Below are 120,169 nucleotides of genomic sequence, written 5' to 3'. Positions count from 1 at the left end.
TTAGCAGATCGCGCGAAAAATGACTGTTTGAGGCCACATTTTGGAAATTTTGGGTGACAAGCTAAATCTTTTTCGTAAGTTTTACGTATTTTTCATGTTTTTGTAGTTATACATATTATTTTTTTCATTATTATATAGTTTTGTATGTGTATATGGCTTTATAATTCTGTATAAGCAACTTTTTTCTATTGCATTATTTTACCGTATTTGAAAGATAGAATTTAAAAGTTGAATGGTTTTAAGAGTACCTATTTTAAAACGACGAGAAAAATTTTTTATATTTCTATATTTTTCGAAATACCCCGACCACTTAGTATTTTTTATCAATATTTTAAATTTTTTATCATTAAATCGAAGATAATTTTATTAATTCAATCATATATAATAAAGTTATATTTTGAAGAACAATATTCAAAAATTAATCACAAACCCTTTGGTACACAATATTCGTTTCCGTTCATATATGCTCTATTCTTCATGCAACACGTTCTGTTCACATCTTCCCGTAATAGAAGACGATGATGACAAATACATTACGAGGACATTTTATATTTTGCGGTCGGGATGTGTGCGTGAAGGAATATTACAGCGAGTCGGGAATTAAGTTTAAATTCAGTCTATTAGCAACAGCTCGATTTATTATAAGTCCAGAATTACAGTTCTCCTCAATGTTAATTCGTTCGCATGTCCGCGCGCTCGTAAGTCCAGGAGTCGAATTTCTTTATCTCCGGAGCCGGCTTCGTAAGATCTCTCTCTCTCTCTCTCTCTCTCTCTCTCTCTCTCTCTCTCTCTCTCTCTCTCTCTCTCTTCAAGAACATCGTATCCTGGAAGACTTCTCTGGAAAGATTTCAAACTTTCTTCGAGAAAGATTTTTCCGCGTTATAAATCTCAGCTGTGGTCACCCCACCGATCATTCCTCTGCATCTTTCACTGTGACCGCATGAGCTTCGGATGCGCTTAATCTACATTGTATGCGTTTGATCGTGTCGCGGAAGAAGTCGGCCTTGTATAATCGCGATTTTACAAATTAAATAGTTAGGGGCATTAGCTCTATTATTGTCGGATTTATCTCTATATTTTTCTGTGCGTCTAGGTCGTTTATTCGGCGACTATTTTTAAGTGTGCAAATTAGAAATTTATGCATATTGCTTCATCAATATTTTATTCCGCTTACAAAACTCGTCAAGGAAACTTGTATTTTATTTGATGCGTAATTATTAGTATTCATTGATTTAGGTTTCTCATAGAGGAGGCGCAATAAATGAAAGCAATTCAACTTCATTTATTGCGCCTCCTCTATGAGAAACCCAAATCAATGAATACTAATAATTATACGTATCAAATAAAATACAAGCTTCCTTATAAGACGAGTTTTGTAAACGGAATAAAATATTGACGAAGCAATATGGATAAATTCCAATGAATACTAATAATAATCAATAAGAATCCACTTCTTGATCAGCTCAAGCAGAGTTTTTTCTGTGCGGTTTTGCACTGGTCTTGCACAACATTTTTTTTTGTGCCACGTTCGTATCCACCGAAAATCCACTTTCCCTCGATTACACCGGCATACACACACAAAAAAAAATAAAATGTTGAGTGCGAAGGCTGCCTCATGGTATAGGTTCTATTCCTTGCGATGTATCTAGAGACCTGAAAGCAGTCCCACCTCGAGATTGGCTCTTGATTCCATTCTACAGGCCTGGTGAGGGGGTGAAGTTTGAAAAATTGATTCGATTTTTTGGAACCTCATACTTGCTGCAAACGAAGCAGAAGCAATTCGTGTTATCTATACAAACGTGCAAATAATTACGATTACATGATGACGACGCCCGCGGTCCCGCTTTCCCAACCTGACCGGATAGGCCAGTCAAATTAGACAAAAAAAAGGCTTTTGCTCGAAAGTGATGCGAACTTTTTTATTCCTTTTTATACGTGTTTCGGGTGTTTATAAAAGCTTATTTATAAGTTGTCGTGTTATTTAACCCAGAGCTTTTTGAGGGGAAAAGGGGAAACCAAAATTTTCGCAGTTTTTTGCATTTATCTTGTTTCAATTAATAGATAGCATTTTTTTGCTCCTGAGAAAGTTGTAGGACTTGAAAAAACGAAGAAAATGAGCAGTGACTCGTTCCGATTCGTCAAAAATTGAGCCCAGGGGAGCCTCCGGAAGTCGCGCGTATCGAGCCGAGCGTTCGGAACTCGGCGCGTTTTTCGCTTCTGTCTCTGGCTCGACACGCGCGACTTCCGGAGGCTCCCCTGGGTTCAATTTTTGACGAATCGGAACGAGTCACCGCTCATTTTCTTCGTTTTTTCAAGCCCTACAACTTTCTCAGGAGCGAAAAAATGCTATCTATTAATTGAAACGAAATAAATGCAAAAAACCGCGAAAATTTTGGTTTCCCCTTCTCACCTCAAAAAACTCTGGGTTAAATAACACGACTCAATAAATAAGCTTTTCTAAACACCCGGAATACGCATAAAAAGGAATAAAAAAGTTTGCATCACTTTCGAGCAAAAGCCTTTTTTTTGTCTAATTTGACTGGCCTATCCGGTCAGGTTGGGAAAGCGGGACCGCGGGCGTCGTCATCATGTAACCGTAACTATTTACACGATTGTATAGATAACGCGAATTGCTTCTGCTTCGTTTGCAGCAAGTATGAGGTTCCAAAAAATCGAATCAATTTTTCAAATTTCACCCTCTCACCAGGCCTGTAGAATGGAATCAAGAGCCAATCTCGAGGTGGGACTGCTTTCAGGTCTTTAGATACATCGCAAGGACTAGAACCTACCATGTGGCAGTCTTCGCACTCGACGTTTTATTTTTTTTGTGTGCCGGTGTTATTCGGTCACGATTGTACTGCCTTTTTCCGATTTTTGCTTTGTCTACTTCGACGATTATATTGGGCCCTCCAAGTTTCACTAAATTCTTTTCGGCCCAATATAAGCAAATCTATTATATTTAACATAACAAATTCTATAAATATATATCTATTTAACATAATATATTTATTGTATTAAGTATATTAAATTATACTTACTTCTCGGCAAAAAGAAATCCAATCAACAACCGAGTGCTGAGTAAGTTGCAATTCTGTGCACAAAAACATTTGTCTCGGAGGTCTTAACATAATAAAATATGCAGTCATCCTGCATATTGTTTCCAGGCTTAAGTTAGAATTGCTGAACCATGTATCAAATCTAACACTTCCTTTATAAATGTGCATCGTTTCTTCACATATATTTTTTATGTTTATTTTTCTCATATAATACTTTTCGACAACGAAATAAGAAATTATTTCTGTTTAATTTTAATTTATTATTGCACTTTGGATGATGTATTTTGTTACTTATTACATTATGTTCTATTAAATAATTTATTAATTTGTCTATCATAAATTATGTTAATATTATTGCATCCCTACTCGTCAATATATCCTATATAATATATCAAAGTATGTACAATATGTACATGTGCGTAAACGAGTGAATTGTAAAAATCCCATTAGTCAATAACTTACTGCTTACGTCTTTAAGGTAAGATTTCATGGGCAGTGAAATGCTGCAGCAGCGAGCAGCAGTTTAGTAATTTCTTGGAAATTACTAAGTAATTTCTAGAAAAGTTAAGTAATTGACATCATTTCGTGCTTTGCGCAGGTATGTAACACTTACTACGTTTACGCGAGCGTTACTTCTGTAGTAACTTACGATAATTCCTTCGCGTAAACGGGATTTTTCTTCGCGTAAACGTAAGTTACTGTAGTAAGTTTTAACGTAGTAACTGTAGCAAAGCACGTAACAATATCGTTAGTGTGTTATGTACTGGCACGTATTATGGAACTTTTCGGAATGTATTCCTATCGAAATTACACTGTTTTCCCTAAAAACACAATAGAAATGCAGGAAATAACAATTCCGATCAGAATCTATTTCGAAAAGTTCCATAAATGCCCATCTACAATAGGTGTTTTAAGCCCTAAGCCCTAAGAAATTGACCAATAAAAATAAGGACCAGTCTGTCTAGACCATGGTTCAGTCTTATAAAGGGACTCTAGGATAGAACGGCTGCGTTTTGCTGAACCTCTGCTAACCCTAGCGCAAAGTAGCAATTGAATATGATTGGTTCTTACTTTTAGATCCAACCAATCACACTTAACCAATAAGTGAATAGCGCGCTCCCTGGGCTGCGTTAGAACGCAACCCTGAATGCAGCCCCGGTCATTAAAAGAAAAGAATATATCCTTTGGAGAAATCTTTTGATTGGTTACCTTTCACGGTACTTCATTTTCGATTTGCTCCTTCCTCGATAACCGTGGGATTCGACCCTTAATTATTAAACTTCCCGTCACGTGTTCTCGTAGCTTACACTTACACGTGCTACTTCTTCTCCTGCTTCGTCATTCTTTCACTAGCTGCCGAGCTGCACTCGTGTCTGTGGTATATTTCGCTCGTCGACGAAGATATATCTTTATACTACATTTTAATCAAGGAGGATTCTATATAAATATAGAAATTAAAACAAGGTACATATTTATTGTTTAATTAAGTTATATTACAAGAAAGTGTCATATATCGAATGGGTATTTTGAATTAAACATTTATTAGATTTTTAAGTACAGTATGTTCGTCGTTAATCGCATTATATTTTCGCGTTGTGTGTGAATTAAACATTAAACCATTAGAATTGGAACAGTAGATATTAATCAAATTTCAATTTTAAGATTTTAAGCCAATAAAATGATTGTACAACATTTTTTTACTCAAAATACATCTAAGCTAAAGCTATAGATGCGTTATAACGCAGCTAGCACGTGTGTTACGATTTTTCGTACTAATTCGCACGCGATCTAATAAATTACTGGCAATGCATAGTACGCAAAATTTATAATAATTTAATTACTATATCCATATGAGTTTGCACGAAAAATTGCAAAAAATAACAAAAAATGTATTAATATCAAAACCAAGGCTATAAAAGTTTTTAAATAATTTTAAAGAAATATTTAAACTTGACCAATCAAACTGCCTGAAATTAGTATGCTTAGATCACCGAGATATAAATTTAATGTATATATTAATTGGTGTGTGCATTATTACTGCTATATATAAGTTACATTTTATATAGGCCTGTTCTTTTTAGCTGAACTTCTTGCACAGTTGATATTTCCTTTTTTTTCTTTCTAACGTGAAAAGAAAGAGAGGAAAAATGAACCGTTTAGCAAGAAGTTTAGCTTAAAAGAAGCCTTTTGTAATACTCGATTGAGATGGAACATTATAGAAAAGTATGGAACAGCCATTGCGACACAGGCTGTGTTCCTTTATTCACTGCCAGTACTGAAAATCTATAGTTACGTGACGCAAACTACATATTTTCAGCACTGCCAGTAAAAAAGGAACACGCGGGGACAGTATAAGTACATATATATATATATATATATATATATATATATATATATATTATATATATATTACTTTTTAAAAATTATCTAGCGAACTAGATTGTAAAAGAAGTTAATGCCTAATAAAAACGAAATATTCACATTTACTTATAATTTATTTTCGAACAATTTTATCTTTTTTTTCTTTTTTGTAATTTGACTCTTTTGGCAGATGGTCATTTTTTTGCTTGGAATAATTGTTTAGCGAAATATTAAGGCAAACTATTAAGGCTCTTGGGCTCTTTCCGCTATCACGTGAGATTGTGACGTCAGAAGCGAGAAATGACACGCTGAGAATTCTTGCGTACCATTTCCAAATAAAAATATATTTGCATAAAATAAGCACTTATTCATATCACTTCAGCACACTTCAAAAATACTTCGAGATGCGCATGATCTTTACGTCTGCTATATTACTATCAATATAATGTTACCAATTGATAATATTTTAGATTAAATAATCGTGCACCCATTCCTGCATTTTTATTGCATTATTTTCTGAAATTGCAATTTCAGAAAATAATGCAATAAGAATGCAGAAATGTGTGTACAATTACTATCTATATAATCTAAAATATTCAACATGGTTTCTATCGTGGCAAAACGAAACATATTCATACATGTCAATAAATTTGCTTTCGGCAAATACTTCAGTCCTATCATTAAGACGTCTTTTTTTTAGTGAGCCTACAGCAATAATCACCGCATAAGATGGTACCGGTATACCGGTACTTTGAAGGAATAGAACATGAAATTTTTGTTGTAAATGATCGAATTTGTGAATCGTCAAATTTAATCACAAATTGATGTATTATATTGAATAATTTATAAGAACGTTATTGTAATATTTAAAATTGCATCATATCGTATACGTTATGATTATAAGTAATTCATGTTCATAGTGACATAGCTCGCGATAAGATTGCAAATCTTATCCTATTTGAGATCTGATATCCGCATAAATGATTTATGAAAGTATTTCCGGAGAAGACAAATAAATCATATTATTTTTCAATGTAGCACTGACCGGCAGAAATGCCTGGACATTTTGATATGTTTATGACATATATGTACATATATAATATGCATTATGTCCAGGCATTCCTGCCGGTACAGTACGTGTACCGCAACAACGTTGTACACGTTTATTGCTTTAAACGATAACTTTGTTTTGAACGAATAATTGAACGAACATTTCATACTTCTGCAAAAATAAAAAATTATACTTTTTTCTTTTTCTCTTGTTTTACTTCAATTACATCTCACGTTTAATTTCCGCATTGAAAATCGATATCGTTTTAACACACTTTTGCTCTTTATCTTATCAATGTCAGGAAATTTATCTTCCTTTCAGGAATTAGGTTTCTGTTCGCGCTTTTATAATCTGTATATAATAGCGATTTGCACGCTAAAAATATATAACTTATTCCAAAATTGAAAAGAAGTATCGATATATTCGATATATTATCGCGCTATACGTTAATTGTTCCATTATCTCTCCTTTTTTGAATCATAACCATTCGACGAAGCGAGTCGCTGGATGACTCCGAGTCATCGATGACCCGTCTTGTAGAGTCCGTTCTTGTCGACGACACGCGATGCAAGCAGTACCTGGCATTTCCAGCAGAGCCTTCCTCGCGTCGACGCGCAGTAGCTCGCGACCTCGCGTCCGACAGAAAGTGATTGTTGTTGACGCGGTTGACGCCGTTCCGCGGTCACGTTAGTCACGTACCCTCACGTACGGTATTTTGCGTCGTTCGACGTGCGAGTCGCGTGCGTGTCCGGAAACTTTGGGATGGTAATCGGTGCCGCGACGAACATCCGAATTACCGTCGTTGTCGCGATTTCGTCGCGCGGTTGACATGTCGAGGTCGGTGACACGTGCCGTCCACCGAATTGTTGCGCATCGTCGATCGAGCGGGCAATAACCCAAAAGAAATGCGTGAGACGGTAAACAACGGCTTCCTCGTTGCCGCGGTCGTCCTGTGTTCCTTGACTGGATACGTCTGGGCCTCGCATTGTTATCCAGACTACTGTCTGTTGCAGAATCTGGTAAGTATTATGACTTACTCCAGCCGTCGGTTCCCAGGTTCCTCCGCGAAGTATCACATCGGCCGTGGACACTGGATGTCTCGAGGATCACGTGCTTTCTTTGCACGTCAACTCGCAGATAAATTGATTTATTAATAATTATAATAACTCTCTAATTATCAATGACATTAATTCCAGATAAAAATTAGATCGAAGATACAAGCCTTTTTTTTTATCGTTTTTATAACTAGAATTGCTCAGATGTGTTGTCAGGGTGGTGTTATCTTTGGAGCAAAGTACCACTTTGTGTGTCAATATAATAACAATGTTATATACAGGGTGTCCTTTTTCTTATCTTTTAACAATGGTTTTTTTTAATTTAGAGGTAATTTTCCTTCAAAATATCGAGATGCTAATAATTTTCGAGTTATAAAAGAGAGAAAGACCAAAAGTCTTTTAAATTGAATTTTTTTTAGAAAGACTTAATTATAGAATACAAAACTTGAATTAATAAAGGGCAGTGACGCGGTTGTTAGCGCGTGTTGTGGGTGTATGTTGTTCTTTTTTTAATGATATGTATTATATAGGATGAATTACAAAACCGAACGTTTCGGCTCCACTTCAGGCCATCTTCAGCGACAATAACAATAGCAAATAAATTTAAAAATTTTATATTCTCAAAAGTTTTTTTTTACAGATTAAATATTACGGAGTCAAAATTATATTTGTCAATTAATTTTTAGGTAAAGTTTTTAATAAAATTGTAATTTAATTTGTCACAAAAGAGATAATGTTAAAAATGTAAAAATTACTATACACGGTGATATTTTCGCAAAAAGACTAATTCCAAATTAATCTATCTTCTGCCGTTAAAAAAATTAATGGGCGAGTAGTGGACCACCGTGTATAACTTCTGTGAAAATGGCTATTATTCATATAGATATGACTAACGTTGATAATCAATTATTAATTTACTCATGATTGTGAGCAGGTAGATAATAAGAATCGATAAATAACAAAACGCTACTTTTTGCATTATGTAAGTGATCGACGATAAAAGCTGAAACAAAAGTACAGCTTAAAAGTATAGCTGTGTCATATTTAATCTTTATTTTCACCTCGAATTGACTATAATTACCAATATCGTGTGCAGAAAATTACAAGATTTTATATCCAGAGTAAATTTATTTCTTCTTTTTTTTTAGACTTACTTGGGACCATCACCGGATTCCCAATGTGTACTAACAGCAGTACAAAGGGGGGAAGGTAAGAAACTGTAATCCATAATAATTTGGAAGAATATCTCTCTCAGATTCGTTAAATATACCTCACGACTTTCTAGGTTGCGCAAAGCTAAGATTTGTGGATGCCGGAAAGCCATCATCCATACGGAATGACGCTGCAATTTTTACGTTGTACGCGTATGTGAAAAACTTCGATAAAGAAAAGGCGACTGCGTTCAATTTATCAGTCTCGGATATTAATTTTCACAGTAAGGAGACATCAACTCCTCTATCGAGATATATTTAACCCGCTCGATATAAATATATATTTTTAATACCTCCTCGTTGCCGTATACATTAAGATCTTGTAATCTTTTGTAATCTTTGTAAATCAGGATTAATCACGCGTTATCAAAACATCGACGACGACTACGAGAACGCGTGCAGGCACATCGAGCTGTACGGGAACGCCAGCCATCCCGCGCCCAAAGACTTGTACGTGTCGTGCCCCTTCTCCGGTGCTGCGTACGAGGGATCCTCGTATCGCTTGGAGTATCTCGCAATCGGAAAACATTACGCGTACAGCAAAAAATACGTATTCCACGTGCCGCAGCACGAATTTATCGGTAGGTCTCTCATTTATCTTTTTTCCTTTCCGTTTCGCGGCTTCGCGCGATCGCGTTCGCGTAAATCTCTGACCGCGAATCTCTTCCAGACGATGATGTCCAGGTCAAAACGTTCACGCCTTTCGTATACATTGACGTGTCGGATCCGTCGGATCCGGCGTTGTACATACAACCGCTCCCGTCGAAGTACAACGTGACGCAGTACAAGGCGTGGCTGATTAACAACGACACGAAGTCGACGATCGTTACCGTGATCGTGTCCGCGAGCAAGGACCACGAGCACGTGCGACACAACTTCTCGGCACCGGACGGCATCTATTACGTCAAAGTCGCTGCCCTGCATCCCGAGTGCGGCGAGCACGGATGCGCGAACAGCACGTCGCCCTGTATATACATAAGTAAATGCGATTTAACTCGAAATTTTTCTTTTTTTTCTGTTTTTTTTTTTTTTTTTTTTTTTCATTTCCGACTCTTTCTTCCAACGCCGCTAATTAACGTATTCTCACAGAACACGCGTCTCATCGACTGCTGATTATGATAATCAGCTTAATATGGATACCACCTACAATATTGTACGCGCTGTACCACGCGTTCAAGCTGTACAAAAAAAGCGGTGAGATTCTTTTTTCCTCTCGTGAATATGTCTGACTCGTTCGCTTTTAGAGTCCCTCTAATCAGAGTCTGGCCAACTTGCAGTTCTGGCAAAATTCTGCGAGAGAGAAGGATACAAGAGAGAAAGAGAAAGCGATATATATTCATATCGCTTTCTCTTTCTCTTTTATATCTCTTTCTCTTTTTGTTTCTCTTTGCAAGAACCAATCAAAAGTTGCTACTGTATGGCCAGACTTTGATTAGAGGGACTCTAGTTCGCTTTGATAAATCATTTTTTTTTCTTTTCAATACAGTTTTGAAGAGAATGGCGATAAGGCCGAACTGCTTGCTGGTGTACTCACCGACGCATCCGTCGCATGTGAACGTAATGGCGGAGTTAGCAAAGTACTTACGATACTGTAATATCAATGCCATGATCGACATGTTCGACATCGCACAAACCGTCAGCAAAGTGAGTGATGAAATAAATCGACGATGTAATATTACAATTCCCTTCAAAGAGATAGAGATTCACCATTCGATAATGCGAGTTTCATCGATTTATTTAATAATAATTTTTACGGACGCGACAGTTCTCAGCGGGCAGATTCAGCGAAATAATCGTGTAACGTGATCGCAGGACCCGGGACTCTGGTGCAACACCGCGTTTCAGACCGCGGACGTTGTCCTGGTCGTGACATCTCCGCCGTCGACGTCCGCGAAAATCGACGCGACGATCATTTATCGAAACGTAGACAACCACCTGTTGCGACTGCTGAAGGAGAACTATCCGCGGAGGAACAAGAGGTATTACGCGATACACCTGCCGTACTGCAAGTCGGAGCATTTGCCGGAGGAGGCGCGGCTCTTTAGGAAGTTTTACATACCCAAGGACCTGACGAAGCTCGTGAAGACGATCCACGGTATCGTCTGTCTGCGATTCTTCCCGTCGACAGACCAGGAGCTGCTGGAAAGCATCAAATTTGCCACGGCAAAGATATCCGAGGACGAGACCGCGAACGTGACGAAGAACACCGAGGAGACCGGTGAGTGGCCTTATCGCGATCGACGCTCGATTTTGTTACCGTAGCAACACTTTGCTATCGCTTTGTTCTCTTCGTCTCGTGTACAAGTCCTCGATTTCTATATCAGTGACTGATTTTTCTGTATTTTATTTTTTCCTGCGCTCGATAATGCTATTATTTTATTATTATTGTATCAGCAATTTTACGTTCAGCCGTTCTGAATTTTTTTTAGACGACTTATTGCCACCGATCGTCGTACGAGAGACTGCAAATTGCGATGCCAATCGACCTCCTATCGAAGTCCGAAGGCCTGACACATCGGATAGCGATGTCATACCTCAGTCTTTCATGACACGTATCGACGAACTGAATCTGCTTGGTGTGATTGACGAAGAGAAATCCTTTGTCACTAATTCTGCGAGGAATGATTGCGAGTTTCGCATAGATAAGTTGAACTTGTGATTTTTATCTTTTTTTTTTATGTGTAGTATGTATAGTTCGTAAGAGATTATTTTCTTATAATTTTCTTATCGATTGATTTTATATGTAATAGTTAATTAGAATAAATAATTTTCCATAAATTTCATCGGCTCGTCTTCAATGTTCTTGCATCCTGAAACTCGACGCACACAGCACACACACACATAAGTTACATTGCATTTTGATTAAAAAATTCTTCCATTATATATAATCATGTTTTATGCAAAATTCATATAAAAAACAAAAATTAACAAAAAAATGTGCAATGCCTAACGATAATAATATAAGCAATCGCTTTTTCGTCCTAATCTTTTTTTCTTATAATTTGTTTTATTATCTTCCTCCATTTTTTCTTCTCCAACTTCAAGAAGATCACCATTGCGACAGGAGGACAAGCGTATTGGGAATCAGGTAAGAGTAATATAATAGAATACTCCATTTTGAAGCATCTTTTATATGTTTTTGTGATATATCAGTTACAAGAAAATAATATGGCACAATATTAACCGGCTTGTAACACGCGTGCTCCACATCCTTGTCGTTAACGCCCCGGAGAGTTTAAAAGAGAAACAGGAAAAACATCGAACGCGTAGCCCGTAAACGTGTACTAGTCGAAATCATACGCAGTCGTGATATATAAAATCTGTACGATAAGTAACTAGGCTAAATCGGTGGGTGGAATGTTGCATCTTATACATAAATACAAAAGGGACGATTCCGTTCCCAGTGAGGTACGGCGAAACACAGTCTTCTTCGGATATGACGTCGACGTCGCGTTAACCGGAGCCCACCACACACGCGTCTCGTAAAAAATACTACTCTTACGTCTCGGTCGTTATTATCTCGATCTGCGTGCGATCTGCTGCTTCGTTGTGTCGGACACGCGAAAGCCACAAAAGCTAGTGCGACAATAAAAAGTATCTCGTCTCGAAAGGAAGGGTGACGATTAAAGTTTCGAGTTGAATACGGTGCCGTACAACTTCACAACCACGGATCTATCTATCAAAAAAGATTTGATGGAAGACCAAATGTGCAACTTCTCAAGTTTAAACAGTTAATATCGCTCGTAAATTACGCTGCGGGTGAACATTTTAAAATTAACTGTGAAAAATGTTGTCTCACTTATTGCACTCCATTGAAGCTTGTACTTTTAACAGAGATTGCTAACGACAGTTAGGAAACAACCTATGACCCTTAGTTTGGAAAGCTCGACATTCTCAATGAGCAACTATCCTCAAACCTCGTCACAGTTGCATGGTGTGACGTACGGAAGATTTTTAAATGCTGAAAGTACGATGATCTTTTTGAGAAATCGCACGAATGATTGTAATGCGTAACTATTATTCAATAGTATTAAAAGCGATCTTACCAATGGCGATCAACATACAGCCGACTTTAAGTACATAAAAACACGGCAAATTAATTATTAATTTATACTTGGTATAGCAGCCGTTTTGCGCGATATAGTTTATCTCTAACTTCCTACAGAGAGTTTCGTTCGATCAAGAATTCTTTCAGGAATTCTTTCTGCGATATAATTTAAATCGCGACTTATTCAATTCCACGGAGTTAATATTTGCTTTTACAAATGCAAATTTTCATTCATCCAGCACATCATCTTGTCATCGTCATTTTGCGCAATTCCTTCTCATCCTATCGCGAATCATTCGTTTCCAATTACTCGCACACAATTCTCTTTCATACTTCCTCGTTAAATAAATATTCCTCTCTTTCTCGCATAATTTGCGATCAACAATTGCTCCCTCAATTAGTTACCTTTACTTTCTTTTCATCGTATATCCGCCTCGAGACAACGAAAGCTCGTTGAGACTCAGAAAACTGACGTTTTCTGTTTTGAATTTCTCTCATTTGTCAAACGTCCAACGTGAGATTACGTCGATCAATTCGTCACGTTATTGTCGTTCTTGTCGTCGTCGTCCATGCTCCCAAACACCAAGAGATCCTCCGTCTCCGTCGATTTCTTTCCCTGCATATCGATGTAGGACTGAGGACGTTCGTTGGGAGGTGTTCTCAAGTCGTTCTCGCTGTTGCTGGCCACGCTGGTATTTCTTAGCTTTATGGGGCTTTCGTAATGATTGGCATTCAAGCTCGCGGATCGCTCGTTCACGTAGGGCGACTTTATGGGTTCCTCGGGGAAGGACGCTATTGACGGCTGCCAGAGCGCCTGCAATTTGTCCACCTTGTCGCACTTGGTGACGGGCTCAGAAGATATCCGGCCGAGGTAGTTGACAGTGTCTGTCCTTAAAGTCCCGTTGGCAGTCCCGTTGTCAATCTGGTCGTTGCTAGAACCTGCAAAAGAGTTGACGAGAACTTTAAGATAATTCGAAATCGCGTATTATTTTTGAAATAGTTAACCCAGAAACGGCTGCCTGATTTCTTTTTGCATAAATGGTCACCTGGGGTAATTTTTACACTCTAATTTAAAGTCATTGTTATTAATTACATAATTTTAATTATAGTATTTCAGAATAATATGTATATAGATTTACTCAATATTTTCTGAAAAAAAGTAGGGAGAAATAAAAGAATACTTAAAAAACAAAAAAAGCACATTAAAATTATTGTGACGTGAGTTTCATTTTTTCGATACTGGAGAGTAAAAATCATCCCAGGCGCCCTTTCTCGGGTTAAACGACTGTTGATGATGATTGAGTCATGAGATCGAAATCAGTGACATTTAAAAATAATTTAGAACTGCCAAAATCTATAGAAATTTTTTATCTTTGGAGTATTATAAATATTAATAAGGATAACAATATTTCGAATCGATTAATTTTACTTACCACTCGCGTTGTCCAAAATTGGCAGAGACGCAAAGTAGGCTTGATTATGGACGGTTCGTGGATTAAGATCGAGATACTCGACACCATCCTCCAGCATACGCTCCCAGTGGCTGGTTAGTTCCCTGAACGACGGTCGCATGCCGGGCTCTTGATGCCAACAGGACACCATCAATCTGTATCTGAAAAAATATAAAACAATGTATCCCTCGTTCTATCTACAATCGAATGAAGATGTTTTCTCAGAAGCTGTAAAAGATATAGGAAATGACTTTCGTCTTCCGTTTGTACGATAGAGAGAATGTACTTTTACGACGAGCTTTACGACGCCGCGACGAGCTGAAATAGTTAACCTACTTTATTTTAAGTACTGGCACTTTTCTAACACTTTTCCAAGGGCATAGCTTTGGCAATAGTTTAATTGAAAAGACCACGTGCACGTCACGTTCGAAGGTTCGGTCATTTCTCTTTATTACTGTTACTTCATATCACATGTTTATCACTATGTTATTAATTCAGTAATATGTAGTCACACAGCATATGTATTAAGGTTGACTTCGCAGTACAACGATCTAATCTTCAAAGAAGATGAATGTTTCACATATGATATGAAGTCACGCTACTATAATCACGAACTCCCTGTGATAATTACGTACGAGTCCCTCGTAATTATGAATATCGCATAAGTAACAGTTACACACAGCCCTATAGGTCCTTTGATTTTATCAGCGTTGGTTAGTCAGCTAATTGTAAGTTAACTTTCAATTAGAACTCGGAAAAAGCTAAGTTTTAAAGAACGTAAATTGCAATTTTCTAAAAAGATAATGAGAAAGAATGTAAGAAGGAGAAGAAGAAGAGCGAGAAAGAAGATAATAATAAAGAATAATTTTCATATACAAAGACAACTATAAAAGAGAAATAGTAGTCGTTATGTTGAAAGCGATCAGCAAAAGTAATTTTTCTGTAAAAGACAATTATAAGAAATATTATTTAATAGGTAGAACTAAATTTCTAAAGTGGGTTTAAGATTGATGATTCTTTTAAGATTAATGAAAGTTAAAGCGCTCTAAATCACTAGAGGATGAAACGATTATTAAATAAGCACTTACAACTGTTGCGAGCAGTTAGACGGCTTCTCCATACGGTAGCCGACCTTCAGCAGATTGTAGAGATTATGTACGTCCACTCCAGGATACGGGGAGGCTCCTAACGTGACTAACTCCCACAAGAGCACGCCGAAGCTCCAAACGTCCGATTTGCTGGTATACACATGGTCAGCCAGGGATTCCGGCGCCATCCATTTTACGGGCACTGCGGGCACAAACCGTAAAACCTTGGATAACGCGAAGTAACAGTCGGGCTCGCGCGAGTCATTAAAGGTGTTTTTTCCCGTGAATCCGTCGAGAGAATTACGACCTGGATTACTCCGTCGTGGTTGAATTAGGATCGTTAGTATTAAGCTTGCTAAAATATTGTCTGCACCTCGCAATATTGCACCTTTCAATGCTGATTTACGCTTTTTGTCTAATAGCTTTTAGATTTATCATTGCGATAAGATTATAACTTATAAGATTTATATGATATTTTTGTGTAGATTGCATTCGTATTATTGAAGGAACACTGATCTACATAGTTATTTAAGATATGTTGTTATGATTTACTACGTTATATTTCAATGATGAGAGAATATAACACAAAGTCTGCAAATTGCGAGTCGGAGTAGAAAATTAATTAGTGGTCTCACCTCGTCCCTTGCTTCGCTTCAAATACGCATCGTCTTCATATACATCACGAGTTAGACCAAAGTCCGAGATCTTGCAAACCTTCCCGGTTGCGAGCAAAACATTCCTCGCTGCGAGATCCCGATGCACCAACTGCAATGCGGAGGAAACTTTGATTAATTGCTAATGACTTGACCGAGAGTCGACTTGAGACATTTCACGACTTTGGCATTGCTTTCGAGAGAATTGGAGAGAGAATTGCAATCGAATATACCCTTAAATTTCATTAACTAAGTTCTAAGAAAAGTCAATTTAAATACTGATAGGATTCTATTATCAATTTTCAGTTAACTCTATTATATGTCTTAGACATTCTTAGTTTAAATATTTCGTAAAAATAATGAGTTCAGTGTAATTTAGAAAAAAAAGAAAATTCCAGATAATTTAATAGATATTTGGAAATGGTATTATACCTTAATATCGGCCAGATATCCCATCCCTTTGCTTATTTGCCAGGCAAACGAGAGAATATCGCGCGGTGTTATCGTATAGTTCAATGCATTATCGCTGCCTTGCGATTCCTCACTGGCGTTGATCGGCGAAGTGGAAAGCAGAGACGTCGGTGCGGGTATTCTACACTCTGACTCCAAGTGCCGGCTGCGCCTCAGATAGTTACTGAAATTTCGTGTAAATTTATCCTATAAGCCGCATTGTCCGGGAAATTGGTGGTCAATAATCCGTCCGTTCCTGGAGAAACTTGGATCGCGATGAATAGGGGATGGATCTCCCGGCATGTGCATCACGTCCGCGGAAAAATTTAATTACCGAGAGCAACTGGTTTAAAAGGTTGTTGTCCCCCCTGGCAGTGGTGGAATTCCATGCGGCGGAATTCCGCATCGCGATAAATTCCCCCAGAGTTATTTCCGCGTTTGTAAGTCCGCCGCGTTCGTTGCGACGTCGTTCATTTAGACGCGTATATGGGGCATTGTTGGCATAAATAGAAGATAAAACTGTTCGACTTTTGATCTCTCGACTATAACGAGACAATGAAAATACTATGAATACCAAGCGCAGTAATATCCGTGCGCTATTTGTTCGTCTTTATACGCTTAACGAAAGAGAAAAATTTCCCTTTAACTTTCTGGAATAATACATTAGTTTAAGTCCTTTGCTAGATCTTTCAAAATATTATCTGTTACAACATATATATTTACAATACATTTATGTAAATTATAATCACATTTATTCTCATATTGCTAAAATAGAAAAAAATTTGCAAATATAAGAAATAACAAAATAAACATAAATACAAGATTTCTCTAATTTAATCTTGAAAAAATGGGTGTTATTCAGCATCTAAAGAAAGATAGAGTTATCTGTGTCCTAAGTTAAAGCTGTAATTTCGACAGGGATGACGCACGAATCGCGTCATTCCGCTTCCAGCGGTCGTAGCAGGACTTTTATCGATAAGACCAGAAGCTTGTGAAACGGAAAGGTCATAAATAGCGTCAGGACAGCGACGGTCGAATATATCACGGCGCGCACTTACCGTAAGGAGCCGAATTCGGCGAATTCGATGATGAGATAGACGGGCGCGCCCGGCGGTGTCGTGCAAGCGCCTAACAGCCGAATCACGTTCGGATGCTGCGCTTCCTTCAACAATTGGTATTCAGACAGTAGATCTGCCAGTTCAGAAGCACACGCGTCCTCCTTCAGGGTCTTTACCGCGACGATCGTGGGACCGGGAATTCCACTGATGTTCATAGCTTTAGCGCGCAAGACGCGCCCGAATTCACCCTCGCCGAGCACCTGCTCGATTTTCAGGAGCGATCGTGGAAATTCCCACTTCGGATCCGGCTGAAATTCCACGCGAAAATTCGGAAGTTAGACATGTTCACGATCAATTTCACATTTTACCACAAGTTTACTCCGATTAACGGATAAGGGCTCAGTCACAATGAGAAAAATAAGGAATAAGATAAAGGAATAAGGAATAAGGCATGTTGCATCTCACTTTAATGTACGTGTACTGAAATGAGATGCGACATTCTTTTATTCCTTATTCTAACATTTTGACGTTATCTTTAGACACTTATTCGTTTGACCTATATTTACATCTAATGTCGTTGATGTTAGTTTGTTATCTTATTGTAATCACTTTTATTTTACGAGAAAGACTCTATTTTTATATTCGACAACGTTTGGCTAATGTCGTGACAATTCGACCATTGGTTTTGGTCAGATTAATCGTCAAGACTTTTTCGACCATGGGTTTTGCTCGTTTCTAAATTGTTGTTCTAAATTCACTTTTATTTTAATTTTCGTTCGCTTTCTCTGCAACGCGTGTAGAACAATTCGAGAAATCCTGAACACGAAGATGGAGAACGCTTGCACGATTAATAAATCCTTTCGAGCTTGTTACGATAAGAGCTCTGCTACCTCTAATCCAGTGTTACGCCTCGGTGGAACATGTTTCCAGGTTCGTGTCAGACAATATCTGTACGGCATTACTTCGCGCAAGTCGCTAAAGGACGCGAACGGATACTCAATTAAACGACGGTTCAAGAATGATAATAGGATCACGTAGCTAATGAGAAATACCTCTACGAATTAATAGTCACCTTGAATTAGTATTAGCGTATTATCCACTGAGAATTTCGCTACAAGATTTTGAATTAGACATAATTCGTATCCATCAGTTACAGAAATTAGTTTTTAATCAATAAATTGTAATATAAGTCATTAACAGAGATTGTATTTAGAAAGAATAACAAATTGGATATTTTTTTACATTCCGCTTTATTTTGCAAAGAATCGCGATCTCAGGAATCTTTTCTCGCGGCAGTATGATAGAACTTTTTCGGAACGGAACGCTTCTCGATGTATAAATTTTGTAACACGTGCTGATTCCATGAAATTCAAAATGATATTACCGTGTTATTTTCCACATCTCCGAAGAATTTTCTTCGAAAGATTGGTATCTATTTTTTATTAAAATGACAAAAATTCATAGAGAGCGTATTTTTGCTTGAAAAATGACATGGCTTTAGCATAGAGTTTCGACCTTTTCAATTTCACAACTTTCAAGCAAGGTTATTGAGTACGTCACGTTTACGTAAACAAGAAGCTAAACAGACCTTGCTGCGAATAAGCAATTTAGCAAACAAACTTGCGTAGAATCTATTTTGAGGGGAAATTAATTGTTTATTAAAGCAGATTAATTTACGCCCCGATCAAAGAAATTTTATTATAAAATCACTCCATCATCACTCAAAAGTTTGATGATGAAGAATGAAATCTGCATGACGTAAAAATGCTTTCGATGAATTCGCGCGTGCGGCGCGTGTACATCACGAAAGGGTTTACCTTCGTAAACCTACTGTTCACTGAGCCGCACATGCCATGTTAGAGTCGATCCGACTTCGTTTCGACTTTATTGAATAAAAGTGACTTTATCTCGCTGGTGTCGCTTCAGGAACACGCCTCGCGAAGAATAGAAATATCGTGAATTTTTTCCAACGACAGTTCGCGGCTTTACTTGTCTTATTTTATCGATATTTTTATCGTATTCTTTCATTTGATTGTGGATACCCCGAACAACCGAAAGTGCATCCCTCTTTATTTTTATTTATTTATTTAAAAAGAACAGAAAAAAGTTTAGGTATGTAATAAATATTATTTCATTAATTTGAAATTTGAATATTGTGCAAAGAAAATAGTAGATTGAATGCGTATAAGATGTATATTATATTAAATTTTATATTTTGTTAGATTTTATTATCTTATATACGAGATATGTTTGCATATTCCGAGCTTTTGTGGTATTTGAAGGAGATGCAACGAAGTATATTCGCATTCCACTTTAAAGGGTAAAAGAAGGGATTTTCAGTTGAAAGGTTCTTTTTATTAACTAGACCTTCTTACGAAATAAGAGAAATCTGCATAAAGTAAGATACTTTGTGTTTCAAGAAGATCCTTGACAGTCCTCTGTAAAAAAATTTTGTCGACCCTCATATATATTCTCAAGCGTTGTTAATTACGCCAAACAACTTTAGAAATTGTTCCGAAATGCGGGAGAGATGCCAAGTCGAACTTTAATTTCGGTGTAATTCTGAGAGCAAATATACGAGTGCTAAAAAGTTTCCGTAATCAGGGGGGGGGTGTGAGCGCAGACGTTAGATAAGAGAGATTCCTTTGCGTATTTTCAAAGTAAATTACAAGTCTCTACGGACCAAGAGCTATATTCACGATCGTAACGTGAGAAGCGCGCGGTGAAATACGCGATTGCTTGAGATACAGAAAACAACGATGCGAAAAACGACAAGATGAGAAACCGCCGGACTTTTATTTCTAAAAAATAATAAAATGCTGATAAGTCTTTTTCCGCGTAATCCCTGATATAATGTGTATAAAATTCGCAAAGTATCACACATTCTCATGAAAAATATTCAAAACTTTTTACGAAGAATCTTTGAAAGTGTTCAAAATTTTAGATTAAATCTTAAATTGAAGCAATCTCAATTTCTTATTCCCTCATCAGTAGTCAGCTGGAGTGCCGTATCCTTCCAAGAGAATGCGGGGCATCCAAGAGCAATTCTCCTAAGAATACGCGCATTTATTTTGCGGAAATGCGTCTTCCGCGATTTAACGCGCTTCTAAGAGATGGGCGATCGAGCGCGAGCAACGACACTGCTAAACAAATATCCTGAACTTGAAGACCTACAACGAAAGCTTGACCGAGTTTTCGAGGCGCGTTTAGATTCCGAGAATCAACCCCTCTTGAAGTCTCGCGCTTCTCCGTGCGGAAAGCTGAGGGAGCTTATGCGCTTTAGCACGCTGCTTGCGGGATTTACGCGGATGCGCGCCAACACGCGAGCACGCACGTACGACATATCACGTGCAGGAGGCGACTACACGGAGAAAGTCTCTGCAGATCGTGTTGCGCAGTTAAGTACTGACACAGCTGTGCAAAGATGGCGATTTTTACGATTTTTCTTCACGCGAAGGAAATTTATTAAAAAAATAAATAAAAGTGAGAAATTTATTTCCCCCTGTGTTAAAAGTTTCTCGCAAAACTTCTTGGTAGATGTGAAGCTATGATCACTTTATTCGCAACAATATTGAACGTTGGTGGTTTTATTAAATTTTATTATATATGTGGCTAGAAAAAATTAATAAAAGAAATGAAAAAGAAAAGAGCTTCTTCTCTTGAATTCATATGTGAAAAGGATTTAACGGTACATCATCCGTTCATTTTGTCTCATTTTTGGCATTTTCTTTCTTTTTTATTTCAAGCGCAACAAATGTGCATGATTGTGAAAAAATTATAATTTCTTTTTTAGTGATAAATGTTCATTAAACTATGTTTGGAAACCTTTCTGCGAATTGCAAGATTAATTTACTAGCTCAGACGTGGCGCGATAATCTGGATATGAAGTGGCTTACAGAATAATTGAATATTACTATTCGAGAACTGTTAAAAAACGCCTATTTTATCTTGCGTCTTTCGCTGGAAAGTCTGCCGCCGCTAGATAACACCGACGTTAAAGTAATAAGAAAGTTTCTGCAACTTTGCACACTCTGTATCTTAGATAATGTCTATTCGAGAGTAATATATTGAAAAGATCAAAACCGCGAACTCAATATTCACTCTTACAAACGTAAAGTATATATGTATCTTCTACCGATTATCGTGCTTTTGTAATACATAAAGAAACAATTTAATTCTTTTTCCTAATCATAAATATTTTTTATGACAGGGAAGAGATTTTATGACACGGAAATCTTCCAATAAAATTATACAAATTTTAATTCAAGATTTTTCACCCCAAGAATAAGGTAAGTAAGCCCTATAATTTTCAGGTTTATCTCATTCCTATGCTAAATTTTTCCATTTCTAGTGGATGATATCAGTAGATATTCTGACCGAGGTAAAAGATTTCTTACCGGGCATGTCTTCGGTAACAATAGATGACGATTCGCCGCCGTGAACGTGTCCAAACCGATCAAGAGACCATCGCCGCGATCGATGTAGTCGGACGGCAAAATACCAATACCATTTGCCGCATCGTCCACCCTGTGTTTGCATTCCCGTCGAGCGCCCTTCGCCGCCATCCTGGAACGCAGAGCATCGCGATGCGGAAGACGAGCTATGTTGGCTCATGAAGCTATTTTGGTTTGTGGAGTGAAATGGGATAATTGGGGTTGAGCTTGCCGTACCCATTATCAATTACGGCAGTGTAAATTACTTTAGCTTTCTCTACGATAGTAATTATTAATTATAATGAGATTACGTTGTATAATTAAATGTAAAATTGATGTTTTTTTTCTTAATAAAAAGTAAAAGAATAAAAAGAAATTAATGCAATAAATATTTGATTACAAGATACAATATGGCCGGTATTCATAGTCAGATCTTATATATAAGATTGTCTTAAATTCATCTTTACATACTCTGTAGCCGACAATCTTATATATAAGATCCGACTATGAATACCGGCCATGTTTAATCTTTTTTCTTTTGTTTTGATCGAATCATTTTAAGAGTGTATTAATGCAACTTAGCGGAAGTTAACCCATTGTGGTCACTCTGAGAGAGAAATTCTGGTAGACATTGACCCAAATTCGAAAGTTTAGATAGCTCGCAGGCTTGTGAGTTTAAATTGCATATACAAGGTATGCCAGCGTCCACAATATCTCTCGCTAATGTAATAGAAATTTATTTGGCAAAAGTTGAATGCTAAATTTTCAGACACATCCAGTTTTAGTTTAAAATTGTCATGCAAAAAAATGATAAAAACGCGTAGTGATATAAAATAACCGATTAAAATATACCTAAAAATTCACTAAAAGAATAAAAGGTAACCAATTGCAAGCTGTGAACGTAAAGAGGAAACGTGCTATCGCAACGTGCATATCATTGAAACTTTCCCAATTCCGCTCTTTGCCAGAAACTTTCGAGTTCGACTTTACTTCTGGGCAAGTTAAACAAATATATTCTTTTCTCTCGTGAAAAATTCCCTCGATTTGTATTCTTGCAATGAATTCTTTGATATGTGCCAGAAAGTTATAAAATTCAAAAATATATCTGGTTATATATGTATTATATATAAAATATAAAGAGAGATAAATTACAGATTTTTAAACGGAATTGACGCTGAGCGATGAACTTACTTTGCATATAACAATCAAACTTTTATGAATTATCAATTTGTGCTATCTGCGCATTACTTCTAGGAATAACGTTTTAAAATTTTATACTTCAGTATTAATAAATATGCATTAATCTCCACAATTATACATTATCGTTTTACATCGGCGTCTTTTTGTATAATCCCGGAAAGCTGGAGATTAAATAAACCATGTCCAAATCCCGGTTACTACAAGCTTCACCCTGCCCTTAATTCCTTGTAAACATAAGATTCGAACCGATAAGCTCTGCACAAGCCACTGGTCCAGAAGCGATTTACTAAATCCTTTTAAGATCCATGCGGACCAAAAGACTTCTAATAAGATATTGTCACGTTCTACCATCTTACAATCCATCGTAACAATATTAGATTTTCCAAGCAAGTTTTAATATTTCTCTTCCATCGCTATTTTAATTTCAATCTAATAATAAATAAAATAAATCTAATATATATATATATATTATATAAGTCTAATTAGACTTATCTTATTTATCGTTAGATTGAATATATAAATTTATATAAATTTATATAAGAATAATATGTATATAATAAATTTATATTTTTTCGTGCAAGAGAAAGAGAATGTACTTTTCTTTCTCTTGCAAGAGAAAAATTATGTGCTTCTGAAGAAGACTTATATATATGTATACAACTTTTTATAATGTATACAAAGTCGCATTGGAAATAATTTTATCTGGTTTTATAGTGTTATCTTGTATAATTAACTGTTTTGGCGTCTTACCTATATCTCCACATCACGAATGACCCCACAATCACGATCAACACAAACAGACTAGCTCCGATGACACCCATCATGCATGTGGGGCCGCACGGTCCGCTGGACGCTGCAGAAGCGTAAAGGACAAAGGTTAGTGCTGCTTGATAAAGTGAAAAATAGGCCGTTTGATGTAAAATTTGATGTTATATTAAAAGGAAAGATCATGTAATTTTTTTACAACCAAAAGCGTTGAAAATGGAATGTTTGATATGTTGGAAGTTGATTTGTTTGAAATATTAGTTTTAAATTTCAATACTCAAAACTTTTATAAATATATTTACACAACAGTTACACTTAGGCTTCTCTGTGACTTAATATTGCCTGGCACAAATAATTTCTATGGAAAAGAAAATGGGGAAAAAGATGCGATAACCGACCTTTTCGCGCGCCCGACACGACAATCTCGTTTCCTCGATCACGTAATTTTCCGGTGCCCAGTCGTTCCTCCCTTGTCGTTCCAGGCACGTCATTTCCTTGCAAAAAGGAGTCCACTCCGCAGGTGCATTGCATTACATCGTTGCAGATGCAAGTATTCAGGCCGCTCTTTATGCCGCGGCCGTCGTTGTTCATGTGAGCGAGAAAAACGTCAGCTAAAAACGCGAATACAACCACTCTTAGATCGATCGAGTGCTTCTCGGAGAAAAGTATAGTAATCCTTCTTTTAAACTCTTAAAGCCCTTTCGATGAAATACTATACTACGACAATACAAAATCCTTTTAAATGAAAAATTTTTGAACGAAAGGACCCAAAAGTATCTATGTCAAGGCCGAAAATCTAAAACACGGCTCTATATGCTAATATCTTTTCTACATGTATCACATCTAGAACTTATAGTATCGTTTTAAAATCATTTGGAACGTTAGAGATTCTGAATTTTAGGCCCTTTAAGAAAACTATTTTCTCTTTTTCTTTTATATATAAAAGCGCTTTAATTGTCGTAAATAATTTGCTATTTAATCATTTATTTTTCACAATACGATGAACCCTCATGCGATGGTGTTGTGACATTTTTTTAACACGGCCGGTTTTACCACACTAATTCGATCGACGAAACAATACATGCGACTCACATTCGACGGTGCAGTCTTGCGGACATATATGTGGAACGTTGCGCTCCAGTTCGTCGCATTCGTTGTCCGGACAGTACAACAGATTCGGAGAACAAGTGGAATAATATTCCGACATTTGAGTAGCGTTGTTGCTCCTCCATACGCATCGACCGTTGAAACTGCCCTTGCTACGCATAAATTTATTATTAATGCCTTCTTATGATTATTCACGAGATGCGGAAAAAGGTTCATATGAAGTGTTACAAGCTATTTTTTTTTTCAGAATTACTAGAAGTAGCTTCCATTATACGGATTATATTATATTAAACGGTAAAGAAATAATATTCTTAGTCATACATTATTTTTTATTATAAATTTAATCTTAAATCGATCCGACTAAAATAAATAATTTATATTATACTTTTTTAAATTATTCTTTAGAAAAATAAAATATAATGTGAATTTAATTTGGTAATAAAACTTAATTAGGGAAAAAAGGATATAAAATATAAATAAAGAAAAATTTACAGTAATGAATTAAATAATAATAGATATTTTTTTAACGAATTTTTTTTAGAATTTTAATAATAAGCGATGTTTGTTCCAATATAATATTAAATTGGCATTTTTTAATGCAGGAAAGAAACTTAAATGCGAAAACGATAATAATCGTTATTTTATTCTGACAAAGCAAAAGGAAAGAAAGGAATAGAAAAAATAATCCGTCGTATTAACATCTTTTACCTTATCATATCAGAAAACGATAATCGTCAAGAGGAATACAGAAAGCAAGTCAAGTGGAACCTAATGGAGGAGCCATAAACCTGGACGCGCTATCATCCGAAATCGTTACGATGAAATTGTGCCTCGTGGCGATGTGATGTTCTTCCGGGAAAAAGAACGAAAGTAATGACCCAATCTCCTCATTTATTTCATTGTAGAAAATCACCGTCAATTTCGAGACACAATGATAGTGGAGGTTCGATGTCAAATGGATTTGCTTTGTATATAAAGTATAAAGAGTCGCTATCGGTCAATAGTATTTTTCAAAAAATGGCTTCTATATTTATTACTTACAAACTTATTAATTTTATCTAAATATGCTTCCGCATTTTTCGTCAAACAATATAGACCTCTTGTTAGACTTTTCGTAAAATAAAAGTAAAATAAAATAAGTAAAAAAAGGTATATAATAAAAGATTTAGTAAATTGAAAATTCTTGATACACATAGAAGCAAGTGGGATTATGCGCCATTTTCCAGCGATGTAATTATAAAGTAAGATATGCAACATGTGTGGAACGCAAGCACTTTGTGGAATGCGCTTCTGCTGTTAAACTCTAGTAGATTTACACCACTTGGATATTAAAGGAAACGTTCCTGTCGCATAAAATAAGAAAAGGTACTTAACGAAAGTTCTGCCAATAATTATCTACACGACAAAATAGCAGACAATTAAAATTAATTATAATCCTAGTAATAATTAACATTATAGAATCTATAGATGATATAGATACTAATTATTATCTCGTATCATATATAACCACGATTCGATCTTTTTAACATTGACTATTATGTTTATAAAAGAAAATTACTTTAATCGTTATTAAAGAGATATTGGATCTTTTAAATGAAATTCCTAAGGATTCTTGTGGTATTTACCATCAAAAGGATTACGGTTGCTCAAGGAGACTTATATGCAGTCTGAGGAAGAATAGATGATACACACCTAAGGACTCCGCTGCCAATTCCGCAGGACTTTTCGCATTTTTCGCGTGTTTCCGCGTTCGCACACAAGTACATTTCCTCTTGAGCCGATTGCCCGCACGTGATGATCTTTGATTGTAGTACGTCAACCAGATTCACTCTCAACGTCTTGGTCGTAGCAGTACCATTTACTCCGATCCATCTTAATTTCAATCTGGCGAACAAATCGATATACCGTATTATGCTCACGTGACAAGAAGCTTCGATCTGGACGGGCAAAATGTCGTTATTCATCGACCCGGCGTGATCGAGACGCAAGTCTTCTCAAGATGCCATTAGTTTAATTATTTTTCGCGTTTATAATTTTCATAGTGTTCAATTAAATCAATTTTAAAACTCTGAGAACAAATACATTCCTAATAAGGCGATAAAAATATAATATAAAGTATCGAAGTTTTTTTTAAATCTTATTGATCTTTTTTAGTAAAAATACTTGAACGATATAAGTATCTTTAGTTAAGATATTTAGATACTTGACACCAATACAAATGTAATACAAGTATTTATGTATGTATAGTGCGGAAAACAGTTGTTTATATTTAGGTCATACTCGTGCCTGATCAGGTATCTGGATATTTAATTCGTTTCGAAGGATAGGGCACATTTCAATATATATATATATATATAAGTACTGTAACATTTTTAAATATAGAAAATCGACCGACAGAAAATATTGTAATTTCATTTACGTTCTATAGGTGAGGAACATCTGCGGGATGCTAATAGCATTTTGTTCTTCCTATACAGAAATGGCTATCTGACTACTGAAAATAGTTCCTTCTCGCATGACATCGAGTCATTTATAGGACACGGACAGACTTACTGAACGGTGTTGTTGAGCTCGGATCGTAGCTTAGTTTCATTGGACACATAAATGATGCCGTCCCGTTGGGTGACGTTGAAGGCGCCCGAACCGTTCAGGACGAAAGTTATCGAAGGATGTGGCTTCGTGGTGGGTTGCGCCACGCGTAGATATCTGGGCGAAATCCGGGCTATCTTCACATTCGACGGATACGAGAACGTTGCGACAGTTGACGGTATTACGGTTGTTAAAGCATGATGTATCGGCCCCGAGAAAGTTATGCTGATGTTCACCTAAATAAAAAAAAATAATTAAGAATTATTGTCGAGCCAATCCAAATAAGATTTTAATAAAAAAAATTAAATATTTATTATATATTATATATATTATATTATTTTGTATTATAATTACTTTTATTTTTTATTAATATCTAGTTACTACGTTTCTAATTAAATTTGACTTATTTATTATCTCATTTTTTATCAAGCGACTTTTTATGATGCTATTATACAAGTATTGATTTTTTAAATGTTTAATAATGTAAAAATACTCTTAATACTTGGAAGCTTTTCTTGTAATAAGAGCTTACATAATGATTAATGATGCGAGAAGGATTAGCTTGCTCACAGAGGATCTCAAAAAAGTATAACGAGAAGAAATATTATTGCTTTGAATTGCTCTGAATAAGCTCCTCATTTTATTTCTATCAATGTAATTTTGTATATTTGTGTATAATTTTTAATATAATAATTTTTATTATATTATATTAATTATTTTTTTAAATATTGACTAAATTATTTCTTTTACAATATTATAAGTTGTAATTATTTTAAAAATAGCTAAAAGACATTTTTATCACGTCTTAAGGCGTGATGTATTGTTACATTAAAGCCGGTTCTACAATACGTCGCAAACGATGACAACTGCTAGTTGAAAAGTGTTATTTCTGATTGCCGATTGCCAGTTGCCGACGCTAAAAAAGTTAAAAGTTCGCCAACTCTCTTTTGACCACCACAACTGACAAGCGCAACGGGAAATAACACTTTTCAACTAGCAGTTGCCATCGTTTGCGACGTATTATAGAACCGGGTTAAAAAAGATTAAGAAGATTTGCCACGTTTAGAAAGGATCTCGAAAGAAACTCAAATAATATTTTACCGCAAAAGATCGATATTAAAGACCACCGCAGGTGCGACTGCTACGTGACTCTCTTATTAGAATTTATCGTCCATTTCTTGGGATACCATGGAACGATCATAGCGGAAAGAGTGTTCATGGTACTTAAACGCACGTATACCAATCTTTTCTAAAACGACGCGTAGGAACTACGAATAAAACCTTATTGCAGTTTGTTTGTTACAAAAAACTCTATCTAATATTAATTTATATTTTTAATGTCAATAACGTCAAGAAACAAGTTTTGATTATTCGTTTAAGAAGAATTGAGGAAGGGAGAAAGTTTAATAACTTCCAACGCGTTATACTTAATGAGAGCAATTTGCAAGGATTTGCGTTTCCATGTGGGCTAAAGATCAGCGTTCATCTGCGAGAGCGTTAGGGTATCGCGTTTCACGAGGAAAGACGTGATTACCCAGGAGGATCGGCGATACTTCAGACACGGCCTGATTTAAGGGTCACGGGACATATATCAAGAGCAGGTCGCCGAGGTCGCTTGGATATCGGCGTCAAGATTTATTTTCTCGCGTGGTTTCAATTTAAACAGCTAGTCGTGCGCAGCGCGGATGATATAGGGTATCCATTAAAGGTGCACAACGAGCGCGGCTCTCGAATTAGAACGAATACCATCCGATTATTATCGCTTTCACATACCGTTCTACAATCATTATTCTCTTTCCAATTACATATTCAGGATGACGTATGTTCCGCATGTGTGACACTGGGATACTGCCGCGTGAGTGGCAATTTAACATCAACGATGCAAATATCAAGAGTAGGATAAGTTTAATTATTGACAAGTCGAAAAGATTTTTTGATAATTCTGTCGATTTGTAGTAAAAAATGAATGTAACTCTCTCTTAATATTTAACATTACATATATAGATATTTAAGGTTGAAATATAAAATTTTATTTTTCAACGTGATTAACTTGTATATTAAATAGTTTTGCAATTAAATTCATCATGTTAGGACAAAAAAATCTCTGGTATATGCTATCTTACATGCAATTACATGTAATCTTGAATTTATTCAAGATTTTTGAGGACCCTTTTTGCTTGCTGTTAATTGTCACGTACTCTGTATAAATCGACTACAAATTCTGCTAAATGGGAATGATTAAACATTCTTTTCATGAAAACGATGAGCAAAATATTTGCATTCAACGTACGCGGAACAATGCATTTATTCGCGCTTTATGCCGCAATTCCCGAAGCTTCCTTGCGAATTTCATCACATCGAGCGATCAGTCAGATTATCTCCGACCGAACGAATGTTCTCTTTCCGAGGACGGAAAAATTTCCGAAAAGTCCGTTCATTTGTTTGTCAGGAAAAACATCAGCGAGAGCCGCGTTAACGACAATCGCATTATTCGAAACGAAGCTCGGCAATAAGTGACTTTACACCCACACATCAATTTCAGATGGCGGACGCGGGTATTTAATCCACGATTAGCCGCCTCCGCGAAATCAATGCCGCACCCAAGGAACCTCTAACAAGGCGAGATTTCACTACCTAATTGTTTAATGGCCTCCGATTATATGGCGAGAGGCGAGAATTACGGATGCAAGGCGCACGACTAATGGCCATTAATGAGTCCTTATCTTTCGCGGCTTCCTTGATACAAGCTTGGATCGATGTCGTTTCGTGCCGATCGCGAGTGGACTCGACAGAAATGAGAGGAAATTCGCATTTAAGAGGCTTGCATTTATGAAAATACATATAAATACATCTTTGAGAGAGAAAGCGAGAGTATCAATTAATTCAGTTTCAAAATTAACAAATAAAAGATCAATTAGGTATTTTTATCTGGAAAAAAGCTTTGTCTCGAAAAGAATTAAGGATTAACAGTTGTTCAATTTATATATAAATTTTTAGTATTGCACAATTTTATCTCGCTGTAGCAACTAAACGTACGGCAGTCGTTATCTGATTATCGGAGAGATTTTTATTTGCTGTAAATGAGTGGAGAAATAACGAAAATTTCATGGATGAAAATTTCACGTTTCGCGTGAAGTGATCATAGATCTAACTCGGAGATATCACGCGGGCGTCTTGGTCTTCTCCTATATTAAACCAGGCTCTCCGCTCGAGTTATGAGATCAGTACGGTGCACTTCCGCCTCGAGTTTTGCCTGTGCTGTTCACTGGCAAAATGACATACGGCGGTGAGATATCGGGGGACCTCTGCCGATATTGCGAAATTTATCGGCGCGAACTTTTTTAATCGAACAACAGATTCCCAGCGCGGCATGCTGCGCGTGTTCTCTTCGTTCATTTCGACGAATGGACGAGTGCATTACGAAAAGCTCTGATTTGATTATCTGATGCAGCAGTCAATTTTTTAACAAATTGCATTTTATTGAATTGCAAATATTATTCTTTTTTGTAAATTTGAGCTAGGATTTATCTTGTTAGTATTAATAAGAATCTAATTTCCTGATCTTCAAACTATATAAACTGTTTGAATACGTGCGAAGAAGTAAAATAAAAAATCCTTCTAAGCCTCCAAACTGTAAGATCAGAGAAATTATAGAGGCAGAGTACTTTGGAGTGTTCCGACTTTTAAAGTGCATTGAGGAAAGTTAAGGAACTAGGCTTTTACTCTGCCACATGCTACCATGTGGAATCTGCTCGGAATCGGCTCTTAAGTTACTTGGCCACTACTGTCCTTTGACACATTGCAAATGGAGCGAATGCTTCAAGTAACTTGCAAGTGTCAGCGACATAGAATCGATATTGACTCACCGAATTCGCCCCGTATCCCGCGAGAAGCGACTCATCCGTGACCTGAAGAACTACGCGATACGGCGATTTCGGCAGCAATGTCTTCTTGGCGTAGATCACTGGAAAACACGTGGAACGAGTTCTCGATTACGAGAGCGGACGATACATTTATCAAATGGAATAAAATATAAAATAAAGTGCGAAATGAGGATGGTGCTCGATACTTACTGGGAAAAATGGCGGTGGAAGGCGCTTTATTCGGGCGCGTGTGATGCTCGATCGGCAGGATGTTGTAAATCAAGTCCAACGCATTGGAGGTATCATCAAGTAGGTGAACGCTGTACTGGTTGCTGGACACCGTATCCGCATCCTTCACGACCAAACGGTTCTCGTCTACCAATCTAGAGTTCTGTAACATAAGTATTCACTGTTTATAAATATTGAAGGATACAATTTAAACCAATACCTTTAGTTAAATAACATTTTTTTATTTTTAACTACCATGCGTGTCGAAATTTATTATTTTTAACTCCATTGTTTATTTAAATTAACATTGGCTGTGTTCAGTAGAGAAAACTGCATTGCAACTGTTGTAAAATTTGTAAATCTGATTGGTGTATGCTTTTAATTTTGACCGAAGCTAAGAGTATACACCAATCAAATTCACAAATTTTACAACAGTTGCAAAACAGCTTTCTCTGCTGGACGCAGCCATTGTTTTAGTTAAATTAACGACATATCGAATAGGAGCAGTAACGACCTACAAAAATAATTAAAATGACTCAAATTGAGTATAATTTGGTATTATAAATTTAACAGTTCTGTAAATATTGCTTATAAGGTTCCCGTTTACCAAGCTAGAACAATGTAACTGTAACGTAAATATTTCTTTTCATAATGCTTTAAGTTACGAATGTAAGTATCATACTATATTATAATGGATTTAACGACGTAAATTTTTTATTAATATCCACATAATTTGTATCTATTATTTTTATATATAAATAATCTTTATTATTTTAATAATTTTTTGTTATAATTTATTTATTCTATAATTATAAAGAAAATGTTCGGTTTTATTATACTTTTACAAATATTTAGAAAAGTGGAGAGAGCTATTTTTTAGCGTGACGATTTTTTGCAATCTTTAATAGTGTTAAATTGCCTCAGTAACTGTTTTAAGTATTTTCACTGCACTTAACGAAACAACGCGAGATTTCGATTAATCGATCGAACTTCGCTCATTAAAGTCTCCAACTAGATTCGTAGAAAATCCTCAGATATTTCAGTATTCGAACGAAACAATTGCTTCTTCATGGAAGTGAAATAAACAATAAAAAGTAACAGCTGAATAAAAGGAAAAAAAGATGTTTGCCGAGGATTGTGAAAAGTGGAGAAGGAAAAAGAGGATTTGACGCGTTGGAGAAAGGTATCCCGAGAGAGGTTTAATCAAGATCAATCCCAGAAGCTATTCCTCTCTCGTCGTAGGTATACTTCATCACTCTCGCATGTCTTTTGTAATATTCGCACTTGGCGTTTCCTTTTTATTATGCATGTCGCGTTGAAAACAACGCCGTAATTACGCGAACAATGAGCGCTTGATTAAGTCTCTTTTCCGACGTGATGATGTTGTGGTTGAAAAACGCGATTCATTTGCTGACATTTGCCAAATAAAATACTCGCGGGTGTTGAACATGTTAATAGAAAAGATAAGGGCAATTAAAGTTATTCACGCAGAAAGATAAATCCTTATTCGACGATTTTTACTTATATTTTATTATTATTATTTTTTATGATATTCTTGTAAAAATGTAATTTAGGTACGATATCTTATATTACTCTTTTTAATTTTTACACTTTGTATATGTTTATTCACAAATAAAGGCGCCATTTAAAATTTGAGTCAATAACAATTTAAATTTTCTTTTAATAAAAAGTAACAAAAAGAATGGATATTGTCAAATTCATAATTAGATTAGAATTAGAACATAGACCGGGCGGGATTTCGATATATCAGCGGCGCCCTTATGCTCCGCTGACGATAAATCTATGACTTCCTTAATACCAGGAAGTTAATTGGTCCCAAGTTACTCGAACAATCGTGGCAAGCGCTAATTTAGAACGTTGGCTCGATTTCGCTCTTTGATACTGTAAAGTTACCTTGGAGAAGTCCTGAAGTGTTATAGCGATGGAAGTTTCGCCTTGCACCGTCGGAGGATTGTCGTCTTCATCCAGGATGTCGATGGTGAGGAAGTCCGTTTGCACGTATTGCATCCCGGTTTTTTGTTCCCAAACGACACATCTCACTTGGATCTTGACGTGAGGTCCAGGTCCTCCCGGAGGTCCAATAACATCTCGGTCTAAGGATGCGTTCGCAAATAATTCACCGTCGACTATATGAAAATAGTCTGTTCCTGAAAGACGAGAATAAAACTTATCTTATTGTTCCTATAACGGCATGCATCAAATTCAATATCAAATGCAGTAACATGTACGTTATTCAAAAGTGGTCTGCGGTAGCAAAGCATCTATATCGTTAACATAAATTAACATAATCGAAGAGGTTCTGAGAAAGTTTCGTGGTGCAAGCTCCAAATTTATCAGATACATGTGAATCTAATAAAAAGATATTGTTATAATATTTGATAACACTGGCAAAAAGTTCTAATATATGTATTATTTTAATATGTTACTATTCAAATTAATACATAAGCGTTACTTTTATATTTTACAATCATAATTTTGGATATTGGATTTGGGATATCAAAGTTATTATTAATATTGCAATACTGACGCACGCACGTGCACGTGTGTAAATATATTTATTTCGCAGTTTTATATAAAAATTTAATGTTTATATGTTCCACTATTGTTTGATTAAACTCTCTCTCCCAAAAAGTTGCATTTGAAATATGGCGCTTGCAACATTTTCCCGGTAACCACTTCTATTGTATTCAGCGGACGAAAAATAAAATTTAAACCGTCGGTGAAGAGATCCGGGGGTTTGATATATGATTCGACGCACACAAACAGAGCCGCAGGTTTCTGTTGTTACGTATTATTATGTCACTGTAATAGTAACGACGTCTTCAGCGAGTTTTAATGACGACAGTTTTGCGCTGATCCGACGGCAGCTTTAGCGTTGCACACTGCCACGAACAGTTGTGGCACGATTTATTCGTATTTTACGTCGAATGACTCCAATCAATCACCGTTTCGTTGCTTTCCCGGCTTTGTCAGTGAAAAATGTTCGACCCTTGATGGAGAATTTATCTCTCGTATAAATATGAACCTGACGGTTCAACGAAGATCGCTAGGGCGACAATACGATTTATCGAAAACACTTTAACTAAAGAAGATAAAGATCTCTAACGCGAGGAGAATTAAGTTTCTGAATTCCTCGTGAATGAGTTTTACCTTACGTTAGATACCTACATCAGAAATTGAGAATTTGTGGATAAATTAATGTTTATTTGAATTATTTTTATTCATATAAATAAAGTAATCGAATGTGTCTGGAATTATACGAGACGAGATTGGATTTGAAAGGATTGAAGCTGAAAGGATTGAAATGTCACTGAAGATACTTGCCATTCAATAATTCATATCCGGTGACGTCAAATTCGGAACACATGTAGCTGTTTATCTTGGGGGCGAACCTGCCAATCACGGTGACCGGTTGATTCTCGTAAATCTTGTATCTCGACGTGTTCCAGAAGCACATGTCCTACAACACTAGCAACAATGTAGACCAACACCTCCGATAAAATATATCTCGACGCTTTAACCAGTTTAACCCGTTAATGGTCGTTTATCTTCTTGTATCGCAAAGCCATCAAGTGAAACAAATGTCTACGACTATTTATGACGTTTTTATATTCACTGTATATAATAAATGGATTGTTATTTAATTCTTTTATTATCAAAATCAGTTTTTATTATTTATGGCTTTCGGTACAAATTCCAAATGACTATTGCAATGATTAATGGGTTAGATGGGTCACTCGCGCGTATATATTCAGAAGAAAGTAGAAATTTATCACATCAATTTACCTGCAAGAAATCTGCACAATTGATTGTTTTTCCCATCACCGGTACTGGTTGCACTTTTATTTCCAGCACCGCTTCGTCAAAATTCTTTTCCATCGCTTTAATAACGATATCGAGAGTGCCTTACAATGTAAAAATAAAAAAAACTACTTTAGCTAAGATTATACATATTATCTTTCTACAATGTTAGATAAAATTTTCTTAGGAAATAATAAATAAATAAAAGTGTACCTACCATTTTTCGGAATACTCGCTAGTCTGACTATCCTACGATCAAGATAAACTACAGACGGATCCCGCGGCATGAGGATCTGATACTCCACTAGCGGTCTGCTGGAGTCATTCCGAAGGGTCCTAAGGTCGATTACATACATCCCGGTGACCTGCGTCCAACCGAATTCGCTATGAGCTAAGTACGGTAACCTTAGAGTGAGGTTGGATTGCGGGAAGTAAAGTCCTGAAACACAAAGAAGGAAATATATACACTTGACCATTTCTTAAAGGTGGTCTCTCTTCCTGCAATTTTTCCGGATTTTCCGGCTAGGATCTTTCAGATTGCGCTTTAGGCTGACTTATATCGGATATCGTTCCCGAAAGTTGTCGCACCCGGAACAATGGCTCCTTGCTCGTAAATTCTCCCGTGAAACGAACTCAATGGCTCGTCGGAAGACTCGGAAGCGTAGGAGGGTACGGCCGAATTTCGAGAAGCGAATGGCAGTAAATGGCAGTAAATGGTATGTACGATATATAGTGGCGTAGTAACTCTAGTTTCGCTGACGATTTTGCTGACGATTTCGCGCACACGTCTCACAGTTACTTGGTACACGGAAACGTCACGTACATCTTGCGGCTGTTTGCCGTCGTTGCTGCGTTGAAGGTTGACAGGTGCAGCGCGGATATATCGGCAAACAGAAAGAGAAGAAAAATAAGAGAGAAAGAACGGTTTTTATTAAATTCTTTTTATTTAGAACAATGTGGTAACGGTTTTATTAATTATTCTTATTAATTCTGTTTCTCTAAGAACGATATTAGCAATATTTTGTTTATTACATTACAAAGAACAAATCGCGAATCGAAAAGAATATTTCCAAGCGACTCTATTATATAAATATTTGCACTATTTCTTCTACGTGTGAAACCAAGGGCGATTTGGATTTAAAAAGTGAAAGAAACATGAGATTAAAATTTGTTGTTAAATGGAAATTCAATAATGTTGTGAAGCTTATGCTTAATGTTTAAATAAACGAAGACTACCGTTTATCTGGATCCAATTTTGTTATTTTATGTAGAGAGAAAGAGGCGAATAAATCATATCGTAGAAAAGTCTATCTCTCTAATGTATATTTCATAGCGGTAAGAGAATTTGCATTTTTGCCGAAAAGTGAATATTCAAGCGATAGTTTTTCGCGTCTTCGTTTAAAATATTACGAAAATAATTTCGCGGAAGTGGAAAAAGGACTGACCGAGTATTTCCTCGCATTCGTGATACCGCAAGGATTCTTTTTGCAAGCTTTTCCGACATAAGAACTTCGGTATGTGCATGCAGGACCTGCATCTCTGAACGGCTGAAACGTGTTCAGCCGCAAAAATGTGCTTCGCTGAATAAAATATGCCGTGAGACTATCTAAATGTCGTCTGGCGTAAGACATACGTTACGATATACACGTCGGAGCCGATCGTCTGGCGGTTTCTACGTTTGAGCTTACGTCGAACACGCTCTGGAGATCGCCGCCGTGCCGCCGCCACACGTTCGGCGAATAAATTATGTCGCGAGAGGCGACTTTTCCTCTCATGTCTCCTGTTATGCATTATAAATTATATAGGCGATAAGCGCCCGCGAGAAACAGAGAAAATTCTTTCTACCGCACACGCAATTTCAGATCTGAGATATGGAAAAATACAACAATGTGATAGAGGCTGTTTGTCTCGAAAGCGATGTAAGTCTAATCTTGGAGCGTATATACATTTCAGAGAAATGTAGATGTAAAAAAAAAGTGATGCGCTCTGTATTTATTTTAGCAAAATTGAAATTAAATCTGCAGTCAGGAAATAAAAAATGTCTATTTTTATGTGTAAAACAAACGTCGAAAATACAGACATGTTATTCCTGAAATAGAAAAGTATTTGGTCAGTATTCATGCGAGAAACTAGGAAAGTCGTTCTGGTTCTGGTTCTGTTTCTTACGGTTCGGTGGGTTTCTCCTTATTCGACGAGTATTTCCAATTTCGACTGGAATGGACATTCGTCGATAGTCCATAATACTCAGAGATAAGAGTCTGTATCGACTCGATCATGCTAGGGGAACGGCCGAGGGATATTTTGTCGCCATTGTGAAATGATGATATTACTCCCCTAAGTGCAACTGTCAGGGAGGATCGAGGAATTTTAGAGATAGTACAGACGTTACATATTTATAACGACATTTTATACATACTGACAGGATTTTATAATGTCTTTTGTATAAATAAAAATATACGTAAAATATACATAATATTGTATAAAGCAATATCATTTTATCGTTTAATACTTATTCTCAATCTAAATTTTCTTGCATACACATACACACGCACACACACATCTTATTATTACATTTATTTAATTAATTTATTAAATTTGTGTTTAAATTGTGTTTGTGTATTTTCTATTCTTTGTTAAATCAGTCTTTCTTATTTGATAAACTTTACTTCAAAAATAATTTTAATAGAAGAATAAAAATTCAGACCTTTTTGAGCTCGTTTTTGAGTATATTTGTAAATTTCTTTCGTCATATTTCTTAGTGTAAGATAATTTGAAACATACATTAAACAAGTTGAAGTTAATTGAGGAGTTACTGAAGAATTGCCGCAATTCAAATTTCAAACTCAATTTTAGCTTATAAGTTAATCTCAAAGAGATTACTGTGAGGTCGCGTTAACTGTTGAAACAACGATCCTATTTTCCAATGGATAGCGACATCTAATTTCGGTATTTACGACGGCAGGTTCAATGTCGAGAGAGGGAGACATTACCGAGGTTCTCTGCACCGGAACCTTCGCGTGCGGCCATCGGTGTCGGCTTGGAGGAACGAACCTCCCGCTTGGTGTCAAGGTGAGGGTGCAATCAATATATGCCGGAGCGGTTGTTAATTTTAATCCATGGATCGCGTGTGCGGTTAGATACAGACGGAACGATTACGAGCACTTTTACAACCCGCCCTTCCTCCCACGCGAGTTTCTCGATACACCATCCTCGAAAGATATATCTCTCAGACATACGGTGTATAGTGTGTTCCAAAACTATCAATTTTAATTATAGATTTATTAAGAACTCGAAAAAGATTTTTTTGCGATTAAAATATCTAAATAATCAAGAGTTTTTGAATTGGAAATCATAATAAGAGCAAAAAACTTTTTCGTAAATTACATTATCGCGAAACAATCTCAATGCAAGATCTTTCATATACATTTATTATAAATAAAATTATAAATAAGATTCACTTGAGTTTTTCAAAATATTTCACATTTTTTATAATTTTATAAAACTTAATGTTTTAGAATTTCTTAAAGATATTAAATATTATTCAAAATATAAATTTTTTTAAATATCTTCTTGTTAATTTTAGTTAAGAGAAAGCTATTTTTAATATTGAAAATCAGCGACAAATAATGGTCACTCTCGAAAAATTCTTTCTAACAGTAAGTAATAGTTAATTTCTTTACACGTGCTCATGTTTAGTACGTCTAGCCAGATGCTAATTTGCTGTGTAAGCAAGTGTGTAAATTACCATATGTATACTGTCTCCTCCTCCCACTGTATTGTCGATAAGATATATTCAGCACGAGTCCTTAATTTGAATAATAATTTCTTATTTCTCATTGGAACGAGAACAATTAATTCTGCGACATGAAAACAAAGACCGATGTTCTGCGTTTCCACAGTATCCTCTTTATACTCTTGAGTTGGAGAATGAAATTGATTGATTTTTCTTCTCCAAGATACAGACATAAATTTCAATAAAATTGGAATGCTATTTAACAAATATTTTAGTAACTTTATAAAATTTTAAAATCTAAAACGGCGAAATATATAAAACCTAATGCGATATAAAATAATAATAGGTAAAAAAACCGATAAATAGGAAGAAACACGGTAAATGGAATTTCTTCCAGCACTTTCATTTTAAGATACTCACACGGATCTTGGGCATTATACTACGGTGCTTTATCGCTGAATAAATCCCACTCCATCACGAAACATGTACCTAAGTTGCACATGCATTTAGGTACACCCGGTGCAGACCGTCTGTAGCCTAGGTGCGATCGACCGTAGGGGAGTTCTTCGCGTGTTAAACGTCGCACGGAGCAGCGTTTGCATATTCAAGAGTGGATAACGCCGCCAAGACAGATACGTCTCACAGACGTCTCCTTCTGTGTCTTTTCTGTAATTGAATTCTCGGCACCGAATATCAGGCAGCCTCATTGAAACGTGGGGACAACATATTTACATATTTGAGATACCATCTTATATAATAAAATATATGTTATATAATAAATTTATATATTATATGTATAGAAAAATTTAAATAAATAAATAAAATTAATATTTCAAGCTTTAAAGATATAAAGTCCCCATTCGAATAACAATCAAATTATCAAAGAAACCTATTGCTAGCATGTTTTACTTAGATATATTTATCGGCAAGTCCATTAATATGCGAATTTCAGACGTAGTTTGCGGGTTCTACTGAGAATACCGCGTACTTGGAATTCCGCGTACCATCATTTTCGCAATGGATGGATTCGATCTGCGCTTATGTGAGCCGTAAATCAGCCGCGAATCTTGGGGAATCAGCTGTACGAAATAAGCTTCCTTGATAAATGTCCACTAATAACCGGACGCTATCGTGTAAGTATAATGGCGCATCGTATTTAGCCCTATAAACAGTGACCATTCTGTGACAGGTTTCTCCTGTAATTGTGGAACAAAGTGTAATGAACATTCGGCTGCCACATTTCTCATTATCCCTTTCGATCGATTCAACATTTTCGGATGATATTGGACGAGTTAGGGCGTAGGGGGGTTAATTTGCATTTCAATGCGGTCGTTAAGATTCATTCGACACAAATATTACTTAAAAGGGAACTTCTATTGTGAATGTTACTTTACACGTTAAACAATTAATAATATCGTAGTTACGATTTTTCCTTAGATTTTATGATTCTTTTATCCAATATGCGCGAGGTTTTTATAGACCAATTGATTTAACGATTATTTTATCTACTACTCTTTATTTTGCGAATTGTGATAGTGCGATATTTACGCGCTTAAGGCCGAAGCACAGACTTTTGCATAACGCATAATGCATAAGCATAAGAAAATGTACATGCATCAATCAATTTTTTTATGCATTATGCGTTATGCAAAAGTCTGTGCTTATCGACCTTCATACTTAATTCCGACGCTGTTGACTGCCACCGCTTGTTCTCGAAGGCTCTCCGCGCTTTTTAGATAAAAGTGAGCGTAGTTTCGAGGAGTCGTAAAAATAGCGTGGTCGGCAGTGTAATTTTTCGAGGTGGCAATGAAAATAAAAGGGGCCTCGCCTAGTAGATGAAGTAGGTGCGCGGTATTTCTGCCGCCTGTCTACGATAATGACATTCTGTAACCCCGCTTTATTGCTCTGACGGCGGAACGTTAATCCCGGGGATTCTCCACGGATGCCCGGAATTGTTTATTCCGCGGTCCAAGCCCACCCTGAGACATACAAACGACACCATGGGTTTATTAAACCATTTTACCCGACGTGTCTATGGCGTCGTCCGTCTCTCGACGCACGCTCGTTCCCGTTCCGGAAAATCGAGATCCACCTGACTTTCGTCGGGGATTAGGAATGAATTATATATATCGTCATCCAAGCTTCCCTAGAACGGTCGCAATTTCACTTGATCATACATACTGGAGTAAGAAGTTCAAGCAAGAAAGATGGCGAGAATTTTATAGCGTTTGAATTAAAAAAGTAATCGAAATTTGCAAGATAAAAAAACTTGTGACAAATTTAGTTTCAAAGATAAAAGTAATAATACAGTGATTTTTGTTATGTTGCATATTTGTTTAAATTATGTGTATTTTTTAAACACATTCTTTTATTTAAAATATCTTTCTTATATGATAATGTCTTTATAGAGAAAGATTCAAATATGATTGTATGGTTAAAGTTTCAAGATGAAAGTTATATTATAAAACTTTGCACGTTAATAACGTGCCAGGATAATGTGTATGTTTCAAAGTACTGCAGCTTTAAACGTTTGCAATGATGTGTTATCGTGGTGAAAGAAAAGCTGATCATATTCATGGAAGGCTTCTTCTACTTAAAAAAGTTTTTGCTCGGAAAAAAAGAACATTGCAACGCTCGTATTCTTAAGTGCTAGGTTGTCGATATGACTTACGGGACGGGAGCGCTTAGGGCTTTCGACACCGAGCGACGAAAGTGGCGGATGAGCTTGGCTTATGCCGCTTATACAATTTTCTACACCACGACATTTCATCGTCATAATGTCGAAGGGACGTATATCAAGCGTCTATTCGTTCGTATGATTTTTACACCAACCCGATAGATTCATGAAATGTATATTAGGTTGAAGTTCGCAGCGCAAACACTGTTATTGACTTGGCAAGAAAATTTCCTTGATTTTTCTTTCAGAGGCGGAGAGGCATGATTGAAGAGCTTATTTCCAAACCGTCTTAAATCCTATTAATACATGAAATTCATGTATTAATCATGTTTTTCCTATCTTAAACTAATATTATTTTAAAATTTAGATTCAAAACAGCTGAAAAATATATACCTTTTAAAAGTTAAAAAGAAAGAGAATTAGGAAATCTTTGATTATTTTAAAATATACCATATTTTATAACTTTATATATGATATAACAATGTAAAAAATAAAGCACAAAAAATTGCTTCATAAATTAGATATTTATATCTTAAAATAATCAAATGATATAAATATCTGATTTATGTAGCAATTTTTTGTACTTTATTTTTCACATTGTTATATCATATAAAGTTATGAAATATGATATATCATTTGTAATATAAAATATATTATTTCCTGAAATTTTATTCACAAATAACAGGGAATACTTTTTAAATAAATTTTCTTCTGTTCTCTTGTATAGAAATATGGTGAGGTACAAATGTCTGTTTTTACATATCGAGGCGGTCCATTGTACGTATTTCACGAGAGACATATCCTGACGTTCGCGCGCTTCATCTTCTTTACTATTCTGCTGTTCTTATCACACTTCGTCTAATATCGCTATAAAGATGTCACAATAAACGCCGCAACAATGAAGTAAGCCAGCTATAAAGATGCATTATCACCATCTTAATTTTAATGGAAGATGTAGACATTTAAAGACAATGTACTCTAAATTTCGATCTCAATATACAGACTTATCTGCTTGCTTGCGCGACGCGTGAAGAAGGAAGATGGAGATATGTGTGAGAATGTACTGTGACACTTACTACGTTTACGCGAGCGTTACTTCTGTAGTAACTTACGATACTTCCTTCGCGTAAATGGGATTTTGTAGTAACTTACGATAATTTACTCCGCGTAAACGAGTGAATTATCGTAAGTTACTACAGAAGTAACGATCGCGTAAACGTAGTAAGTGACACAGATATAAGCATAACGCGTAACTTTATTTAACTGAAAATATAACAATGGATAACAGAAAACAACGAAATTTAAATGAGATTTAAAGAATTTAGAGAGAAACCGAATGGCGAGAGTGTTCCAGATCGAAATCGCTAACGTTTACATTTTCGTTTACCGTAATTTAGTTACGACTTCTCTCGAAAAGACTGACCGATATTGACTGATAACTGCCCGACGAATGACTGATGACTGGCAAACGTATAAGAAAGTTCTGAGGTTTTTTTACACTCGCCAAGAACAAAAAGTATGCCAGAGACTCCGGGCCCTTGGCTACAGCGAGCGAAAGTGATAGATCAATAGGAATTCGCGGAATTAATAGTTGTGATTAAGTTTTCGATGCACCACTAGCGAGATAACGGTTTTTGTTTCCCGTCTTGATTCCGCTTGAAATCAACACGCGTCCAATTGATTGCCCAAGAGGCTTTACCGATGAAGCTCCGAGAACGGCTCAAGTTTTGCTATGAGGCATAAACAGAGAGAAGAAAATTGATAAGAATGTCGGTGCCTCTGATAAGTCTAGTGCTAATTTTAAAGCTATCGTAATCTCAAACACTGCTACTGAAGATATTAATTTTCACTTTTTCGCCATTAAATATTATCCATATTAATATAAAATTGAAATGATTTAATTTACTACAATCACGGAATTATTAATAAGAGGATGCATTTATTCTCTCTTTATTTGAACAAATAACTCAAGTATAAATATTTATTTAAGTAAAAATATTCAAAAATCTCATTACATTAAATTATACGAGCAATATTGGTCTTACAATTAGCATATAGGAAAATTAAATTGATCAGTAGAGCGCTAATTGGCGCTGTAATCGAACTAAGAACTGGCGCAGCAAACGGCGCAAGCTGCTGTACGAATTTCGATGGCAAACTATCAGTTAATCTCCAGCTAATGGCTCGTACAACCGACTTTGAGAAGTTCGATTGCGGCGGATAATTACGGCGTGTCGAAGTTGGACATCGAAGCGGCTTAAGCTTCGTGCATAATGTAGGAGAGATAGAGAGAATCGAAGCACGAGAATCTGTCCGGGCCGATCGATGCAGTCCATGCGGGCGATACGCTCGTAATGCTAACGCACGCACGCACGCACGCACGCACGCACGCACGCACGCATGCATGGATGCATCCACGAACGCAGGTATACGCGGGAGATCGTTATACGTAGAAACCCCGTATTTGCACATCGAATTACAATTCCCGAAAATAGAGAACGTGAACATGATACGAGCAGCCGTACAACGTAGCGTCCCTCGCACCTCGATCTCGAGAAGGCCCTTTTTCCCCCCGAACCACGCAATCGTGCCGATTGACGTTTCGGCGCACTTCGGTTTCCAAATTACAGAATAACATTCTTCTTTTTTGTTCTTCTTTCCTCAAATATCTTCGCTGCTAAATTACGCAAATTCCGTTTTCGTTCTTTTTTATAATTCATAAAAACGAATATATTACACATTGTTTTTATACATTGCATTATCGACAATTTCAAGCGGTATTTTTCACTTCACAAAATGTGAAAGATACGCCATCGTTCGCTCGATCGTTTGTGTATGAAGAAACACACGAAGAATATCTTGATATTTAATACCGACGATCCGTTAAAGCTGACGTATTGATGCGCAGACGACAGACCGATGTGATATAGAACACGTGTGTCAATAGGTCTCGAGGTAGGAGGCTGGAGGGAAGAAAGCGGCTGGCTATTGTCGTGACACTTGGCAAAGGAGATGATCCTGGCGCGATGCACGCGACTGGCGAGCACTATAGATCCCGAAGCGGAGACACCTGCGTGCATGCGACGCCGATAAATAACGAGGGCCGTCTGTTATCCCGTTTCTTTTCTCCCTCCTATGTTTCCCTCATTTTCCCGCTTTTATCCCGATGGCCGACCTCTCTCCATCCCGATCACCGAAATAACTTTTAACTATATTTAGAACACTTCGACACACACACACAGACACACACGGTATTACGGAAAACTCCGCGGTTGTCGGGCATCCGCACCTTTTAAGAGACGAACTTACGGCCTCGTTAACATCGACACGTTAATATCCGGCATGGTGTGTTAATGCCGTACGTGCCGTAACGAATGTGGCGAGAAATGAAACCGTAAACACTTGCGACTCGTTATTGCGTTATAGCGATGGCCCTACTCCATTTGGCCAACGAACGTGATTTTATATTGGGGAGAGGGTTGAAAAGGACGTTGTAATCCAAGATCGGCCACTATAGTTCCTTAGACCATTGGGAATTTTAATTTTGCACGTCAAATTTTAATATAACATTAGTGTTCGCTTTATTGCAAATATTTAACGAATTTTTTGATATATATTTAAGGAAAAAGAATTTGTGGCAAGTTATTCTTTTCATAATAGATAACTTTATTTAATTATGTATCCGTGGTATTTATTGCGGAAAGCGATAATTTCGAGTTTATCGAGTTCACGAGAAGTCGGATGCGGGAAATCTATAAATTTCGCATATATCCATTATCCCAATGAGTTGGCGCATATGTTTCTGCTTCATACATTTCTAACAAATAACTAATAGCTTATCATAAATTTGCGTTTATAATTACCTATAATTACCTTGAGACATTAATAACGAAAATTATAATATATCTCTATAATTAAAATCAATCATCTACGTATAGCCTCACCAAATTACATTATAAATAAGTTAGTTAACCCAAGATTTATAAAATATTTTTGTGAATAATCGAGATATAATAGTCATACAAAAACACGCTTTATCGCTTATTCTAAATTAAATTTTAGATTCAGTATTTCCGTTTTAATATAAAAATTAAAATTATCATTTAATTTATAAGATTATTATTGAGAAGCATATTTGGTTTATTTTACACACACAGTTGTATTGTAATATTTATCATTAATATTATATTAATATAGCTATATCCTAATTGCTGACCACCACGATATTCTGTCGGTAAGGATATTATTAAATTTTACATTCATGTTGCTCAGGTAATCGGCCTTATCATCCGCGGTGAATAATACTGCGGGCGATATCGTAATGCCGTGCTTAAGTAATTCGCTTACCGTGTACGCGATGTACATTAAATTTTATGGTATACGGCAGGCCGTGTTAATGGCGCGACGAGCAACGATGCACCTGGCTATATTTCGCGGCAACAAATAAACTTTTCCAAGAATTGTGCATTACAGAGTAACAAAATCAACTCGGAAATAGCTTCTTCGAGATATTCTCGAGGTATTCTTCCCCGCCAGAGCACGAACACGTAAAGGCCATGCAGTTTCTTTTTCTTCCGGCGCGTCCCAATTTCGCTCACACGACGAGTTGGTTACTCATTAAAACGAAATTTTTCCTTTTTCCCCACCCGTATGATGTTCATCTCGCTGCTCTTCGCTAACATCTATTTCTCGCGGCATTTATTTTCAGCCAACGAAATAAATTCGTGTGTGTGTGTGTGATACAATTTTAGTTAGATTAAAAAATATACTGCGTAATATATATATCGTTCGAGATTTATGCTCTTTATTGCATCCATTTTGCATTGTTGACAGTGAGAAGAATAAAATTAAATGATTGCCCGAAAAATATTTTCGATAGGTATCGCAAGATAAACGAGAGGATTAGTGAAGTGAATCAACGTAATTTATAGATGTAAATCGTGATAATAAATATTAACTTGTTGATTTTCGATCGCGCAGTCACCGCGGAAATTTTTTTCACATTGAACACCACTCTCGATGAAAACGCAATTATGGTGAAAGTTTGAAAATAATATTCTTTAATTAATCCATGTAACAGGATTCCTCATATCAGGATTTCTGGTGTATCTACGTACCTAAGATCGCATTATTTTCTAATAGTCGTAAAGATGATTACGCCAGCTTTAGGAGCTTGTGCGATTAAACTTGTATGCCAGCCGAGTCTCGGTCTTCGTTAAATACGCGGGCGTAATTTCTCTGTACGCCCGGTAGCGGAACTAATTCGCGGCGTTCCTTTCCCGTGCTGTACGGCGAATAAATTAGGCAGATAAATTATGAACAGGGACGATTGTTCTCGTGGAACGCGCGTTAGTTTGTATTGGATCGATCGGATCGCATCGCAATTGCACATCGCGTTAATTATCGCCACAGGAATTCGCGTGCGCAGGTTAGTGCCGATGATAATCGATTTTTCCTCGCCCATCCTTCTAACGAACGACGGATATAATTGCTTTTAACTCGACTTTTATGTTCCATTCTTGGCCTCACAACTAAGCTAAGTTTACCCAGAGAACGAGCGCACACCGGCGCGCTTTTACCGCGGCAATAAGGTGCCGAAGGCTTAATCAAAGTCTCGGTAAACATGGCCCAGTTTTCATATCGCGATCGCCCGACGGCCAACACGCGCGACTGCTTCCTTAATTTTGTTCCCCGAGCTCAGTGGACAATGGTTAATTAACGTCTAATACCATTAACACTACGTTAACATTAACATCGGAATTTTAACGGCGAACATTGAATAATGTTAAAACATTGAAATACCGTGCTTCTTTGCATAAATGCTCTCTTATTTTGGATAATTAATAAATATTACATTTAACCATATTTTCGTATAATTTTACTTGTTTATCATCATTTTATCTAACCATATTTTAATATACATTTTTGTACAAATTGATTTGTATTTTGATATTCAATTTTTATTACATCCATTTTCATATACTGTAAAAATTGAGAGAAATATGACAAATTTTGACGGAAAATGCATATTTTTCTTCTGAGAGGCAAATGCTAATTTATATATCAAATTTATTACAATTAAGTTTAACACCTCGTAGAAACTAATGGTAACCACAATTGAGACTTTTTGTTATTTACTTGGAAAATTTTCGAGTAAATAACTGCAACTTCTCGAGCAAAGCTCTGAACTTTCCACGTAAATATATATCTATAAGATAATATTGCGTCTTCCAATTGCAACGTTATGCATGTAGAATTGGAACGAGCACGTAAAAGCCACCGGTGCGAGATAAAATGCGATGTCTCGCAACCGCACGGATGCAATATTCCTCACGATATTTCAACGTACGCACTATTTCACGTCTATGCATTTCATTAACGCAAACGGCTGCAATTAAAATCAGATGTGTAGAATAAATAGTATATAAACCAACCAAAGTATAATTTGAAAGCTTGGCAAATTTATAACGAGTTTAATATTCACAAAATATCTCTATACATATTTCATTTGTACTTTATACCCATTTTTTTTTTCGTAATAATCGTAAATGTAAACTTGAAAAAATAAATGTACCGCTGTAATAAAAATATCGGTGCAATGAATTTTAGCGAATGCAACTCGATGTACTCGATATATCTTATATATCGTAGACATAATTAAATACATAATTAAATAATTGAATAAAGTTATCGATTATAAAAAGAATATGACTTGCCACAAATTCTTCTTCTATATATAAACATTTTTAAAAAATATTACATAAAACTTTGATATATCTACAGAAGCGTTCGTAAAATAGAAAAAACGATTAAAACGATAAACCGCGAGGGGCATGCGAATATATTGCCGCACGTGCCATACCTGTGATGTACGAGCGATGTAAGGAATGAAAAGGGATGGAAGGGGAAGACACGTCTCGCTCGTGGACACTCGTGGAGGATAAGCACGGAGCATCGGAAAGTTATGTATTTATACGGCACGAAAATACAGCGTTGAGCTCGAGATTTGAAAACAGTCAACCAGCGCGTATCGGTATGTCGCACGCGGAAAAGCCGTTGTTTTTTTCGCGCCGCGCGACTTCTCGGAATCCGAGCCTCGGGCGCGGGAGGCGCGGGACGTGGTCGAAACGCCGCGCCACCTTGAGCTTGAGCGGCGCGCGAGCGCGTCGACGCGTCGTCATTCGTCATACGAAGATGAACGCTCGGCCGCGTCGCATGCCTGCGAGGATCGAGCCACGTTATTTCACGTTTCGCTCGCATCCCGAAGCCACACAGTTCTAAATTGGACGAATTGTTGCTATCATCATACGTACGTGTGTCGTTTCGTCTCGATCGATTACTGCATTTGATAATTTCGCGAGGAATTACTTATCTCGTTATAACTCGCCGAAGAATTAATAAGTACCGCAAATCACATCGGATTGATTATTAAATCTATACATATTTCTTTAATTATCTATACGGTGATTTGCTACACCTGTTGGGTTTTGAAACGAAAAACACGATAATACAATATACATATCAAATCGCGCAGTTTGCCGAAAATATCGAGTGGCCCGAAGTTGATCGCATTAATCGTCTGCATTATTCAATTTTATATATTCCTTTGTAAATAAGATTGCAACTTTTTACACATTGTCTGTAATTCGTTAAAGACAAATATCGAGCGGCTGAAATTCCAACGGTCCAATATCCTTATTAAATATCTCAATAAGCCGCCGAAGAATTTTTATCCCTATAAAAATGATACCGGTAGAAGCGAACCGTCGAAGAATTTCTACCGATAAAAGTGAGCTAAGCTTAAATCGCGCAGTAAAAACATTCGATTGAAACTTTCGTACGTTACGCACTCATCGAAAGGGAATACACGCATCGTGCCGGAGCTCTCGATCAATTCAATTCTTCGTACCATTGACTCTTCTATCGCGGTACATCGATAAAACGTAAAAATCGCCAAAGCAAATCAATTATCGCGCGAGAGGGGTTCCTTCGCCGCGTAGCAGCGTGAAATTAGGCGCACTAGCGTGACGTCACGCGGCATTATAACGGCCGGTCATTTCGCGCCGAGCGTCCCCGGACTCCGGTTGAGGATCGTGAATGCTCCGCTTCCCCGCGTCCCTCTCGACCGTCGCGAGTGAATATTGTGCGAGGACTGCGAGGGTGAGTGTCAGCTGAGTGCTGGATCTAGCGACGGCCCGTTGTTTCGAGGCATTAATCCAGCCAGTGCTGGCCGCCCGCGCGCGCGGGATCGCGTCCTACTTCCTCGTTCCTCGTCGGCGTCCGTGAAAGCGGATCCCGTCGCCGGACTCCGATACGTATTTGTATATACATATATGTATGTCGACTCGCGGATATATTTCGTGTTAATCGCTCGCGAGCGTTATCGATACATCGAGGGATAAAGAGCGTCGACGGATTGCCGCAACGGATTCGCCGAAGCAGGCAGGTAATTGCGTGTCGCTCGCTCGAGATAGTTGAGATACCGGGACGTTGAGAGTGGTCAGTGCACGCGTCCGCCATGAAACTTTTTGAATCTCGACGTCGCGCCGCGCCGGTTGAAAATAATAAATCGAGAATGCCGAGCTCTCTGATCCACGGACGATATTTCGCGCCGTGCGTTCGCTCGAAACAAGGAGGTTAGATTAACGGCAGGATAATTTCGCTGATTCTGTACGTATCGTTTGTGATCTTCGTACTCATTCGCGAGTGTATGTTCGAAGGATGTTACAGTATTTAGGTCTTTGGTTTCGGATGGTGATTCAAGTTAGCGGAATTACGCGGCTTCGAAATGCATCGCGTCGCAGTACGATAAGTAAACGTCGGGGACACCGTGTGTAGAATAACGGACGATTGACGTAGTGTGAAGTCAGTGAAGTGATTAGTGTGTGTATGCGAATCGCGATCAAATGGCGATTAGCAAGGAAAAACGGAGCGGCGACCAGATTACGGGATACAGGACGGAGCAGAGAGCCAGCGGAGAGTCGGAGAGCGGAGCAATGCAGTGACGCGGGCAGCGCATCGACTGGTGAGTAAGTTTATTTATCGTTGCAGGTTGCTCGGAAAATAATGGCCTGCAGCCATTATTTTTAGAAAACGATGAAGAAATGTATTATTTATATACGTGGGTATATGTGTCTATGTGTGTATGACTTAAAAATATTATTATAAGATATTGTTAAAGAGAAATAGAAATTATGGAGCAAAGTTGATAAAAATATAGAGATATCATATTGTTCATACATTGTTTTACATTGTTAGAAATATTATAAGATTGTAAAGTATTTTAGGGAAAATTAAAATAAGAAGCAACATATTGAAAAATAAAATTATTTTATTCGTAATGAATAAAAACATTTTTTAAAATCTTAGGAAAAAAATATATGTATATAAGAATCAATAATTAAAAATAGAGAATTTATCAATCATATTAAATATAAAATCTCTCTAAAAGATTGAGAAATGTGAAATGTGAACAAAAAATTTTCAAACAATATCTAAAATTAATTTATGAAACTAATATTTACCTTACGATAAATAATAAAATGGCACTGTCGGCAGTTTAAAATTGGGCAGATTAAATTCGATCATTATTTTCCGAGCAATAGTGTTAAATATCGCCAATATTTGGGATCTGGTTAATTTATTTCTCTTTACTTTCCCTTGAATTTATGTAATATATTTATGTGTGGCTATTGTTTATCTGAAACGCGAATGAAAATAGGTGCTCCAGATTTGGCCTGCATAGCTAAAGATGCCGGTGTTGTTTTCACGATCATTAAATCACAATGCCTCCCTTCATTTTATGCAACATATCTTTTCTCTTAATTAATTCACAGCTGCAGATTACGCGTAACCAGTTTTCAGCATTATTTCAAGCATATGTATAGTAACCATTTGAAGTAGAGAAAATACTTTTTTACATATATTTGTGTCCCAAATCAAATTTTCATTATTTATCACAATTGCAAACGTCTTATACAGTCACTTATATTGCACACGTCTTATACAGTCACTTATATTTTGTAATATTTTGAAGATATTATAAAAATTCTATATTTTAAAAATGTACAGAAAACGTTCTATTTTAAAAATATAAAATTACTGTTTTAAAATATAGAAAAATAGAGGAATATTGATATATATTTTTTAAGAAATGTTGTAATCTGCATTTGGATATATTTTTACGGTATTCGGTGACATTTTTACATATACCTTGACTGACATTTCTTATGTAACGTTTTTGCCTTCTGATCTTTAACATCTCGAGGTATTTGCTTGAGACACGATGTAGGCGTCGGGAAACAAAACGTTGTTCGTTCTCAGAATAGCAGACGGTGACAATCGACATCGTTTGAATTTCTCGACACTCGTTAGGAGTCATTAGTTCGTTGTGGCATTAAGATCTAATCCCCCTCTATCCGCGGAATGACAAATTGTATCATAAATTCAAGGGAAACTGAACAAGAGGTAAATTAAGTGAATTTTATATTTAGCTCTATTGTATTACTTTATTTTATGTATTTTGCAAATATTACTGAATCTGTAATTTGAAGCAGAGAACGAATAGTATCTCATTTTATATAATACCGTATAATTGCGAGAAATATAACCATATTTCCTTGTGTAATATAATTTATACAAATATACGTGAGAGTCGTTTGCACATAAAGTTATTTTGAAGTTACAAAATAGGAATAAGATTCTCTTATATTTTGAGAATTATTATAAACTTCCTTTCTTTAAAAATTAATGATCTAATTAAGATTATTCGAGAGGATGAGAAAAGATTTCTATTTCTCTCTCTCGAGTTCAGATCTGCGAAATTTCGCTCGTAGTTATAGAACATTCACGACGCCGATACAATTTAAACGAATATACGTGAGAATCACGTAGTCGTTTATATAAATGAAGTTATTAAGAAGTTACAAAACAGGAATAAGATTCTCTTATTTTTTTAGAATTATTATTACAACTTTCTTTTTATTCAAAAATTAATGAGTTAATTAGGATTATTTGGGAGGACGAGGAAAGAGTTCCGTTTCTCTCTCTATCGAGTTCAGACTTGCGAAATTTCGCTCGTAGTTAGAACATTCACGACGCCGATACAATTTAAACGAATATACGTTTGAATCACGTAGTCGTTTGCATAAATGAAGTTATTGCGAAGTTACAAAACAGGGATAAGATTCTCTTATTTTTTGAAAATTATTATTACAACTTTCTTTTTATTCAAAAATTAATGAGTTAATTAGGATTATTTGGGAGGATGAGGAAAGAGTTCCGTTTCTCTCTCTATATCGAGTCGAGAGCTGCGAAATTTCGCTCGTATAGTTGGAACCATTCGCGACCGCGACGCCGAGATGCATTAATCTGTGGGAGAAAGCTGTCCCAGGATGCAGACTTCGCGTGTCCCGGGGTATACTTTAACGTGGACAAGCGTGTCGTTTCGGGGAATTTAGTTTCTCCCACGGACGCAGGCAGGCCCGTCCTCTTCGTCGTCCGTGGCTATATCGAGGTGGACGGATACGTCGCAGAGGGCGATGTTGACAGACCTCGGGGGTAACGTATGCGCGCGACAGTTTTCTGTTTGCTCGGGCATATACGTTTCGCACGATAATGTTGCGGATGTGCCGCGAAAATGATACGGTAAACAACGAGACGCGCGACCATGCTAATTCCGCCGGCATTATGCTCGTGTCAACGCACCGAGCTTAGGTCGAGCGAACTCAATCAGTCCTCCGTAACGCTCGGACGAGCGATAGCTATCCATTAACAGTTTTGCTCTCTTTTGGTGCCGGATTTCATGTCTCTAACCCACGCGAAAAATATATATTTTCGTGGCACGAGAGAAATTCTCTAACAATGTATTTGTAAAGGGTATAAACCAAATTAATGTGTCTCATAAACTTTTATAACACTGTGTAATTTTTTATTAATTGTTATCGTCTCTCTCTCTCTCTCTCTCTCTTTCTCATGCATCAACATATATCTTTTTCGTTATTTTTTTATTAAAAGCTCCTATCGCTTTGACCTTTTGTTTCAACTCTGTTCACGATTGAATCGTAAATATTAACTTATCGATGCAAACAGTAATGTAATATGTATCTACGTCGACAATTGATATTTAGGGCGATTGGCTGATATCGAAATGGTCAACCGTTACATATCAGAGATCGAGATCGGTGATGTTTTTCCATTGTGCCGCGTTATCGCAATTTAATATATAATACGAAATATTTAATATTAATCTTTTTACCAGAGCACATTTTTCAATTAAAATGCTTGAACACAAAGGTCGCAGTGGAAAATTTTAGAAACAAAAGAAAAAAAGATATAGAAGATTTCGCATGAAAATAAATAATTCTACGCAGACTTTATCATTGTTATGTCATATGCTGAGCCGAGCTTGCTAAGTTTCAACATTTCGTAAAATATTCCGCGCAGGATGCTTAAAAATCACGGCGCGCTCCATATTCATATTTTATTTTGTATTCCTTTTATTTTGCCGAAATGCGAGCGACGAGAGTGCAGAAGTCTCCGTATCCTCCGATATTCGAAGGTGCGAATATTTTTGCTCGTTCCATGATTCATGTCTGCTCGTTCCCGCGGGGACGAGCATTCGTGTTTACAAATGAGATTAATTCTCGGCGGCTTCTCTCGCATCCGCGCTGCGGGATTTATATCCCTTCGTCGCGCTAGTGGTGCGAGTCGATCTTCGATCGGACGTGCGCGGTGCCGTTCTCGTCTCCGATATTGGCTGCGTAAATATTAGAAAGATGCGGATTGTTTGTGCGGCTATATATGTATATAATATATATAGCCGCGACACTGACTATACATGCGGCTTATCGCGGATTCTTCCAGCGCACGCTAAATCCTTTCATTGAAAGGAACGAGATTTAACGCTTCAAAGATGTCTAAAACGGTCGCTATTGAGGACTCTCTTAGCATACTAAATCCTTCTTTTGAGAAGAAAGAGATGTAACTGTTATTGTGATCGCGTTGTTAAACCTCTATTGTGATTGTGGAAATTATTCCCGCCAATGGAAAAGTAAATTTTATAATAATGCCCGAATTCTCTAGAGTCCCTTTAATAAGAGTCGGGACATTTTGAGTTTCAGCAAAATAAGAGAGAAAGAGAAAGCAATATACAAGCGATATATATTTATATCTCTTTCTCTCTTATATCTTTTTCTCTTTCTGTTTCTCGTGCTTTTGCCGAAAATGCGAACCAATCAAAAGTTGCAGCTCCGTGTCGCGACTCTTATTAGAGGGACTCTAGAGTCCTCTATTCGCGTAGCTATCTCACTTTCATTTAAAAACCAACTTTTTGAGAAATTTATCAATATTACGATGATATAATTATAATGTTTATTGACTATTACAAAATTAATCATGTATTACTAATGATGTTATTCAATTAATGAAGATTTCAATTTTTATAATTAATTTCATCTTGAATAGAAAGTCCAATTAATTAATTTTGATCGATTTCCATGTTAACGTTATCACTATTATTCCACCATTATTGCTTTTCCTGCCAATTTGTTCACGTAGTTGACGGTAACCCAGATTGCGCGAAACTTTGTTCGCGGCGTGTATCAGGTCACCGAAGTGTAGCTATGCCTTTTTTAATCACCGTGCATGTGTTGGCTGAGATACACGACTTGTGTCGTGTCGGGTAGCGCGAAAATGGATGATTTCCGCTGGGAAAACCGTGCAATAAGAGTGATACGGGCAACAACAGGGAAAACGCTGAGGAAGCCTAACGAAGAAATTAATGGTCTATTATGAAGCACACGACAGCCGTGAACATTTGAGGCTTAAACGGATTTACCGTGGAAATTCTCGGAGATAGAGCCTGCGACAGACAAGATACAGGGTGATCGAAATAAAATGCAATCCATATTTTACGACAGTTAAATGTTATACAAAAAAGTATATTATTTATAAAATTAATCTCTTTAATATCCTTCGTCCAAATCAACAACCGCATAACTGAAAGATTTAAAGTAACCATAAATTAATAAAATCTGTATTTAAATATGGATGTTTTGACTACCCCGTGTAGAAGCGCTAGGTGGAACATTGAGAGAATTCTGTTTGCCTCTTAAGTCGGCCCAGCATTTACATAGATGCCAACACGTGAAAAATACAGCTGCGAATACATTTTCGTATACTTCCTCGCGTATCGTTCTTCCCATCCCGTTGTCACAGACTCGATTCATATCAGACTTTTAAATTGGGATGAATTTAAATAATAATTCATTGTCGTCGATCATCCCATATTCGAATAGTTAAAATGCGTTTGTTATAAACTGTTACATTTGTCATATACATAAACCATTATATTAATGTTTCATTAATTATTTAATTATCCTTCGATTACTTAACGTTCATTACAATTCAAGCAGACACATAAACAATGAAGAATCATTTTCTGTTATTTGTCCACTACCGTCGTTTATTAATTGTTGATATAATAAATGCTGCTTGCATAGACTATTGATCGTTTGCAAAAACTCGATCGCTCGTTTCGTGACGACATATTCTCGTCGCGTCTTACAACTCGTTTTACTATTCCGCGACGTTCCATTTAAAGTGGAAATGTCCGGCTGCTAAAGGTTAGATGTTACGAGACAATAAAGGTTACTATATTTTCTACCGATAAACGTCTAGACAAGCTATATCGCGTGCGATATTTGCAACCATTAATAACGCCCATTTGCTTAATTTAAAAAATCTAGGCAAGAGAAAAAATATCAGATACTCAAAACTGTACGTGACTCGACTTCCCATAAGGAGAAATTTTATGGGAAAATATTTACTTGCTTCGTGATACATTTATCGGATCTACACCCGAATTTTATCTCGTAAGATATACCTATACATTATCGTAATTGTATCTTATTATACGACGCATTTTCTACGTTAAAGTTAAAGTTTATATAAGACGTTTACTTATGTACGGTATATAAGTAAACGTCTTATATAAACTTTAACTTTAACATAGAAAATGCGTTGTTATATTGCAAATGTTATATATAAAATAATTAAAGAATACAAATTTTTAACTAATATTACATAAATAAATTAATGCAATATCTTATATGTTAAATATTGCCTTTCATATTTAAAAAAATTAATGCATGTTGCAAAATATATTTTTTTCAATGAAATAATTTTTTTTACTTATGGCATAATATGGCATAAAGGATTAATAGGGAGTAATTGTAGCATATTTTCAATTTGCGTAATAAATATGATACGTGACGCGGAGGCGTTAATATTATTATTCAGAAATTTGACATTTGACTTTGTACGTGGCGAAATCATATCTTGCGTACACAGTTAATTAGTAATAAATGTCAGTGGTCGGTTGTTGCCAACATGGTTAGCGCGTACCGTGTGTGGTGTGTCACACGTGCGTTTTCGGTATGTGGGTTACGGGGTGTGGCGACAGCTACCCCTCTTGTGGGACCGACAGGATGGATTTTTACCTACATACGTGTCTTTGACTCTTTTCGCGCGGGGCGGCGATAGTCAGATTAAATTACAACGGTGCGTTGTAACGGGCATTCGTGTCGAGGGAGGCGAGTCCCTCGATTACATTATCGCGCCGGTCCCATTACATCGCGTTAATAATACCGTATTCATTATGAGCGCGGTGCGACGCAAACAATGCTCACTTGGAGTCACGTAATCGCCGTTATGACTGTCGGGCGTGTTTTCACAGAGTCGGCGTTATTTTCCGGAAAACGCTCTATTTCGACACGGCGGCCCAGATAACAGCCGCATGTTAACGATCTTATAAAATGCTTCCAATTTTCGCTATGTACGTGTCTGTCACGCGTGTATTATAGGACCGCTTGCGATGCGTTCACGCTATATAGATGTCGAACACGAAAGAGCAAAGTGGCGATACGATGATTACATACGATGATTAATCCCTTGATGTACCTGAGAGATCAAAGAAATCCGTATAAAAGTCATGGTGTATGTAATCTCTCGTTATCGTAATAGATGCAACTTTTGAGATATCGACTTATTGACGGCTTCGTATTATTATTCTGCACTTATCAGATTGTACTGCATGAATAATAATACATGAAGTCTATGTCTTATGCGTAAAGCCCGGTCTACATAGGCCGCAATTCGCAAAACGCAAGACACACGCACAGTCTACATATCAATCTAATTTCTCTGTGTATAGAGGTTAGATTGACATGTAGATTGTGCGTGTGTCTTGCGTTTTGCGAACTGCGGCCTATGTAGACCGGGGTTAAGAGTCAAGTGCATGGGCGAATAAAGTGGCGCGATAATCATATTAACAGTTTCAAAGTTAATATTTTTTCCTGATTGTTGTATATAAATCATATTTGGGACATGTTTTCTGATTCTTTCCTAGTGATTACGCATACACACCGTTGAATAGCGGAGCACTAAAGTCAGAAGTTTATTGTGTAATTAAGGTATACAAGATTATCGCGTAACCGCCAAATTATACGAGACATAGATGGCGATTGAGCGTGGAGTCTCGTTACTGGCGCTATTATGTCGAATATTTCCCCGTCTTCGCTCGTTACGCGCGAAGCTTTATTAAATTAATGGACGCGTTGTCTTTGTGTCACCGCAGCACTACGACGCGCATTAATATTCTTCGGATGTGCGGTGTGGCAAGCTTTGAGGAGCAACGTGAAAGAGATAGAAATCGATATTCTAGTCACCGTAGGTATTATAACGCGATGATGAAGAATGTTTCAATTTCATAAGCACATCTAATACTGTATGTCATACACGAGAGATAAGCGCTCGCGATTACGTTTAATGGACACACGCGGTCGTGGGTGGCACAATTGTATGTTTCGTGAAATGTCACGGTAAGGCCAAGGTACGTGATGGAATTCTTCGTGTTTTACTGTTTTATACCGTGAACAATTTACAAGTACTCGATACGTCTGTGGCTGTATACGTACGTATAGGTACGACTAAAGTGTTTGTTCGATTCGGGGTACTGTCAAGTTATAATAATAATAATGCACAGCTTGATGCGAATTTGATGAGAAAAGATTAGAAATACGCGGAAAAGCACACAGGATCGTCGAGGTTAAGGCCAGGCATTTGCATGTTCGAACAATGCCTCGAGCTTTGTTTTCTGCTATACCTATAGTATAAAATACGTATGTGTGCGTGTATGCATTGCGAATGCAGGATATACCGGTCGATATACGTCCGTATTGTATGTGCAACGGTCAGAATAATAGTCGTAAAACAATTATTTGGTTCACCCAAATCATCAATTCTTCCTTCAACATTTTATCTCGGCATTTTCTGGCCCGCATCATTAATTAACTATTCATGAAATTCGCGAAATATATGTTTAAATATGTAACTGGTGATACATAATCTACAATTGATAAACAAATGACTTTATTAGTTTAAAATTGTAAGAATTGAAAAGTTACTTTTGATGATATTTCATTACGTTCAAAATGGTGCTATCTACTTTAAGTTTATTATTTAAAAATTTTTTTTATTTTAAGCTTTTAAGATTTTTTTATTCCCTCCATTACATTTGTTTAACGTGATGAATATCGCCAAGTCTCTTAATTTTTTATAAAATTGTCTGACTTTGTTCTATATCTGTCTAATTAAATCTACGCCGACTTTTTTACTAAAAAGAAAAGCGGTCATATCTCTGAATTATTTTAAAACAGTAAAATATAAAAGATAATATTTTATAAAGCATAATTTCTGGAAACACGTTCGTGACATGAATAATCCCAGCCTACTTTTTCTCGAAAGTGTAATTTGCCAGACGTTTCTTTAACATTTGTTTCGTGATAGAGGTATTAATTTAATTAAATGTCGCACATCGTAATTATAATTGTTGCTTAACGCCTGATTAAATTACCATGCAGCATTTTTGCATTACTTAATGCGCATTATTTCGCGTGCTTCGCAAAACACAAATCGCGAAAATGACTGCGGAATAATTGCGTCCGTTAACAACACATGGATGTACTTCATGGCAATTTATCTACGATAATGGAGCATGTTGAGATACACTCAGTTTTGTGGGGAGAAAAGGTGCGATTTGGAACACTCCGTATATCCTTGACACTCTGATGCAGTTTCTTCTAGGACTCGAATCCTTTCGGTTGTTTCTGGCCATTAGTTCACTGGGAGGGAACAGTTGTCGGGCAATGATTCATAGAAAGCACTCGAGAACAGTTGAGACGGTAAAATAGCTCGCAGTTTCGAGGAAATTTCGTATTTGCACAAATGTTATTTGTTTGTTTCATTCATCTTTAAGGATGCAAGCGATTAATATAGGAAATACTCTACCAATCAAACTCATCTTGATTGAAATCGATCGGTTGAATCATAATCGAAACATGCAATTTAGAATTGGCTGAACTATATAGTCGAAATATATAATTTAGAGTCAATTGCAGAAATCGAATCACAAGAGAGAAAAAATAATGTACTTTAGCAATCTTATATAAGTTATGTCTCCTTTTGTTCAAATTTTCATTATTACTCGTATATATATTTTTTAGATTATTAGAAGAAATCTTAAAATATCTTTAACTTCAAGTTGCTAAATTTAACCTGTAGTTTCCATCAAGCAAACTTGAATACCTTCTTACACCGCCTAATGGCGGGCGCTGGAAATCGATTCTTACGTGCGCATAATGCACACGCGCCCTTTGATTAGGTTGCAGCGAGGGTGAGGGCTGCTTTCAGGACTCGTCTTGATTAACGATTTCGATGCGGCACGCGATGTTTGATTTTCCTATTTCTGTTTCTATAGCTGTAATGTGCATTAATTTTTGATTGTTATTGACAAATTGTGAGGGAATTTACAATTTGAAATTCGGTATAGGTTGGATGAGCGATTACCATCAACCTTTTATAATATAGTGTATTCATGGTAAAATCGATAACATTAAATGAAATAGCTTTTATTGTATAAAGGAATACGAGAAGAATATATATATATTTTTATGAATTTCAATTAATGTGTTATTACGAGTTTTACATAAACCAATTAATTTGTTCTTTACAAGTCTTACTTAAAACAGCTTATTATCGTGCAGCTACGAGTCTAATCAGATGGTGAAATAATCTTAACAAATTCTCAGAGATCCCACGCTTTAGAAAGTTAATTTAGGAGAGTAAAAACAGTTTTCCTTTTGAACCTGGCAACTGTAATGCCGCCGTGAAATATATTGCCGCAAACGGAGTCTGTAACTTTGCGGCGAGAAGACCCACGCCAAACGTTTTGCACCGCTGCGTGTTCTGCCGCGTCATTAATAGGAAGTCTCGCCGTTCTCATTACTATTCATGGTATACGATGACTTGACGCGCAAATGTGAAGCGTCGTGCCTCGCGACGATGACGAACGATTAAATTTTTTTTCACTACTCTCGAGTCATTGATATTTTGGAAAATTTACTTATTGATATTTTGAAAAATTTATATTTTGGAAAAGGATTTGTGTCACTACATCGAAATATTCGGTCATTGAAAGCACTATCGCGTGGAAAACTGTTATTAGACTTTAACTCGAATACGTTACTATAAATCACATTAGAGTTATTTATGTAATAAATAAATAAAATTAATAAAAAGACAAGTTATATCCCAGGATTATATTACATTTTATAACGCGCAAATTTAAATTAACATTCTCGTTTTTTCAAAAATGACTGTTTTTGAAAAAAAATTGCGGATACATTTTCCAAAATGACATTTTGCAATTCACGCTTGCATTGCTTTCGCGGTTCGACGTGTCCTTTTTATTCCCACAATCGCCCACCGCTACACGTGATAGCGTTCATTAATTACTCGCATAAATACTGATGCGCGCGTGGGTGTCGTTTACGTCGGATTAACATTCATACGCGACGCTTCATCGTCACGACGCGGCGTTTCGATTATCGATCCTAGGCAACCTAGTGGCCGTATGACATCGCGGACGCTATATAGTTTGGCCCGCAAATAAAAGGCTATTATTGCGGCGGGGCGATAAACGTCGGGCGTGAATGACGCGCGTGCTTCGAAAGGTTCCACGTCGCGCGACGATTTGTACTTATCGAACTTTCGCGCGGGGCTTTATCGATGGTATCATGAAGGGCCCCTTTCAGGATCCCGTCAACAGTGGACGCTATTGTATGACAGGACCGCGGCCACGATCTAGCGTTCTAGTTTCGACATGCAAATATATATCGCGTGTGTCACGTTACTTGAAAAGTTCACAGAAACCAGAATCGCCGAAGAATATATCGCACCGAAATTACGCCGCTCTCTATTTTTGGCCGAAATATACGTGCGAAATGCTAATATCTCCTTTCGCGTTATCCCATCGCGCGCGATAACTTATCTCAACCAAACTCTGCTGCGCCTATCTTTTTGCGTCGGAAACTGTATGCTTATCCGCTTGTCCGTATATTTCGTGGCCCTGTATCACGCCGTGTTAGGTTTCATATTTCTCACGTGTGCGTATACGTGTCGAGCGCTGCATATTTTACACTTTTCTTATTCGTGGCATTTTGTTAGCTCGCCATTACAAATTGCACCCGATATACTACTACTCGTGCGCTTGGCGTTAAAAAATGCACGCTTCTTCACCTATCTCCGCGGAACATCATTAGCCCTCGCGCATTTAGCTTCCTGCCCCTCCAATGTATTTCGATCGCGTGTGGTTGCTTTGCTAAATTACACATTCGCATGAGTCTTGTTCTTATAATTAATTTTTGAAAATGACGCGGTGTCTCGTCGAGAATTCTGACTTGTCGCTTCATAAACTTTCGTTATTTTAGTTAGAACGTCCATTATATTCGGGACGAAAGTAACGGGGACGGTCGCCGGTTAGAAGAAGTGAATTATAGTTTTTCGCGATGGTGACCTCGATGCGAAAACGCCGGCCGCGGAAACGCAGCCAAGGTCGCGGCTCGCCATTGAATGGCGCATTCAATGTCAATGAAGCCCGCGACGCGACTTTCTTCGACGAAATCGATGCCAAATTTCGTACTGCTCGGCCGGACGGCGAATGCGATAGCGTGACGCGAGCAATAAACCGGCGCAGTCTTGCCATGCTAGAATTCTGCACAGCGTCGTGGGCTGCGTGGGGTGGGACCAACCCCGCCGCGTTCACTCTCGGCGTATCCTCCCTCTACGTTAATGCGTCGGGGCCACGGCAAGAAAAGGAGCAAAAAAGCCGCATCTGCGGGAAACCGTCGATACCAAACATCGTCGGATCCCCTTGATATAGTACGATAGTATCAAACAGGGTCTGCAACCTGCAGCTACGCAAGTTTCTTGAAAATTAAACTTGATTAAAAAAAGAATGCTCCCTTTCATATATATACAGTCGTGAGCAATCGAGCTTTTTTTTATAGTTGTGTATACAATGCAGCTAATGGACAATGGAGAGATGTTTAATTGCTTTGAACTTTAAACTATGACGTCAACTTCCCAGAGAATATTTCTGACTCTAAAGCCTTGTGTCCACAATACTAAAAATCGCTCCAAGATCTCGGACGGAGAAAAAATTGACCAATCATGTTTAAACAATGCAGCAATTGATCAATGCGGTTGGTTAATTCTTTCTCCGTCCGAGATCTCGGAGCGTTTTCTAGCATTGTAGACACAAGACTTAAAAAAAGGCCCGGTTCTACCAACGTTACTTAACTTTAACCTTAGCTTAACTCAATCTTATTCGTCTCTTTCTAAGGGGGACAGTTAGAAAGAGACAAAGAGTGAGTTAAGCTAAGGTTAAAGTTAAGTGACGTGGGTGGAACCGAGCCTATAGGTATCCTACATGGCTTTTAATGGCACGGTAAACCCTTTTTATTGCTTAAACAATATTTTTCTAATATTTTAGAGCAGGTATAATTTTTACAAATAATAGAAAGTTAAAATAATATAGTTTGATCTATATTTTTTTGGAAATATAAATCCCGTTTTTAAAAAAGATTTTAAGAGATATTTACTATTTGGTATTTTTTTAGAGATCCGAAGTATATGTTACAGGGTTGGAATATACAAATATACCTTTTATTTGATTTATTTTTGGAATTATGCCAAGACTACACTTGAAAAAGGATTGCCCTTCAGAGATTATAATTGCGATAGGCCATACGGAGAACTGTCGCACGACTCGATCTTGTCACGCGTGACGTATCAACCTGAATGGTTGGCAAAAAATACAGTTGTATGCGGAAGGCCGGTATCGATTCTCGCGGTTCATCGGAGCCGTGCACGTGAGAATACGCGGTCGGCACGCGACACCGTGATCGTTGCATGATCAAATACAAATGTAAACTTTTACGTAGCATTGTTACGAAATCGTTCAAAGAGGTAATGCTGTTCGTGACTTTTGCCTCGATGTCCTCAGGCTCAATCGCCGTCGGCACTTCAGCAGGCTTTGTAAAACGTTACTCTGTTTCATATCAAACAGAAAACTGCACAAAAGAAAGAGTCTAAAAAGATTTTCATAGCGACATAATAGCGCTTTTGAATATGAAAATTACCAATATGAAAAAAGTAATATTTAAACATATTATGAATGGCATAATACTAATGACATAATGCCTGATGAAATAGTTAAGATTATTAGCAATTGTACAAGTTATATATATGTGTGTGTGTGTATATATATTTATATATATATATATATATATATATATAATCATAGAAAATCCCTACAATAAATCCCTCCCTTCCCGTGATTAAATCAATTTAATTTAATTATCTAAAAACTGCAAAGAATTTATTGCGAAAAATACCTTCACGGAATGTGGGAGGTTCCAGGTTTGAATCCTGGCTGAGGTAATATTTTTTGCAATAAATTCTTTGCAGTTTTTAGATAATTAAATTAAATTGATTTAATCACAGGGAGGGAAGGATTTATTGTCCCAACAACAACTGTGTTTCAAGTCCGACCGTGATTGGCGCGCAGTTTAAAAAGTTGGAATATATATGTATATGTTTAATTATAAATAATACATATACATAGAAATTAATATTGAGCTGCCTAAGATCTAAGCTTAGACCGAAAATGGCTTGTATTGTTATTCGATTGTATATCATAGCGGTCTTGTTTTCTCTTATTATTAATAACAGACTTAATTTTATTTATTGAATTCAACTTTGTAGTTTCTTTGTGGATTTTAATTAATAATTTTTTTAGACCTTGAATAGTTTCGTAGATTTTAGTTACCGTGCTTAACGTGACTTATAGCACCTGAAGGGCGAAACGACCCTGCCGGTGCACCTGGAGCTGCGTTCTGCGAACGCGTTATCGTTAGCCCCTATATCAATGCACCCTTGCCCGAGACCCTTTTTCGCGCTCGCGCGGCTCTGTACGCGAAATCGATAGTCCTGCAGGCGTGCGTGAGAAATCGAGCAAAGACCGACGGACGAGGCCTGTCTGCAACTTGTGGCGTTTACGAGCGCCTACCGTCTCCCGCGCGTTAATGAAATTCGCGCATTGTCTTGCGACATGCCGCTTCCTGGGAATTACATAGAATATTATATTCCACAAACGCGTACAGCGTAAGAATTGAATTAGAGCGAGTCGCTTGGAGCGATGTGTTCCCGGTGTTGCAAAGAGATGGCAATTTAACAGCGACTTGTTAAGCTTACAACTAAATGCGAGCTCGGCATTGCGCATCGCTGAAAACATCAGTGCAATATTATCATCTTGTAGTTTACATTGTACAATTACAATGTTATAACTATCATATCTCGCGATAGCGCAACATTATAATATTATAATTACAATTTAATAATGGTAACATTATAATGTTATCAGATCGTTAGGTCGCCACGATATTTTAGAACATGATATTACAACAACGGGGTTGCAGAATAAAACCTTTTGCTTCCATCACTGACGTTTACCAACGAGCCGCGAGCCGGGGATAATTGGATGAGCACGGCAGCATCGATGCATTAGGAAAACGCGGCGCATCTGCCACACGGAGAATTATGTTCCAAGTGCAAAGGTTAATCTCATAGCCACCCTCCCATTTTCCGCTTTCCAATTAGGGATTGGTCTAATATAGGATGATCTTAGGTCAACTAGGTTGTCATCTAGAGCTTCCCTTTATACGACATAATTGCCATTAACCCTGAGAATTCTGATTTTTGATTGTGTTATTCTGAGACCGCGATATAATTGAACAGAGACTGGTTCTGTAAAGTTGAAATTGCTATAATTACGCTTAAATAAATTCTCTCGTTAGACGTTTATTGTGAAGAATTTAACGACGGGATTTTGGGCGGATTGTTTCTATAAAAAAATTAAACGCGGAAAGTTTTGGCATATCTGTTAACGTTTAATGGCTATGTTATACTTAACGAGATTCGATAACGGCGCGTCTGCTTATTAATTTTGATGCGTCACTCATCGCCAGCCGTTTTAGCCAACAAATATTGCGTGACGGTGTTTCGACATAGGATTGCAAATAAGACATAGCAATTTAGCATACAATGACGCGAGTTAATTAATTAATCATGGATCTGGCGCGACTTAAGATTCGGTTACAACTACTTGTACTATAAAAGATCGCTTGTATATTCTATTGTCTGTTATTATTGTTTTAAAAATTATATTATTATTGCTATTTTACGGTATCTAGCTAAAAAATATATCAATGTGAGGCGGTCAACAGCCTGGGATTCTTGTTATATTGGATTTATTGGTTACGATATTAAACCACAAATAACCAGAAATAATGTATTTTTGATGTTCTTATAAATTTTATACGAAATTATTACACTTTATTATCTTTTGTTACTTAATAAATTATAAATTATAAATTATAAATGAAAGAAGAAGTTTCCCGAAACTGTGAAATAATTAAGAGACATGGTAGTGTTTCGCGCCAAGTACACGCGCAGCGCGAGACTCTATTATACCGTGTATATTTACGAGTACGATTATTATTTTTGTCGGACAAATATAGTTCAGAGACTATACATATGTGGCAAAAAAGATTATTGTGTAAATATAAAATAATCTTGAAACTTTCTGCTTGCGATCTAAACTTATCGTTGCGAATGCAAAATTACTTCAATTTGTCATAGTGAAAGATGATGTTTGCGTTATAGGATGCACAGATGAAATTTGTCTTAAAAATGTTGGCAAAATTCTTTAGGACGTACCTGAAACCACTGATATCCTTATTATCAACGAGGATAACAGTAAAGTCACGAACTGCAGTCCAAGTCTCTTCATGATGGATGACACACGTCTTTCGTTCGATCAATTGCAAAAATCACTTTGACATCGTAGTCACTGCGGCTTGAAATTGCACTGATTCGGCGAAGTTATTCTCTCGCCAAAATGCACCGCTGCGTCCGTTACATTCGTCTTCCTGTCAAGTGAAAGAAATTAAAATTATAATTGCGTAATAAAGCATGATTCGTCAAATAATTTTCAAGTAATTGTAATATTTCGTTGCAAAGCAAAATGCGGTATAGAAAGTGAATAATGATAGAACAACCGCGATTGATTTTCGCGAAACAATGAATGAAGTTCTCTTTGGTGCAGAGATGTACAGGGTGTCCCGCCAAGGAATGTCAATATTTTGGAAAATAGTAATGGCGATCGTTTTGGAAAACGAAACAAAAGGTATAAATCCGTGTACGATTTCGAGCACTTACTGTAAATTCTGAATTAAAGAGAAAATAAAACGTTATTGTTTGTGAAATCTTATTGTACATTAGATTGACATTTCGAGTCTTGCTGAATAATTAACACTGTTAATTATTTCCGTTCCGTTTTAAATCAACGTACTCCGTAAAATTCTTATTTATTTATTCTAGATAAATATCTTTGCTCTAAGTAATCGGTACTGTCAGATCTCAAAATAAATTTCTTTATGGTACACCCTGGATATATCGGTGATTTTTGCGCGTTTATAAAAATGTATGCTACCCCTGCATGCTTTCTGCACCGAAGTTAACGGATAAGTGCTAATGATATCGTTAATGAAAACAATGCCGATTATTGTTAAGCCGACGCACAATCATACCTCCTCGCGAAATCCGCTATACTTCCGGCTGTAGCCGTGCGACAACCGGAACAATGCGGAGCGGCGCTGATCTCGGAAGGTTGAAATGGTTTTTTACCGCGTCAAATCGGTGTCTCATTTTTCGATATCGCGTTTTGACGGTTTTCGTTGGAGACGTAAATATCGTAAAGGGAAAAGAGGCGGTATCCAGACGTCGCGACGTTACGGCGTTGCGGCCAATACTAAAACGACGTTGGGACACCCGCCGTTATCAGACACAATTTTCCACTCGTGCGCACGCGCCCCCGAGGAACCCGATGGGGCTGCTGAAGCGGTGCGGGGTGACGCGGAGCGACAATGTCGAGGGAATCCCCTATGGCCGCACTGGGAATAGGTGCGACTTCTCTTTTGCACGTCGTTCGTAGACTCAGGACTATGCGCTCGTATTTCGATTATTACTGCCTCGGTACCCTCGGTACGCAATAACGATTTCGATGAACGGTTTCACGAAGTGCGAGTGCATTCGAGCCACTTTGATTTGAAGCAGAAATAGTTCGATCTCCAGCAAAAATGTTTTAAGAAATTTGATTTAAAGAAATTTAATAGTCGAATGTAAATTAAATTAAAGAAAAATTGAAATAGAAATTGACAAAATAATGAATTAAAAGTTAAATTTTATAAGCGGTATTTTCAAGAAAAAATTTTATGAAGTAATGAACAATTTTTTATATAATGATAACAATACGAAAAATATACTATATAAAAATAGTTAAATCTCTTATATTGATAAATATTAGAAGATAAGAATAGCTATAGTTAAAAACATGATGAATATTTTACAATTATCTAAAAAATTACTAATCATTTACAATCAATTATTTGAATAAGAAGTTCAAAATATAAACTTGTTACAAATTTATGAAGGCAAGAGTATATTTAAAAAATATTGGACATAAATATTCCGTAAAAGAATATATATTTTTTAAATACGTTATATTATTACAATTCGTGATAATTATCACTATTTTATTGAATGTACTACATTTATATATATATATATTTTTTTGTCTCTTATATCAATTTTTTAAAGTACATACAATTGTGTTTCGTATTGATCGTATTCTGCCTCATCTGCGATAGGTTATATTATTCACCTTTCTCCTAATTCAGTTAGAACATCGATTTGGCGCTAGGCTCACTCAGTTTCCCACTTGCTTCCCGTAAACAGGAGGACTCGTGAAATCGTAGATGTTAGTACTCATCCCTTCATGCCGAGCCTGTAGTTAGGGGAATGCCGCTGTTTCTCCCCTATTTTTCTTAGGACGCTTAGACGCGTGACATGCGTTTGATTTAGAGCACGACGTTTAGACGCCGGCGTTTTTTCAGTCTCGCGGACATTTCATTCGCGATGAAAAGCGTCTTTATGATTTAGCGACTTTCTCGTCGACGAATATACTTAAGTAAATGCTCCTTCTTGCTCAGTGTCGTCATCATATTTTTGAGGATCCCTCGCGGGATATTAAAATAATTTGTAATTTTTATATATAAGTTATATATATTATATATAAGATATTGCTTTTTTTACTACATTAAATGACACTAAACACAATGATCTTATTTTATTTTAAAAACTACTTATTTGCAAATTTTATTTGAAACATATTTAAGAAAATAATAAATAACAAGTTTAAAAGCAAAAATAAACAAGTTTTTGAAGAATATTAAAATCAAATGTATCAAATATTTTCTCCAATATTATTAATTCTAGAAACTTAAGATAAATTCTTTTATATATTGTTCATGACCGATACTGGGGGATACTTGTCTCTTATTTTTTTATTGCTCAAGACGTTACTGCAATTTCTTCCGCATGTTTTAGCGAAGATTGCGCGTTGTCGTTTTGCTTCGCGAAGTTCGTAAAAAGTTAAATCTATCGGGATATCAGAAGCAAATGTCCACCATATGATTTACGATTTATACAACGAAGTCGTCGCTGGTGACCTTTGAATGATGCATTTGCTTTGCGTTTACGATATGTATCTTGCTATATAATACATCTTGTCACGAATCGAATGCTGCAAAACTGCAAATAGAAAATTCGGTGCGATTTATAGATGTCTTTTATTCTTGAGATAAGATCGCGAGAAAAATTGATAGTTTTCTTATGAAATTTGACGCAATATATTAGAAAAGTTTTAGACAAATAGAAACTGTATTTTGGTAATTTTTACTAATTTATTAAGTCAATCTAATCGTTATTATTGTTATGTAAAGGACCCCGCAACGGTCATGGGGGGTTTTGGCTCCCAGTCAAATTTGACAATAATGTAGGATAATGTAGTTCATAACATGCTGATAAAAAGTGTCCATAGGCACCAAGCCCAAAAATGGACAGTTTCCAAGATATAAGGCATTAAAGAGTGGAAAAATAAGGGTTTCAGGTTTCAGCTAATGGCAGTTTGCAACAGGCTGAATGCCATGCTTTCACTAAAAGTACAATATTTATAACTGTAATTCACAAGTCGGTTTAGTAGTATTATATTGTACTTTTCATACATTGCAAAAATTAACATTAAATAAGTAAATGATTCTGCTTGCTATATATATATTGCATACATGTCATTCGATGCAATGACATTATATTACGTATGGTTTGATCATTGACTTGACTATGTGAACACGCATACTGTGCATAAGTATAATTCATCCAGCAATCAAGTAAATGTTTTAGTGAAACCATGGCATTCAGCCTGTTGCAAACTGCCATTAGCTGAAACCTGAAACCCTCATTTTTCCACTCTTTAATGTTTTATATCTCGGAAACTGTCCATTTTTGGGCTTGGTGCCTATGGACACTTTTTATCAGCATGTTATAAACTACATTATCCTACATTATTGTCAAATTTGACTGCGAGCCAAAACCCCCATGACCGTTGCGGGGTCCTTTCACGATTTACATGATTTCGCGATTTTCAATGCATAAGAATAACAAATTATGAAATTTAGCATAAATTACACACTTAAGTTGTGGCAGAAGTCACTTTTTCCGAATTAGAAATTCTTTAAAAAATTTTATTTTATTATTTCAAAAACTTTTCTGGTTCTGACATCATTAATACATATTAAAATAATATTATTTTCCTGAATTTAATTTTTAGTATTTGTGATTGACGTGATTAAAAAAAATTCTCTTATATATAAAACGCCGTTCCCTACAGGGAAAAGTGACATAATGACCAAGTGGTTGATTGGCTCTATACATATATTCGACGCTACGAGGTCCTCGTTAGAATGGTATAGTCAAAAGATTAGAGTCCCCCGTCTCGTGTAATCCGTGTGTTTCTACATAATTCTTGCCACGTGCGTCTGTTTTATATCTTATTATATGACTGCATTGCAGCATAATTATTATGTATATGGCAAAATAACGTACATTTGAAGCAATAAGGATAATTTTATGTGTTAAAAAGATTGCAAAAATGTCAGAACATATTGACTATCGATGAAAAATTGTTTATATAAATTATATTTGATAATCGTAAATTATCATTTCTCATATATCTCCAACTTTAATTGTGTTTTTTCTGTTAAAAATTTATATTGAATTCTTATGATTTATTATAATATTTACACTTATAGTATCCCTAACTCCATAATTATATTTAATATGATAACCTATTTACAACTAATTATTAAAGTTGTAACTATCTGAAAATTTTTAATTAAACCTCCCCCCATTTTTTATTACGCCAAGATTCAGAAGTTTTAGTGCGCTTGCTATTTAAGTCGAACAATAGATTCTGAGAATCCGCTTTCTTTGTGTTGATCCGTTATACGCAATATCTCAGGATTAGCGTTCAGCATCCATGCGATGACTGCAACGCATGACACGAGTTCGTTTATTAATCGATACAGCGATCATAACATTTTATTTGTCGCGACGTCGATGACAGCGCGAACGATATGACGAGTATATTATCGCATTTCTATCTTCCCACGAGTGGGACGCTGACGATCGCATCGTGAAATTTTTATCTGTATGCACGCTGCACTAAAAGATAAAACTCACCCCGTGAAATAGTCACGTATAGATTGTAGCGTAGTAACGTTGTTTGCCATCTGGTATTACGGCTGGTCAAGTCACAAGCTTTCGATTCTCGTCATATCTTTCCAATTTCACTTCAGATAGGATAGACGTATCGAAAATATCATTTACTAGAAAATATTAAATGATTAAGTTTTTCAATTAAATAAACAATTAAATAAATTTTCGATAAATAATTTCTCAAATAATAAAAATTCTATTTTGATTTTCAATAATTTTCGAAATTTTTTATCTTCCGAAAGATTGCATCATTCTTTTCATAAACAGCTGCGAGAGATATTTGTGGAAAATAATTCAGTTGTTTTCCGTAATACAATCATAATGCATGATGGATGCGACATAAAATCTTGCTAGAATTGTTTGCGTCATCTCGCGTCATCTCAGATTGCGCGTATCGAAAAGCTTATATATTCCCGAGTACTTCAACTCGAAGGAGATCCTGTATATATCCGAGAAACATGTTTTGAGCAAGAAAATGGAGTGCCCCTTGCATCGTAGTAATGGCCGGTCTGGGATAGCGCGCGCGAGGGGTGCATTTCAATTGATCCACCGTTATCGCGCGAGGAGGGTTCGTTGACCAACATTATCGTATATAACGAAGCGCACGCGAAGTCTCGGTGTGCGCTTGCTTGGAATGTCCTTGAAGAGCAATCGCTTCTCCATTAAGGTCACCGATGTTATTAGTTCTACTATGGGCATGCTTGATGATTATAATTAATTGATCCAATTGAGCAAAAAGGAGCTAATGAGTTTCTCTGATTAGTTTTAAATCTTAAGTGCTCGAAGATAATGTATACAGAATTTATAATGTACCCAACAGATTTTGTTGATTGTTCAACGAAATCAATGTTGACTCTGTTTATTCTTTCTTCTAAATTTCTTATAATTATTTCAAATTGATTACTTAAAATCTATCGGTAATTAGCCGCGTAGAACAATAGTACGTATATTGAAGATGTTAATTTATACCTTCAATCTTTTAATCTTTAATTGCCTACCATTACAGTAATGACAATTTTTTTGGTTTCTACTATCTACGGTTCGAAGAAGATGCGTGACTTTTGTAGGAAACACCTTTCATGTATATTAAATTATATATAATGGTTCATCTGTCTTTTGTCTCAAAACAGAAGTTTTGTGCTTAATGGTTCCGAAATTTCTGAAGGGTTGTTCATTTTCACGATTCATTCCGCAAACGCTTTCGACTTCTCGATTGTCCGAAGAAAAATCAATATCTAAAAAATGATTCTCTGTTCCTTTCTCCCATTACGCTTTCATTTCTCCCTTCAACGAGGTTAGGATATGTCTATTCGCAGCATTGAATAGTGTTTTTGATGAACAGAAATTTTCTTTGAATCTTTTACTTTTGTATTATGACATTCCCGAGTTTCTCGTTCATTTAACGAGCGAGAAAAATGTGCGATTATAAATTGATGCTTACTGACAAAACAAAAAACGCAGGCGGACGAAATTTTTTGTGCGTCGTTAAAAGCAGAAAGGTCATTAGTCTCGCTAATCTCGATTGCTGCGAATATATAGGGTGGATGCAAATTATTGTGGAGGAACGTTAATTACCACACTAAACTAATTACTGTGTTTTACGCGATTTCCTGCGACGAGCTTGCGAAGATAAACAGGACATTTCTCGATGTATCAAGCTTTAATTCTTCTACGAACTTCGTTTAACTACTTTTGATAAAAGTTACCGTTATTTATTTACTTCACAACGAACAAAGGCAACTTTTGTTATTTTCTGTTTTATTTTATTCAATTTTACAAATGTACTATAATTATACATCGATAATTTTCTTCCTGCAGCATCTTATTTTCACTGGAATATCTATTTCGTAGAACAATTCGTTCATCTATTGTTTGTGTGACATGAAAAATTGTATTTATTGATCAGAATTTGATTTGAGTATACGTTATGCATTATTAGGCAAATTAGATGAATAACGATGCTTGCCTTGCGTCTGTGACTGGCAGTCTGTGATTTATCGATATGGCTGCAAGGATACTGATGATGTCACATGTTATTGCTTCATTGTGTATAACGCGATGTCCCAGCGGAAGATGTGGTGCGCTCTCGTTGCGTCTAGACCGGGAAATCCCGATGAGTCAGAGTGGCGGAATCATCCCCCGAGAAGAGTAGTTCGCTGCATCCTTTTCACAACAGCCCACAGTAGGAAAATTAATCCTTTGATGCTTGGAATAAAGGGGATAAGTCAGAACATTCTGTTATTCACAAAAGACCAAAATTATCACACTGAATACGTTTTATTGTATTCGATATAATTATATTTTATTTATATTAAGTTAGTTAACTGAATATTAATTTAGATTAATATCTTTAATTATTTTCAAAATTATTGAATGCTAATATAGTATTTTTAAATACAATAGAAAATAACACGTTATTACACAAAAGAGAAAATATCTTTTTTCTCGTTGTTTGAATTATACCTCAAAGTGAACCGAATTAAAAGAGCTAAGTCCCTTTGAAGCATTAAAGAGTCTTTCTCGTAAAATCAGCTTGATGTATAAACCTCGGAAGAAAAATTATAATCCCCAAATGACAAATGTGAGGTAATGGGTTAAAAATTCATTTGTCGCTTGGAAAAATCGTTTTACCGAGCCATGTAAAATCCTGAGAAATTGTTTAATAGAACAATATCATATCCTGAAAGTTTATGAAATAAATCTAAGAGTTGAGGGTGCATAAGTTTGGAAGGTACATAATGAAATTTCCGGGTAGTGTATAATTGTCTCTCCTTTCTGTTGATATAAGCAGATTCAAGGTTCTTCAAGGCTTTATATTCTCATTAATTTTGAAAAAAAAATCTTATAACGCGATGATGGCTTTCTAAACATCGCGTCCTTGATGAACTGACCTATTTTTCTCATTTCAAAATGCTTTTTAAAATATCTTTTACCGAATTATTACCAGCTGTTCTACTTCTACTATTGATGTTTACGAGTTAAAGATATATTGCATTTTTAACGACTGGCGGTATCGTAAGCTTTATTTATGATTTGTAATGGATTTGTATATGTACTTGTAATATTTATGATAACGAAGTACTTGGAAAACCAATAACAGATCTCTCAATTTAATGTAGCATGCAGTTTAATTTCGTGACTTAATTTGTTGTGGCATTCGAAGGCAGTTTTTGAATATTCAGCGACGTTAATCGATAATCTGCAGAGGAAAATTATTCAATTTTTCGTCATATATAATTCGCAAAATTTATAGTTAGCAGGATCGAATCGGAAACATGCATAGGCCACGAATTTCGGTATTCGAATTTTTTATATTGCTCAGCTTTTCCGGAATTTCGCAAATATGCGACCGGGAAATGGCTACATATATAGAATTACGCTCGCAGTCGCATCGGGGGATAATTCCGATATTGTTATCAAGCCTTTATATTCCGTTTTTATGCCGACACATCTACGTTGTTCTGAGGGGAAATTCGTGTGCTTTATTAAATTTATTAGAATTTATTTTAGTAAAATTAACTGAGGATTAATCGATCCTTTGCTTTTTAACAATGGACCAGAAAATATAATTAATATTATATCTGTGGACATTGTACTTTCTGCGTAATATTTTCCACTATTTAAATTGCAATGCCGTGAGCCGCGAGATTATCGATGGTGAAATCTAACAATTTTATCTGCGCATCTTTGGGGATGAAACGTGATACATATTCCAGCGAGGCGCGAGCGTAATCATGATGGCAGGATCGAATGTAATTTGGAGGGAAATACTACGAGGTGAAATCTTCGGCACACATAGAATTGATTGGCGATAAGCAACGTGAAATGTCAGCATACGCGTCACGATGTCATGTCATCAGGAAATGATCCCCTATGGATCGTCTTTATATCGTAAGACACATTTACCATATTATCGTGATAAGATCGTACGAAACTCGGGGATCGATTAGTTACGCAGGCGAACGCGGCGAACCGTCGGCATTGCGCCGCAGAGTAAAAATGCTAATTTCCCGAATGACGAGGTTTGTCGATCGCGTCCGCATGCATTGTTACGGACAAGTGCGTTGCACGCGATGAATTATTCATGGCGAAATAGAGGTGCGGGGGCGCCAAGCTTAATACTACGCTTGATTCTACCACCGATAAGAGCGCGGATTTTATTTCATAATCGGGGAGAGGTTGCAAAACCGTTGTACTTTAAGAATGTGCGTGAATATATTCATTCGGCGTTCTTAAAGCGCCCGAAACTTTCGTGAAATGAAGAGGAAATTATTCGACTCCCTCTATTTCGGCTTACTTGATTATAACACGATTTCATAATGATGCGGTGTTAAACCGCATTAAACGATGAATAAGATTATGATAAATAGAAACGAATTTAATTTCTGAAAGTGTCTTAATATATTTTAGAAGTTACATTTTTGATATTTTGTTTTAAAAAGATGAGAGTATTTAAAAACTTTGTAAATATCTTTGTTTGTTGAAAATAATATGAGAAAAAAATAGTTTGTTAAAATTTTGCATAACATTTCTGAACTTGTTGCTTCGGAAATGCGATTTATTAGCCGCGCAATATTTGCAAACTGCATAAACTGCGTTTGTAGAGGATCAGCGAAGAAATAAATTGAATGAGAAAATTTATATATAACTAGTTTCAGAGTTTTTATTCTCGAATGCTTCTCGGACAAGTTGCGGAAAGCTCGATCGCGCGCGAATAAAGTTACTTGTTTTATAAAAACTTTTTTTACGCGGAAAAATTCTGACGAGATAAATCGCCGTGTCAGCTTCGTGTTATTTTTCATCTGCATGGCCAGTTTACTGCCGGGGTCGGCCACAGTGAAGGGGTTGACTTGCACTCGACTTGGCATTGATGCAGGTGCTAAACAGCACTTTACCACGAGAATTTAATTACAAATTCTCTCTCTCTCTCTCTTTTTTTTTCTCTTGTTACTCTATTTTTTCTGTAGGGAAAAAATGGAGGATGAAAAAAGAGGATCGGGATGAAATAGCTATGTAGGTGAGGTATGAGATGGTATGTTCATCTTAATCTTGCGGGTATTTTAACGAAAATTAAAATGTAGTTCGCGCTTCTGTAGTTGCAGTTTTTGCGTGTATTTCACTCTAATGTTTCATTATCGATCGATACTTATTCGTATTCCTGCTTTTATGCACTTTTTACGTTGGAGCAAATGGAAGATTTTTATGCGAGTAATGGATTATATTAATTAGATATATTAAATCTATTATTGAGAATTATATATACTACTGAGAAGCAGAATATTTCCTAAAAATATATAATCACATGTTTACTATATTTATTATTTTTTCTACGCAATTTTGTTTTATACAAGAATGAAATAAACGAATTTTGATTGAGTATTTATTAATATTGTCCACAGAATCTCTAATTCTAATTTTATGTATGTCTTGAATTTATTGTCTACTGAGATAAAATCAATTCTACATATGCATTTGAGGGTCAAGCTGTTTTTCAAAAATTTGCATTCCCAAGCAAACGAGAATCCACAGTCAGTAAACACGTGTACATCGCGCATGGCGGCCGGTAAAATGGCTGCAAGTAGATAAGGTATCAGTATTCGGTACTTTTACTCAACCGATAATACAAAGGTATCAAACGGCCCTGAAGTTCGAAAATAGCGAATACCTACTCCAGGTATTCTATTATATCATCCATGGAGTATATGTGTCGGAAACTAATAGTAATTTTCAACATCCCTGTCCGGTTCACATCAGAGGGCATGAAGAGTATATTTTGATGCTACCTCCAAGGGATAACGGAACCGCATACTTATTTAGGTTGCTTAGCTAACCCACAGATCCGAGCACAATACATTGCGAACACTCACATATATTTACTATTACATACAATTTTATGCGCGTATAATAAATACTTGAGCAAAATTAGAAATAAGTTGCAATTTATAGTTTAAGAACAATAAGAAGACTAGAAAACAAGATATGTATATATGGTATTTGACAAAGATGCAGAAAGAGAAAGAGAGAGCAGGCTAGTAAAAGCTGAAATTTATTTTTTATTTATATTTTTTAATTAAAAAAAATATCGTCTGTATCGGTACAATAAAGGATTTTAAAAAATTACTTCAATTGAGAATTTATTTAAAATTCAATATAACAGATATGACAATCGTCGCATAACAATTTTTTATCCAAATAATTTATCCAAATTATACTCTATAGAACGCTTAATTTGCGAAAAACAAAATATTTATTTTACGAAAATCATAACGGCACAGGCTAACCAATTTGTATCACAGTTAATATACGCTTGTGCAAACATCTTTTGTTATATATTTGCCTTTAATTAACGCATTTAATAAAGCAGCCGTGATATTTATCGCGATAAAATATTAATGACACATCATGACTATTACATGACTCAAAATGAATAACACATATTAAACGCAACAGAGATTAAATCGAAGATAAAATTGCCGAAGTTATCAATGATGCATGGACTCGTTTAAATAATGATGCGGGATGAGTTGTTTCACACAAGTATCGTTCAGTATATAATCCTATAAAATAAATCATGAAATTATTGTTTACCACGTAGACCGCCACACAAATTTGTAAATTTCCAAATAACGTGAAATTCTAGCGCTTATGTCAATTTTGTATGATCAAATAATAACGCATTGATTTTATTTTTAAACAGGATGATAGGTTAAATTATGATATAATAAATTGTCAGAAATACCTGATAATTATAAATTTAGCATTTATAATTACCACTAAAACCCAGTGTTATACAGGCTGTTTTATTTTGTACGTCAATTATCTCCGTCAATTATCTCAGAAAATATTGGTTTATTGGAAAAACGTTTCAGATAAAAGTTGGAGGGTTTGAAGGGAGCCAATAGACGATCTTATTAGATTTTAGGTCCGGGGCCTGTATTGAGCCCAGTAGAGCTCAAGTCAAATTTTTTAAATGGAAATCCCATTTTTTATTGTATCATCTTTTTCCACTAATTGATTTGAACAACTTTTGTCTGAAACATTTTTTCATTTGCTTATACTTTTTGAGATATTCAAAGAAAACTTGGTAATTTTCTCAATATTACGCTTACGATATCTCGATAATTGTTTGTCAGAGGGAAAAGTGGTACAAGACTTTTTAACTTGATTTGGTCTTAAGAATATGCTGTTGTAATAGTAGTCCAATTTTTTTAAATATTTGTGTATACATCTTCTTGGAGCTTTCATGTTGGAGGGTTCAGAGAGGGCCTAACGTAGGTCTCGGACGCAAAATCTAATAAGATCGTTTATTGGCCCTTTTTAAACCCTCCAACTTTTATCTGAAACATTTTTCCAATACTTTCTGAAATAATTGGCGGAGATAATTATTACACAAAATAAAACTCTGTATAATATTATAGTGTGTATAATTTCATAGATCTAAAAAATTACTATTGTACAAGTTAGAACTGAATTTTCGTAGATAACGCGTTGTTCTTTCAAGATATTACAATTATTTGAATTTTGGTCCTTCAGACAACTCCCGGCATTCGTGTAAGCCAGAAACGTACGGAAAGCTCTTAATCCCTGGGTAGCATTAAACATTCTTTGGGACCGCGTTATCCCCGGAGTTATCCCGAAAGGGTTAAGTGACGAATAACTGTACGGCTTACGTTAATTCCGCGGTGGTGGCTGCCCTATATATCGCACGATTGCGCCAAACCAGAGGAAACTGCGTACAAGTTCGGATGTTTATGCTTCGAGCAAAACCGAGAAGTGCAGCTCCAGCGAAGTAACTCTCGCCTTGCCGCCGCTATGGCAATAAGCATGCGCTATATGGTTCCCTCATGCATATTCGGCAAAGGTAAACTTTACGGTGAATTTGCCTCTCGGCCTGTTCCGCGCACAACTAGCTAATTAACTATCGCGCCGGATAACTTTCGATAACCACGACTGTCCGCGGCGGTGTCTCACAGCTTACACGTAATCAACCTGTCGTCGTAATCCGCGACGCGATGTTCATGCAGGTTGACGTAAGTCTCTCGTTATCGAGCGACGTTGAGGAACTTTGAATAATTCCGAACAAATCGGAAGTGCAAAATGCTTTCCAATTCAAATGTGACTTCCTAAATCCCGTGGACGAAACTAAAAGCAGCTTACCCAAATATGTAAAATTTGCGAATAGAAAGATGGAAAATATGGGTAAAATAAGACGCTAGATCGCTTCTGATCCTCTTTAGAATGAAATGTTAATTATATGTTATAAAGAGAAACTTTAAAGGTTTAATGAAGAATTGAAACATAAAATGACATGGAAGGAATAAAGTTCGTTTCGCATGTTATTAAAGATTATTTCGGATAAAAAAATATAACGATGTTTTAAGAAGCCTATTATCAAGTGCGTATCACGTATATATAAAATATAAATGAAGATGGCTGCTAGGATTAAAAACGCTATTTGGTAGGTGATATTTTCATAATCGTAAAAAGTAATATTATATTCGCATTTACGTTTCTTGTTTCTGACGCTATAAAGAAGGTAAATTACTGCCGGGAAGCGTAACGCCGGGAAAGATTTTTCTAAACAAGGTACACGAAACGTTTCCATAAAAGTCGGAAGTACTTGTTTTATTGTAAGTCATTAAATATTGCGTTGTTCGGCTGAGAAGTATCGGGAAAGGATAAAAGAAGAGACAGTCGTAAAGTTCTATAAAAAATTATATTACATCTACTTTCGACGAGAAAGAAAGAGAGGCAGATTTATTTAACGTTGAATTTGTTACTATATTTTCTTAAATTCTTTCTTCGATAAATTATTTTAGATAAATATCACAGCCTAGAGCAACCGAGAGCTTTTCCAAGCAACTACACATTTAATTGAATATTTACAATTCTGTGGATATGCGGATGATTTCGAAGTATTTGTGTGTTGCATATTCTTCACGCTTTCGATATTTCGCTAACTTCAGCAGGTTTCGCTGGCAATTCTTTCACGGGTTGCGGAAAGAATAGAGATACGCAGAAGCAGACTGTGAAAAGAAAATATATTAGAAAAGAAATTAGGTTAAACTCTATCAGAAAATTAGAATTAATTTTACTTATCTAATTAAGTCAAGTAAAAATATTTGAGAAAAATAATTGAGAGATCTTAAAAAATGTAATAGATAAATCTCATTATTTTCATCTATTAAGGTAAATGTCCCAGTGTCCAGACGCACATACCAGTGTCCGACCACATTGGAGAAAAATATTTACTATTTATTTGAACAATTAAAATAAAAAATAATAATTATTATTAAAAAACGGGATCCTTAAAAAGCGGGAATATTTCTTTTGATGAAATATTATTGGCGGAACAAACATTTACTTTTTGGTATTATTAAAAAACTTTAATATTTAACAGTTTATTGGGAAAAAGCTTATTTTTGTTTTTAATTGTTCAAATAAATAGTAAATATTTTTCTCCAATATGGTCGGACACTGGTACGTGTCCGGCCACTGATGGGACGTTTATTTTATTTATGATATGACACGATTTGTATAGAAAGGATTAAGTAAACTGTTGAGCGTTGCATTGATCGTACCGGAGAAAAAACAACCTAATCCCATGAACGCGATGATGCATTTGGTATCCAGAAGCACGGAGAAAATCAGATTTCCCACGATAGCGGCAATATTTCCAATGATTACAAGGATGCTGGTGCTTGTGGCTCTGCAACAAAAATATTAATTTCCGTCGACCGATTATATTTATCTTTCGCGACGATGTATCTCCGTTTCTCGCATTAACGGATACGGACGTTGATAAGCGGGCGAATCGTGGATTGCGCTCGATAAGTCCCGAGATTGCTGCCGTTCGCGCGTTTGCCACATCTGCCACGTGGTTGCACGTGGCGCAATTAATTCCATCGGAATTACACGGGGATGCGCGGGCGAGAGTGCAGAGGATACGGTCGCGTGCGTCAAAGAGACGCGCTTATATATTCGCGCGGCATTACCTTAATGGGACGGGAATAACGTCGACATTCACCGCGGTAACGATATTACCCGCTATTCTTGTCGTCACGATAACCGCCGCCGCCAGCGTCAGCATATACGGCGGAGACTGCGCCCAATTTATTCCGAAACTGCTTGCCACCGATATCAGGAGGGCCGTGACTGCAAGAATGGTGTTGTACACGTTAATTTATGGATTATTCCCGCGGAACAGCCGCCCCATAGACTACATTTAGCCATTTCTACGCCTAGCTAGAGTATGTAAAAAATACGCAAAAAAACATTGACATTCTCTTGAAAAGGAAATAAATATTTTTATGTGACTCACTTATTGCACTCGTTTTTAATATAAGATAATTTATATTAATTTCTCTAACAAAATATATTGCTTACAGGATGATACTTTTTTAAGTTTGACACACTAAATGTAATGATACAATATCTTACGCATTATGATCTGTTTTCGAAGCTTGGTAGTCATTATAAATCCGGCGAGAAATGAGAATAAAACGGCTGACGATGCGATGATGGTGGAATTTTGATAAACCGAGGGATTGATAGTCCACTGGAAAAAAGGACCACGGCGTTAAAAATGCTATATTATATAAATTCTATTGAGGAAAATTGTTAATGAGGCTCGCAGTTTGCGGTTAATTGACGATCCGTTAATTAAAAACACTGCGGTTTTACTCCAAAATTGATATTTTAATATTGATTTGACGATAATTAGATTAACGGCAAGGTTCGCCTCTTGGCGTCGCGCGATTTTTACCAACCCTGAAACACGCGTCGTCAAAGTTCGAGCAATTCAGATATTGCCTGCCCGGTAAAGCCGCGCGACGGTCCAGCATCTCACATATGGTCGGCTGCCTTTCCTCCGGTGTCCAATTCTCCGCGTCGAAGTTGTTGAGAATGATAAAGAGATGCGGCACCCACAGCCTCATCGTGTTGAATCTACGCAATCGAACAATATTCGTTATCGTTTTCGAGTATTATCACGCCGAGAAGCGTCCAGGGCTTATCAAAACTTAGCCTTATCAAAACTTACCCGAGCATACTTCCAAATTGGAGAAAACTTACGAAGCAGAAGGCGGGCAGGTAGGCCGTCGTCGTCAGTAGTACCTTCGTGTTGTACAGCGAGATGCGCATCCTCTCGAGGCTCGTATCGAGCACGGGACGCGCCAATTGCGTCTTTTGCCGAACGAACAACGCTTTTATCTGCAACGAGAAGGGAGGCGACGAGATGAAAGGCGCCCTTTTCTCGGCTCACCGAGTGAATTATGCGTCCGATTTGTGCACCGCTATCTAAATGCAGTGGCTGCAGCGGCATAGAATATGAATGCACAGACATACAGCATAAGATAGGAAAATAATGTATGATACATAAAGTATGAACGGTATAAATTTATCATTGTTTTCATTATCAAGATCTGAATAAATAAATCTACGAAATGGTGATTTATTGTCCAAAAGGTTTCGCGATAAAAAGAAGGGCAAAATTTAAATTCGCTCGGGGTGTGTGTAGTGACGCCCAATACCGACTCTGCCTTCATTCGCCTGGAAAATACGATTTGCGCCTTTCTCTACTTCCGTTTCCGCTTTACGCCGCTTTCTCGCTCTTTTTCTCTTCGCTGCGGACGTGCCATAAATAAAACGTGTCGTTTGTATCTAGCCGAGGTGCTATGAAGTCGCGAAGGATATCTCCCGGTCATTTGTTAGAGCCCGAAATAACGAGTTTTGCTCGATAAGCCGGTAAAAAGTTAATAACGCCCGAATAATGCAATATTTTTATTGCCCGAGTCAGAAATGAGAATGGTATCTTGCTCTGTATCCTGCCAAAAAACGGCCAATAACGAGTGCAGCAATATGTGTTCAATGTACAATGTTTACTTGAAAAATATAGAAAATAATAAAAACTAAAAAATTTCTGTAGAGATCAAACTTTTTAAATTAGATTTTAGCGTGTTTCGGCTGAAGGTTAATAAAAATGAATAGTCTGATCTGGAAGATCAAAAGTACAGGTAAAAATAAGAGATCTATAGAATTAAAAGATAAGTCGTTTTACGCGTTATTTGACTTACCGGGAACGTATCCGCAGGTTGCCTAGTGTTCATACAATACATCCTTCTAAGCAATTTCAGAGCAGCATCTGACCTGCCAATTGCCATGAGATACTTAGGGCTTTCCGGCAACATGGTCGCCGTCACGAGGCCGACGACGGGTGGTATTGAGCAGATCAGTAGGTATATACGCCAAGAGCCGTAATCTTGGCCAAGAATGCCGATGTGCCAGTCCAACGGTAGTATCGTGAAACCCAGAGCTGTCGAGTCGTACGTTTAATTATTAGGACAAATCCATGTTGTGTCTTTATTAATTTTTTTCTTCCCAAGAAGTATATGAGCAATCTTCCGATTTTTCGATCTTTCGCGTTGTTTTCTTTGTGATAGGCGACAATGAGAAGTCTTAATCGTACAGAAAATTAGTCCTTTAGTCCAAAACTAATTGATTTATTTCTTAAAGTTTTGCAATCTTGATAGCTCGCGTATTCAGCCGGAACTATTCGATGTCAATGTGATTCGCCGTACGCGTTGTTAAATAAAGTTTGCTGGTCATTATACACAGGACGTCGCGATAGTGACACGTAATCTAGTTTCGAACTAGTTTCGCCAACCTCGGCAACAAGAGAGCTATATGAGATCGCTTCTGAATCCTTTTCACATAAGTCATCCAAATATTATAGTTACGTTTATAAGACAGATTAACAGTGCAAATAAAATAAACAGTAGACGCAACAATAAATAAAAATTATTACGGTTACGTGAATGCTTATCATGTACGAGGGTAAGTTAATAATTATTTATCCACGCACTATTTATTAGAACAATATTAGAGAATGTACAATTACATCATTCTTCAACATATATAGTCTTTTTGCTTTTTAATGTTTAGTGCTCCACAAGCTTGCACATACCCTCAAAAAAAAAAAGTTTTTGGTTTGTCCCTTAGCTATGTATGCACCGTTTCTTGCACATGTTGGTCTGTGGCAAATCGACGACCTCTCTTAAGAGAGAATTCCTTAGAATCTTTAAGTGGACCAAACAAATGGTAATCCGAGGGAGCGAGATCTGGATTGTATAGGTTTGCTTTTTATTGCTACATGGACTATACTAAAACTTTCCTTCTTTCGCTATTTCAAACATATCTATACCTATCTTACTTTAAGTACAGAGAGTGTACACTTGTTTAACTATAAAAAACAGATCTTATGTAACGTTTGAACAGTGTGTGGATAGCAGTATATGCATTGTCATGCAACAACAACCAACGCATGTGCGAGAAATGGTGCATACATGCATGGCTGAGAACAAACAAAACATTTTATTTTCGAGGGTATATGCAAGCTTGTGGAAAGCTAAAACATTGAAAAGTAAAAAGACTATGTCGAAGAATGATGTAATTGTATATTCTCTGCTGTTGTTCTAATAAATTATGGAAATAGAGTGCGGATAATTATTGACTCTCCCTCGTATATAAAGTTCATCTATTTTACAACTATGTATGTATATTTCTTTCTAAGTTTTCTCCAACTTGGATATAGCTTTTATCTTTACATGCGTCGTTTATTTGCTTGTGCGAGAAATATATCGTTATTGATAAGTAGGTACGATGCATTAAACGCTATATCATGCGATCGCGTGTTTACCTGCTGGTACGATGTTCGCCACCGCGAAGAGAAATCCCGTCCATGTGGTGAAGCGGGGCTTATACTTCGCGGAATGAAATTCCGTTAGATACGTCATCACCATCGCCAATGGACCTCCTACGCTGTAAATCATAGATTGCGCGTTACATTTTATCAGGCGTAAGATTTGCGAAGAGAGAAGGTTGCGCAATAAACCTTAAGGTTAAAAAAGGATGTGCTTGAATTATTTTCAAGAATTTTAGAAGAAAATTCGATTAACGTAGAAAATATTATTTTGTTAATCAGAAATAGATGTCGATGTTAAATGTTTGACTAATTAGAATTCTTTAAGTAGAAATTCCAGAAATAATTCTTCGCCAAAATATTTAACACGAAAAAATAGTAAATATTTTTTTCATAATAAGAGAATAAAACGATCATAAAACAGTTGTGCTTTAAGAGATTTTTAAATAAAAATTTTTGGTAGCTTTTTCTTAGAAAAAATACTTACAAGATTCCGCTGATAAATTTGACTAGTAGAAATACATAGTATGATTGTACACCACTGCTTACAATGTTCAAAATCGAATCACCGAATAATGCGAGTATGAACAGTGTTTTCATACTTATGTAGGGCGTTATGTAGTCCCATATAAAACCAGTTGTTATCATAGCTGTAAAAAATCAGTAATATCACAATATATAATATAAATTAAACTCTGTAAAATAAAGAGATATTTTGTAAAATAATATTTTAATAGAGATATAATATTATAAGTTAATTGCAATAAAGAATCTATAACATGATAATAATGTCCAATATAGTATTTTACAGTTTTAAAAGGGTTTGTAAAGAAATTGAGTATTTTTAATGCTAAATTGCTATATCTTTCAGTATAGTAATCTTTTAAAAAATTATCACGATTCTATAGATTGTTAGTATCAAATTTATATAGGATTATTATGATTACTTTAATTGATCCTAATTTAAATTTATGTACCTATGTAAGGAAATGCAACTAGTACACCTTTGCGAAAGAACGTGATGAGTTGGAGATCGCATTCGGCCGATGCCAAGATAAATGCGCCGGAAGTGGTGTCAAAAGTGGCGGTCCACGCGATTGGCAACACCGCCAGTAGCAGCAATACATTAAATAACCCATAGCCTGAGACAAACAAATTAAATAAGATTTAAAAATAAGTGAAAATGGTTATGCATTTGAAATGACGCTAAGAGACCTTACCGGTCGTAGAGATGGCTCTATCGAAATCGGCGGGTTCGTTAGTGCTATCTGAAAACCGAAAAGCGAGTGAGTTTGCGAAATGAGACCTCGTATCTACATTGTGAATTATGTAACAAACGACGCAGTTAAAATATATGAAAGAATCTAGATGCAGAGATATTTACGTGCAGAAAGTACCATCTGGTTACAGATAAGACGAAGAAAGAAGAAAACGAAGGATCGCGGTATTCAGTAGTTTTTTTTGAAAATAATTACGATATGCTACACACCACCACAAAGTTGCCGGCGAGAACGTGACTTATCTAGTATATGTCATTGAGAAAATAGATATTAAAATGTCTGCTTGTACTTACAATTAGATACTTATAATACATGAAACTCGTCTAAAATTCATGCATAACACATTATACATACAATTTGCGATAACTATGTCCGCATATCGTTTCTGCAAAGTGATATGTTAATCACAGACGAGCATAGAAATCTATACATGTTTTCAATTTATACAGAAATTTACACTTGTATACAGAAGTAGATTTGTTAGAAAAGAGACTAATTAGTAAAATTATATTTTCTCTTAATATCTCACTGTTCGGTAATCTGGATAGGAACTCGTGGGATGACTCTCATTTGCTCCTATGTACTCCACTTCGTTAACTCACTATGCAGAATTACTTCGACTTCGAAGTATATTGGGTTAACACTACCGGATGTAACGCAAGAAGGGCTTCGGGCTCTCACCGGTTGTCGTGGCGATCTTGTCATGATCCCGGTCACTAGTGGGCATATCCGACGCGACGAGCTGAAGAGACGACTGTGCTCGACGTGATGAAGTTTGTCCCGCTTCTCTCAGGACGAAAATAGAAACCCCAGTCGATTTAGGTAGCTCGTTCTTCGTCAGATGCTCCTTGTTGCTCTCGAACAGAACTAATTGCGCCAAGTATCCGACCGTGCGTTCACTTTGGATAGAAAAGCAAATGTACTTTGCGAGAATGTATTCAGCAGATATGCATTTTTTTTATCGGTGTAATCCGCGGTGGGATACGATTCTACGCGTGTGATTGGACTATAAAACGCGATCGCTCTTTCTGGCGAGTTTCCCGCTCGCGTAACCCGCTAATAAAATCGGGTTAAACGATTCAATTGTTACGGGTGTGTCTCAGCTGTTTCTCATTAATGAATCAAGCGTCTTGAAAATCAGTCGATTTATAACTTAGATTAAATATTGATTTTTAAATTTAATTAATTTATATATATATTAAAAATAATAAAATATAAAAATTGTAGACATTTTAATAATTTAAATTTTTTATTTTTTATTTTACTTATTATTTTTACATTTTTTATTTTACGAAAATGAGTAAAAATATTGCGATAAAAAGTGTAATGTAAAACTTCCATTTATTTTATTTATTTATTTTGAAATTATATTTGAGAGAACTATTTAATTTAACGAAATGATATTGATAAGATTATTATATATTTGCATTTTAAAATAATTGCGAAAATTTTTATTTTTATAAAAGCGATTATTTAAATCGTCTTATTTGTTTCACAATATCTGTCGTTATCAAAGCTGTCGTAATAACGTCAACCCTACTAACCGCATTAAGACAGTCTCATATTACTCATATTAATTGAAGAATTTAAAACGATTGTTTCTTATCTAATTTTTAGTAATTTAATTGTAACGTCACTTATACACATACAATACGTTACAATGCCAAGGTCGACTTTCTGCCCGGACTAGACAGGCAAGGTGCGAAAGCGTCCCATACATGATTGTATTACACCTTAAAGTATAAAGTGTCGCATACGTGGTTGTATTACGTCTTAAAGTATAAAGCGGCATAAAAGACTAAACAGAAACAATGCTCCACACTTCAATTTTGTTCATTACTGTTTCTCTTTTGTTTGTTAGACTGGCAGATAATAAATATTGTAAATCAGTGTTTCTCCTCTCTCTCTCTCTCTCTCTCTCTCTCTCAAAGTTTGCGTTTATGAGCTAATCTAAGCGAGCGGGAAAGATTGATCCGGAAGCAATAATCAGTGAATCCTAGAAATCTCTAGATATGATTAGAAAAAAAGATTAGAAACATCTGTTAGTAACTATTATTGAACATATGGTCTTATTTTTATAACTTTAAAGAAAAATTATCTTATAAGATTGTATAAATTTTCATTTCATAGAAAAAGCGTGGAGAAAGCATATAGAAAAAGCAATTAATCGAAAAGTTATATTAACATATCTACAGCCACACGTTATAAAAAAACAAAAGTACTATTATAAAACGGTCTATGGTTTTTTGAGTTTTCATTGTTCAGTATTCATGTTTACTCGATTTCGACAAAAGGAAGAAAGAAAATTTCTATCATGTAATTAATCGCGAGTATAAGCTTTTAAGTGCTTTTAATCTCTTTTATTCTTCGATCGAATGTTATTAGAAAAACAAAACGGATCTATATTAAAATGAATGGAACTTATTTGTGAGAACGCGAACAATTTAAAAATAGGAAGAAATGATAACACAGAACTCAGCGGAATTCGTGGTGAAGGAAATATATCGATGAGTGATGGCTGGGTATCACAATGCGATTCTCACTTTCAATTTCTCGTGAAAAAGAAATAGCGTGCGATTAACACATCGCATGTGACACACTTATCACGATTAACACATCACACATTACACAGTTACTATGCAAGTACACTCATTTACTGCTGGTGTGAATTAATACACATGTGTATGTTGATGTTCGCGTTTTTTTATTTGCTACCTTAATTATCAAGATATGACTGGCAAAAGAAGTAGTCGTTGATCGTTATTTGCATTTATTCATGCAAGAAGTTTGCGTTTCTCTGATTAGATAACAAGATAACACTATAAGACGAATACCACACTTAAATTTGTTTCATTACCATAAATGAAATAAAACTTCTTTAAAGAAGTCAATAGTTATATATATTTATTTGTGTCAATACTTATTGTTGCATTCTTTAATTTAAATTTATTTCATAATGCCTAAAAAAATAATAAATAAAATAATAATAATAACAGTAATAATAAGCATCGAAGAAGATATTGACCTAATATGTCATTATTATATACATCTACAAATTTTTATATACTTATACATGTATTTTAATGCATCAGGTTGCTTTAAATGGCCATTACAATTCAGGAGGATGTCTTTTGAAGCAATCATGATCCATATCTCTTGATGAGATTCTCTCTAAAGGAACGGTTAGATTATTAATGTAAAAAAAAGAGTCCAGAAAAGAAACCAGTTTTTCTTTCTCCGCGCTCATTTCATCGCAAAGGCAGGGCTCATCATTTCCGGTTTCAGGCCATGCAAACGCTTTATGTCAGTAGAAACGGAAATGGATATTTGATCCGGCAGTGTCGCGCACTGATCTTTGATCACCGACTAGTTCTCTCGGTGGTAATCAACCCAGTTGAAAAGGATGCAAGAGTGCCACACCAGATTCAAATTGGATTCAACATAGTCTTCTCTCTAGTCCGTAATCGATGATTTTCGCTTAATAGCGAGAGAAGTAAACATACAAATTGTCGGCAATTGTAGAAAAAACTCTTATACAAGACAATTCCAGCATTTTTCCATTATCATTGTTAGATTTTAAGTAGATTCTGTTTTATTAGATTAAGTTTGTAAAGCTGAAAGTAGATCCCGGACTATCTGACATTGGTATTTTTACCTTTTTATCACAATAGAAATGTATACATTATATGATGAAATGTATACACTTGCTAAATAGATTACACTAAAGTTCTGTCTTAGTTTTACATGCAATAAAAAGCGACTAAGTACTAAGTATCTGTGAAGTAAATTAACTGCAAAATAAAAGTTTATGAACTAACCTTACGCAGTAAGCGATACACACCAAATCTTTAATTTAACGTATTATGACACTTTGTACTACGTTGCCGCTTTGTACATTAACTTAAGGATGCAGCAGCTAGTAATTCCGCTACTGTCCGCTCAATTGTCACACTTAATAGGCTAGATATCATGATGGTTTATTGCCTCACTTTTCGCAATATCCGCACTTTCTCTATATCTTTTAAAAAAGTTTTTATACCACAAGCTCTTAATGGAATTGGTGTAGAAACAGGAAATGATTATTTAGATAACTGATATGTAGCACAGATATGGTTATAACTTTTAATGTTCGCAGTTTAGATAACATCGCTTTTACCACGAAAGTACGTTCGTGATATTCGATAAAATACTCAGCAAAAATAGAGACAAATATGATTTCAATAAAAAGCACCGCACACCGCGTTCTGACAGCTAATAAAACACTATGGTCTTTCGATGACGCGGTTAATTCACCAAAAAACCTGCATCACTCGGCTGTACGCCCGTGTCGCCCGTGTGCGTTCACTGTCGTATTTATTTCGGAATCACTGCACGCGCAGGTGTACGACGATGAGAAATCAGGTACTTGCATCGCATACACGGCATATTAATAACGATATCATCTGATAGCGCCGTGAGCGACAGAAATTTTTTCTCGTTCCTGGAAGGTTATCGTGAAAGGATATTAGGTATATTTTTTATTTTTAGTTCTTAATTGACATGATGTCAATTAAGAAAAGCTGTTATTGACAGCATAATTCGATCTCCTTGATTTAAAAATTATGATAAAATTAATGTTAAATAAATATTTTTGGAATATCTGTATATATCTATATATTGAAACATTTATTCGATATACGAAAAAAGTGATAAAAATATATACAATATTCTGCAATATTGTCGGTTAATGATAATTATTACTGATATCGACAATCTGTGAAAATAGCGTGCTATTAGTGGCCATTGTGGTTTCATTTACGAATTGTAATTGTTTGGAGCATTTGGACCATCAATTTTCAATTTGGAAATCCAATTGAGAACTTTCTTCTCCAATAAACTGTACAAAACATAGCTAAAATTGTGTTAAAGCAATTCAAATTTAGATGAGCTATTTTCCTATTATTATATTATTATTATTATTATGGATAGGAAAAAAACTCTTATATTATACGTTGTCACATATAAATATGGTTCAATTAATCTTATCTGGATTCAATTACATTGCCTCTTATTTTTCACGTTTCTTGCTTACATTCTCCTTTTCTTATTGGTATCTTAAATCTATCTATTATTGATTTATTACCATCACTATTATTTAAAGTTGTATATATTTTCTATTAAACATAATCACTATTAAACACACAATCACAACAAGCATCATTTCGTATTAATTTATTAGAACTAAAAAGAGCTGGATAATGTTGAAGTAGAAACACGAGACAATGCGAGAAGTAATGTAAATGATCTCGGCGTTGAAGTTGGACGGTAATTCGGGTAATTTCGAAGTCAAGTGCAGTTTAACCGGACAAGCGTAACACGCTTATTGTTAAGCGTTATCGTCACGAAGCGAGCGACGTAAACGAAGCGGCCTCGTAACTAGTCGGATACTTTTGCTGCGAACCGTCTAAAGTCGAACAAACAGCTGCCATTGCCACCCACTCGTCAATCCCTCACCCTCCACCCTCCACCATCATGCCGCTCTCTGCCCGGTCGCTCGCTTGATGGGGCAACTCACTTAATGAGTTTCTCGGGATATTTGATGCGGAATGCGGGCTCTATTCAAACTTATTCGGCTTTCGCAACACTCTGCTCTCGGATTCTTGCAGGAATGCTGCTACGCCGAAAGAGCGGTAACGATATCTCGTTTCTCTAGTAAGTCTAGTATCTACTTATAATTCTCGACTTGTTACTCATATTTGTCGGATTTACTTAACTTTTTACTCGTTGAGAAACTGTGACATTTTGGATGTCACATAGGAAGGAAATTGTGAAAAAACGGTTTAACACCGTAATTATCTGCAAATATAAGCTGCATAGATTAGAAATTTGAAAAAATTTAAAAAGAGAGAAAGATTATAAATCGAAAGTAAAAGGAATATTACGTTATTCCTTTTCTTTGAATTTGGGAAAGTGAAAGATAAACTTTGTGTTTGAAACCCCTCCAATGAGTTCTCCCATCTCAGATTGACGAGTTGGAGGACCGAGCTCTTCGAAACCGTGATCCCGTGTTTGCGAGTAAATTCGCGCGATCCTCCCCGCACATCGAACACCGAAAGAAAGGAAAGGAAATGGAAAGTTTGCGCGTGCACTTAAGCTAGCGAATGGAATGGAACTCGGAAAATCCGTTGTTGCGCGCGCGTGCGCGCGCGAGAGAGAGAGAGAGAGAGAGAGAGAGAGAGTTATTTCCGAATGGATTATATGAAGTAGTATCTTTCGATGGTATCACGTGCGCGAATAGAATCTATAACATTTCATAAAATAATCTATTTTTTGTTGTTGTATGAAAAACTAATGTAATTATCATGGGAGATCGTAAATATTTTCAGTAATTTTCAAAAATATTTATAACTCACAGCAGATTGATAGCTCACAATCTGGTAACGCACGCGAAACTCAATTTTTTTCCGTACAAAGTTAGTAGTTACACGTTGGGATTTTATATGTATCTCATAATGATGTTAACGATACTCAAATCAATATATTATGCAGAACAATATTGGATATTTATTTGTTCATGCTAAACTAACGTAATTGTGATATTAATATGATATTAGGCAAAACTTATTTTAAACGATCTATAATTTGTGTCAGATTTTGAGATAAAATTTTATTTTTAATTTTTTGTGTTGTATATAAAATATACATATATAATTATAGTTTTAATATACGTAATAAAGTGTATATTAAGATACATATTTTAATATACATTTTATATATGTATTTTATGTATGTATTTTGATTTTTCAAATGTTTTCAAATATATTATATAATATTGCGAAAAATATTAGCCAGAGTTTGAACCTGGCGTTTTTCTCTCTAATTGATTGTATAACATAATGATTTCACTTATTATTATTATTATTTAATATTTATGAGGGCAGCAGTGTGGTTTAGTGGTAGAGCGCCAGACTCGTAATCTGAGGAACCAGGTTCGAGTCCACTAGAGCCATGTAAACATGGAATGTTTTTCCGAAGCTGCGCCCCTCCGTGCAAGATAGGCTCTTGTGCGGAGCAAACTGGGCTCCGTCTTTCGGAAAGAGACGTTAAGCCGTTGGTCCAAAGGGTTAAAGTGAGAGGAGAAGTAATATTGGATGAGAATTGAGTAAAAGGGTTGGGAACGTCCCTACAAAACGCCTTGCAACCCTGAGGGGAGTCAATAAACGAAATTTACGAATTATTTAATATTTATGTTACGTATATATATGGTACGTCACAGTAATTTTAAAATGTGCTTCTTTCTTTCGTTTTTTAAATATTTTTTTCGTTTCTCCTTACTTTTTTTCAGAAAATGTTAAGTAAATTTATACACATATTGTCCTCAAATACTAGTAAATTATAGAAGAAAAAAAATATGCAATATGTAATTAATGACTTTTAATTGAGGTAGAAAAATTACCTCAAGTGATCATTTATACAAAAAAAAGGTGTTCTTGGATTAATCTTGAGTACTTTTCGATCTTTTTATCGTTCTTTACTGACGTTTTTATTTACGTCGATTATACCACGAATCGCACATGATAGGAATGTATTAAAATAACTCTGCTCATTCATCTTCGTTGGCAAATCTATCGCATTGCACGAGTCTTCTCTCTCTCTCTCTCTCTCTCTCTCTCTCTCTCTCTCTCTCTCTTTCTTTCTTTCTTTCTCTCAATTCAATACCAAAGATATCCTTATAAATAATCAGAAGTTATCTTTCCGCACTCCATCAGGAATATCTCCGTGCTTATTTAATCTTCAATCTTTCTGATTTCGGCGGGAAACCCCCCAACGTGAGTCGTTCCATGAACGAAGTTCTGATCGAACTTCTTAATCGAAGTTCCACGTGTGGACCGTGTGGTTTTCTTCGGTTATCTACCCAGACCATTCACTAGACGACAAATCGATGTACGTTTGGGAAACAAACACGAGAATCATTACGTTACTAACAATGGCCACGCGTGTCTCAGATGTGACGTAACCGCCAGCTGACGTAAACACGAGCGTGGGTGATACGCGATACGCAACTGATCAGAAGATAGAGAAACATACGATTTTGTAAACTTTTAGATTGCCATGTTTCTAGAAAGTCCTAAAAAGACCAATCGGTATTTTTCTCCATTCATCTGTTACCGACGCGGTGACGCTGATTAGGTACCTACTCGTGTTCGGAAGGATGCAATTTCGCTACGATGCATGGCGTGTATAATTGCCATATCGATTATCTTCCGCGGTGTCACGTGCTCTGTATATTGTTTCGTACTAATTATGCGATTCATACACACAACAGAGGATGAGAGTCAGAAGCGACTTAAAGATATAGCTTTGATGTGATGTAATTAACGTTTAACTGGGTTAATTTGCGCGTAATTTGCAAAATTATTTGTTATGATATGGTAATATAATCATTTTATTATTTATTTAATTAACTTTTTAAATTCCTTTTCTCGAAAACAAGGCCTTATTTGAAAAAAATTTATTCTATTATTTTGTCTTATTTTAAATAGAATCTACCCCTTCCCTATTGTATTTTGGCCCATTTGAAAATACTATTTTATTTTAGTAGGACATACGTATATTCTATTACGTCTTTTAATAGACGCAATTTTTTATTCTTTTTTCACTTTTTAAAAACAAAAATAAACAAGTCCGAAATACATATGTGATAGACTTGTTGTAACAAGACTTGCTGTAAAAAAATCGTATATAAAGGTGTTTAACTACTGTCTGGTTAAATTACTTTATACCTCATATTTGACATACGCGCTGCCGTTGTTTTTGTTACGGACCCTCCTCGATTCATCTCGTACAATAATATGCACCCTCACGGACACTGGACGTAGGTCTTAGTCCATCAATCCCGCTAAATGACGGCCTTTGGTAGGTAGACACACGGGAGGGTTATACAGCGGATGCCATCCAATATCCGCGGGTCTTGCGTGAGATCCCTCGATCCTTGCGGCACGTGCACTAACCGACGACTTAATGGAGCCTAGACCATACGGCGTCACCATGTGCCGTCTGTAATTTCTATGCGTTCGCATACGTCGACGTTATATCTCTGTATAATACACATCATATGTAGCATCTACAATTATATTACGACACCCATGATTATATTCGCGGCTAGCGAGAGCTGTAAAGCGGAAATATGAATGTAATTAATACGAAACAGATTCCATTTTCTGACGAGGAAGAAGTGAAAGATTTTAATAGCGCTTCGAAATCAGAGACGAATAAAAAAATAGTATATTACACTACAAGGGCAGAAAGTTGAGATTCCTGCACTGCGCGCCATGATGCCCGAGGCGAAGCCGAGGGCATCATGGCGCGCAGTTCAGGGCTCTCAACTTTTTGCCCATGTAGTGTATACTATTTTTCTCAATACTAGGCCGAAAGTACGAATGAAATTGCATTCGTGTGTTAAATGATATTGATGCCTGCCCCGACATTTGCTGCACGAGCGAAGCGAGTGCTGCTGGTCGGGGGCAGGCTTCAAATCAAATACATCTAAATAAATAAATGTAGTTATTTTTCTGGAATACTTATTTTTTATTAATTTGTAAAACGAATTTTTATTATAGTTTTATGAAGCTTGGTCATTATTTTGCGAGTTCATCCCATGTGAACACAGCAGATTTCTTTGGTTTATAACCTTTGGCTTTATTTTTAATTATATTTATTAACTTGTAATACTTGCTTAAATCAATGTTCTCTCTTGTGTATAATATGTTTTTCAACATTGAGTACACACTCCACAACGTTGCCGGACTTAACCTTGTTTGTAAACTTTGAAAATATACTATAAGATTATCTTCTTTGGATTGTGACAATGCATTTTTATGTTCCGTTTTCCATTTTTTATATGTTTCGTACACAAGTAGGTATCTCTCGGCAGATTTCTTAGGTAAGGTGTCAGTTTCAATAATTAATTGCGCTTCGGCTTCAAAATTTCTGTTAACTTCATCTTCATCTGATGATTCATCGGATGATTCATTTGCACTCATAATTGTAGTAATAGCAATTTCTATTATGCACAATTCACAAAATTAGATAACTGTCAAATATTGGCATACATCAATTGTAAATAAATTTTAAGGTTAGAAATCAAGAGTAGTTAGCGGAGTGTGGTTAGAATGTTAATACAGAAGATAGAGGTTCTACTGTATGATGGGAACTTCTTTTATTGTATTAATGCGCGCGAATAAGTTTCTATGTAACAGAGTGAGCGACTCTCGACTTTCGGCCGTCTTGTGTATTGTGTACCAGTCTCATCAGTGTATGAGTAATTTCTTTCGGCCCGCTGTCGCAGAGCGCATGTGCGACACTATCACGGCATAAAAGTTAGGCTTTCTGCCGTAATTTGGAAGCCGGAACGACGTACTTTCGGCCTAGTATTGAGAAAAAAGCTTTTATTTGAAGACTTGAAGACTTTATATAGTTTCAATATCATATTGTCGAGATCCATAACATTACAAGGAATCGCCGTAAAGAAACTATTTACCGAATGCTTAATGATTCCTTCGTCGACATTTCTCACGAGAGATATCGAAGCTCGCTGAAGTATAAGTCACAAGTGTGGGGCTGTGAAAGAAGTATGGCGACGATGAAAAAGTCAGAGGCCTCCGGGCTCGCCGGCTCTCGTAAAAACGCGGAAACGTTCGAAAGAGGCCACGTACGTGCTCTTCAGGATGGCGATATACCTTTTCGCGATCTTCCACGAAACTCCCGTACGTTTCGGTTACTGGGTACTCTCGGAAGCGCATCGGGGACGGTGCGGAAGTACGAAGTGCCGCCCTTAAGTCATTTATTACGGTTACTATCGCGGAAGTTTATCATTGCGGTCTTGTATCTGCTGCGATGTGTTAAACGCATACGTACGTTCGCCTAATATTGGGGATACGGTCACGCGTGATTTCTTCATTTTCCTTGAAATAATTTTCTTTAGTTTGAATAATACCATACTGCGAAATATGTGTATCTCGATGTGTATACTTAAAATTAAATATAGAGTAATTACATTCATTTTATCAATATCTTTCTATTAACTGAAGTTGATAGATTCCTTGATATTATTATATATAAAAAATTATATCAAGTCTCTTGTTATGTTTTAATATTTTTGTTTAGTCTATCCAAAGTCTTTTGGCACTTTTACTATCTGTTACTTTTTTTCCGTAAAAGATAATGAGATAAATTTTAAATCCACAAATTGCGTACCGAGTATTAAAATGAATAAGGCTGAAAACTTTTCTAAAAAATTATTTAAAGGCGATATGCTATGCATATGACGTGTGAGGATTAATGGGAGGAGTTAAGTTGATACAAAAAAGAAAAGGATTAGGATATAAAGGAACGGTATATCCGACTTACTCGCGCTTTGTCATTGACTGTTATCTCGAGTCGAGCCGCAGAAAATTCAATTCCATTCTGGAGCTCGCGGGCGAGTTTATGAGGCTAACGAACCGGTAGATATCGAATTATGGCAAGGAGGAAGGGACAACAAGGAGGATAGAAAAGATCTTCGGCAGGATCTACGGACGAAATTGGTTTACACCAGTGATAAACGTGTTTCGTTGCCATCCACTATTGCTGACGACAGAGTGCGACCGTATTCAGCAATAAATATAGTTATATAGACCATCTTCGAGAGACTGTATTATAGAAAAATATAGTAGCGGTGTAGTACCAAATGTATTTTACGTTCACAGATAGAAAATATCCCGTATTTCTTGAATGACTATTTTATTTTGTTTGCGTTATTCTTAACTTTTGGTAAAAATTTTTAGAATTTAGGCTGTTTAATTTCAATCTTTGATTTTTAGCAGAATTTAAAGTTTTATTGTCAAAGCATTTAATGCTAAAATTGGAACAAATGAAATTAGGTAAATAAACCCTAAGGTTAAGGTAAGTTTAATTTCAAATTTCACGGTATCAAAATATTTAATCTTGTAGATAAAAAGAAGAAAAGATAATAAAAGGTAATAAAAGATTTTTTGAGGGTAAAATTTTGGTTGAAGGTAAAAATTAATTTAGAATTCACTTAGCATGATATTTAAATTTTAACTCTGAAAATCGAGAGAACATAGGAAGATTTTCATTAAATTTTTACTTAATTTTTCAAGTAAAATCATGTCCGAAATGGTCATTTGTGTAACAGTGACTGCGTGGACATTCAGTATAATACTATGTCGTGTCTCAATTTTGCTTATTCTCCGCTTCGAGCTGTCCGAATCAGCGGTGAAGCGCCTTAATTGTCTGCCGTTGCCGACGGACGAATGTGGAGCGGAACGTTCGTATATCGGGACACGAGATGGCTTGAAAAGTAGGGGAAAAGCAATCAGCGAAAATTTCACGAGTGGAATTTTCGCTTTTTCGGATCCCAGCCCGCAGTTGCGACTCCCGTGAGATTCTCCCGAGATAATTGTTCGGTATACAACGCGTTCTGCTTCGTAACCATTTCTCGTGTTGAAATTGATTGCGTGCGAAATAATAAATTCCGCGCGCTAATTGCGACAGTGAAGTGTCTTTAAATCATGTACGGCCGAAGTACGTGGATTTCGAATCGGATCGTTCAGTATAATTGCGGCAATAGAATGTAGATGCGTAATTATTTTTTTTTCTTTATTGTTTATTTCGAAGACGGTTAAATTTAAAGGATTCTCTGTTGCGATTATCTTCTGTTTTATATTTACACATTTAATATTATTTATAGCAATATTATTTATATTGCTTTGTGTAAAAGTAATTATAATTTGTAGATACATGTTACAACAATATTATGAGATTAATTAAATAGTAATACATGATCACAATTATCATTTAATTGCAGAAGTAGGATATGATAATTGATAGCATAGTATTTTATGATTGATGTGTTTTGCATCATTATCATTTCAATGTGTTGCAATCTAATTATTAATATCGCTATATGAATAACGTAATATAATTAATGTGACTATAACAAGCTATTTTATAGCAAATATTAAAAGAGACAATACGATAAAAATTTCGTTTAGGAAAATAATTGTTTATACATATTTACTAGAAATCTATGAAGGGATAGTTACGTAGCTTTCGGGACACGGTGTACATGAATTCATTATCGTAGGTACCCATGGCATTTGTAAAGTCTGGCAAGTAGTATACGTATATAATATTGCGGCTTGCGCTAGGCGTGCGCAGCATTGCGTCGGCAAATCCGCAGACTCCATTGATGTAAGCAAATATTGGAAACACGTCGGCTTTTGGTGCTAACGTCAAAAGCTAATGATACAAAGACAAACTAGTCGTGCGCTAATCCGCTCTCGCGCTCCTCCTGCTCTTCCTCCTCCTCCTCTTTCCTTTCGAAAACCAGATCCCGCGGTAATTCACGCGGAGCTATAAGGCTCTCTGAATTTCGAAACCCAGATGCTATCCGCATTTCAGTTCTACCTTTGGTCGTAAGATAATCTCGGATACATTTGCGAAAAACAGTCGTATATATACAGTAAACATTACCAGATGCTATAAATATATTACATTTGACACTCGATCTCGTACAGGCCGTTACAGTTGTATTTGCCAATTTACATATATAGGATTTTTCTTTCATGTTGAGATTTCCAACACTGCTATTAAATCAATTTAAGGGAGATTTTGGACAAAGCTTCTCCTCTTTAGTACAGTAGATATGTAACATAACATGATTTTAGGAAAAATACTAGTTTATATTTTAAATTTTCCTTTACACAGAAATAATTTATTTAATAAACTTTTTTATTTATTTATTTTTATCGAAACAGAGAAAATAACGCGCGGTGCTTTTTCTATTGCATCAATAATCTTTTCTAGATCCTTCACAATTTTTCCTTGTATTTTGTTCAGTTCTTTGCCTTTCATCTTCAATCTTTACCATTCAGCGTCTAAAAGGAAGCTCTTTTACAATGCAATATTCTGCTTGTTTGTTCGTGAATTTCTTTTAATGGAATTTGTTATTGGTTATCTTATTGAAGACGCTTTACTTTCAGAAACAGCGCTTGAAAATCTTATTTTCCCTTTCAATTATACGCGCGCATCGCATTGAAAATTTGTATTTCCGCTTTTCTATTACTCATGGCATTTTCATGGACAGGTTTATACATCTTTTTTTATATACACACACATTCACGCCCATGCAAAAATCTTTTTCAGTCTTCTTTTCAAATTTTATTTGCACAAACACAATTACTTAAAATGTGTGTTTGATTGCAATAACTGATACAAACTTGCAGTATTGTTTGAATATACATCTTTCTCAAGTCCCAAAAGAAAAATCTGAAGCTTTTGAGAAAAAGGTATTTCGGGAACGAATTAAGTTTTTAGTTTGATTTTCTTGGTTGAATTAACGCGTTCATGACTACTATCGTCTTTTCTTGGAAAATCGCATAAATCGTAATGCGACCGGCGGCTTTGACGAGTACGACGAGCAAGCGATTATCCGGGGGGAAAAAGTCGAGAAGAAAAGCAAGTGAGTGGCGAAGGGCCGCCCATGGCGAAAGAAATTCCCGAAGATCCCTCTCGAAGGCGATGCCACCACGGTAACCCATTTTACCAGTCGCCCCGTGCTACCTACACTTCCTCGCGTTTTCCCCTCGTTCCTCGAATTCTTCCGTTTGTTTGCGCCGACGTGTACGCGACATGTACGAGGTACGGGATACGTCGCGCACAGGAAGCACGCGCGCTACACTTGCAACGTTACACGGGTACTCGTTGGAGCGAGAGATATTCGAGGTAGCCAATTTATTTTCCTGGCTGATTCTTCAAAGAACCTCCTTCGCTTGGTATGTCGTCGCTCTTCGGGACGACGAAGTGTCCTGACGCGTCCCCGCCATAAAGACACCTCTCATACAATACAGCAGCTTTTCCTTTCTTCTCTTCCGATAAGAATTGAATCCTTCTATCGAGAGAATCGGTATTTGATTAAGACAATATGGTTCTTGAAAGAGAGAGAATTTCAGATTCTTTTTAAAAAATGCGAGATAATTGTGAGATACAAGGTGTTTCAATTATATCCCTTGTAACTTGTGCGAAGTATATAAACTTTGACATTTTTATTGTAACAAGAGACTATTATAACAAAATTTTTTCTAAAAGAAAATTTTTTAGTTTCTTAAATTATCTAATTAGAATATTGAATTAAACTTAATAAAAATGTAAAGGGTTTTTCTACTATTTAGGATTCAAAGATCCACGCTGTAAACTTTGCACACTGTGTATATTGTACGCAACCCCAAAAGGACGAGGCAATTTACAGTCTATCGGTGTGATAATACCGTTATTCTGACGAGGACTAAAACTTCAATGGGACATTATGCGCGGGAGTGAGGCGGCGGAGTGCGAGACGTTGCCGAAGCCGGAGGTGGAGTAACTGAACTCTGACAAGACCTCGGGAGTGCGATCTTTCCTCTCCGAGTTTCAGCCGTCGACTTTCGCCCGCGAATTTACATACAGGCCCTCCTTCGCGCCGCGCGCCGCCCCGTTCTAACCATGTAAGAGTTATTCCAATGGTATCGACCGTCTTTCGTCAAGTAGTTCACTAGTATTCATCGCGAGATGAAAACTTGAAAGATTGCTGAAACGAGTTGAAATGTTACTTTGACAAAGCGGATATCTTTCGATTAATAATATTCCATTTATAGAAGCAGTCCTGAATATATCAAGTTTCAGGTACAAATTAATTGCAATTCTTAACATTCGCAAATCGATTTTTAATTTTCTCTATGAATGTTATAATATGTGCGACATTCCAGTGATTTCCAATCATCAAATTATTTGTATTTCATCGTTGTATTTCAATAATTTTACGAAGTTCCGATTGAATAGAATTTTTAAAACAAAATGTAATTATTTTAGTAATATCGAAAAATTTTAAGTATTCTCAAATAGAACCAGATGTCTTTCGGGCACATGCAGGTTCTCAAAGAGTCCTGTTTATTTCTCGCACAAGAACAGTCCTTAGACTTCCTTATAGGCTTCTTATCTCTATGCCTCACACTTTTTTTTACACTCTTTTTCACACTCTTTTATGACGAACTACAGAGAAGATGGAGGCTGAGTGCCGGGTCGGTGCTGTGAAACAACTCGGAGGTGGAAAACGAGGAAAGAGATGAAAATCTCTCCCTCACTTTGTTTTCCGTGAGCGCGTCGTAAAGCGTTAATTAAATTACGTTCTCGTAGAAAAAGTGAGAGAGTGAGAAGGGAGAGAGGCTTCTTTAAAACTCGCCGGTCGAAGTTGGCCGGCCGTCGTTTTGAGAAAAGCTGACAGAATTCGTTTGATATGCCCGCGGACCGATTCCCCTCAGGAAAAAAGGTCACGGAAAGGGAAGGAAAGGAGGCTCTAAATTAAGAAGTTGAAATTTTTCCGAAGCCCTCCAATATTTAAAGCTCGAGACGTTTCGAACCGGCAACCGTGAGATGCGACATCGCGTGTCGTTAAAGAAAATTTTTCGCGTTTGCGGTAGAGGGTTATGCACCATCATCGATGAGCACGTAGCATCTTCCCGAGTGTATCACCGTTTTCGAACACGTGACGGGAAAATTCTTTCATACTTTATACAGGCGAGCATCGGCTTGTCCATCTGTCTGTTTCTTTCTAGGCTTCCCTTTCGTTCTATCGTTATGTTTGGTTCATATTTTATACTCTTTATAGCCGTGCGCCGGTACATCGAAAACAGTCGCGTACCTGATGGTATAGACGCTCGCACAAAGTCCCGTGAAAATATCGAGAAATAAAACGTAGTACACCACGAGCATTGCAAAAAATTTTTTTTGATAAGTTTATTCTTTGAAGAATTTATAACACATATATTTTTTTTAGCGAAAAAACTTGATAATATTTTCTCTACAGTTTTTAATGTTCGATGTAGAATATTTTCAAGTTAATAATTAAATTAAATGTAAGCTTAATTTATTCCCAATTTATTTCATATTTTTAATCAGATTTAGTTAAAACTAGTAGAGTTTAATGCAATTCCCAATTGCCAGTAAAATTTCATAAGTTAATACAGTTCTGTTACCCATTTACATTCAGAAAATTTAATTTCTTGAAATTAGATTAAACTCATTAATTTATTAAAACTAAAAAATTCAATTTAAACTTAAATTTGACTTGATCATTATTTTTTCATGTTATTGACACCAACGTTGGGAGAACCGCTATTGTTTTTAGTTCACCTTTTTATGTTTCGGCAAAAGCGAACGACTTCTGAAACATCTCGTGCACTATTCTTCGGCAAACCCGTTTCGCGTCGAAATTTCTCCTTTTTCCATAGGTCCTCTGTCTTTACTTGGCAATTACCGTAACTCTCTTTATCTACCGGCGACTCTCGTCTATTCTCCCTCGATCCATGGCTCGCAGGAGCCCCTTTTTTCCCAGACTAAGTCGTAGAATCTAGAACAGCCCTTTCCAGGGACTGGGACATTCGATGGGGGGTGCACCGCTCCCTCGGGAACGACGTTCACGCCATTTGCTATTGCCTCCGGGGTACCACGCTAATGTCCCCCTTAAAGGGAAGGAATCGTCGTTCGCTTCGTCGTAGACGAGGTCGAACGCCGAAATTTATTTCACCTCCGTTCGCAAACTTTGTTGGGGTTCATCTCTCGTCTAGAGTTAATGTATTGACAAGGCGAAATGTAATTTAATCAGCAATTGAAACACCCATATCAAGTGCTTACAAATATTATTCAAAAACAGTATTTTTCACAATTTATTTAAATAGTTTTTAGCAATATAAATTTCATACTTTTTGTAGAAATTATTCTATATAGAATAAATAATAATAAAGATAACAGCAATAATATTTAAATGAAAATTACTTGTAATTTACTTAATAGTAAATGTGTTAAATATTAAACATTATTTTATATTAATATAAAAAATCTTATTGAATTTGTATAGATTGAATCAGAGTATAATGAATATACGTAAGATTTCTTTTATGATACTTTTACATAAATATAAAAATACCTAATACGCTTAAGAGTATTTAATTTAATTTATTATTAAATATTTCTTATTAAGTATTATAAAAACAATCTCTTTTTTATGTTTGCTCAAGATTTTGGTTCGCGGAGTTATGCTCTGTTAACAATCGCTAATTCGATTAGACACCACTTGTCATCGTCAACTGCGGGTTTTCCATTCGCTTCGATAGCTCGTACTTGTGTTTCTCTTTGATTCGTCAGTTTAGCGGACGCGTGTGTTCGGCGACTCGGAATTAATGCGTGTGCATATTTCGAAATAATTTTGTGAGGTGTGCACGCCTCTGAGTTTCATTCTCATGTGGCTTGTATAGCTAAAACTGCTCTTTATTAAATCAGCTCTTCAACTTACACTTCATTTCCTAGTGGCAGTTGAGGATTTTAACCTTAGCTTATTAAAATTAATGAGATGCATGCGTGCGAGTTTAAATGAAGTGGTACAAATTGGATTATCCAATTATGTTTCGGTTTACATTCCGCAAAAGTAATTCGAAAGATTTTATCTTTAAATATATGAAATAGATTCATAAAAAAGTGTAAGTAATTATCTGCAAATAGTCAATATAATAAGAAAACACTTACAAAAGATGAGTTTTTTAAACTCAAACGTCCTCGTCCTCGAAACGAAGATATACAGGACATTTTAGAATTCTCGATCTTAATCTTAATAGGTTCTTTTCAACTTGATTGAGAGGTGCTTCAAAGCGCGCTCTCACTTAGACTTATTTATCAGGGCAAAAAATTTGTCAGCTTTCCAGTACGATAATATTTTTCCGATCATATTAATCAAATGAAAATATTATTGTCGACAGTGCAATAATTTATCTGTTCAAAAGCCGTAACAGGCAATATGTAACTTCCACAAAAAACTTTCCCTCTGTTTGCAAATATAGCATAAAGTAATCAGAAGTTATTTTTTGCTTATGTCGACGAAATATTTCGGTGAATTGCCGAATTGATTCGGGCGAATTTTCGTAATCTGCCGGGCCGCCCATTTCCCAAAGCCATGAAACGAAGCGTATGCACGATTCAAACGAAGTCTTGAACGAAGCCTCAGTTTTTTCCGTCAATCCGGAAAATCGCTACGTCTGCCTTTTCGACCAATCGCAGCTGTAAGTCGCGATGGAATGCGAACGAGATGGGCTTTAAACCGGAAGAAGGTAGCGTGAAATTGGAAGGACCGCGCCAGCTAACTCGAGGACGAAACAGACGAGCGAGAGAGCGAGCGCGGGCGAAGGCGGTAATGAATTCCAGCACACCTTTTGGCGAGAGAACTCCTCTCGCCGAACGGAAACTTGCTGAGAGAATGGAAATTCTCGTGGAATCATGCGATTCCTGAATATTCCGCGACGTAGGCTCCCAGACTCTTCCTCGGAGTAAGTCTCGCTTTGAGTACACTAACGCGAGTATTGCACGCCGTCGCATTCGCATTCGTCACGACTCTGCCTCTGGAAGTTAGCGTATTCGATGCTGTTTGGTTACTCTGTAACCTAGCGAGAAATTCTCATAATAATTAATAATAACCGCAACCGCAATAAGGAATTATTTAGTTTTGATAATATAAAATAAATAAACCGGATATTTTTCAGTCATCGACCTAATTCTAACTATTTCTTCGAAATGTACCAATAATTTTGTGAGATTTTTATGATATTTTATTATATTAATAGATAATCTCCCTTTATTATCCCTCTTATTTTGAACTTTATCTTTTACAACTTATTTTATCTGATTGGCTGACCCGGGCTGACCTCTATCACTTTTTGTCTAATTCCTTCCTTCCTCTCCCCTATCTCTGTCATAAAATCTATAAAATGTTTTGAATATTCCTTTGAACATCCTCCATACTTTAGTGCAAAGTGAAAGATATTGTGAAAGCTTAGCAGCTAGAAAATCAATTTGACATGCTTAATTACTTGCGGTTTAGCTCTGTATATTTTGTGCTTCAAATATTGAGATATTTACTTGTCAATGCGGGACATAAAAGGAAACTTACGAGCTCTTTATGACTCGCTTGCCGACGAAAAGTTCAAAGTTACACGACAATGTGCTTACACTGGCGGAATAAGCGGGTCATCGGACCGTTCGCAGCGCACCACGAACGACTGTTTCACAAACAGTTGTATAAAGACTCATGCGAAGTGGAGTGGCATGCATGTGCAAAAATGACGAGGCGACGCAACGTTACATTTTAGGGGAGTCGTTATTCTGCGTGTAATACGAACGCCATGCGTATCCTTCGATGCGCTTTTTCAGTGCATTCTGTAAAAATAGAAACCGCTTACGAGTTACATGTATAGGTAATCTTGCAAGCCAAAAGTTGCAAGCGTATTGCATCCGAAATTTTAAACCGTATTTTTGCAGTTCTCAAATTTTAAAATATTATAAGCAGTTCTTCCATTAATTAAAAAGAAGATTTAATCCACTAATTTATATTTATTTAATTTATATTAATAATACAACTTAATAAAATATGAATAACGATAAATATTTGCAAAGTCTGATTATACCATGAATTTCTGTCATTATTCTGACCAATCCGAAATTAATATCGAGCTTCACCACTGTGGCAATCGTAGCGTATATCTGGTTAAATATTGGCTCATTCGCGTTTCGTTGGCAAATCATTAACCTTCTCTCAAATTACCGCAACAACAACCTAGAACGATCGTAATTGTGAATTCAATTTGGCAGCGTTTCCGCGATCGTTTTATCGTTATTTCTTCACGATTCTCGGCTGTCCTAGAAGGTGCTGCCTCGAATGCTTTCTATTCTGTATCGCAGAACGAGAGATCCTTCAGACATCTTGAGTATCTATCCTATCTCATTCAAGTGCCAATCGTTTTTGAAACGCTCGATCGCTCATTCGACTTGGATCGCCAGTTCTAACCGATATGCCAGATCTGGCAGACATTGCTCGCTAATTATTATTTGTGTGTCTACTCAAATTAAATCTTATCTATAATAGCGTTCTCTCCGCATGTTTTCTTTTCTCATGAAAAATAAGATAAAGTTGAAGCTATATAGACGTCTATTAATTAAAAAATTGAGATGTTTTAACACGTTTAATTGACAACAACTTAATTTTTCAAATGTTCTACATGAATATTACATTATTAATAATTTTAAATAATGAAATAATTAATCGTTATTTTGCAAGATTTATTTGGTAGCTATTAATTTTGTTGACTAATTGCTACATGTTTTTAAATTAGAATTTTTACATTATTTTAATTACAAAAAGATTGGCGCATATGATTCGCGGGGTGCCGGAGCGGGAGAATGAAGAGCTCGCGCTCTTCTCTTCCCCCGATATCGTTCGCCTTCTTTTTCCGGAAGCGTAAGAGGCGCGTAACATCGCGCAGATTTTCCATTACCTCTTCCGCCTGAGCGATCGCGCTTCCTCTCTTCTTCCGCGCGAACTCCGTTTCTTGCGTACCCTGCGGCGACCGGAGAAGTGGAGAAAAAAATGTTAAATTTCCTCTATCCTCGCTCTCGTGCGAAAATTTCTCGCGTTTTCTCATTACGATGCTCGCCTCCTTTTCTCACGACTCATTCCACCTGCTAGGAATATTTCACCACGTCGATATAGGAATAGATCTTTTACAGATCGATAAACGAGAAGCAGCGAAACAAAATAATTGTACATTTATATTCAATTATACATATACGAACAATTTCTGTGTAATATTACGTACGATCGTCGTAAATGAATTCAGATGGATTTCTACATCAGGCATTGCATATTATGTCAATATTGTGACGCTTGCGGTATCCGATTGCGTCTTCAGCATCTCGTATTACATTAGGAATCCCAGCTCAGAGGACAGGCGCGTCATCGCGTTAGTATATCGATGTCCTTTGACGGATCCATCGACGGTATAGAGCCCTTACAACGTATTCCGAGCTCGACAGAAATGCCACCCGATCTACGGCTCTGTGTAAATGCGCGTATCGCCCCAGTGTATACACTATGGACTCTCGAGCGTGGCGGGACACACTCGATGGCCCTCACGGCAGCCGTGGTTCTGGTCAGCAAGATCCGTGAAAGCTGAATAAACGGCCTTTCCCTTCCCTCCCTCTGTCGCGAGGATATACCAACTGTTCCCGTGGGCTTATCGATAAAGCGTGAACGTGAATCGGAGGTCACTTACCAGTCGCCACGATCACGTTAACCGATTTTCGAAATCGTATCGCGATTTTCCGCGGCACTTCTGCCGCGAGTAATCCCGTGTGTAAAATATTGTGTATACAACAAAGCGATAATAATCGATTATATATATACATATACAATATATTGCAGAGAGTATACGAGATTTAATCCAATCAAGTACATACAATTAATTAGATTCTGTTTGCTTATATTAGCATGGGAGAAAAATTTCAATCTTTTCTCTCTTTGTACGATCGTGAACTGGATTTTATATTCAATATTTTCACGTACGCTTTTATATCGCGAAATGAGAAAAATGGGAACTGTTCGTTCAATTTCAAATTTCCTATAGAAGGAAAAAAAATTGGTATTTGCTTAACGGTAAAAAATTATGTGCACGTTATGAAGGTATAAGAGTTAAATTTATGGCTGATAGATACAGAAAGTTTCATTGCTGGACCGAAAGAGATGAAAGAAAACTGGTAAAAATCATAACAGCTGTCCATTTTTATTAAAAATGTTATCGGAAACATTCAACGCAATTTTTATTTTATATTTTTTCTTTACTTTTCAATTTATGTAATAGGTATTCGGTTTATTTAGTTTTTATATTAAAGGAACAAACAATCAATATATTGCACTTTTGTGAATTTATTCGTCATTCGTCTGTTATTTGTGATTTATTAATTGAAAGGATAAACTTGGCTAGTTCCAAAAGCTTTTTGCAATATTATTATCTAAAATCTCCAGATTTAATCAGCTTTTCTCGTAGCAGCCCATATTACTATTTGTACCTTTTAAGAAAATGCGATAGAAAAGTTCAACGTTAAGATTCGAGATATCGATCCCGGACTTAGCATCGCTAAGTGCTTCGTTCGAAAGGGGGCGACTGGATACTATGCAATTTGAATAAACAGTATGCAGCGCCGAGACATCTCCATTAGACGTCGATATTTGGGTAGGTAGGGGCAGTATAGGGAAAGAGAGTCGTCAGCGGATAGGGAGAGACGAGAGTGCGGAGAATAGCTGTGAAACGTAAATTGCAGAAGACGTGATACGAAACAAAGGCCGTGGAGTATAGAAAGCGCGAAGAGACTTACTTGGACGTTCGCACGACATTCACCGCATTTGACGAACGAGCGCAAGGTATAAGGTGTCCCGAAAAGAGGGAAATTCGGTATTAGAAATTTACGATTCGACAAACTTAAGTAGATAATCTTTTATTCACGAAGATTTAGTCGACGAATTAGAGAGTGTTAGGAAGTCTTTATAACTTGCAAATAAAGACTTCATCTTTGAGAATAATGAATTAATGAATATTTAGTTTTAAGAGAATTATATTTCTTAAAATACAAAACTAATCTTGTCTTAACAAAGTTCTCTACTTTAAATTTAATGAAAATAGTTGCTAACTTTTATAGATTGAATTTCTAAATGTTACTCAATGCTTCTGTAAAGTATTTATTATATTTATAATGCTAAATATTAATTTTCTTTGGTAAGTAAAAAATTGTAACATTTTAGTTTTACTTGAATTAATAACTAATCGTGTGACTTAAAAAGATGGAATATAAATCAAAGGGAATAAAACTCAGTGGATTTTTTAAAATTCCGATAATCCATAAAGGGTCAGAAGCTTATCTGAGATAAAATTTTAACAAAACATTGAAAAAAATTGTCCAAATTGATTGAAGCGTGCATCTGTACCGTGACATCTTTTCTAGGACATCGTGCACGTAAGCAGAATATAAGCTTCTATATAAAATATAAGCAATTAAGCCGATTGGAACTTTTTTCGAGTATACGACGAGATCGACGCCATTCGGTGCCGGGCGAATCCGATTAAACCTTATAGATTCTTGCTTCTCCACCCGTTTCCCGTTAGAAGGGCGTTTCATTAAGCCGCTCGGACGCGACGGCTTGGATAATGCAAATAAGTCGAAAGCGGTATTACCGCAGCTCCGAAGCGTTGTCCGAGGCAACAAATTAAAACAACGAGGCAGCGCGCAATGCGGGAGTTAGGAACGCGCGAGATTTAAGGCAGTTGCGACTCGACATCCGACTCGCTTCGCTCGGTATGTGATAGCCAACCGCTGCATTTAATATTCCCTCAAATTTCGTTCCGTTCTTTACATATTCGCATGCTGAATACCGCGATATTTTTTGCAGAATTAAATGAAATCGCATCGCATATAACATTTGCGACAGATTACGTACATCCAACAGTATCTTATATCCTCTCAGTGAAAGCAGGGATAAGTAAAAAGTATTAGAGAAAGACTTTCTACACAATGTCTGTCAACACAATGAAATTAGGAAAACTCAGTTTCTCCGTGTTGTTAGAATTATATTATACTCTTTTTTTCTCTTACATTTTCTAATAATAAAAGAAAGCTTTTTATTTTTAACAGAATTTTCTTAAGTACTGAAATTGAGATTTCATTTATTGTGAATTATTTCTATAGTCTTTTTTTAATTACTATGAGGGGTAGAGAGAGGGGGGGGTTAATATATGCGATTTTTTATTTGACTCATCTGATACTCCGGGGAAATTTTACAGATATCCGAGCCACCGTAAAACAAAGTTAAGCACCACCGATACTAAGTGCTTAGGAGAAAATAATAAATCAGGCAAAGAAAAAAACGGGCGCGCGGGGAAACGATCGGGGGAACGTAAAGAGGAAGTTTCACTAGCCATAAAAATTAACGTTACACCGCGTGCTTATAATGGAATTCACCGGCCACGAGGCGATTCCTCGTGAGAGTTACGACTCTCATTGGGTGCCCAACATTGACTTTACTTTGCATAAAATTACCGCGAAACGATTAATTGGAACCGGCGAGCATTTAATGCGGTCCTTTTTCGCACGAGGAAAAACGCATTTTTATACCGCGAAAGACCTATCCTGTTCATAAATATGCACAATCGTTAACGAATTTTCAAAGTTGAAAGCTGAAAAAGTATTTTGTTTCCTCAACATTCCGACGCATCCAAGGTTCGATTATTACGACATCAATGAAAACAGTTTTCTTACGCGAGATTAGCAACTTGTCGGCGCGTTAAACATCGATTATCCAATATAATCGATTCTGCGCGCGTTTCGCCCAACTACCAAAATTTCCGGCCGTTGCTCCAGATATACGAGTTATCGAGTTCATAATTAACGGCGTCTCCGACAGCCGCGCGTACCGAGGCGCAATACACAGGCAAGGCGCGCGTCGTGCGCGGAATCGGTGTATTGTCAAGGAAACTTTGGCGTGTAAAAGTTCTCCTACTCAGGCTGCAACTAACAATAAGTCAGGCCGATAATACAGTGGCACGGTGCGTAGAATTGCGAACAGCGGCGATAATAACGACGGAGAACCGAGACATCTTCAGCTTTCGAAAAGGAACCATAAATCGAGCAACGAAACGTTTGAATTAAGTAGTCGAAAAATAAAAATTATATTTTGTAAAAATTATGGATGAAATTAATCTCTAAAATCTTACAAATCCAAGATACTACAGATTCACAAAGTTTCTTAATATCTTTCAATCAAGAACATCAGCTTAATCAAATGTTCCGTAATATTCTTCTAATCTATTCAATTTATTTCTTTTATTCGAGAACTCTTTAAATACAAGACTCAACTGCACTCGGCGTAATTTGCTACTAAAGGCAATAGTAAAGCCGTGATGTTGTTGTTCGTGGGTGGTGACTATGCTCGCAAAGGAAGGGTGGCAACTGAAGAGCCGAGAGACTCGACTGTGAAAAGGGCGATGTACGGGGCGAGAGCGGGGCGAGGAAAGAGGAGAGAAAGACCCGCAAAGGCAGACGGAGAACTGTCAGCAAACTGCATTTACCATTGTTACTTCAAAGACGCGCCCGGCATTGTGCCTTCCGCGCCCTAACTTTCCTTAACGATCCTGCGGGCTCGCGCTCGTGTTTTCCCTAAATACGACGAAACTCGGAGATAAGCCGAAATCAGTTAAGGCGTCACGTGAACCCCCTTCAACCGACTTATCCCCTATCCGTGCTTCGCCGTTTGCTCGCCGGGCCAGGAATCGTTTAATCTCGGCGAAAGGAGGCAACACGAAGAGTTTACTAACTCCTCGACCGTTCGGGATATCCAATTCGCGTTCCTTCGCCATGATCTTTGAGCACTTCATTGTCTCGCGAAACAACGCGTGCGCTTGACCCAGTGTCTTTAGCCGGGGAGAGCGAAGGGAACGAAACTTTTAGAGAATGCGTCAAAACATGCGGTTACTGAGCTCTCACTGTTGAAGAGGTACCATTGTTGCCTGGTGGAGCCGAAATGTTATAAAGAAAGTCGAGTTGAAGTTTCATAAGTGGGGTTGTAGTATACTACTTTCGCACCTTTTCTAATGAACGAAACGTAGATTAAACTCTTATAAAAAATTTTAAAGGACAAAAATTTTTTCAATTGAAGAAAATATCACTGCAAGATTGAAAATAACTATGTATAATCATGTTTAAAGAGAAAAAGACGTTGTTAATAGCTTTGATTTTATAGAAAAGTTGTGTGTGATTCTCGAAAGAATTATTTTTTTTATATTATATAGATTTTTTTTTTAAATAAAGCATTTTCTTGAACATTTGTCTTGCCATCAAAAGTAATGAAAATGTACTTAAGATTCAACAAATTCTATCAAATCTGGTCCTTTTACTCATAAAGATATATTTATTAATTGTAAGAATCTATTGTTATCGATATATCTTATGTCGATGAAAATGTCGTTTCAACCGAATTGCGCAACTTCGACGATAAGCAAACTAACTAAACGCAGAAGTAAGTGCGAGTTCCGTGAAAATTAGCGAAATCGCTGAGCGAAGGGATTCACCACCGGTTACGATCCATTCCGAATTTACTTCCGATCGTACTTCGCGATGCGAAAGTTCCCCAAGCGAGACCGTCGTTAAATTAAACGCCCGTGCACACGCAATGGTGGGCGTTCGATGGAATTTCGACCGTGAGATAGCCTTCGTGTTCTTCATCCTGACTTCACTTATCTAACGAAAGCTGGAGAAAGCCTATTGTCTCTCATTTCGTATGCATTGCGAAATTTTCTAAGATTTTCGTTCATTACGTCGTTCATCACTTTCTGGAAATATCGGATAAGCGAAGATAATGCAACACCGATGAAGTTACAAGGGCGGTCCCATCGAAAAATCTGCTTTCCACTCGCGTCTTTCTGCTTCACATTTATCATGCATTTGCTTTTCATGTTTTTTTACAGATTTCTTTTGTAAGGAGATTTTCCCGGACCACACCAAACTTCATTATGCTTTGCGTTAATATCGCCATCTCGTTTTTTTTTTTACCTTTTTTGCAACCGCGAGCTGCTCTTTCGAATATGCGCGTGTATTGGTGTGCTTTAATGCTGTTTCTCTAGTTTACAATAAGAAACAGACCTGCAAAGGTCCATTTTTTTTTTAAGTGAAGAAAGATATTTCAGTTCCTCTCTTCTAGCAACTAAATATGGATTACGCGATATCGTTTTTATCGACTATTGTAAACATTAGGTACCTCAATTGTATTTGTCATGTACGCAATCAGTTTACGCTTGCAAATCAATTTCCAATAATGTGAATGCAAGCGAAAAGAAGATCAAACCGACACTTTTGAAATACCCATTTCGAAAGCTTTTGAAAGAGTATTTGAAGCTTTCTGTAAAAAAGTAAGGTACTAAAGGTACAGTAAATGTGCCTGACTAATGCATTTGGTTGTTTTAACAAAAAGATTAATCTCTCTTGAAATAAACAGAACGGAAAGTGGTACTAAATGTAAATAGCTTGTGAATATTCTGACTCACGACTGCGTGGAACGAGTAAAAAACAATAGCAAATTAGATTTAAAAAAATGCAAGTTCACATCTTCATTTATTTTTAAAGGGAATTTTAATTTTAAATGGAAAAATATATTTTGATGTAAAAAGCTATTTTGCTCTTTTTTGACAGTGAAACGTTTATTGGAAGATTTTTGCGATACAAAATACTTAAATTCTTTTTGCATCTGTAATTACATATTATAGTAAAGTACTCAAGTTCTGTGGTGGTAAGTAATACAAGCGGGTTAAAAAGAATTAATCGTCGCAGTTGGGCGGGATTCGTCTGAGAAATTCGAGTGAATACTCTGAGACTCTCAGGGCAGCCACTCGACTTGGCATGCGAACGTGTCGGGGTGGCGCGAGATTACTGCAGGGATGACGTTAGTGTAATGGCGTTACATTACGCGCCGCCGCCGTCCCTTTTGCCGTCGCGCGATTTCGCGCACGGAAAGCACGCGATTAGAATTCGTCGCGTGCTGCGCGCGATATTATCGCGAGAGAGACAATTAAATTAGCCATTGCTATTGAAATTGAATTATTTTGAACCGGCAATGTAGAGCTTATGTGTGTGTGTGCTATTCGGCCGATCGCATACAAAGTGGCGAGATTTCGGAGACGGCGTCGACGCGTTCGATCGACGGACGTCCGCGTTAATTAGATGGCGGACACTACGATGGTCGATAATTATGTGACGCCCCTTTAACGAGATTGAAGTCATCCGTGCGCCCTTTCGTTCCACGTTCGAGAGAGATTATTTTCACAGAAAATTATGTTCGCTTGAAGCGTTTTATCATCGATCTGTTTGACATCGACCGAAGATGCATAAGGTCAACGTAGGGTTGGCAAAAATGTAATCAAGAGCGAACTAAGTAACTTTATAACAACTTTTAGAAGTATTGTTATTAAATAAAATTTAACTTAATTACTGCGTGGACAGTTTAAAGTAAAAATTTTAATTTTATAGATGAAAACGGCTCTGAACATTGTGAGTTATTTGATAAACCCCCCAGGATATTTAATATCTCAAAATTTATATAGTTTCAAGATATTTATCCGTAATGTCTTTTTGAAAAGAGAAAAATGGATAAATATGACAACGCGCTTAAAAATTTTTTTCCAAATCATCGTAAATTACTTCAACTTTTATCGAGTATTCGACTTCTCCTGAGAAACGGTTGAAAAACACGTCGACATTGAATAATCTCTCCGGTTGTCTGACGACCCGTGTACGAGCGAAATAAGGTTCGTGCGCCGTGTCGTCGATCTAAATTGCAAAACGGAGATTCCACCCTCTTGATCGAAAGAGTCTCCATTCGCGTGTGAGCCTCGGCACAAAAGAGATTGAACGTGATTTATCGGGCACGGGGCGACTTTCCGCGCGCGCGCGCGCGAGCGACGTGCCGATAAATATTGCAATATGGCGGGCAATTTCGTAATATCTCACTAACTGATCCCTATCGTGCAACCGTGTTGCGAGGCGCTCTCATCTCGTACTTGGACAGTTCAATTACTGAGCTGGATGCTATACAACCGCCCCCCTCGTTCGCTTCCCGGAGAACATTTTCCTCGTGCTAACTATACCGAAGAGATTCGCGAGGTAATCACCCCTTCCTTCCGTTCATCCGACGACGAGATGTACAAATATCGATAATAAACATAGAGTATGCTCCCCAGCTTATCCGCGCACTCCCTTCCATCTACTGGATTCTTGCAACAATTTACGATTTATTTTTTAGATTTTAATTAAGCATTGTATCTTTTTATCTTTAATATATTTATACAAATATATGTATATTTTATACATTATATTCAAAATGGTTTTAGAGTTATTGTCCAAGAAAATAATTAATAAACATAACTAGTTATTTGCTGATTTAAATTTAATCAACAGATCGTATTTCCAGGAAAAATGGAAATTTATCAGCGCACACAATGTATACTCGCGCGTATGTATAATACAGATAAAATAACCGTAATTATTGAATAACTGATCAAGATTGAGAGGTAATAAATACCTAGTTAGTTAACTTGCTAAATGGCTTACGATTACTTTACACTCGGATTCTTTCACGCTGTGAATGGAATCCATCTGACGTTTAATTCAGCACGAAGTGCGGGCATGGCTTTCCGTGACTTAAATCGTGGCTTTATCTCGGGACGATTGCGTAGTAATAATTATAATTCACGCCGACGGGGCCCACGTCGCGTTAAGATCCCATTACGGATTTAACGACGATCTTATCGGCATCGTATACTAGGCGACGCGGTAGGAAATTTAGCCGCAAATCTGCCTCGCCAAATCGTTCCCGATTTTCGTTTGCGACACCCTTGGGATCTTGAAAACGTACATTACGCACAAGAAGATCTGAATAGCATAAACGCGGTCTAACGATTCTATGTACTGTTATACGAAATATATACATTAAATTTGATTTTATCTATGTGCATTTTTTCTGACAAATGTAGAGTCGCGTGTGATTATATTTAGTTAAAGCCCAAACTTTTGCTACTTGGGCCGGTTGTTCCAACCTGTTGGTAAGCTAACTAACAGTTAAATCATATGTCTATCTTTGTCTAATGTAAAAGATAAACAAAGACATATATATGATTTAACTGTTAGTTAGTTTACCAACAGGTTGGAACAACCGGCCCTTAAGATATACATTTAGTTATTTATATTGTCTTTAACGTTCTATTCTTCATCTAAAACTTTGAAACTATGCTTAAGGTTGGAAGTTACTCACAGCAATATATTTCATTCAGAGGAATATTATTCCCAATGTGAAACAGATATAACATCATACTTTCCGAAACAGACATTCTTCTCCGTCCTCTCTGATTCTCTCGCCAGCGTTGTACGCGGAGTCGTAATCCATTATTGCCGACGTGAGTCGTAACCACTGCTATTCGTCTACGTAAATCCGAAAGAATGGTCGCGGCTGCGACGTTAGACACGCTCGTACGACGGCGATTTTTTTCGAAACGAATGCGAAATACTTCCCATTATCGCGATGGATTTCGCGGAAAGATTTCGTATAGCGGCCCCGTAGTTTCTCCGCGGCGAAATTCAGCGGTCGTTACGTAGATTTCACGTTCGCTGTTCCTAGCCCGCTTTCTGACGATCCCCCAGGACGGATTTATGTTTTTGGTATTGCGCTCTGAATCGCTGATTTACGATGTATACGGCACCATTACGTACGTTTAATCTATAATCCAATTTGCTTTTCGTCACCGCGACGAAACGTCCGAACGATTAGAGGCGCGCGACGTGATCGGAATATTTTTCCGGCACGTATATTATGCGCGTTTTTAAACGCCACTCGCATCGATTTTGTCGTTTCGAAGCGGCCTTAGCAACGATATATATAGGTTGATGATTAACGTAATGCGCAAGTCGGTTCAGGAGACAAGCGTATTAAAAAATTTACTTTTTTCTCGGTCATTATATTGCATTTTGGTACATGTCCATATTATATCATTGCATTATACGAGCAAAATTTTATTTTACATAAAATGTAAAATAACGTGTACGTTCTTAATATCGGGAAAACGATCGGTCGATCTTCTTTCTCCTTATGCGTATCTCTCAACTTTCGTATTCAATCATGAGATAAGTCCTCTGGCACCGAGTTAATTTCGGTCTGCTTTAAGGGGATCCTGCAGCCGTATGATTTACCGACATTATCGTTAATCAATGGATCTTTTAATTGGCTTTACAGAATTGCAAGTTCTTGGTCTAGAATTAAAGTCCGCACAAAAATCTAGGGTGGAAAACGCGATTTTATATCAAAAGCACCAAAAAATTAAAAATATTACTTATTGGGGCACATACACAGCTGTCACCTGACGACAATATTTGCTTAAAACAAAAATTCTACAGTTTATACGTACATAATGTTTATCATCCACCCTTGGGAAAACATGTAGGAATAATATCGTGTAAGTAGAAGTAAGATTCAATGCGTACAAAAAAAGATCCATCTAATAATTATTTTAGTAATGTAAATACGGATGCAGGATGACAAGAAGAGCAGCAACAGTAGTTGCCGGATCTTGCGTAAGATGGCGAGCAATCGAAAAAAGGACAGATGTCATTTCGTTAGACAAAGACAGATATAGGGAAAACAAAATTAGAAAGGTTGACATTATCGACATCGAGGAAGTTCGCCAGTCACTGCAGGATCCCCTTAAGGGGAAAGAATAAGCTATGCTAATATAGGGGTAGCAGGAATAGCAACGTCCCTATTCATTAAGTCAATAATATCGGACATTTACCAGATAAAACCTATATCCTCGATTATAAGTCGCTTCTCTCTCTTATCGGCAAGTTCTTTCACACTCGCGATAACTTCCGGCGAATTTTACGTCGTCGTCGGACGCCGACTGTGCGGCGACTGATCGAAAAGTTCGGCGAGTTTAGTAACTCCGACGCGACGTTACTATCGAAAATGTGTTACCCGTTAGCAAAGCGTTCAAGAAATACTTATAGAACTTTTCAGCAGCCGAAAGCAGTTTTGCATCGCACCTGCGACAGCTCATCCGCATGTGGTGATGGATACCGATGTCACGTTCGGGCGAAATTAATATGTGATTGATTAATTTCCAATTTTGTTGTGCTCACGCGCACACATACACATACACACACACAGCCCCCCCCACACACACAGCCACAGCCACAGCCCCTCCCCACACACACACACACACACACACACACACACACACACCACACACACACATACATATACACAGGCTTTAATATTTTAAAGTGTTTAATTAAATTTTCTATTTCTCGTGTCGTGGGCGCGATACCCTACCGTGTCTCTTGATATTATCTCAATCAATATTAATTATATTACATAAATATTTAAGTATGGTAATAAATTGCGCTCTTATGTTGATTAAAAAATATTTTAGACCATGACAAATATCGATTAATATTCCCATGTATAATAGAGTACCGGATCTTAAGATTTGAAAATTTAAGTTTTGCTGTTCTGAGTATTCTGCATAATTCATTCGTGACTGAAATTTTAAAAATTAAACGAAGAAGATTAAAAGATTAAATGAAGAAAACGGAATTTTCTTTCTTTAAAATTACAGATTATATGATAGAGATCACGGAATCTCAAGTTGCATTAGTGTACTTTAGTCTTAATTA

At 36.6% G+C, this 120,169-nt stretch overlaps 3 protein-coding genes across 6 annotated transcripts; 1 reads left to right on the top strand and 2 right to left on the bottom strand.

Annotated features, from left to right (window-relative positions):
* Window positions 1–7,083: 7,083 nt before the first annotated feature.
* On the top strand, window positions 7,084–11,517 carry LOC139824142 (uncharacterized). The gene is made up of 9 exons (XM_071796633.1): window positions 7,084–7,487; window positions 8,672–8,732; window positions 8,809–8,958; window positions 9,085–9,315; window positions 9,405–9,713; window positions 9,824–9,928; window positions 10,221–10,378; window positions 10,547–10,952; window positions 11,164–11,517. Exons 1-9 carry the CDS (start codon window positions 7,374–7,376, stop codon window positions 11,391–11,393), a joined length of 1,764 nt encoding a protein of 587 aa, XP_071652734.1. The 5' UTR covers window positions 7,084–7,373; the 3' UTR covers window positions 11,394–11,517.
* A 328-nt stretch (window positions 11,518–11,845) lies between these two features.
* Window positions 11,846–68,156, bottom strand: Ret (Ret oncogene). Its single transcript, XM_071796628.1, has 20 exons — window positions 67,951–68,156; window positions 67,079–67,290; window positions 35,707–35,928; window positions 35,475–35,593; window positions 35,013–35,148; window positions 33,582–33,835; window positions 31,650–31,830; window positions 31,443–31,540; window positions 27,541–27,812; window positions 26,680–26,871; window positions 24,973–25,139; window positions 24,279–24,491; window positions 23,866–23,968; window positions 21,880–22,048; window positions 17,483–17,790; window positions 16,407–16,608; window positions 15,957–16,086; window positions 15,322–15,523; window positions 14,216–14,394; window positions 11,846–13,721 (listed from the first exon to the last, which is right to left on the bottom strand). Exons 2-20 carry the CDS (start codon window positions 67,149–67,151, stop codon window positions 13,312–13,314), a joined length of 3,630 nt encoding a protein of 1,209 aa, XP_071652729.1. The 5' UTR covers window positions 67,152–67,290; window positions 67,951–68,156; the 3' UTR covers window positions 11,846–13,311.
* Window positions 68,157–80,731: 12,575 nt separating this feature from the next.
* LOC139810531 (putative transporter SVOPL) lies at window positions 80,732–90,847 on the bottom strand. Of its 4 annotated transcripts, XM_071774170.1 has the most exons (14): window positions 87,543–87,658; window positions 87,368–87,398; window positions 87,118–87,255; window positions 86,954–87,001; window positions 86,711–86,875; window positions 86,221–86,383; window positions 85,731–85,852; window positions 84,109–84,347; window positions 83,076–83,245; window positions 82,804–82,981; window positions 82,475–82,592; window positions 82,030–82,189; window positions 81,616–81,743; window positions 80,732–81,060 (listed from the first exon to the last, which is right to left on the bottom strand). In XM_071774170.1, exons 3-14 carry the CDS (start codon window positions 87,131–87,133, stop codon window positions 80,972–80,974), a joined length of 1,596 nt encoding a protein of 531 aa, XP_071630271.1. In that variant the 5' UTR covers window positions 87,134–87,255; window positions 87,368–87,398; window positions 87,543–87,658; the 3' UTR covers window positions 80,732–80,971. The 4 variants fall into 4 exon arrangements, with proteins under 4 accessions (XP_071630271.1, XP_071630263.1, XP_071630291.1 ...); XM_071774162.1 differs by lacking the exons at window positions 87,118–87,255; window positions 87,368–87,398; window positions 87,543–87,658 and adding exons at window positions 87,695–87,912; window positions 90,832–90,847; XM_071774190.1 differs by lacking the exon at window positions 87,118–87,255 and having other exon boundaries at window positions 87,307–87,398; window positions 87,543–87,649.
* Between the last annotated feature and the right edge of the window lie 29,322 nt (window positions 90,848–120,169).

Source organism: Temnothorax longispinosus, chromosome 1 (genome assembly GCF_030848805.1).
Source record: "Temnothorax longispinosus isolate EJ_2023e chromosome 1, Tlon_JGU_v1, whole genome shotgun sequence".
NCBI lineage: Eukaryota > Metazoa > Arthropoda > Insecta > Hymenoptera > Formicidae > Temnothorax > Temnothorax longispinosus.
Note: the sequence above shows the minus strand (reverse complement) of the source record. Positions and strands in the feature narration are given on the sequence as shown.

Bases quoted from the DNA above. Each gene is read 5' to 3' on its own strand.
- Ret (XM_071796628.1), bottom strand. From the start codon at position 67,151: ATGAAGAGACTTGGACTGCAGTTCGTGACTTTACTGTTATCCTCGTTG. The intron at 27,813-31,442 runs GTGAGTCAATAT...TTTTTTATTTAG, and splicing joins CGGGATACGGGGCGAATTCG to GTGAACATCAGCATAACTTT. The intron at 25,140-26,679 runs GTGTGTATCATC...ATTTATGCGTAG, and splicing joins ATTGGCAGCGGAGTCCTTAG to CAAGGGCAGTTTCAACGGTC.
- LOC139810531 (XM_071774162.1), bottom strand. From the start codon at position 87,740: ATGCCCACTAGTGACCGGGATCATGACAAGATCGCCACGACAACCG. The intron at 85,853-86,220 runs GTAAGTATTTTT...TATGATTTACAG, and splicing joins AAATTTATCAGCGGAATCTT to CGTAGGAGGTCCATTGGCGA. The intron at 84,348-85,730 runs GTAAACACGCGA...ACGACTCGACAG, and splicing joins GGCGAACATCGTACCAGCAG to CTCTGGGTTTCACGATACTA.
- LOC139824142 (XM_071796633.1), top strand. From the start codon at position 7,374: ATGCGTGAGACGGTAAACAACGGCTTCCTCGTTGCCGCGGTCGTCCTG. The intron at 9,316-9,404 runs GTAGGTCTCTCA...AATCTCTTCCAG, and splicing joins GCCGCAGCACGAATTTATCG to ACGATGATGTCCAGGTCAAA. The intron at 9,929-10,220 runs GTGAGATTCTTT...TTTTCAATACAG, and splicing joins CAAGCTGTACAAAAAAAGCG to TTTTGAAGAGAATGGCGATA.